Genomic DNA, 144,179 nt, shown 5'->3' with positions numbered 1-144,179 from the left:
AATTAAGTTGAAACCTGAGATGTTGGCATCCCATATGGGCTGTTCCACTTTCAATCCAGCTCCCTATTCATGCACCTGGGAAGGAAGGCAGTGGAAGATGGAACAAATGCTTAGGGCCTGTTTAGCCACATAGGAGACCTAGATGAAGCTCTGGTTCCTGGCTTCAGCCTAGCCCAGCTCCGGCCATTGCAGTCATCTAGGGAGTGAAAAGGCAGGTGAAAAATCTCTCTCTCTCTCTCTGTGCCTCCTCTCTTTCTTTCCTCCCTCTCCCACTATATGCGTCCTCCCTCTCTTTCAAATAAATATTTAAATAAAAAAGAATTAAATATTAAATTTACATGTGTATTATGTCATTGTTCACACTAGTTAAAAAGTCAATTAATACAGGCATTTATTTACAGTTCATTCATTTTGCAGAAATGTCACCAAATAATTCAGTACAGAATATTTTATAATTCCTAACCAGCCTCACCCCACCAACTGCTATGTTTGCCCAGTAATGTTTCTGATGAATCAGCATCAGACTTCCTTCAGACTTACTATCTTGGCTCATAAGTGGCCCCTGATCACTCACAGAAAATGTTTCAATTATGAAACAAAAGTAATTACTCTGGGGGTAGACATTTCACTTTGTGGCTAAGATATCCATATCTGAGTACTTCAGTGCCTGGTCTAGCTCTTCATCTCAATTTCAGCTGCTTGTCAGTGTTGACTCTGAAAGGCAGCAGGTGATGGCTGTTACTTGAGTCCTTGCCATCCACAGGAGAGACCTCGATTGAGTTCTCACCTCCTGGCTTTGGTCTGGCCCATCCTGGGTTAGTGTGGACAACTGGGAAGTGGACATGCGAATGGGAGTTCTCTCTCTCTCTCTCTCTCTCTCTCTCTCACTCTCTCTCTCTCCTGTACAAATAAAATATAACAATATTTTTAAAATAAGTACTCTAACAGTAAAATGTTGTGATGATGCATTCTAATTTAGAAAAACGTTTATTTCTTATGACCAAAAAGATAACCCATCCATGATGTCTGTAATTTTGAGTTAGTCCTAGGAATCTAAATCAAAATGATCAAAGATTCTAGTCTATAGACAGGTTGAATCTGCCAAAAGGTTTTTCAAAATGTTGTTCAATATTAGCAGAATAGATTTTATGCATCTCATAGGTACAATTCCAAGAAGACAACCCCACCATCCTCACACCCTTGCTCACCTCCTAACACCTCCCTCCTTCATCCCATCTCTTCATTAATATGCTAAAACATATTTTCAATCCACTCCACAATTACAGTCTTAATTTGCCATAAATTATAATTTTGAACAAGTAAAAAGTAGGGAGACCCCAATCTCATAGTAGCATAAACAAGAGCTAAACATGACAAACATCCAAAATGGCCATTTCATCTCATTTCTATACTATACTTTTTTGTATTTTATTTTAACTGCCGCATATCAGAGAAAACATGATATATGTGTTTTTAAGGCTTACTAGTTTCCAGTTTCCTCCATTTTGTTGTAAAAGAAAGGACTTCATTCCTTTTAATGGCTGAAAAAGATATAGATTATTTTCAAGAAAATACATTTAAGCTAATTTAAATTTTCTGAAGTAACTCAAAATAATAAAATTATCTTTGCAAATATCACTAGAGGACAATACTTCAATGATTGGCCTATGTTTATCCTCCCACAGATTGCAATAATTTGAATGTTCTTAATAGAGTAAGTATTTTCTAGAAATTTGATTAATCATTAATCACTTAAGGAAGAGTTCTTTAGTTAGGAAACAAATTAATCCCAGCCATTGTCTAAAAAACATTTGAAAGTCATCAAAAACATTTAAGAAATGAAAATAAAGTTAATAAGCTTTTATCAGAATTAACACCCATTATATAAAGAGGTGACCATAAGCATGTGCTACTTGATCTATTTCATACCACATGAACCTGATTGATTTAAAATCTAGTTCTATATGCCATCTGTGGTTTCTGTCCTCATTCTCATCCTAATTTGCAAGTATCATGGCTGTTTGACCATATTTGGAAATATTAAAAATCCTAAAACCAAATTAGTTTTCTTTCTCTGGTGAGAAAGACTCTAGCTTTAGTCATCATCCATCGACATGTGCTGAAGACCCAGTCAGTGCTGGCCACTGACAGATCAACTGTCATCGTTAAGATTTCGAATGAGAGACCTGTAAAATTATGGAGTGGAAGGAAATCTCAGAAATCTTCTAATTCAACTCTCATTTTATGAGTGAAGAAGCTAATAAAAAAGATGTAATGTTTAAATTAAGTGGCAAGTGAAATATATACAAGTCAAAATAGAAAGCTGCACACAGTCTATACTTGACATTTGTATGAAATCTATTGCACAATTGGCTTATGTAGCCACTGTCTGTTATTATATTGATGAATAATTGTCTATGCAGGGTTCTGGTTTAAAACAAATTTCTTTTCTATTTTTTTAAGCAAATATCTCCCTGAACATGTAGTTTGGAGTGATGCTAATTAAATAAAGATTCTGTGCTGTTTCTTGTTTGGGTCTTAATTTGGTTATGGACCATGGTCTTAAGTGTGGTCAGCCATCTTACAACTACATTTGGAGTGAACTAGTAAGAAAGGGCATTTAAATTTTTAAAAATCTGTTCACTCTGCTAGAAAAACGGTTTACCCTAAATATTCTATTTATCTTGTGGTAGCTTTTTATTAGAGATGGTAAATTAACCTAAATTTTAGTGTGTTTGCTCCACAGGCTCTAGGAACTGTTCATTTCTTCTAAAATACCCATTTGCTGGCATTTATCTGTTTGTAGTAATTTCAGATAATTCATTTCATTCCTATTCTGTTCTTTGTAACATCTCCTTTTTTATCTCTGATTTTATTGATTTGACTCTTCTTTTTTATTTCTTAATTAGTTGTATGAACGGTATATCAATTTCCTTTATTTTAAAAAATAATTCATTTCACTGATCTGTCATATCATTACTTTGTTTCAGTTGGGTTTATTTTTCTCTCCAATTTTTTTCTATCTTCCTACTAATTTGTGGCGTAGTTCATTATTATTTTTCTAGGTCCTTGAGATGCATTCTTTTAGAGCATTTATTTGATAACATTCCAGAGTTTTTTCTTTAAAGATTTATTTATTTTTATTGAAAAGTCAGATATACAGAGAGGAAGATCTTCCATCCTATGATTCACTCCCCAAGTGACCGCAACAGCCAGTGCTATGCTGGTCCAAAGCCAGGAGCCAGGAACCTCCTCCAGGTCTCCCACAGGGGTGCAGGGTCCCAAGGCCTGGACTGTCCTCGACTGCTTTCCCAGGCCACAAGCAGGGAGCTGGATGGGAAGTGGAGCTGCCGGGATTAAAATCAGTGCCCATATGGGATCCTGGTGCGTTCAAAGCAAGGACGTTAGCTGCTAGGCCACGCCGTCGGGCCCTATTCCAGTTTATTGATGTAAGCACTAATTACTGTAAGTTTTCAACTTAAAACTGCTTTTACTGAACTGTATACATTTTGGTATGTTGTGTAATGATCTGCATTTATTTCAAGGGATTTTCTTAATGTCCTTTTTGATTTCTTCTATGACCCACTGTTCATTCAGGGGTATATTGTTTAGTCCTATGTATTTGCACATTTTCTAGGATTTTTAAAAAATTATTAATTTCCAGCTTTATTCTTTTATGGCCAGAAATCAAATATTTTATGATTTTGGTTTCTGGATTTTTTAATTTTTAATTTCTAATTTTATTATTTCTTAAATTTTATGGCACAATTGCATAGTTTCTGCAATTTCCCTAACCCCTCCCCAAATTCACAACCCCTAAATAATTTTTCCAATATTATTACAGTAGTATTTTTCCAATATTATTACAGTAGTATAGTCCAAAGCTTTGGGCCGTCCTTTCCCGGGCCACAGGCAGGGAGCTGGATGGGAAGAGGGGCTGCTGGGATTAGAACCAGCACCCACATGGGATCCCAGGCGTGCAAGGCAAGGACCTTAACCACTGCGCCATCGCGCCGGGCCCATCCTTTATATGTTTCTAAGAAGGCTTTCTGCCTTTCCAGTTTTTTCATGATGCTGACTATATTCCTCTGTTTGTAGCACATCCTCAATTACCATTTATAAGATTGACCAAATGGTGAAAAAAATCTTTGAGTTTCTATTATTTTGGACAATCTTTATTTCACCTTCATTTATAAATGAGAATTATGCCGGCCACAGTATTCTGAGTTGGCAGTTTCTTTCTTTTAGGACTTGGACTATGTTTCTGCATTGTTTTCTAGTCTATAGAGTTTCATATGAAAAATCAGCAGTCAGTCTAACTGGAGGTCCTCTGAGAGTAACTGGGCATTTCTGTTATAAATGTATAAAACTTTTTCTTTGTGTTTTACTGTTGAAAGTTTTCCTACAATATGTCATGGTGAAAAATATTTCTGTTCATGTCTGTTAGGAATTCTATGTGGTTTCAGAGAATTTCCACAGTTGCAGATTGTAGGCGATTTCAGCCCTGCAGTCCTCCCCATCTACTGAAAGAGTCGTGGTATTCCCAGAGCCAGCTGCCTAACCAATAGGGGTTGGTTGCTGATCTTGCCTTGAAAAGTCGAATATGGGCACTGTGTTAGACTGAGTGGAGGGAAGAGCTACACAGTCCTGAGTGCTTTGCCTAAGTTCACCCCTCTAGGCCAGACTCAATATCAGTGGGGACCATGAATTTATTCTTCCTATAAGACCTCACAGTTGCACATGGGCTGCAGCAACCTCTACTCACTTTATTCACTCAAGTTTCTTACCTGCTGGTTACTAGGTGCACTGCTGCAGGAAGATAACATCCCCTCCCACCACTAGCTGCAGCAGTTGCCAGTGCTGTTTTACTCACTGCTACGTGATGACTGTCCCTACTACTTACTCATGGCTTCTATCTTCTTATTGTAAAATTTCCACTCCAGACTTCTCTCCAGTTGTCCATTTCCTCTAATTTCATTAATGACACTTTAAAATCCTGCAATTAAGTTTGGGAATCTACATAAACATTAGATGATCTTTATTCTTCAAGGGAATAATACTTACCTTGCACATTTACCATCACAAATATTATTACTAACTTCAGTAGAAACAAATTGCTTTGTATTGTTATTACTTATTCCAGATTTTGCCCAATAATGCTCTGTGTGAATTTTACTACAGTTGTTTTCTGCCATTTTAGAATATATTTATTTGTTCTTCCTTTCAGTTTTCTTCTTTTCCTATTCCTTCCTTCATTTATTGAGAAAGTAATTAGTTTCTGCTAAGACACGAATGCCTGTGTTAGGCAAATACAACATGGCTGTACCGTCATATTGCTTAGCCACCATATTGCTCAACCTAGAGGTGTGTGTAAACAAATGCACAAGTAAGTATCAACATTGTAATATTTGCAAAATAGAAATGAGCACTGGATGATTTGGAAACATGGCAAAGTGGTACTGAGCACAAACTGGCAGGGGCAGTGGAACAAGACACACTTCCCTGAACGCAGCACCATCTACTGTGAGTGAAGCTGTTCCAAAGCCAGTAGGCAGAAACAAATCTTTTCCCCAGGGTCAGTTTGCAACCAGACCCATTTTCCTTCCACCATCCCCATCTTACAGCTCTCCTGAATCGGTCTTCCCTATTTAAAGCATCACTTATAAAATCCTTTTCCCTAAAGGGCTAAGATCAAGAAACTGGCAGCTCACAAAGCAGTCTTCTGGCACCAGAGCTCAAAGGAACAGGCCCTAAAAGCAGAGGCTCTCCTCGTTAGCCCAAACACAACTTGTTGTAATCCTTTTTCTGCCTTCTGTGCTTGTTAAAGACAGGCTTCTTCTATTACAAGACACTTTGAAGATCTCACCTTCTCCCATTACTTGTCTTCTACATAAAACGCCCACAGATGTGAGACTGTTAGAATGCGTGAGAACTGAAGCTGATAATTTATAAGCCAATACTTCCTAAGATTTGAAATGTGTTAGGATTGAGCGAGGTAGAAGGGGCGTGTTGCTGCAGGAGCACCCCCTACCGACCTCCAGGAGCAGTTCTGTAGCAATGTTGGTAGAAGCCCACAGGTCTAGAATAGTCAACATGTACTCGTTAATAAAAGTATCTGTTCACTGATATCCTGCAACACATGGGTGTTGTATTGTAGACTAGAGAAGTTGTTTTCTTTTTAATTTTCAGACTAATTCATTTAATAATTTGACATTCAGAACAACAACAAAAAACATAAGGAACTTAAAGTTTGGCTGAAGTAAGCATCTTGAAGGGATTTATGCCAACATTCCATATTTCCGTATTGGAGTGCCAGTTTGAGTTCCAGATACTCTGTTTCTAATCCAGCTCCCTAGAACTCCACCTGGAAAGACCAAAAAAAAAAGGACCAAGAACCCAGATGTAATTCCTGGGTCCTGCTTTGGCCTGGCCCAGACATTTGGTAGTGAATCAGCAGATTGTCTTTCTCTCTTTGTTTCTGTCCTGTCTCTGTTGTTCTGCCTTTCAAATTATTTATTTATTTAATAAATGAGTTAATTTTTTAAAAATATAGAAGGAAGAGAAGGAAGAACTAATTAGACTATATTCTTGCATTGAGGGGTTTGAAAATAAACTGATATTGAGATAATTGCCTATCTTAATGCATACATGAGGATAAATTATAGTTGTTAATAATCTAATAAAAACATAAAAGCAATATATGAAAATGTACAATGATATTTTTATAATACTAGAAGAAGATGGGTCTTCCCAAATTAGAGTCTGTTTGGCAGGAAACTGGAGTCAGGGATTAAAAGTGTTAAAAGTGATACTTGAATCCCTAGCCTTTCGTAAAGGGGTATGGGCAACTCAGCCAACATCTCAACTACTAGGTCCAATGCCCACCTCTCCTCACCTTCACACTTTGCACACATGTTGGTATTGTCATGATTGAGCCCATTTTTTTCTTTCATTCTTTTTTCCTTTCTTGAATCAGGAAATAAGGTATATAAGATGATGTTAATTGGCCTACAAATGTGAGGATATGAACATAGCTCCAGAAGTTCAGAAGCATTAAGTACCCTTTAAAATACTTGAACTTCTTCAAATCACTTCACAAGGCAGATACCAAGTATCTGGGACTTGTTTTCAAAATTCTACTTTTCCCCAAGTTTTATATGCCAGTCTAGAAAAGCAAAAGCACGGGCCTGGCGGCATGACCTAGTGGCTAAAATCCTCACTTTGAATGCACCAGGATCCCCTGTGGGTGCCAGTTCTAGCCCCGGCAGCCCTGCTTCCCATCCGGCTCTCTGCTGTGGCCTGGGAATGCAGTCAAGGACGGCCCAAAGCCTTGGGATTCCACACCCACGTAGGTGACCTAGAAGAGGCTCCGGACTCCTGGCTTCCGATTGACACAGCTCCAGTTGTTGCAGCTGCTTACAGAGTGAATCATTGGAAGGAAGATCTTCCTCTATGTCTCTCTCCCTCTGTATATCTGATATTGCAATAAGGGTGAATAAATCTTTGGGAAAAAAAAGCCGCAGCAACAATAAAAAGTAAGAAAGAGTAGGTACTAAGTCCTCTCCCTTTGTAGAGAAAGAACAGGTGAAAGGTAAAAAACTTCAGCTGCAAGAAAACTCACTTTAAAGCTAATCTGAATAGGCACATTAATGGCCATCCTAATCTGTGGAAGACCACTTAAAGCACCACTGTCAGACTTGGGTAAGGAAACCATTGAAGAGGCCACTATTCACAATTTTAATGTTCCAGTAATCATTCCATAAAAAGACCCTTGAGCCACTGTGTGAAGGAAATGGTCTAGACAGCCATGCTCTAAGAATGTGCCATTGTGTGTGTGCAGCAGATTGAGTTTACACTCTGCTCCTGATTCACAAAGAGGAGTGAGCATGCCAGTGGGCCTCTGGCCAGGAAGTGGGTGGTTAAATAAGTACTCTTGGAGTGGGTGGTGTTCTGGCAAGCACATCAGCACTCCAGCTGATTGGCAAATGTAGAAGCTTTGAATGCACTTAGACAAAAATATAAATTGGATAGGTTCTTTCCAGTATGTGAAGGGTGGGCAGTCAGCAAATTTCAAAATTTCTCCAGGCTGTCAAATTTCTAGGCAATTCTGAGTAACTGTTTTTCTGTGAGTTTCTATAAGGAAGACCTGTCTATATCAATTACTGATAGAAATTTCATGACTGTGCATACAGTACTATATTTTCTAAACTACCTACATGATTTGATGGCACTTGCATAATTTACTACATTCCATTTAAAGTCAGATGAGAAGGTAGAAAATTGAGAGAAAAAAATAGAGAAGTGTCTAGTAGATTTTCAATACATTAAACAAAGAAGCCACCTTCAAATATTTTTTGCCTTAATTCATAGTAAAAGAACATTAAATCCTACCTCTTTGCATGACAATTTTTTTACTTAATGTGAGAAACTTGATAATTTCTTCAACTCCCCAAATTATTCTAGTTCATTTTTATGACTATCTGTTTGCTTAACACTTAAAGAAATCTATTTTTTACATATAAGCATTTTTTAAGTTTTAAGTACTTAATCACATAATATCCCTTTTTTTATTTCTGCATGGTTTACATAAAAATTTGTGAAAAATATTTATGTACAAATTTCCCCACAGTTTGCCTTTTTCCATCAGCTTCAAAGCTCTTATAGGATTCACTAATATAAATATTCCCCATTAGGACCAACAATGTATTAAATGAAACAGGCTGACCCGGAAGTTTGCCTCTTACTGAAGCTGAAATAGCAGAGGATCAAGTGGAATTCATCTTTCCAAGATTTCCCTTTTGTCTTCTAGCCACTGTCCATATTTCCTTCCCGTTCACTTAACTTCTGTTTTACTTCTATTCGACATTACCAGAATTCATCAATATTAACTTCTTGAAAAAATAGCTTCTCCTGTATTGCCAATGATTGTACTTATTACACGTCCTGCCCCATGGAAATTAGGCGTAACTGTGTGACTACCTCTGACCAAAGCAATACAAGTAGAACTGATGAAAGGGGAAAAAGGAGAGATGACTACTACAGCTAAAGGACTCTGAACATAGACCTTGTTCTACACTGCTTCTAACCTACAACAGCCATGATGATGTCAACGTGTTACCTTTATGCCTGTAGCTACTATTGTTGAATTGCTTACCAAAGTAGTCAAGATTCAATAAAAAAAAAAGGCAAAGCCACCAGGTTTTTGATAATAGATAGCACCAATTTGTTGCAGTGAATCTGCTTTAAGCAACTCAGAGAACTGATACAGCTGTTTCAAAGGCTGTTGTTGAATCTGATGATGGATTTCAAAGCCCACTGGTTGAGTAATCAGGAAGTCAAAAACATTAAAGAAAAAAAAAAGTGTGACCTATGAATCAGTGAGGAACTTAATAAGAAACAAATTTTTGAATGAATAAAAATAAAAACAAAAATATTAAAATGCCTGAGATGTACCATGAACAATATTGAAAGGGCTATTGATCTTGTATTTTGCATAGATTGACTTATATTAACTTCTTGTTGTTAATTTCTCTAATTTTTCTTTCTGTTACTGATTTTGTTCTATGACTTTTCATTTAAAGGCTTTGCTTCAAAATATCCACTGCTTCTCTTCTACTTCTGAAATCTCTCAAGAATCTTTCCAGTGACCCACATTATACAAGAAAGAGGATTCAGGGAAATTCAGCTCAGTCTAGTCAAACTGAAACATCACAAAGTTGATATTCAGGCTTTCCCATACCATTGACTTCACTTCTGACTTTCTATTCTCTCTTTTTTAAGGAAATTCATATGAACCTGGTTTTCTGTCATTGCCAGAAGCCCCAGCACCTTTAGCACTTACTTTAGTTGGCCAAAGCACAGGTGCTGCCATAGCCCATGGCTCCAGCATTGCTGTTGCTTCCTCCGGAGGCCCTGAAGCCACTGGCATTCGCCTCTGTGGAGTCCAGCATCATGCCAATCAGTACCTCTGGGATCCTGGCTGCTGCCACCAAAAACCATGTATTCTTTTGAGCTTGTAGAGTCTTAGGGCATGCCTCAATAATTAACAACTATAGAATTGTAGCTACTGCTGTGAGAGGACCACTAGCACTGGCATTCACTTTTGTGGGGCATGGGAATACACTCATCCTCTGCATCTCTGGGGTCATGATACACAAGCAAAGGCCCTGAAACAATGGCATCCAGCTCTGTGGAAGCTTAAGAAATGCCTCTGAACAGGCAATGGCCTTTCCATTACCAGCAACCATTTGGTCACTGATACTCACTTCCACGGTGCCTAAGACCATGTCCCTGTGCAGCCAGCACCCCCAGTGTTGCAGTTATCATTGTCACACTGGTGTTTACCACTGCTGGATCTAAAGATGTGTTCCCCTACAATCTACACTCTGCTGTCACTGCAAGAAGCTATTCTACCATCAGTGCTCAACTTCTAAGGCCTGAGGACATGCCTCTATGTCCTGTGCTCTCAGCATTGCTGCAGCTGCTGCTGCCATCATCATTGGCCTCCACAGAGCTTTAGGCCACATGACTTTGGCAGCCTGTGTCCACTGCAAAGAAATACTACTATTTCCACAAATTCCTGTACTCTATACCATTAAGGTAATTATAGATACTGCTCACATTTATTATAGTTGCAGAAATCACACAAAAATGATACTTTTTATGTTCTTTTGAATGAAACACCTAACCACCTGACACCTCATGTCCCTTCATAATGAAAAAGTCTTCCATAATGAATAAAAAAAATTGGAAGAGGCAACTAGTACACCAGTTATGCTGGCATAAATATAGGGACAGAAACAACACAAAAAGTCAAGGATGCCTCCAAAGGAACACACTTCTCTAGAAATAGACCCCAGAGTAAAGGAAATCTATGTTACGCCAAAAAGGAACCTGAACTAATGATCCTAAGAAAATTCAAAAAGATACAAGACAACACAGGGGCCAGTACTGTGGCATGCTGACTGAAGTCCCCACTTGCCACTCAGGCACCTTATATGGGTGCCAGTTCACTTCCAGGTTATTCCATTTCCAATCCTGCTCTCTGTGGGTGCAACTGAGAAGGCAATTAAAAATGGCACAGTGCTTTGGCCCTGCCGCCCAAGTGAGAGACCCAAAAGGCACACCTAGCTTCAGCCTGGTGCAGCCATTTCCTGGGTGGACTAACAAATGAAAATTCTCATTCCCTTTCTCTGTCTCTCAATTTTCTCTGTAACTCTGCCTTTCAAATAAATAAATAAAATACTATTTTTAGGTAAAGAACTAAATTATACTATAGAGAAGAATGTGTCTAAAAGGCTTTTACAAAGCATTTCATGCAAGCATTGCAGAATACATGCTTTTGATTAACACATGAAACATTCCACAGGGCAAGTCATATAATAGACCAGTCAAGTTTCAATAAACTTTCTAAAGGGTTTATTTATTTATTTATTTTAAAGGCAGAGTTACACAGAGAAAGAGATGTGAGAGGAGGAGACAGGAATGGCTAAGGCTGGGCCTGGCTGAAGCCAGGATCTAGGAGCTTCTTTTGGATCTCCCATATAAGTGGAAAGTATCCAGACACTTGGGCCATCTTTCTGGGGTTTTCCCAGACCATTAGCAGGGAACCAGATTGAATGTGGAACTATCATACAAACTGGAATATGGGATGCTGACATCATAGGCAGTAACTTTACCTACTATGCTACAATGTTGACCCCTCAAAAGACTTTTATCTGACCATGTGGGGTAAAACATCCAGAATAATGAAAAATATATGCATAAACTTAGGAGCATGTTCCTGGATGATCAATAAATCACTGAAGAAGTCAAAAGCTAAATCAGAAATATCTTGGGCAGGGGGTAGACCATATTGGCCTGGGACATGACACCAACTAGCATGCAAGAGAGCTGGGTCTGGGAACAGCAGATCCTGTGGGGGATTTGTGGGCTCACCTCTGTGAAACAGCCATACCAGCTGGTTTGCTCAAGGACTGGGAGTGGTGATGGGCCAAGCTAGGCATGACCATGGAACTCGCCAACAATCATGTATAGTATGCTTGGGAAAAGGCCATGCTGTTCCAGATTGCAGCCCCTGCAGGTACACCCAAGAATTGGGTGTTGGGTATGCTGGACTGCAACATCCATCAGCACAAAGGCCAACACTTGCGGGACAGGTTATTCTGGGTAAGAGCCTAACAACCACTGGCATGTGTGAGATATGGATCTGAAAATAGGCATGGTTGTGGAACTTGGGGAACTCCCCTGGTGGACCGTAGCTCCTGCTGGTGAATATGTATGTCAGTTGACGGTTGGTCAGGCTAGTCAGTGCTGCTACAATTGTTGTTGGGTGTGTGGGTTGATTCTGGGGATGCAGACCAGGAAGAGGTAGACCAAACTGTAGTACACTTACATGCTCAGGAGCCAGGATGGGGTATGACCCATACTGGGAGAGGCTAGGCTATCACACCTACTGATTTGTGTAAAAGCTGGGCAGGCCTAAGCTGTAACACCCACCAGCAAGTGTTGTGACTTGGGGTGAGCCAGACTAGGCTGATGTAGCAACTGATGACAAAGGCCAAATGAGTAATGGGTCATGCCAGACTGGGTGGGAGCAATCACCAGCATGTGTAAATTCTGTGGCTGGGAAATGCCTGGTCAGGGAGCCGAGAGGATGCCTGGTTGGGCTGTGATTCCCACTTGTGTGTATGAAAATTGGAATGTAGTTGGCAAACTGGACTGGACATAGCTGTAGTATCCCTCAACATGGGTGTGAACTGGTTCTGGGATGTTCCAAACTGGGCTAGACTCGAGTACCCGCTGGTGCTCACAGGAACCAGGGAAGACATAGGACAGGCTGGAGAAGGTCTTGGTAACTGCTGAACCATGCGAGAACTGGGTCTAGGGTTAGACCAGGCATGGCTGGGCTATAGCACCCAACAGAGAGATCTGGAATGGGTGTGGGCTGGTCAGTTAAAGCCACTGAACTGGCCAGGACAGGAGGTAGGCCAAGTTAGGCTGGGCCAAGAACCCACCCATGAGTGCAAGATCTCTGGCTAGGAGGTATCCTGATAGAGGAGCTTGGGGATCTTCTCCATCAGGATGAGTACCTGCAAATGAGTATAAGAACAAAGGCTGTGAGCAGCCCAAGCCTGGTTACAGTACCCACCAGCATATGTGTGGCTTAGATCTGGGGGGTGGCCAGGCTGGGCCAGTTCATAACACCCACTGGCAGATGTGAGAACCATACCAGGGTGCAGGACAGACCAGGTTGGACCACAACACCAGCCAGTTCACATTAGGGTCATAACTGGGAGCTGTCCAGGCTGGGCTAGGCTGTAGCACCTGCCAGCATGAGCTGGAAGTAGGGTCAGAACAGTGGAGTCAGGCTGTAGAACAGTGCAGCCACTGGCAAATACTGACCTGAGTGTACCATGCCAAACTGGGTCACAGCATCCACCAGTACGCATAAGACCCAACCTCTGTGGTGAGCTATGTAGGAGGCAGCAAGAACTCCCATGCTGGAACACTGCTCCTGCTGGTGAGTGTGAGAGGTGGTACTGGAGGAAAATCAGGCTGGCCAAGGCTGTAAAACCTGATGTACTACATGTGAGCTGGGTTGGGGGAAAGCAAGGGTGGGCTAAGTGACCATATCCGCTGGTGTATGCATGAGCCAGATAAGTGTGGGCTGGTAGTGCTTTGTCTCATCATTGGCCAGCAGGTACTGAGACTGGGAGCAATTTCTGTCAAGCTAGACTGCAGAGCCACTTGTTAAGTTTAAAGATCTGGGAGTAGGAGTGAGGCTGGAGGGGAAATTGTGAGCATTTCTGTGATGGGCTGCAGCTCCCACTAGTGAGCATTAGAACTAGGGCAAAGGGTGAGCTTGGCTGGGCAGGCAGTGGTACCCACAGGCATGAGTGTGGGCTGGTTAGGGTAGCTGGTCAGATCTCTCACACATGAGTGGTTGAGGGGGACCCAGCCTGACTTAACCCACCTCCTGTCCTGGCAGGTACCGCAGCCTAACCTGACCAGCCATTGATATACATAAATGGGATGTGGGATGGATTGGACTGGTCTGCTGCTCACACTGGCATGCATGGGAACCAGGGCTCGGGGCAGGCCTGGTGGGGGTTACTAGGGTTTTCTCCAATTGGGCTGCAGTTCCCACTGGTGTGTGTGAGAGCAGATTATGTGGTGGGCAGAGATAGGCTGGCCTACAACATTCATTGTTTTGTGTATGAGATGGAGCTGGAGCAGAACTGACTGGTCAACCACCAGTGTGTAGGCTGATGTTATCTCAAACAAGTTTTAAAAAAATAAAAGACAGATGAAAAGACAGTGAGATGAAAAGACAGGAAGGGAACATTATTATGTTTTTAGAGTGGTATTAAAACCATTCTAATCATATTAAACATATTAAAAGTGAATTAAAATTTTAAAATTAAAAGACAAAAATAAAAATTTCAAAGAATCAGCTTTTTAAATTGTAAAATTAATGCATAGTTGTTTCAAAGCAGATTATCCACATTTATCAAACAAAGATACACCAAAAAAGGATATACTGGTAAACCATTTCCAACAGCATACCAAAAAGATTATATACAGGCATTAATTGGGATTAACCCAGGAATGAAAGAATGGCTTAACATGTAAGTAACTACATAACACATCAACAAATTGAAGAATTAAAACTATGTATGATCATTTCAATAGATACAGAACTAGCACTTGATAAGAATCCTCATTCCTTCGTTATAACAATTTAGGCAGAAGAGGATCATGGCTAAACAAAAAAAGACTTGATATGACAGACATGCAGCCAGTTTCATAGGAAATAGAGGAAAACAGAAAGTGTTTCCTCTGTGAATTGAAACAAGACAAAAATTTCTGCATAAACTACTCTTTACCAGACAAGAGAAAGAAATGGCGCTGAATTTGAAAACAAGTGGTCAAATCATCTTCATTTTGAATGACATAATTTTATGTATAAGAAACTCTAAAAACCCCATCAAAAATTGCTAGAACTGATAAGCTGATAGCTACAGGATGCAAGACCACAAAACCAAAAACTGTTATTTTTAGATACCAGTAATTTACTTTCAGAAAAAGAAAGAAATCTCATTGAGTGCCTTTAAATTTTTAAAAATAAATTTAACCAAAGATGTGAATGATCTCTATAATGAAAAATTTACAATGATAACAGAAATTGAAGTAGACATAAAACCATGGAAATATATCCCATTTTGATGTATTGCAAGAATTGATATTAAAATATCCATAATATCGAAAGTAATCTACAGATTTGATGCAATTTTATCCAAATAATGACATTCTTCACAGAAATAGAAAAAATTCCAAAAATTTGTATGAAATATTCAAAGATGTAGAATAGAAAAAGCAACCTTGAATAAAAATAACAAAGCTCAAGATACCAGAGTACCTGGCTTCAAAGCATATAAAATTATAACAAGTAAAAAAGCATGACAGTGGTGCAAAACTGGCCCACAGATAAATTTAACAGAATAGAGAACCCAAGAACGTACTTTGACATAACGACATCCCTTTCAATAAAAGCGGAGGTAAATGGACTGCAGATATATGTATACACAACTAGGTATAGACATCTACACACATAAAACAGAAGAATAAACAGAAAAATAAAACCAGATTCTCACCATTTACAGAAATCAGCTCATGAAATATCACAGGCCTAAATGCCAGACCCAAAACTATGAAAATATGAAAAGGAAACATAGGAAAATATTTGGGGACATTGGTGTAAACAAAGTTTTTCCATCTTTTTGGCTAAGACCCCAAAACGCTGGCAACAGAAGCAAACTTATAACATAAATTATATTGAGAAGGTTCTGCACAGCCATCAGTCAACACAGTGAAGAAAAAACAGATGGAAAGGGAAAAAATATTTGCAGGTGGTTTATCAGACAAGGTATCAACATTCAGAATATAGAAGGAACTGAAATAACTCCAAAAATCTAATTTCTCAAAGGAAGACACAAAATGGCTAACAAAGTAATAGAAAATATCAATAGCCATTAGAGAGACATCCTTGCAGTACAGTGGGTTAAGCCACCACTTAGAAAACCAATATCCTATTTTGGAATACTGGTATAAGCCCCAGCTGCTCCATTTCCAATCCAGGTGATACACCTGGAAAGCCAGTAGAAGGCAACCCAAGTGCTTGGATCTCTACCACCAATGTGGGAAACCAGACTGCAGTTCCTGAGTCCTGACTTTGGCTTGGCTCAGATTTGGCTCTTGCAGACATCTGGGAAGGGAACCAGCAGACAGAAATTCTTCCTCCCAACTCTGTCACTCGACTTTCAAATGAACAAATGAATCTTTTTTTAGATTTATTTTATTTATTTATTTTTTATTGGAAAGGCGGATATACAGAGAGAAGAGACAGAGAGGAAGATCTTCCGGCCGATGATTCACTCCCTAGGCAGCCGCAACGGCTGGAGCTGAGCCAATCTGAAGCCAGGAGCCTCTTCCAGGTCTCCCACGCAGGTGCAGGGTCCCAAAGCTTTGGGCCGTGCTCAACTGCTTTCCCAGGTCACAGGCAGGGAGCTGGAAGGGAAGCAGAGATGCCAGGGACTAAAACCAGCGCCCATATGGGATCCCGGGCGTTCAAGGCGAGGACCTTAACCACTGCGCCATCGCACCAGGCCCAAACAAATGAATCTTTTAGAAAATTGCCATCATACAAGTACAAATCAAAAACAGAATGAGATATCATCTCATCCAAGTTAGAATAGCTGGTTTTTTTTTTTTTCAATCCTGGTAAAGATGTGGAGAAAGGAGGACTCACAAACTAGTGGTGGAAACAAAAAATGATAAAAGTCACTATGGAAAGTATTGTAGTTCATCAGAAAACTAAAAATAGTACTCTTATTTCACCCATAAATCCCACTTATATATCCAAAAGAAATAAGATCATTCGAAGAGATCCCAACACTTCTGTGCTTATTGCAGTACTATTCATGAAAATCAAGATACACTATCAACCAAGATGTCCACCAGTGGATACATGGGTAAAGATAATTTGATGTACGAACATAATGGAACATTATTCAGTCATAAAATAAGAATGAAATCCTGTCATTTGTAGCACTGTGGATGGAACTAAGGACTATCTAGTTAAGAAATAACTCGGCAGAGAAAAACAAACATTGTATGCTTTTATTTACTTGTGGAAGCTAAAAACTCAATCTTATGGAAGAGAAAGGTAGAAAGGTGGTCACTTAAGACTAGAAAGGGTGAGGATGGACAGAGGAGTTAGATAATTTCTACAAAAAAAAGTTCAATAGAATGAATCATTTTTGGCACATTAGGGTAGCCATGAAGATGCTTTATAAAGGTTTTCAAAAAGGGAATTAAGGTATAAGTTGACTTTGGTTCAAACATATTTTAAAATACCTGAATACAAAAGACCTTCCAAAAGGCCATGAGAGGCAGGTGTTTAGTGTAGCAGTCCAAACGACAGAGTGCCTGAGTTCAGTCTCAATTCCTGTTCTGTGACTCCAGCTGGCTCAAGAATAGGGATTCCTGTGGGCTGTGTAGGAAGACTGTACTGCACTCCCAGCTTCAAACCAGGTCCAGCCTCAGCTGTTGTGAGCATTTGAGGAGTCCATTAGTGAAATGATTCTCTCTCTCACACAAATTAACAGATAAAGAAAGAAATTTTCATGAAAAAAATACTATTAAGAGAAGCTATGTACTGATTTCAAAGAACTTTGTACCAAAATTAATTTGTCTTATGATTCCATTTTCATAAACCTTTTGAGACTACCTCTTGCCGTCTAGAAAAATGTATGCTCTATTTCCAAATAACAACAAAAGAAGAAATAGCTATTGAAGAAGAGTCCACAAATTTCCAACAGAGGAGTAATAACTACTTGAGGAATGGAAAGTGCTAATCACACTGATTACATACACGCTGTATGCATGTATTGAACTATTACACTGTATTCCTTAAATACATGAAAAATATTATACCAAAATATTTATTACAAAATGACACCTTCTAGCCAAATGCTAACAAGGTTATTTTTGAGATTTCATTTAATGGTAAGATGTTTAAATACATTAAAAGGATGTTTTCTTTGGAACAGTTGCACAAAGTAGTGAGAACAAACTCCTTATATCCCCAAATAGTACCTGTAAATATAAATGTGCATTTGTAAGAAACTTACTTGTCCAGTGACTTAACGAAGATTGGTAAGTTGGGTTCCATGTGGCTTCCTAGTCAGCTTTTTTGAAAATTCATATTTCCTGTAAATTGCTAATATTATATATTTAAAAAGTTTTCTTAAAGATTTGATAGCACCTCTATCTAACCTGAGTAGGCTTGCAAAGAATCTGCTTATTTCTCTGAAATTTAGTTGCCTCCTCTGAAAAACAGAAATGAAGTCCTCAGCTATCTTCAATTCCGTTAACTTGTAAGTGAGTTATATATGATTTTGTGAGGTCAGCATGTTCCTGAAGAAAAGAATTGTTGCTATGAGGTGGTTATTCTCAACTGCTGGTTATAATCAGCTTTCATCCAGGAAGAATACAGAACAGATAATAGCCAAGACTTATTTTTTTAAGAAATTTACTGAAAAGAGAAAAAGCCCATAAAATCCCTGAAAATATTAAGACTGTAGTCCTCTCTTTGAGGGAATCATAAGCCTTTGAAATGTACAGGAAGAAATTTGACTTTTTCTTACCTTGAAAAATAGCATGGCGATATTCAATGAACCACAGGCATGTGAAAGATAAAGAAAATAAACCCTTTGAATCTTCATTGTTTTACACTGAGCCACAATGACCTCAATCAGGTATGTGCTTTCCTGACCCCTACTCTGAAAGAGCAAATGTGGGCTGTAAAATGTATTAAGAATTTAACTTATTTGCCATGTGTGTTATCTGGAAAAAAAAAAAAGAAGAAAAGGGGAAAATCCTGCAGTGAAAAAACATTTTTTGAAAAGTTGACCACATTAAAAGAATAAGGCATAAAAGGACAAAAGGCTAACGATTTCCCCCACCCCTAAACTTCTGACCTGATCGTAAGCACTCCAAAAATCCCCCTTTGCAGATGGCTAACCCAGCCAAGGAGAAAGAGTCAACTGGATTTCAAATGTGAGAGCAATTTTTTACTTAAATGAAACATAGAAACTATCTCAACTTCATTATATCGAAGAGGGGAACTCAAGTGTTCAACATGTGGGTCTGGTTTGAGTAAAAGTTTGCCTTTTTTTGGAATAGAAATCATATGTAATCCCAGGCAGTGGCCTGAACCATTTGCTAATACTAATTGTTACTGGTTGAAAGAGGAGTAGGAGATTGTTCAAGTCTTCCCTGGCAGAAACCTGATCTGTGGAAATGTACTTCACAGGAACAGTGATGAGGTTTGCAGCTGGCAGAAGAGTATGACAATGTGGCCACATGCATCTGCGTCTTCCCCTTGGCAACACAATCAGGGCTCACATGAAACAACTCTGGGAGCGAGCTGATGGCCCAAGAGGCAGCTTTGACGTTCCTTTTCCTCCCCACACCCACTCCACTCTGATTTGACAACAAAAACTGAAGCGGGTGTGTATCATTTCTGAAAGAGTACATTTTTCCAAAAAATGATTATTTAGTGATGCGGCTATTTTCAACTATAATTAATAGATGGACATTTAAGATATAACACTGGCAAGTTAGAAAACCACCAAGTAAGGCCAGATGTACACACTGACTTGATGGTTTAATTTAAGACAACAGCATCAAGTTGAAATGTCTGTAATAATAGGAGTGAAACTCATAGGAAACAATAGGAGTGAAACTCATAATAATAGGAGTGAAGACTCATACAAGCTGCTTACCCGCTACTTGCAGCATCTAAAAATCACCATGTATGTTCTATAGTTGTTAACTAACCAACACTTGGGCACATAAAAATGAGCTTTTGCTCTTGTTAGGCCAGTTTTTGACTATCTAGTTCTGTTAAATATAATAAAAATTATTTATGGTTTTATTTTTTAGTTATTTTGTTTATTTGAAAGGCGGAGTGACAAAGACGAGAAGAGACAGATCTTCCTTCCACTGAATAACTAACTACCCAAATGTCTGGAACTGGTCCAAACTGAAATCAGGAGCCAGGAGCTCCATTCAACTATCCTATATGGGTCACAGGGGCCCAAGCACTTAGGCCACCTTCTGCTGCATTTCTAGAACATTAACAGTCGGAAATGGCAGCAAAACAGGCTGAGCCACAATGCCAGTATCATGTCTTATCTATTAAATTGTCTCAAGGCAAGCAAAACTGTTATCAAGTTACTTCATAACTTCTCTGATTTTAGATTTTCTCTAATACAAAGAAATTCCTCCACCCCCTTTCCATCAGCACTGCAGGAATAATATGTCAATCTGTCATTTCATTTTTTATTGGGCATTCCCATGGTTTCTTCCAGGTCATGGAAAAGGGTATCTAAGCAATATTCATTTGGGCAAATCAATATATAGTATCAAGTGATTATCCTTTATGTACTTTTAAGGAATGACAGTCTGATCCCAAAGTGACCATTCATTCCTACCCTTTTTGTGTGCTCTAGATTAGTTGTCACATACCAGAGAAAGCATATTTGTCTCTTTGAGACTGTTTATTTCACCAAACATAATGGTTCCCAGTTGCATCCATGTTGTTGCAGAAGACAGGGCTTCATTTTTTCATGGTTGAGTAGTATTCTATAATGTATATATACTACATTTTCTTTACCCAGTCATCTGTTGATAGACATCTGGGTTGATTCCATACTTAAGATATTGGGATTGGATCGTGGCTTTTAGGCCATATGTATGTTCCAATGGAAATGTGGCCTTGTAGTCTTTTTATTTTTTACTTGTTGAATATCAAGATTAGTGACAAATTACACCTGTGATAATATAGTGGATTAAAATGATGACTTTGCAAATACTGTGGAAGAGAGGAGATGGAAAGAAAGGTTTTGTTTGGTAAGGGGGGAAAGGGGACAAACTGTGCTTATGAAATGTATGGAATCTTTTTTTTTATTGATTACATTGTATTATGTGACACAGTTTTATAGGTACTGGGTTTCCCCCCATCACTCCCCTAACCCTCCCCCCGTGGTGGATTCCTCCTCCTTGTTGTGTGACCACAGTTCAAGTTCAGTTGAGACTCTTTCATTGCAAGCATATACCCAGCATAGAGTCCAGCATCTTATTGTCCAGATAAGTTCGACGGCTTCTTGGGGGACCTTCTCTGGTCTGAAAATGGAATCTTTTCTTTATATTAATAAAAAATAAGGACCCAATGCTATGGCTCAAAAAAAATATCCTTCCCACCCCGAAAGCACCATGATCCCATGTGGGTGCAGATTTGTGTTCCAGCTAATCTACTTCCCTTCCGGCTCATCCTGCCTCATCGTGGGAAATCATGAGAGGGCTCCTGATTCCTGGCTTTGGATTGGCTCAGCTCCAGCCACTGCAGACATTTGGGGAGTGAATCAGTGAATGGCATATCTTTTTTTCTGTGGCTCTGCCTTTCCAATAAAATAAATAAGTCTTTAAAAAGACAGAAAAGAAGGAGTGACATACGCCCCCAGAGATCAGACATTTGTTAAGCATTTATTTGAGAAATATAAAAACCTACAAATACTTCTTTCACACTTGTTAATGTTCTAAATATTTTACCTTTTCAGCAACATTTACTGTGATTACTTCACAAAGTAGCAGAGGTCCTGAGAGGCTGAGAACTGGTACCGAACATCCACACTCTTTCTAAGACAGGACCATTAGGTAGAGAGAAGGAATTAGGTTTACACGCTCTAACTTGGGAAAGGTCTGGAGTAGCCTAGCCTGTGGAAGAAATGCAAGAACTAAGAATGTATATGCCCTGTCAACTGTTTCTCAGACATCAAAGATTTATTTTGTCTTAATAGTCTGCAGTATTACACACTGGCACTATGAGGATGTTGTCACTGGCTTATAAAATAAAACCTGTCCTTTTCCCTGATTAATACTCTTGAGCTGAAAACATAAGAAAAATATTCTGTCTTTCCACCTTGAGATATTATAATCACAGTATATTATCAACAAATAATATAACTTTTTCCAGAATTATAAGGTTATTTTCAAGCAATTTTGTAAAAAGGGCTCCTTGGTTTGCCATTTTAAGTCTTTATTGTACAGCCTGGAGTAGATAGGCAGTTGTAACAATCTATACAAGCAGAGATGTCAGTTCTTCAGAGTTCTAATCCTCACTTACTATCAGGTTGCTCCATTAGTAACTCCTCTAAAGGATAGCCAAGATTTCCCAGCTGTAGATCACGAAAATTATCATTTATTTACCATGACATTCCCTCTATTCCTTTCATTAATACTATTTGAAGCAAGGTTGACACTAACCTGTAATAGAGTATATTCTTAAAAATAATTTCTATAAAGGCAGTTACAGAAAGAAGAATAGGGGAGAGGGGAGATAGCTTCCATCAACTGGTTTGCTCCCTTAATGACCACAATGGTCTGGGCTGATCCATCAGGCTGAAGCCAGTAGTCTGAAATTCATCCAGATTTCCCACGTGGGTGCTAGGACAAATTTTGTGCTGCTTTCTGGTATGTTAGCAGGAACTGGATCAGAAATGGAACAGCTGGAACAGGAATGCAAATAGGTGCCCATAAGAAAGGTGGCATATGGGTGACAGCTAACCCAGCTAAGCCACAATGTGGGTCCCTAGGCGGCACTATTGAAGCCCTCACTAACTTCCCTCCTGTAGTCCTACTCCTGGCATGTAAAACATCAAAGGTCTGGCCTATTTTTGAGCCATCAAGACCAACCACAATAGCTGGCATTTGATTCAAGTCAACTGAACTGACTAATTGGGACATGCTGTTTCAAATATGTAGTAATACTATGTGATACATCAGGCCTTCTCAAACTAGGTTGTGAATTGGAATCACTCATGGGGTGCATCTCACTAAAGTTCATGTGTTGACACTTTAATTTTTCGGTGCATTGGTGATGCAGGTGAGGCCATAATCCTCATGAACAGATTTGTGCTTCCATCTTGCAGAAAAGGTTAGCTGCCATGGAATGCCCCCACTCCCTTATCGCTCCCATTCCTGCCTGTTTGGCCTTCTGCTTTCTGCCATGAATGAATTGTCACAATGCCCTACCCATGACATAGACTGCTCGCAGTACAGATGTCCATATCCCACTTCCAGAGATTCTGACTTGATTGGTCTGGAATATGGCCTAGGCACCAAGATGTTTGAAGGTTCCCCAGATTATTCTTATGGGCAGCCATGACTATGAACCATCCTAATGAACCAATGCCTCCCAGACTGAAGAAGAAAACTGCCACCCCATGTTTAAGGGATAGCTGTACTGTCTTAAGTCGCCCTGCATTGACAGCTGTTCTTCCTTTCTCAGTGGTATCATACTCTGCTTTTTTTTCTTTTTGAATAATGAATTAGCAAAGTGTCAGCTCTGTAAATGTTGGCAACTAAATCAGTATTTAGACCAATGTGATGTCCCAAAATTTCAATGGGATGAAGTTCAATTGCCTTGGACATTTGTTCTGAGTAACTTTTGTGCTGCAAAAGTCATTATGCCAGCCTAGGCAACATGATTTGCAACTCTCATTTACTGTCTGTTATTCAGAGGCTTTCCATGCCAGTTATCTGAAAAATGTTTACACAACACATGGCAGAATTTCAAACAAATTTGTGATAGTATTATTTAATAGTGTAAGACTACAAAGATATGTTCTATGAAGACATTTTTGCAAATACATTAGCATGAATCTTGAATCAATTAAAAACATTTCTGAACTCATTGGGTTTGTACTCTACAATGAAATTAACTCCTTATCAGTAGTAGAACAAGAGCCAACCTCTTCAACATGGCTTAACAGACCTTGGGGTTTTGGCTCTAGCTTACCCTCCTCTCCGCTCCCAATCAGCTTTGTCAGTTGTCCCTCTGTCTTCCACCCTCCATGCTCAATAGCCCCACGTATGTGTTTCTTATCCATTACACATGGAATATAAGTAGACCCTTAGACCACCTTTGCCCTGTTGAAGTGGCTGGCCTCTAAACAAGGCTGGGTGTAGAACTTTCTCCCTAGTCAATTAGTAGAGGCTAGAATGTAGATAATTGGTTAAATCAGCCATGGCTACTTATGTAAGGAAGCTAAATGTCCAGATTTTGAGTTCGTTAAGGAGAATACGAAAAGTAATGATTTGTGTCTCCAGTGGTACACTATGTGAAAATAGTTGAAGTTTGTATTATTGCTCAGTGTGCCTTAAGCATTTCCTTGGTGACAGAACCATTTGCACCAATAATTTTTAGCACTATGCGGTTACTTATTACCTGTACTCTCATCCCTGGCAGAGACAAACTAGCTGATCACCAAAACTTTTTCCCCTTCTCCCAGTCAAGCACAGCACGATACTTTCCTGTGCTTTACAATTTGATATATCCCTATGAAGCTGGCCTGTGATCTCAGCAGAAACAGTAAGGCTTGGCTCAAGTTTCCCATGCACAAAACTGAAGCTGCACTGTATCTTCCCTCTTCCGGCAGTTTTATGCCAACTAGTGGCTACAGGCAGAGCCACAGTTGGAAGGAAGCCACAGTCACTGAATAGCCTCTAGAAGAAAACTGCCTGTAGGATGTCAGATGAATATGAACGAGTGCTAAATTTGTATAGTGTTAACAATTGAGACTTTGGATATACAGGCTACAGTCTATAATGCCATACTTGAACAGGAGAGTAAGAACCCATGAGGTCTCACTGTTTCCCCTTCAGGAAATAATAAGTTATCACAGAAACATCTCTGCAGAGGCCCACTCTAGGCTTTAACTATTTCTCTAGCCCATTGCTTATCACCAAAGAAGTCCTTCTCTACTCACTCTTCTTTAAAGTTTAGTGAAGGCGAGCAGCTGAGTAAGCAGAAAATCAAATTTGAGCAACCCCTACATGGGCTGTCCTGTGTGCTTCTTTTTACATCACCTCTCTTAAACAACACCAAACCCCATGAGGTAAACAAACTTTGCTCACTGGGCATAAGGGAAAACAGCCCTCACACAGATTACCCTGGACTAAGAGGCAAAATCAAGATTCCAAAGCACTCTCTGACCTTACCGTCAACAGTGGCTCAACTCTCTAGGGAGCCCTCCTGCACACACACACACACACACACACACACACACACACACACACACACACCACCCCCTCCTCCTCCCTACTTGGCATCGCCCGTGGAATGAGTACTCTGGGAAAGGCAGTGTGGGAGCATCTACATGGAGGCCAAGTCTTCCTGCTGAGACCAGAGTGGGTGGAGGATGTGTAACTGGCCTCTGCATTTAAAACTTGGACCACTTTTTTGTTTCCATGGAAAAAAAATATCATGCAGAGAAGTTTCATTTTTCAAAACATATGCAAAAGCACTTGCAAAGCATCAAGAAGTATATAATATCTCTGTAAGGAATTATTAGTCTACAGTACATTAGCACTGCAATTTCAACACATTGTGCATTAAATGGCCTTTTGTGAAACAGTTTGAGAATTTAACCACTGAATGTTACATTGTCTCAAAGGAAAAATACATTCCAATGGTCAAACAATTGACTTACAACAGACTTTTGGAATCTGGTCCATTCATAAACTGAGAAGGGCCTGGATTAACATGAAGAGGACATATCATCACCATCTTCATCAAGTATTATTTATTAAGGGCAGAGCATGGTGTGAGGGCTTTGGGGTAAGAGAAAAAAATACAAGGGAAGTGTTAATCTAATTTTTCAATGGCTACAATTCCATATCCCGATTAAGAATGAACTCATGCTGTTCCAAAACATCCTTCTCATCTTTCCCTTACTTCCTTTCCCTTATTTTCACTTATACTTAAGAGATAAGAAAGTAAAAGTCCTTATTATTTTTATTATTTGGTTTTCCTCTTGCTGTTCCAGTGGGGGGTGGGGGCTGTATTTTTTTGTCTCTCTGATGCACTTAGTCTTGCATTGAACAAACTCTTCCTCTTCTTCTCTTGTTATATCAGTCCTAACATTTATTTTTCTGCTCTCAATAGTTCTAAAATTATACTAAGCAATCACCAGATCCCTAAATTTCCCTACTGTAACCAAATGAACACAACACTGCCAGATCAGTGTCCTTTTCAGGCAGCATATTATGCTAAATAGTTATCTCACTGAATTTTAAGTTCATAGGATTGTATAATATGTTTATACCTATAGCCCATCCCTACACAAAGCTTCCATATTCATATCCTCTTAGTCAAATCAAGTTACATATTATTCCCCAAGCATGCTTCCTTTCATATATGCTTACTATGACATCTCTGTATACAGTGTCCCTCAAACTACTGGCACAAGAATCCACACACCCTTTAATACTCTCCTCCAAGGCCAAAGCATTCCCTGAAGCCTCAGCTGGATCTTTCAATGAGTTCTGGAAAAGTGAAACAAATGGTTATTGAACAACTTTCCTATATCAAGCACAGTGCCAGGCACTCTTCATGTGGTATCCTGTTTGGGGCTCACAGAATCTCTGTAAAGTGACTGAATTTTTTCACTACTCAGATATGGAAGCAGGAAAGATGTGGTTCTGGTCAGTGATCAACAGCTCATGCTTGCCCCTTTTCACCACGCCCTTTTACTTTCTTCATGATTTCTCTTAGAGCAACAACTTAGAATATGTGATGCATGCTCACCAATGTACAATGGATACCTTCAAGTCAGCAAACTTAGTTTCAAATATCTTTCTATTCTAAAGTACTTACTACCATGCAATAAGCATCAGAAATTTAAAGTGATGTTAACGTGTAAGTTCCCCCATCCAACTTGACATTGTGGAGCTCATTCAACAATCCCCTATTTTGTTGCCATATGCCAGTAAAAAACCAGGCTATCATGTTGTTTCGGGAGCAGTAATGTATTTTCATTCTTTATATATGGGGTTCTCAACAGTGTGTTCCTTCAAAGAGATACTGAGAGAATAGAAACTAGAGCAATTGTGCCCTTGGTGTTTGCATCTGGCAGAGTTTGAGGATTGGATTCTGAGTGTCAGCAAGTCTTGAAAATGCTTTGTTTATTTGTTCAGATATTCAAAGTGAGCGATTTGCCAAGCTTGCAAAGGCAAGAACAAGACTGAGATACTAGTGTTTCTTCTCAGTCAATAAGAGCTTCTATCTGGAAACCTATAACAATTGAGAAACAAGTACTCTTTTCCTCTTTCATTGGAAGACTTCAAAGCTTGTAGACCTGGGATTTTGTGGGTAGGGATAAGAGAGTTCCAAAAATGAAATTCCTTCATAAAATTCAAGCCCCCTGCAACCAAGATTTCAGATCATAGACACCATCAGCGATGGTGTTTATTCTGATCTCAGTAGGTTAGGAACAAAGTTAAGGTTGCTGCTAGCTCTCAAAGAGCTTCATTGTGATCTGATTCAGAGTTCAGTTCAAGACTGTAAATTACTATGATATTTTTATTGATACCATGAAAACATACCCTCACTTCTCTATTGTCACAAAGCATGTTGTTGAAACACTTAAAATGCCTTGGTATGCTTTAAAAGTGCTTTTTTTAAAAAATAAAATAGACATGAAATTAATGGTGCATTTCAGTCAACACATACTGCACATTGCTTTCTTTCCCTTTCCTCAAAGCCACAGAATAAAACAAAAAGGGTCCAAAAAAGACTTCTGAACATTTCCCTGCTGGTAATAACATCTGGGTAGGAAGAAGGGAAATTAGTGTTAGTCTCCTCTCATACTCTAATGTACACATGAACAGCATTAAGGTAGTTTTATCATCAGATTTCACTTTTCAGTGAAGTTTTAATTACCAGCCCTTACCATGTCATTGCTATGAGGGAGTCTGGTCATTTACCTCCCATCGTCTTGCTTCCCAAACCTTCCTCTTGGCAGGCTGAGCCTACTCCCTCCCTGCCTTTGCTTTTCATGCCCCCTTTCAGAAACCTTCAGATCCAGTGTGACTGCTCAGCACTCCATCTGTTCCATGTCTTTGAACCCTATATTATCCTAACCACACAGCCGTTTCCAGCCTTCGAGCACATAATCTTAGTTGCACATTAGGCTGGAAATGGGCTTTTCCCTGCTTTGGTAATCTTATCCACAACATGTGCAAATATTACCTCATTCATCCTTGTGCTGGTTCCAGAGATTAACCCCAAAACTGTCACGATAAATGTACAATTTAAAACATAGTCCATTTCCTCAAACTTTATTTTGTCAGTCTTGTTTTAAATTTCATCCCCTGTTATGACGTGGCTACTAGAACTTGTCATCTTTCATACTGTTTCATTTCCAAAAGCTGGAGCCAAATATGATGTCATATGTTCTAGTAGCACAGCACTTATCTAGAGGAAAAAGCTTAGCCAGGGCTTTTAATAATATTTGCATTCGTTTTAATAACACATGGTGCGCAAGTTAGAAAACATATTTTTAAGGAAAAGTGATGAGACAGGCTCTAGCCTCTAACCATGAAAAGAATTCCCTAAATATTTCAAATGAAAAACAAATTCTATTCTTTAAGCGATTAGGCATTGATTGGCAGGGATTTTTTCCATCAATTTTCAAGTTTGGCAGAATCTTTTTAGTCAAGCAACAGTTTTTTGCTCTGTCTCATAACCATTGCACAGGTAATACATAAAGTGTTAGGAAGTTATTCTGTACCTATCCCCAAAAATTGGTTATTTAATCTTTATTAAAAGAAAAAACAACATTTTAAAGTCTGCTATCATCTAATTATTAGTCATTGCATCATACTTACAGTGTAAGGGGAGGATGAAGTCATAGGAAAAGTAACAGATTTGGAAACAGATGGGCCTGGTAAAATGATACCGTGCAAATCTCTTTTTCACTTTCATTAGAGATGACATGTTCTGCATCAATAATGCTTGATCACCATCAAAAAATTAAGTGAAAGTGCTTTAGAACCATAAAATATTATGCAAATACATGGTATCGGGTGATTTGAGCCCTACTTGTACTTTTAACAGTTAGCAGGATTGGAGATGTGCACCCCATGTGGGATCTTTCTCAGAGTTCACCGCACGGTGCTACAATAACACCCTTAGGATCCTCCCTCTACCCTACCACACTGCAAGCTTCTCCTTGTCAATTCACCTCATATCACCTCAGGTACCATTTTTTTTTTCCTCGTCGGAGTCCAAAGCTCTTGCTATCTTCATGACTCTGCTGTCTGTGCAGAATAATGTTAACTTTAATTTGCAAAGCTAAACCTTCCTCTACTATTATTTTCCCATGGAATCTCTGTTTTAGCGAAAAAGATGAAAAAAACAATAACTGAAGTAGCTAACACACACACACACACACACACACACACACAAATTCCTTGAAATCTTAGGCATGGGTCTTTAAAATTCATATAAATTAAAATAAAAATCTGTAACAACTAAATTTGTCACAGTAAAAATTATTTTGTCCTGAAAGCTCAAGCAAAATTGGTCCACCAGAATAACAGACCATATTTGTCCCATGCATTCCAAGACCCATTCTTTTTTTTTAAAAGATTTATTTTTATTATTTTTTTATTGGAAAGGCAGATATACAGAGAGAGGAGAGACAGAGAGGAAGATCTTCCTTCCAATAATTCACTCCCTAAGTGAGCGCAACGGCCGGATGCTATGCCGATCCGAAGCCAGGAGCCTCTTCCGGGTCTCCCACGCGGGTGCAGGGTCCCAGAGCTTTGGGCCGTCCTCGACTGCCTTCCCGGGCCACAGGCAGGGAGCTGGAAGGGAAGCGGGGCTGCCGGGATAGAACCGGTGCCCATCCAAGACCCATTCTTAATACAAACTGGCAAAATGCACAGAAACAGTGCATTATGACTTTAGAATATGTTAAAGGTGAGGAGGCAATCTGTGATGCAGGCATCCTATATTTGACCCATCTGAGTCCAGGCTGCTCCAATCCTATTAACCTCCTTCCTAATGGCTTGAGAAAAGCAGCAGAGGATGGTCTAAGTGCTTGGGCTCCTGTAGCTCTTACAGTAACTCTGCATGAAGCTTCTGGTTTCTAGCCTTCCCGAGGAGTGAACCAGTGGTTAGAAGATATTTCCCTCTCACTCTCTCTATTCCTCCTTCATTGCCTCTCTCTGTCTCTCTGTAACTTTGACTTTAAAATAAATAAATGAAGGAGGAAATGTTACCTCATAAAAAGATAATTACTATATTTTGAACAAACCATTACAACCATACTAATTACTGAAAAGTTCAGATAATTTCCCTATTATGTCTCAATATTACAATAGAATAAGTTAGTTTTTATTTTTAAATTACCTCAAGAGATATTTGCTTAATACAAAGCCCAATCATCAATAATTAGGCCTGATAACAATATTTAGCTGTTATGTCAAATTTGAAAATTCTTGAAGTATCTTCAATATTGATAAGCTCAAGGCAGTATAACTGGGGAATGAGGAACAAACATTAGCTTCTAGAGGCTAAACTACCAAATAAGAATCTAAGATTGGAGCTAATTTTGATGTGAAAATGTACAAATCTAAAACAGATAAAATGACTCAGACACAGAACTTTAACTATTCTAGATACTGATATAGCCAGAAAAAGGACATTTTTGTCACCAAGTGCTACTGGTCACATCTCGGGAAGATAATCAAATCAATATTGCCAGAATGACTAAAGCATTGCTTAAAGGGCGAGTATTCTGTCCTTCAACTATACTTTCTGTTAGCAGATATCACCCTTAGATAAGGCCATGTGAAGCACAGACTTAGATTCAAAATGACCTCTAACTAAATCCCAACTCTGCCACTTACCCACTGTGTGTTGTTTGAAGTCACTCCACCTTATCCTCCTTTTGTTTTCATGTATTAAATAGTATTGTCATGTGTGTGTGTAAATCCATGTAAATTAACACAGTGACTAGCATGTGTTAGGAGTTCAGTACTGGTTGCAGGGATTTATATATCACTGAAATGTATCCACATGATACAGATCCAAAATTCCACTGAAATATATCTACGGTACAGATCCAAAATTGAGAACTTCTTGCCAAAGGATTTTGCAACTGGCTGTAGTGTACACATGGCTTCATTGCAGTGGAGCCAGATTCATATGACAACTAACTTACAGTTTGGGGGTTCAATTAATGTTTACCTTTTGAAAAGAGAAAAAAGTTGTTCATTAGAAGAGCCTCAACTCCAGTGGAGTTAAATGTGATCATTCCTCTTAAGCAAGGTAGTTGGAGCACAAGCCTGATGCAGGTGAATTTGGAAAAGAATTCAAACTAGAGGGAATCATATTAGCAATATTTATATTTACAGTCACAAAATAGTATGAGGAGTAGCTCTAAATATGTATTGCATTGTATTTGACTATTGTAACCCTCCAAATTGATAGGAAGCTTCATAATATAAAACTGTTACTTCTACATGTACAATTAATTAATTTTACTTCCATAAAAGTAGAATGTTAAGAGCCTAGGATATGTCGGCTTTTCTCTTTAGCTACTCTCATGGAAATAACATGATATTTTCTGCACTATTCCCTACTTTCAACTTCAAAGGTGTGCCTAGATCTAAAAAGATATAGTTAGCAGTAGAGAAAAGAATATTTCTGAAAGTTTAGATTTTTTTTTAATTCTACCAAGTATTCTATTATTATACACTCTTTGACCTTATGGAAATAGGAACCATGAAAATATTTTCTGGCTTGGAGGTTAATCTACAGTTCACTTTCTCCAATGTGTTCCACCAAGCCCAGATGGGATCCTAAAATGAAGTAGGTCCTAATTACAAAGCACCCTTGTAGCCTGAGGCAGGAGAAGGCATTGGAAATATGTGTGCTATGTAGAAATCCCGCTGGGATCTCCACAAAGGGTCTGTCTGAAGGTGCATGTCACTCTGGGAAACAAACCATTCTGCAATTCTCAGTTCATTCTGAGCACTGACCTTGCAGAATGGGCAAAGGGGCCAATTCAAACCATGTGTACAAGCTGTGGTGCAGGGCAGACTGAAGTGCCCTGCCACACTGCCTTGTGGTTGTGGTCCCAGACTCTTCCCAGCTCCATGCTTCCAGGACATGCTCACCAAAGGCATTGACTTGGTCTTCTAGCAAAAGCATACTTAATATTATGGGAAAACATGAACTTTGGCATCATTCAGTAGTGTATTGAATTCTGGCTCTATCACCTCCCAGCTGCATGATTTCAGTCAAGTTATTGAATCTTTAGTATTCCCATTTACAAGAGGAGACAACTATATCTATCTGCAGGACATTGCAAATATTAAATAAGAAAATCAACCTAGTGCACTTGTTTAAGAACCTTACATTCTGTCAGCTTCAGTGTCCTCACCTGGGTCCTTGTTATTCAGTGAACTAATACATATATAAAGGGTTTCAACAGAGTTTGAAACATATTAAATAGTCAATATGTATTCATATTATTAGGTAATAAAATAAAGTGTTTCACATGTTGATATGGTAAAGTAGGACCTCAAAAATGGAAATATTGATAGTCTTTTATTTTCTCCCTAAACATAGTTTAAATGGAAAATAATAGTGTTATTTTCATTGACTTACCGATAAAGTAAGAATGTTTAGAGCTCTTAATATCTTAGTGAAAGCCCAAACTTCCTTACACCCTGTTCCTACTAAACTCAATCTGGGCCAAGTCCCCAAATTATCTGATACTATGAAACACAGGCTAAGCTAAATATATTCAAATATAGCCAAAAAGAAATATACAATGGAGAATATCAGTCTGGAATCAAAGTTACATGATCAAAAATTGGCAATATCTATCCAAAATATCATGATACTTATTGATTATCTAAACAACAAGAAAATGCTTTCCAAGTCACCAAATGAAAGATTTTTATCCTGTTTTACTCAAAACAGCAGTTTTCGTCTCTCAACCAGGATACTTGAAAGAGGAAAAAGCCCAGTTGTACACAGTACCATGAAAATGATTCCAGGTGCAATGAGCCCTCAAGATCTGTATAACTCAGCTCTTAATTTATTTCCTTTAATCCACATGATTTCGCCTAGCTTCTCAATTGCCAGTTGCCTGTCTTTCAATAATGAGTGTTGTGGTACCAAACTTTCAAACTAGATGATCTTGATCTGTTCCCTTAGTGTTCAATATAAAAAGTTTAGTTGTTATCGTAAACAATCATTTCCCTTCCATTCACTGAAGAGAGGAAAATAGGTGTTTAAATCCAAACTGTTATCTTCATAAATACAAATATTTAATGCCAAGCCTTGGCCTAGCACATGATACTCTTCAAAGAGCATAATAAGGATTCAGAAGCAACCGTGTCATGGGTATGAAGTGCGGCATACGAGGAGAAGGCAGCTATTTAGGACAAATATCCATTGCAATTTCCATTTAGAAGCATCCTTTGAAAAAAATATAATATTGGAATATTGCCCTGTGGGCAATATGCACTTCTGTATGAGAAAAATGCATGAATCTGTCAGTATCCACAAGGGAAAGAATGTTTACAATATAACAAAGTTCCATGAACAAAAACTTAAACTTAGTCATTAAAAATACATCTTTTGGCAACTAAAAATAAGCTTTTATGTATCATAAGTCCTAGTTTTATTCTGGCTTGTTCATATTTTTTTAAATTTGTCTCTATTTTCTCATTTATATTTCATTTCATTTGAAAGAGATGAGGGAAAGAGAGAGAGATCAACTATTGGCTCACTCCCCAAATGCCCACAGCAGTTGGGTCTGAGCCAGGTTGAAACCAGAAACCTGGAACTCAATCTGGTTTTCCCAAATGGGTAGCAGAGAGTCCAATTCGAGAGCCCTCAACTGTTGCTCCCAGGATTCTCATTATCAGTAAGCTCAATCAAAAGAGTAGCTAGCACTCAAAAAGCTCCAATATAGGATGCAGGTGTCCCAAATGGAGACTTAACTGCTGTGCCATATACCCATTCTACTTACTCTTCTTTACATGCAAGAATTATTTCTTGCAACCAATTATGTAAACAGTTAACTATACAAGCAGAAAAATCTCTACTATTATTGTTTTAAGATATATCCTTAAAAATTAAACTATGTGGAAGTTCAACCAGATTGAAACTATTAATGCTTTCCTCTAAGAGGTATGAGTAAGACTAAGTTAGAGTGAAAAGGTAATTTGTGAAAGTTTTATATGAAAAACAATTATATAAAATGTCCCTTTTAATAGTAAACATTGTAACTTCCTCCCTTAAAGTAGAAGAATCCATTCTGTAGTATCAGTCTAGAGCTTTTGGAAAAACAAACAGCAGTCATTTTTCATCGTGCAATCTGTGTCGACAATTTACTTTTTAGAATAGAACATACGTCTTAGTAACTTTTCACATGCTATGTAGGTGGTATCTATGTCAACATCAAACAAAGAAAAAAAGCATAGCTTACGAGCAGAGGTCAAATGATAGCTAAATCATTTCATGAATATACATAAAACTCTATTCATGGATATCATGTTTTGGTGCTATCTTTATCTTTGCCACAGCCTAAGTTATTATTTCTTTCTTTTTAATATGATTGCCCGGGTCTTTGATGTCATATGTTTTGCCTTAGTCAGCCATTTGGAGTACAGGTGTGGCACTGTGTTGTTGATGGAGTGTTGCTATTCCAGAGAACGCCATCCAAAACAAACCCCCGCACGTGTAATCCAAATCCATGGATGAGTCAACCATTGTGCTGTGCTGTGGTACTTATGATAGCTCCTAACATAACTATGCCAGAATATAGAATTAGTAACACACAAGAAAGAAGGCTCCTGGAAATTTCCAAGGATGGATTTTTGTTTATGACTCTCTGAGTCAAATCAGTATTGCCTTATACCATCCTCAAAATAAAGAACATGTCATGGTATTGTTAAGGATGTTTTAAAAGATTTTACTTGAAGGGCAAAGTTACAGGGGAAGAGGGGAGACCAAGAGAACCATCTTCCATCCTTTGGTTCACAGCCCCAAAGGGTCACAAAGGTCTGGACTGAGCCAGTCCAAAGCCAGGAGCCCGGAACTCTATCTGGGTCTTCCACATGAGTGGCAGGGGTTCAACCGCTTGGGCCATCTTCCACTGCTTTCCCAGATACTTTATCAGGAAACTAGAGAAAAGGTGAAGCAGCTAGGACTTAAATCAGCCCTTCTATGGCGGCTTAACTCTCTGTTCCGTTATAGCACATGTCAGAATGAGACTTCAGAGAATTTCTTACAATGAAGGCATTCTCTCAAATGCTGATCAAGAGTCTATTGGCCCCAACAAACATAGGAAAAAAATGTGTTATTCCCTTGAAAATGTATCAGCTTCCTAGCCTGATGGGGGAAATGATCACTTGGAACAGCTTGTTGCAAGGAAGAACATAGCCTGGGTTTCAGGCTCCACTTGGAGCTTGCTTTCCAGGTGCTTTCTCATAACCTGTACTCTAAGCCAGTCTCGTGGTGGCAGATTCAGCACCCTGAGGGTAGCTGCCTGCCTTTAGCTGCTCAGCTGCTCTTCCTGCCAGGGCCCTGACACACTGTCTCCTCTACTTCAGAAGTCTCTGTCAGTGAATTCCTGATGCTTTTAAATGGAAAAAGCCTGAGTACCATATGGTGATTCAAGAGATACCAGACTTTAAGAAGAACATTCAGATTTTACCCTTCTTCAAAGGATCATATTGTCCTATTGCTTTTGTTGTTAGCAAACTCCCTCCACTGTGCTAAGGTGGAGTTGGGTGAGGTCAGCTATATAAACTATGTACTAAACTTCTTAGCAGATCAAAAGTGTGAATATGCTTTATATACTGAATAATTTCCCCCTGAAAGTTATATATTTTATTTTGAGAACAAGAAAACAAATAACCTGAAATTTAGAAGTTTTCTGTTATGTACTGGATTGATGACTAATTGAATCATCAACTTGCACTGTCATGAAAGCTCAATATTGTATAATTCATGAGACAGACAGACATGTATAAAGTTTATTGCAGAGCAATTGATATATAGATATAGAAATAGATATAAAGATGTACAAAGTCAGAAGCTAAAAATTACATCTGGGTCATCTAGGTGGATGTCAGTGACCTAAGTACATGAACTGTCACCAGCCACCTCCCAGTTACCTTTGCAAGATGCTGAATCAGAAGTGGAGGCAGAACTCAGGTCCAGATTTGTGGCTATGGGAAGTGAGCATCTGAAACAGTGGCTTAACCCTGTGTGCCACAATGCCCTCACTGCACAAATACATTATTTTTCTTAGGGGGGAGTAAACATGAGATATAAAACAGTATGTAAATTGCTAATATGAAAAGTCTCTCTGTGCGTTAGCCTGGGTTTCTATAATCCAAACAGCAGAAAGATACAATGACTGCCTAGACCAGAACTACTCTTTCCCAAGTCTCATGAATGGATTCCTGTATTGCCATACTGACAGAGCTACAGCAGTACTGAGAAACAAGTGCTAAGTACCCTCTCACATGGCATCTCACGGTAAAGAGAAAGATGCCAGACCACATTGATATCAGACCAGCTGCTCTCTCGCTGCCATACAGGCCAGGCAGCATCTCCACTTCCACTCTGGGCCTATCACTAGTGCTCCACTAAGTACAAAGGAGTAGATGCGAAATAATCATGTCTTTGCTTCTGGGTGCCCCCACATTCCTCATCTGTCACAGAACCTGAATCACACACACACGCACACACCCCTACCTGTTTGCGTCTCAGACAACAGCTCAGAAATCTGCTACCAAGTAGAATCTGACCAAGTCACAGGACAAGCTGGGGTCTCGGCAGAGCTGACTATGCTACCTCACCCCTCCGCTTCCCAGAATGTCTCTCAGACCTCTGCACAGTCCCCAAGTTTTCCTCAGCTAACTACCACTGCAGTTGCCTCTGCCTCATCAACCAGCACCACACCATGCCATCCAACTGTTCGTGATGTGTTAAAAAAAGAATCCAGTGTTGATACAGAGAGAGAATGTGAGAAACTCAGAGGAGAGGAGGAAAAGGAGAAAGGTGGCTTACTCATCCCTAAGAAACCAATTAAATACCTTGTTATGATTTGATTATTTGCTTCTTCTCCACAGTATTAGCCGTGAACACTGGCAATGAAGGACAAAATGGGTAGGGACTCGGGCTGATGTTCAAGCTATCAAATGAATATGAAACACGAAACAATCCCTGAATTTTCAACAGTGAAACTGAAAGACAAAGTGCTGTAGTGGCTTCCGAGGCACTAAAGATGCCAGATGTCCACATCTTATATTTCAGCACCAACCCACCTTTTATTTGTTTGCTTTTACAATGTGGTGATGCCAGGTGTGCCTCACGCCACTTACTCCGTCTCTGTCAGAAATTATGGATGACAGCTGTCAGCATGCAACCACCCACCCGCACCTCCTTCCATTTTGACTGATCCTCACCAAGCTAAAATATAGCAAACTGATCACATACAACTAATGACAGAACTGACTTGAGGGTAGATCCACTCCCCACCATTTTACTTCCATGATTCTCTCCCGTTCTGATAAATCTGCATTGATTCAATCCAGTATCCTATCAAGAAGTTTAAAACAAGTATCTATTGCTGTAACCTACATTTGTCCTGATTTCCCTTCTCAATCTGAGAGGGGTGAGAGCTGGTTAGTGCACAGCACAAACCTGACCAGAAGGCAACATCTCTTTCCCAGTGCACTGCTGAGGGTAAAAATATATCCACATACTGTTTATTATACTTCAGAAATTAAAAAGCAAAAAGCTCAGTGTGGAGACAATTTTTCTAGCTGTATTTAGAGAGTGACCCGAGATGTGGGAAAGTTGTCTATTGCTTGTGTTATTTTTTTCACCCACTTTTGAATTCTTTGAGGCTCCATTTCCCTCGAGTTAAGCAGAGATTGCCACCCACCTTGGCTCTTCCTGCCTCTGCCCCAACAGAACCTCTTTGTTGTTTTATCTAATCAGATTCAGAGCCCTGCTATGGTTGGCCCGCTTAGATTTTTCAAGGAGGTTATATTTCTTATTTCCCAGGCTTCAGAAGAACTAAAAATAACTGGTAAAAATCTGCAAGGCAAAGCTGCTTTCCCTGCCAGCATTCTAAGGAGATAGGATCAGCCCCAACCACGAGAGGACAGAGCTTTGTTCTGTGACAAACTGGCTTCTGGTATCAGTTGGACAAGCAGAGCCTCTGGCTTGATTTTTCTCCTTGTGTAATAGTTTTATTTTTCTCACTTTTCCAGTAAAAAATTCCAAATTCACACCTATGCTTCAGTGGCCATATTAAAAATGATTTTTCTGCTAAAATCTAGTAGATTTTAAATAGCTCCAATGTGCTTTATCTGAATGACCGCTCTCATCATTTCAGTAAAGTAATAGCCGGCTTCATGCTAATTCTTGTACTATACAAAAAATATTTCCAATCAGAAACTTAAGTAGCCTGTGTCCTAAGACTCTTTGTGAAGGATTTACTAATCAAGAAAAGCAAGCTTCTTTTTATGAGGTTTGCTGGCAGAAATGCCCGTTTCTGCATTTTCTAAGATGAATTATACCCACGGGTGAGGGAACAACTGCCATACATGAAAAATAAAATGTATCTGGTGCTTTTTCATGTTTTATTTTTTAAAGCCATAAAATATTAAGAGACTAAAGGGAAAAAGTTCAAAAAAGGAATTGATCCCATTAATTAGCTAGGGCATCAGAGGAGATATAGGGTTTCAGTTCTAAACTTACAAATATGTGAAACTAGAGATTATGAAAATAAATATTTAACTATATTCCTAGTCGTCTTTTTGCAAAGGTTAACAGTTTTGTCCTGAATTTAAAGCAAACAAACAATGGTGAATTTAGAACTTTGTTCAAGCTGCTTTCTTTGTCATGTTCACAGTAGTAATCCCATCTTGAAGAACTAAGCAATAAAAAAGATGAAAGACTCTCCAGACTAAAGCTAAGAAATGCCATTATTTTTTGCAAAGCACTTACATCCTACATTAAAGTCATCTTATATATGACATGTACACACATATACACGTATACACAGATAGACTATGCAGTAGGAATGGTTAGGTTCAATTGTCAGGCTTGCCAGACAAATCATTTCACCTATCTGAGCCAATCAATAAAATCTGATAATAAAATTGATTTATTAAGTTAAGGATTGAAGAAGGATGAGTATTACTTCTCACATCTTTTGGGCTTCTCACAGAGGATCATAAGAAAACCAGGAGTGAGCACGCACTCTCTATGTGAGTTTTCCGTTGTTTTCCTAACTCCGGCCCGTTTTAAAAGTTCCAGTAAGGTAAGAACGATCTCTAACAATAGGGCTTCTTCAGGGTCTGTATCAGTGCTGGTGCATAATTCTCCTAAATTTTCACAAATTTTTTTTTAATAAATGGGTAAACGAATGAAAGCATTAGGCCCACCATGGTGATTCAGTTGGCTAATCCTTCCCCTATAAGCACTGGGATCTCATATGGGTCCTGGTTCATGTCCCAGCTGGCCACTTCCCCATTCAGCTCCCTGCTGTGGTTCAAGAAAACAGCAGGTTACGGCCAAAAGCCTTCGGACCCTACAGCCATGTGGGAGCCGCAGAAGTTCCTAGCTCCTGGATCCAGGCTTCAGATCAGCTCAGCTCTGGCCATTGTAGCCATTTGGGGAGTGAACCAATGGATAGATCATTCTTTCTGTTTCTTCTTCTCTCTGTAAATCTGCCTTTCCAATAATAAGTAATTTTTTTTTTTAAATGGACACATGGGGCCCGGCACAATAGCACAGTGGTTAAAGTCCTCACCTTAAACGCACCAGGATCCCATATGGGTGCCGGTTCTAATCCCAGCAGCTCCACTTCCCATCCAGCTCCCTGCTTGTGGCCTGGGAATGCAGTCTAGGATGGCTCAAAGCTTTGGGACCCTGCACCCACATGGAAGAAGCTCCTGGCTCCTGGCTTTGGATTGGCTCAGCTCCAGCCGTTGCAGCCACGTGGGGAGTGAACCATCAGACGGAAGGTCTTTCTCTCTGTTTCTCCTCCTCTCTCTATATATTTGCCTTTCCAATAAAAATAAATAAATCTTTTTTTAAAAAATAGACACATGAACAGGTTGAGTAATGTTCCCAGTGATGTTTTTAAAGTATAAAATATGACAAGCATGCAAACGTTTCTGTTAGCATTAATACCATTTTACTTTTTCCTTTTCACTCTAAAATACTTTCCAATCTAAAATTTTTCAAATATTGGAAGAGAAAATTTAAGCCATTACCTGCCAAAATGAAGGCCTCTACTACTAAATAGTTTTTTGAAGCAATTTTTTATTTAGAAGAAAGAAAGGATGAACATATTAGTGAAGAGTGAGAAATCTCTGAGAAACGTTTTGTGTTTGCTCTAATGTGGGATAAAGGAAAGACCATATGGCACAGAAAAACCACAACAATTGACAACATTTGTAAAATGAAAATTGTCAACATCTTCTTTATTTTGCCATTTTCAATAGCCCTACGAATTATTTTCATTCCAAAAGCTTGTGTCGCTAAAAAATGCTTTCAAAGCATAAAAGCTTATTCCAGTGACACTAAATGTTTGGAGACAAAATGCACACTTTTGCAAAATATTTTCACAGGCCCACCCTTGCTCACAGATTGTTATTTGGGAATATTTTGAAAATATTTTGTGCAACTCAAGTTATTTTAGAATGACATCATATACAGAACAAAGCATTTTAATGCATTATTTCCATAATAAAGAGAAGATAGAGATCCTCAGATTAAACAATTCCACATATTCAAAGTCTCTATGTACGTGTACCTATCTCTTTTCTAACACATGTTTACATATATAGAGAGGAAGTTATTTTTAGTGGAAAAGAAAAAAGGGAAGAGTGGAAAGTCACTACAGAGACCATATATGATCAAACTTTTCAAGTTGTCTAGGAAAATAGATCCGTGTAATTATTTTCTAATCACCTACTAGACTCAAGTATATCAGCGACACTATTTGTTTTTAAAATTTTATTATTTTTATTGGAAGGGCAAATTTACAGAGACAAGGAAAAATAGAGAGAGCGAGAGAAAGAAAGATCTTCCAACCACTGGTTCACTCCTCAAATGGCCAAAATGGCTGGAGCTGAGCCAATCTGAGGCTAAGAGCCAGGAACTTCAGCCGGGTTTCCCACGTGGGTGTAGGGTGTAGGATTTGAGCCATTCTCCACTGATTTTCTAGGCCAAAGGCAGATTAGCCCATTAAGTTACTGCACAGGCCCCAGCACTTTTTTTTTTAACAAGACTATCAAATAGGAATCAGTGTGATAGCCTAGTGGGCAGCTCCTCCACTTGCATACACTGAAATCCCATGTAGGTACCGGTTTATACCCAGCTGCTCGAATTACAGTCCAGCTCCTGCTTGTGGCCTGGGAAGGCAGTGGAGGATGGCCCAGGGCCTTGGCCTTGGCCCCTGCACCGCACAGGAGACCTGGAATTGGCTCAGCTCTACCCATTGCAGCCACTTGGGGAGCTAAACCAACAGACAGAGGATCTTTTTCTCTTTCTCTTTGCAAATCTGCCTTTCCAATTAAAAAAAAAAAAAAAAAAAACCTTAAGAAAAAAGACTGATAAATAAGTAGTATAGTTGTTTCAGTATTAATGATAAGTCAATATTTAAGGGGATGGAGTAACTTAAAGCCCAAGCCACATAGTTGCAGATTATATAAATAAGATAGTGATCTTATTCTGGTAACGAAGGCATTGTCCTTTGCACAATAGTCCCATGAGTTTTAGCTGTATTTCATGTATAGCAAGTCATTTTTGGCCAGATACCGAAGGTCTAGTGTCAGTATCAATATCCACATCCAACTCTCACACATTCTTGAACAAATGCACACACACACACTTGGACACATATTTGCAAATGCATCTGCTTGACTCCATTCATTTATTTACTTTTGTTTTATAACAGCATTAGGGACAGCATTACAAAGCATAGATGGGAGGGATTGGTATGATATCCATTCTCATCTGAATCTGTGAACTAGATTTGCTCAAAGGGCAGTGGCCATTGGCAAAGGGGGATGTTCAGATGTACTCTGGGCAGACTGTAGAAAAGAAGACCTTTATGCCCAACTTTATGAGTACCCAGAACTGTTCTGACACCCCAGGATTGGAAGATGTGACAGCATCCTGAGAAAGCCTCTTGGTGTTTTCATGATAAATGGTGGTAGCCATGTATCTGCCCCATATGCCTCTGCAAACAGCTACAACAAGCATTCAGGGACCAGAGGCTCAAGAGGAACAAGGCAGTCCTGCTAATGAGCACAAGTAAACAATGGGCAGGTGCTTTGCAGGAAGAGCATGTGGACTAGATGATAGATAGATGATAGGATGGATAGATGGTAAATTGTAGATTCACAACAGATTTGTTCATTGTACATGGAGGAGGTACTTCACAAACTATCTTGATTGAGGGGGAACTTCAACAGACCAATACCTGGGGCTTCCACATCTATTTAAACCAAAGTGCTTCCATTCTCAGATGTCTTTATGCATAGGAACCCACAGGACATGGCATTTGGAAAAAAAATTATGCTGCCTACAAAGTGTAAATTGCATAATACAGCCCTAGTGTCTCTTTTTTCCAATGAAATTTCCACAAGCTTTACAACAAAACAACCCATAGTGAATGAAAGATTAGAGTAGCTTTGAAGTGATTGCTTTGATTGTCCTGAGCAAATTTTTCTATCTATATACTTGTAACTCTTAAAGCTACTTCATCCAATGTGACTATCCCAGCCCTCACTTTGCAGTGCAAATCCAGTTCTGCATTTGCACCTGCCTGTTGGACATATCCAACTGTCTGTTAAATTCAATAATTCTATGTATCCAAATCCTCTTATGCTCAATTAGTCATCAGCTCTCACCTTTCTTTCTTACCTTGTTTTCCTTTTTTCTGTCCTTCCATCCACCCATCCACTGGTCCATCCATCCCTCAATCCAAACATACATACATATGTACATACATACAGACAAGCTAAAATCTCGCTCTTTCCCAAATGTATAGGTCACCCAAATAAATGTATGTTTTCTCTAACCCTCACTGTCTCTTCCATTTAAGCCTTCATTATTTGTTGCATGATCACAGCAACAGCCTCCTACCTGAGCTTTCTATTATAACTTCTTGCTTCCACATTAATCTCGACAAAAAAAAGGAGGATTCTTTTTTAAATTACAAATATTGCATCATTCTTCTTTCTTAAAGCATTCAGCATGAAAAATATACATTTAGTATTTTATATAATACTCTTCACACTAACCTTTCCAACTCAAACATAAACATCTATTGACCTAGACAGGGTCATTAGTTGCAAGAATAGTTGAAAAAGCAAGAAGGGAATTTATGATAGGATATACCGAACACAGAGAAATTTTAAGAAAACTGGAAAAGCAGAAAAAAGCACGTGAAAACAGACCTTGGAATCAACCCAGTCAAGAGCATCACCCTTACTGTCACTACAGAACAATGGTCCTGTGCTTTGGTACCACCACTGTTGCTGGCTCTGGACATGGTCTCTGAATTGGTACCCCAACCCTCAACATTGTGCTCCTGAAAGCCACAATTCCATGTTGTGAACACTAAAAGGATTCTACTACACTCGGTATGTTCTCCTGCTGATTCATCAGATCGGCAGAGCTGAAGTTACTTTTTTCCGCTCCTTGCCCAGAAAAGGGGAATAGTAGAAGCTGCAAAAGCAAGAGGCAGCCCTTTCAGCTTTATATAAAGAGACTGGACATAAAATACAGATGGTAACACAAATCATGCTTTACTAACTCAGTATGCGCAGCATTTTTTAAAGAAGGCACATTCCTTTGGCCTCTCTAAATCAATTGTTCTCAAGTTCTATAGAGATCACTTCCTATTTTCTAATAAAGGACCACCTATCATACCTTCATCCAAAACTACATTTGCTATGAAGTGCTGCCTGTTATCTCCAAGCCAAGCTCTTGCATATGTATCTACAGGATTTTATTGTAACAATGCTCACAATGTGTTATAAATACGATGCAATTCTATGTAATGTGTGCCATCCAACAGTGAGTTTCTTTTTGCAGATTCTATGTCTTTCATCTCCTGATATGGCACCAAGGACAAATATGCCCTCAGTAATCTGTCCCATCATTTTTTGTGGCTTTTCATGGAAGTCCAGCAGTGAGGCCTGGAAGATGTGACCTCTTCAATGAGTGTCTTCCTTTCCACAGTGACAGGAACTGCTAGTTCCCAGAGCTTCCCACAATATGACCTACAAGCTGGAAGGTACTTCTGACATGAACACTGATCATCACCATCATATTCAATGCCTCTCAACAACTGTCAACTTTGACATTCATTATGTTGTGATCTTTGGCCAGCCGATAAGGTCACATCTGTACGAAAATGCACATGCAGCTGTTTCATTACTTAAACTGATTAAAAGCTAGGTGTTATAGCAATCTTGTAAAAAGTCTCCCAGTATTTCTCAAAGTTTAAAGCAATTTCACAAATACTCAAATCCTGTTGGAAACTACACATGCACTGAAATTCATGTGTTCCTTTGTGTGCATCTATACTTCACAGATTACAAATGAGACACAACTCCTTAACCTCTTCAAAGACACATCATACAGTATGTCAACCTGGGATTGTGTTGTAGTCATTGCATTTCAAAGAACAGCAAGTTATATGCTAAGCATTGTAAATTTGTAAATAGCAAAAATATAGAATAATTTATATTATTAATGTTAACTGAGATTTAACCTTGAACACTATGAATCTTTAACAAATAAGATTGTCAGTTGTCAGTTGGATGCCTATTAGACCACAGAGAATATACTGCTCAACGTTTCAGAAATAGTGGGTGTATACTCTACCACCATGATTCAAACTTATTGAAGAAGAAACTAAACTGAAATAGTTAACTTTGGAAAGAGAAAGTACACAGTTATTATAATGAGAAAATTTAGGAGTCAGTATGCATAAATTCAAGGAAAAAATAATTTTTCTACATGTAAAAATTTTTTTTTCATTTTACAAGCTATAGCTTTCATCAGTGTGCCTGGGGAGCTTTGATACTTCCGGGAGTCTCAGACATTTATTTTGATAGACATTGTGAACCTGGCTTTTTGACACACTTTAAGTTTCAACTTGCTTGAGTTCTTTTATAATATGCCCTTGTAGTAGAGATGTAAACAATGTTTTTTAATACAAGATAATTCTTTTATATTTTAAAATGTTTTTAATGTAGAGCATGTTTCATGTATATTTTAAATACAAAACTTAGAAGATAACTGTATTTCCCTACCTTCCTCAGCCCCTCCTTCCTTTCTTTATCAATAACATTATTTCAATTTACTTTATAATCACAGGCTTAAGATACAACTAACTACAATGTTCAATAATTTTAAAAGTATAAAAACCAATAACTTGACAGGAGAATACATAGGATGAAAAGCAACAATCAAATCATAAGATGTCAATTTCATTCTTATATCTTTTTTGTAAAAAAAGCTAGCACATATTAGCAAAAAAACATGCATATCTCAAGTTCTCAATATCAAAACATTTGTATTTATGTTGTTTAGAGAAAGATAAATCTAATAACATATTAAGGATTTGTTAAATTTATCCAACAGCATTTCTAAAGATTTTTGTCTTTCTACTTATTTTTTCTAATTATTTTATTTGTGTAACTTGTTTTTTTTAACACATATATATGTTTTTATTATATTTTGACAATCCTTACATATTTAATTAGGGTAAAAAAGATTCAAGGGCTACAGGGAAGTGGGCAAGACCATCACTTCCATACCGCTTCCTTCATGTATCTGAGGTAAAGGGGGATATAGAGGAAGAAGCCCCACGCAGTTTCCCACCCACTCTAAGTCCCAGATGTGGGGCATGCTCTGAGATACTCAATCAAGTGGTTCCAATAGTTTTGTATAAGCTGTACCAATTTCTTGTCATTCACAATATAGTTTTAGGAGCACAACAATATTTCTTACCCCACCCTTCCCCCAGCCTGAATTCCCTGTCCACCTATTTCTTCCTTATTACTTTCTTCTAATTAAATTTTTGCAATGGCATACTGTCAGTTCACCTTACAAACACAGGCTTAACACTCCATTACATAAAGAATGCAACAACTAACAAGTAGAAAAAAAATCTCTGTTCCTTAATATTGTAGAAAAGACCATAAACAATTATCAATCTGGAGATGTTCATTATGTTTTTGCATTCTGTGTTTTAGTCACCAAAGATCAGCTTAAAATATATATGATATTTATATTTTGGTGCCTCTATTTCACTCAGCACAGTGTATTCCAGTTGGATATTTTTTAATTGTAAAAATAGGATTTCTTTCTTGGTGTGTGTGTTTGTGTGTGTGTAACATTTTCTTTATCCAATCAATCACCACTTGATCTACATTTGGTTGATTCCATATCTTAGCTATTGTGACTTGAGCTGCCAAAAGCCTGGGGGTCCAAATAATTTTCTCATATGCTGATTTAACTTCATTTATATAAATTCCCAGGAATGGAATGGTTGGATCACATGGCAAGTATATTTCAGGTATCTGAAGAATCTCCATGCCAAACTCTTTATAGATACTGGATATTAATTCTTTATCAGTTGCATAGCTTGCAAATGTTTTCTCTCATTCTGTTGGCTACCTTTTCACTTTTTAAAGTTTCCTTTGATTTGCAGAAGCTTCCTAGCTTGATGTAATCCCATTTGTTTATTTTTAATTTTCTATGCTTCTGGGGACTTCTCTAAGAAGTCTTTGCCTTATACAATGTGTCTATGTCTTACACAATTTCCCCATGTTTTCTTCCATAATTTGATGGTTTCAGGTCATAGATTTAGATGCTCGATCCATTTTGAGCTGATTTTTGTATAAGGTGTATAAGATCCATTTCCCCAGCACCATTTACTGAAGAGACTGCTCCTTCTTGCTGGATTCATTTCAATTCACTTTTCAAAAATTAGTTGACTGTCAGGCCTGGCATGATAGCATAGTGGTTAAGGTCTTCACCTTGCACACCCGGGATCCCATATGGATGCTGATTCTAATCCTGGCAGCTCTGCTTCCCATCCAGTTCCCTGCTTGTGGTATGGGAAAGCAGTCAAGGGTGGCCCAAAGCCTTGGGACCCTGCACCTGCATGGGAGACCCAGAAGAAGCTCCTGGCTCCTGGCTTTGGGTTGGCTTAGTTCCAGCCGTTGCGGCCACTTGGGGAATGAATCATCAGATGGAAGACGTTCCTCTCTGTCTCTCCTCCTCTCTGTATATCTGACTTTTCAATAAAAATAAATCTTTTTCAAAAAAATTAGTTGACTGTGGAGGTACGAATGAAATTCTGAAACTTCTTTTTCTGTTCCATTGCTCTGCATTTCTATTTCTATGCCAGTACCAATCTGTTTCGATCACAACTTCCCTAGAATATGTCTTGAAGTTATTTTAGGTAGGACTCATCTTAAAAATTCTTTCTCAGCCATGGAATTATTAGTGCATACAAAGGCTGTTGATTTTTTAAATTGACTTTTGTGTACTGCAACGTTGCGAAAGTCTCTTATGAATTCCAATAGTCTCTTAGTAGAATATTTTCATTCCCCTGTATATAGAATCTTGTAATGTGCACACAGAGATAACATGACTTACTCCTATCCAATTTATGACCCTTCATTTTTTTTTCTTGCCTAATGGCTCTAGGTAAGAATTCCATGGATACCTGAATACCAGTAGTAAAGTAGACATACTCCTCTGGTTCTGGATCTTAGTAGAAAGGCTTGTACCTACTGCCATTCCACACAATGCAGGCCATAGGCTTGTCATGCTTTGCCTTGATTGTGTTGAGGAATATTCTTTATATCTCAATTTCCTCAATATTTTAACATAAAAATGATGTTGTATTTTATTAAATGCTTTCTCTGTGTCTGTTAAGATAATTGTATGGCTTTTATTCTTCAGCTTGTTAATATAACATATCACTTATTGAATTGTGTATGTAGAACCATCTCTGCATACCTGGGGTAAATCCCACTTGGTCCAGGTGAATGATCTTTCTGATGTATTGTTTCACTCGATTAGCTAGCATTTTGTTGAGGATTTTTATATCTATGTTCATCAGGAATATTATATAGTTCTTTCTCTTTGTTGTATGTTTTTCTGGTGTGGAGATTAAGATGATTCTGGACTCATCAAAGGAATTTGGAATAATTCCTTCCATTTCAATTGTTTTGAAAAGTTTGAGAATTGGAGTTCTTGAAAAGTTGGGTAGAATTCAATAGTGATGTCATTTGATACTGGGCTTTTATTTTTCAGTATTGAGGGGTTTTTTTTTTATTGCTGCTTCAATCCCTGTCTTATTACTGGTTTATTTAGATTTTCTATGTCATCATGAATCAGTTTAGGTAGATTGTGTGTTCAAAAATCTGTGCATTTTCCGTTTGTTGGCATATGGCTGTTTGTAGTAATTTTTGGTCATTCTTTGTGTACCTGTGGTATCTACTACCATATCTCCCTTTTTATCTTTAGTATTATGGGATGGGTCTTCTTTTGGTTAGTTGGACCAATGGTGTATTGAGTTTTTGGTTTTGGTTTTTTGTTTTTGTGTGTGTTTTCCCTCCAAAATGAGCTCTTCAATTCCCCGATCTTATTTGCCCTTTTTTGTTTTCCTCTCTAATTTTAGTTACTTTTTTTCCGTTAAGTAGGGGTTTTATTTATTGTTATGTGCCTTGAGATGCATTGAAAACTTATTTATCTGAACCCCTTCTAACTTTCTGATGAAATTATTAAAGTGTGCTATTTATTTTTATATATGGATGATTTACTGCTTTCCCTTCTTTCATCTCTAAATTGGTTGTCATTTTACCTTGGGCCCCCATATTTTGCCTAGTACACAAAAAGCAAGTAGTTCCCAAGTTTCCTACCTTAGGAAGAAATACTTTTATTCATTCTTACCTAGACAAAGAAAGAAAATGGAAGGAAAAGTTCTGTTGTATGTTGCAATATGCATCTTTGCCAGTATTATTTTGTTACTTGTTTTACTATGAGAATATTATTATTTTGGACTTCTTCCACCATATTAAATTATTAACGCAAAAATAAAACTATTTTCAAGTTATAAATATCATTTTGGGTCTATTGATTATTCCCTATACCCTATTCTAGGTTTTCTAAATATAAAATATTTACATTAGAAGCTGTACGTGGAAAGCTATCTGTGTGAAATGCTACTGTTAATATGAACTTCTCAGAAAATTAAAGTTCTTGTTTGTTTTATTGATTGTAAACATATTTTGAGATAAAAATAAAGCCTAGATAACTTTAACATTATCTTTAACATCTTATTTCTTCAAAAATAAATCTCAGGTAAAAATAGCAAATTGTAAGCAAGAGTTGTACACATTTTCCTTTTTCAAGCATCAAAAAGACTACATATTCAACAGAGATGATTAGGAAATATGATAAAATATTTTAAAAGTGAAATAGGCCTTCTAGCCTAGACAATTTTACTTTACATCCCAAGCAAACTTTATATGAAATTATACATGAATATTTGATAAGATTTGAATTACAATTCTACATTTGATATCTGAAACTATTATATCCTAAGATTTTAGTAAACATCTTTTAAATTTTTTTTTAAAAGTAACTAAAAACACCTTTATTTTTTAAAAGTTGTCTAAACTGAACATATAAAACAAACTTAGATGAGCTTATATTCTGGTTGTGTAATCCAGACTCTAACATGCCACTGGTCTGAGCCAACACTATACAGTTCTCTTCTGATGTTCAGATGCTACTTTTTCAGTAGCCTATTTCTAATTGGTTTTCCTTTCATTTGCTGCTAGCCCCTGCCAATCCTGCCTCCCCACCCGTGTGATTCACCAGGCGAGGGCTCCACCACAGCGAAACCTGGGAGTTCTCAAACCTTGCGTCCTAATCTTCCAAGACAGTAGACTTCTCCGGTGGCCCATCAGCCGTATTCTTGGTGAGAAAAGAAACCTACTGGATGTTTCTATTCAAATAAACTAGATTCACGATGGTGACATTTCAAAGCCATACACAACACAGTCCACCCCTGCAGTTAAACCGTAACTATGACTTCACATGTGAGGCCTTTTCCTTAAACCAGCCTGTAGCTCTCTTTATATATACACATATTGCTGTGATTATAGTAAATATTCTTCATTGCTTTCAGTATTCTTGTCACATATTTTAAATGAAGAAGCAATTTCAGTGAAAACTCAATCAAATTTATCCCCTTGCAGTCTCAAAATATGGGGATTAGTTCTCATGGGTTTTATTTTCTTTTACAAGAAAAATAAAACATTAACAACACTGTTCCTTGAGGGATTAAGATGAGAGGAACCTAAACCCTGTATCTTTACCTATGTATTACAAAACAGCTTTTCAGAGTGTGAATAACCTAAACGCACTTATTGTAATAAGAAATAAAACTGATGAAGCGTCACTTCACAAGTTACATTAACTTGTCCCATCCAGCAGGACAGTCAGCGGGGGTTGCAACCAACCTAGGAGAGAATGAAGGGACAAGAGACACAAAGAATGGACAGCAAGACAATATGTCAGATCAAGCTGTCATTTTATTGATTTCAACTGAGGGTTTTTATATTCTTCGATAACTAAGGCTCAAGGAGAAAAGGAGAAACTGGGACACAAGCCATGGTCTCAAGATCGATTGTTCTTGAGCAGCCACCATATCAACAATAGTAACCACCATATCAACAATAGTGTAGGTAACCATAACAGGATGTTGGCAGGTACAGCATAAATCACATTCTGAAACAGTTGCCAGAAATAATTGAAACTAGGCATGTGATCAGTTTTATAGCCTCTTTCCCAAGCATCTAGCCAACTGGGGGCTTTCCATTGGCCCATAGTTCTATATTCAAAATGGCTTCAGTGTGGCTATAGTACACGGCTCCTGACATTAACTTATGAGAAAAAAATGTGGTTAAAACAGCAATGCATCTCCAGCTTTGCAAAGAAATCAAAGTAGATAGCCTGACACTTGTGCGTCAATGGACAATCAGTATTTGTTCAATATTCATTAGTATTTGTATTCAGAATTGAGACACAAAATGTGAGAGTTTTATAAAGGGACAATATTGATCCTGATTAAAAGTTTCCTGGGAGAGCAGAGAATGTGCGGATTTACCCTGAGTAACTGCTGAGCTGGTGGGGATAGCATAGCTCATCCATCTCTTCTCGCGAGGCCTTTAAAAAATTTGGTCATCGTTGCAATCACTGGTAATTGCAGAATAAAAATGGATCACTACATTTCTAATGAACTCATAATTACCAAGGAAAATGTGCTTTCCCACACTCAAGCCAAATAACAAATATCATCCCTAATACAGGGATGTGGGCCAAAGCTGATGGAGAGTGAAAGGGCAGGGGCGTGCCAGTGTATATGACATTACTCATGAAAGATACGGTAATACTCACAAATATTTTAAATTAAAATTTAACCTGGATCCAGCATTGTGGCACTGCCTGAGATGCCAGCATCTCATTTGAATGAAGGTCCAAGTCCCAGCTGCTCCACTTCTGCTATAGCTTCCTCCTAATAACCTGCCTGGGAAGGCAGCCGAGGGTGGCCCAATTGCTTGGGATCCTGCCACTCATTTGGCCCAGATGTGGAACTTGCAACCATTTAGGGAGTGAAACAGCTGATAGAAAACTGATCTCTTTCTGTCTCCCCCTCTTTCTATAACTTTGCCTTTCAAATAAAATTAACAAATGTTTTTTACACCTACTGGTCTTTGTGATTCAGGGATGCTAAGCCACAGTGTCTAAGGCAGAGGTTGGGACAGGTGAGGGGCTGTGCCAAGCTGAGTCAAAGCAACCACTGGCATGCACATGATCTATGGCTGGGAACAGGCCCAGTTGGGGAACTAAGGGGACAACCCTAGCTGGGTGGAGGTTCCCACCAAGGGGCGCATGAGCTGGAATGGGAATTGCGTTTTGATCAGGATATGGTTGTAGTCTGTCTTGGCACAAGTGTGGACTGGGACTGGACGCACCAGGCCGGGCCAGACTCCAACACCTTCTGGTGTTCTGGAGGACCAGGGAAGATGTGGGACGGAAGGGCAAGCTCTCAACCCTTGTGTGAGCTGTATGTGGGTATGGATGAGCTGTGGCTGGGCTGAAACATCCAACAGCAAGGACCAATTTGGGTTGAAGGCCAGTCAGGAAAAGCCACTGTTCCTGCTAGGACAGAAGGTGAACTGAGTAGAGCTGGCTCATGGATCCCCTGGTATGCGCAAAACCTGGCATTGGGAGAGGTTCTGATGGAGGAGCCTGGGCAGCTCCTCTGGCAGGACACAGACCCTGCAGGTAAGCACAAGAGGCATGAAAGGAAACAGCCCAGAACAGGCCATGGAAAGTGTCCCACTGGCATACATTTGGCATGGGTCCTGGGCAGACCAGGTTGAATCAGTTCACGTCATCCATTGGCGAATCCGAGCACCAGAACGGAGTGTGGGTCGAGCCAGGTTTGGTTTGCAACCAAAACCAGTGCACAATAAGGAATGCCAAGGCGAGGTTACCTGTACTGGATGTGACCGCAACACCCAACCAGCACACGTGAGAATCAGGAAGGGAGGGGGCAGAGGTGGCAGGGCAAATATGGGGGTGTTCCCTTCCTGAAGAGCTACTCCCACTGGAGAGCGTGGGCTGGTTGGGGGCAGACCAGACTAAGCAGCACTACAACACCTGTGTGCCTCATGTGGACTAGATTAGGGAAAAGCCAGGCTGGGCTGATTGTTCCTATTGGTGCAAACTACAATTAGAGTGGGTGAGGGTAGTTTGGGCTTAGCCACAGCACCAGCTGGCAGAAGCTGGCACTGGGGACTAAACCACAGAACTATCTGGAGAGTGCATAATCCGGGAGTGGCCTGGGAGGGAAATAGTGGGCTCCTCCCTCTTGGGTTACCACTCCCACAGAAGGGCATAAAACTAGGACAGGGGCTGGGGTAGCTAGACAGAGACACCCAACAACATCCGTGAAGGCTGTATAGTTGAACTGGTTAGATGGAACTAGGCTTTAATACCCATTGACATGTATGAGAGCCAAATGGGATGTGGGACAGTCTACACATACTGGCAAACCAGAGAAGGGGGCGGGCCTGGTTGGGGTTATTGTGGGTCGTTCCGACCAGGCTGCAGCTCCCACTGGTTTATGTGAGGGCCTAGTGTGTGCTGGCAGAACCAGGCAGGACTGCAAACACCCATTGGTTCTAGTGGAAGACAGGGCTGAAAACAGAACCAACCCAGCAATTGCAATCACCAGCTGATCGGGACGATGGACTGTGCCGCACCCTGTGCTTGCTAGAACACAGAAGAATCTGGTCTGGGAATACCTCAAAGTTTCTTTGGGGATCTCCCCAATCGAACTGCCATACTCAGATCCCTAACCATGAAAAGACAGAAGACAGAACAAGTCAATCAACTACCTCAGCTATATGTTGGCAGTGGAAAACTGGGCAAATGGAGACTCTGATGGACTGTGTCAATCAGTGGATTCTTCAATGACTTCATCGTGCTTGGAGTGGTGAGACTGGCAGCAATTCATAACTGTTGAACTATCAAAACCACTTGAGCAAGACCCTCGGAGCATGCCCCACATCAGGGACCTGGGGTGGGAGGGAGACTGGGTGGGGCTTCTCCCTTAAAATCCCCCTTTACCTCAGATATATGAAGGAAACAATATGGAAATAATAGTCTTACCCATTTTCCTGTAGCTCTTGAACCTTTTTACCCTAATTAACTATGTAAAGATTTTAATAAAAAATGGAAAAAATGTTTTTTTGGAAGCAAAGCTTAAACCATTAGAAAATGAAATAGCACCAATGCGTAATAAAAACAATAGTGTTGACAACCATCAACTTCATGTGAAACGTCTCTGTAATACAAAAGTTATTAACAGAAAGCCTAATCCAGAATATTTTATGATCATTTGTGGGTAGGTATAAAAAGTAGGCACTGAAATAAATTAGAAAACAACTTTTAAAAATAAAGAAAAAACATTTTTTACTAGAGCAAAAGCAAGGAAAAACTGTTTTTTCTAACTTGAAGTGTAAGAAGTTCACTGCATAAAATAAACATAAATTCAACTGTTCTTTTGTACTTTCTGCAGTTCTCTCCAAGCTAAATAACTTGCTTAATAAGGCAGTGGTGCCACAGAAGGCTGCTCTCAGTGTTCCTGATCATCGGATGAGGAATAATGCAGGTGGTGGAGTACTCAGGATTCGGCTTCCTTTAGCTTTCATCTTTAGAACCGGGACCTTACTCATTAAAACCTCCTGTAGAAGGCAAGCACGGGAAGGGTTGGGGGAAATTCATTTTGCAACTTGTTGGAAGCATTGGTGAAAGGTTTGGTGGGATTACAGAAACAGCCTCTTGTATTTTCTTTTACTTTCAAAGAAACCTGGTTTTTCATCAATGAGATTTATATGGTGACTAGAAAATGCCCATGTGCTTTGGCTTTTCCAGATAAAGCAGTTCTTCAAAGTACTTCATGCAAGCATCAACACTTCGCCCTATTTCATATCAGATATTAATTTCTATTTTTCTATTAAAATTGATGACATAGCTAAAAATAAGCAAAATTTGTGAAATATTTCTCAAAAGAATACATTCTAAAAATGTAGGTAGTAGACTTTCTTTTTGTATCTAGATGACATTTCCGTGTTAAAATGATACTGCTCCTAAAAGTTCATGGAAAGCAGAATTAAAAGATAAGTTTAATTCGGTGCAAAAGCTTTGAGATCCACACCTAGCTTTTTTTTTTTTGTCATAATATCCATTTCCCACACTTTCTAAAAAGCCACCTCTGTTCTGAGCCAGTGTGAGCAACAAAGGTTGACGATAGCCAAAGAATTATATTAGAATAGTTAGTTTTTCTTGTCAAGAGCATAATAAAATCCTGCTCAGCAGCCCTCTCCCTATGAGGTCAGGTGAGCTTTCAGACAGGAGGAGTCTGCTCTGAGGAGCAGTGTGGAGCCTTCCCCAGAAAGTCACTAGATTAGGAAGTAAACTCAGGCAATAGGACAAAACAAAACACTGAGGGAAAGGGAAATTATATAGACATTTGTGAAGACTGAAATATGGTTGTTTAAATAGTCTGCAGATTCTCCTACTGAGTCATGAAGTTGTCATTTATGTTTCAAGGCTTTTTGACATTTGTAATGTTTCCTAGACTGCAAAAGACAATGAAAAGAGTATATGCTATATTAGGAGTATGGCACACTTAATAAGGATAGTAATAACAGCAATAGATTTCAAGTCATGGTTTACTGCATGCACCATCAGTTGAGCTTCACAAAGAATAACACTATAGCTAAAGTGCTGAACATTATTGTGCACAAGGTACTGGTCACTGGTCAGTTTTAGGAACGTATTTAATACCAGTTAGTTAATACTACTTTTGTCCCTACTGAAGCAAAGAGAACGTGCAATGGGTGCTCTTATATTTTAATTTAATTTTGTTGCATAACTCAAATATAGTTTTTCTCAACTCAACCTTAGCCCTCAGGGGTTCTTTTTGCCTGTGTTTGCTCCTTGGATGGGGCAGAGCCCAGGTGTCAAGACTCAGGTCCTGAAGAGCAGCACAGCAGAGCTGCCAGTGGTGCCACCAGTCAACTTCAACAGAAAAGATTTTAGCTGTTCAATTTCAATTCACGTGCCATGGTATTTTTAAACTCCCATTTTAAAACTTGTGATAAAATGTACACAGCATAATGTTTTCCTCCTCACAATTTTAAATGTACAATTAGGAAAACCTAAGTACATGTGCCTTACTGTGCAACCTAGCTCTACAACCCTTTTCACTTATAAAACTGAAACTCTATACTTATTAGGTACCAATCCCCACAACGCTGTTCTCTCCTATCCCTAATCTCTCACTACCCTTTAACTTGCTGCCTCTGAATTTGACTATTGTAGCTACTTCCTATGAGTGAATCCACAGCATTTGACTTATTTCATGTTTACAGTATATTCGAGAACATAGCAGACAACATGAATGTGAAAATATAAACTACTGCTTTAAAAGGGTATTTAATATTATTATGCAATAAAAGCAACAAAAGCTGATTAATTTGTGCTTTATAATCCAAATGCAAATTATTTTAATTTACTGGGTTTTTTTGTATTTCAAATCAAATGTATTCCAAAGCAAGAAAAGTTTTAATGTAATATGGACTTTACCAAAATGTATATAGTCAGTAGTATTTTAAATATGTCATTTTATCAATAAGGCAACTAATATATGTTATATAATCAGATTCTCAGATATATAGTTTATGAGACACATTTTACATTTTTCTGATTTATGCCATATTTTGCTAAGAGATATGCATATTATCTAACACGCAAGTTTTAATTTCATTTATTCCAATTCTTTTTGTTAAGTGAAATACCTTTCTTTGCTATAGACTAAAACTCCAAATAAAATTGAGTGTAACATGTTTCTGCAACAAGTAGAAATCAATGTTTTGCATTTTATATTTCATTCTTTTAAAAAAATTGAAATCACCAAAGTCAAAGAATAACCCAAATCCACCAAATAATTTCATTCTTAATTATTTTCACTTAAAAATGACACAATGTAGATTGAGATTTTTCTCTTTGGAAACCTTCTAAGAATGTGCAGCTCCAATTTCCCACTTCTTGTCGATAAAGCTCCGATTTTTTGCTCTGCACTGTGCTTTCATGACCTCTGATGGTGAAAGTGTAAACTGACATTACGAATATCAACAGAAAAAAGGCACAAATTCCATTTTCCTTGTTATTGAACATGTCCCTTCTTTTCATATTTTATTTACCTGGAGAATATAAATGCCATTAGTTATTTAACCATATAGAAGTAATATTTGGCAAGTTCTTACTGCTTCAATGAATGAATACAAATGAAGTAGCAACTCTGGTTAATCCTGTCCTTTACATGGGAGAGTGAATGTTAGTGATATATCTGCTTACCCATCCACTGCTTACCCCATTACCAGCTCATAATGAAAATTGGGTAAGGTTCAGAGCCATTGACTCAATTATTTTTCATTTTCCAAATCACTACTTCCTTAAGCCTTTGTTTATAAAGCATAATTGTATAATACTGAATTATCTGGATGCTTGCTATTGCAAGTTATTTGACAAAATTACTGTCTAGTGCTGAGTTTTTCCTGAAAAGGCTTGCACATAGGTACTTTAGCTGGAAACATCATCTCAGTGGGGAGGAATAATGAACGGGCAGGATAAGAACAGGAAAGAAGAAAAAGTGAATAATAAAAAATTCATTATCAAACAGTCACAGCTGTGTCAACCTGTGCTGGAGTCAAAGATCTCCTGATAAGTTTTCATGAAATGTATTTTAGGAATGAGAAAGTGGTTTCTCAGTGGGCTTCCATCAAACCCCACCAATGTGAGTGGCAGCAGCTCCTCAGACTTTGACTACTGCAGAAAACTTGCACGTTGCATATATGTGACAATTCAGTGAGCAATCTCACTTCCTTGTTGGGAAAGTTCCAGGTGAGTCAAGCTTCTGCTATACCATGACACACCAATAAAAATCTCCTAACAGGTTGTTGAACCGTGACTGCAGCACGATGTAGGGCCCAGAGAATTGGAAGTCATGTGAGATTCACACTACTTGGATATGTCATGAATCTGGTTTGTCATGGAATGGCCTTCACAGGAAAACCAGTCACAATATCTTCAAGAGTGTGTCACATTTACTATACCTAGGGCTGCTGCGGCTGCTCCCTGAACTAACAGACCACCATCACCTTTCCCTTAATACCCACTCGAGATCTCTCCCCCACTTGGCCAACATCTTAGCTAACCCAAGGTTGCTTTTTCGGGGGAATGAACCATACCTTCTTTCCTTAGCTTTGCTTGGCCTGATGAAGTTAATTGCCCACTCATTACTATCATTTGACAAAGCACCAATCAAGGCTCTATGTCCTTTATATAACAGTGGTTCTAGATTAACTTTTCAAACTTACTCATATCACATCATTTGTCCTTGTCTATGCAGAGTCCAGTCACTGGGGAAAAAAAAAACCCAAACTGACCACATGGTAGTACATTTCTGTGGAACTCTTACCATATCCTCTGGTAAGGATGCTATAAGGGAGGCAAGACCTCTATTCTAGTAGGTTCTAGGGTTTCAGGGACAAAAACAGTACCTAAGGAGGCACTCAGCCACTTGTTTCTCCAAATAAGTAATTGATTTAGCTATTTAAAAATTTTTTCCACTGGGAGGATTTTTCTAGAACACATTCCATTAGAGATTCCTCAGAAACTGACAATAGAGTTGCAACCGTTTATTTATGGCTGGCATCAACACATCATTCTAATGCATATGTAAACAAGGTCAGCAGGTTGTAAGAGTTGTGTGAAGAAGGTTTCCCATGCAAGTCAGTAAAAGATATTAATATAAAGAGTCAGGTTGTGTGGAAAGCTAGTCACATGATCACCTGGTCATTTAATGTCAAGTAATTTGTGTCCAGATATTCATTCCGTGTCAGAACACAGTAGCACACTAGAAACTTTTTGAATTGGCAAATAGTGTCAATAACAGGAAGCATTAACTTCTTTACATTTTAATGATCTGTCTTGTGCCTGTCCAAAGCATTTATTCACCACATGTATTTCTAACTGCCTTCAGACTTGCTGGGTACTACATTCCAAGCTTCTAACAAATTGAGTACAATTGCTGCAGGCCCTTAAATTGCTCCAGTGACACTCAAGTCCCATAAATGCGTTGGTATTGTATTGTACTTCCAGGTACTATATTTGCTGCTTCTAAAATCTAAAGACCACACCCCCAGAACTGTGCCTTCTTTTTGACGGTAAATTCTGACCTATAACCTTTTTTTCATGTTCAATGTTTCTATCACCTAAAGCTTGACTAATATAATAGCACCCTAAAATTTCTTAGGGTGCCTGTACAAAGTAAGGCAGCTGAAACAATTTCCATTCCTAGTCACCAAATGCAATCAGCATGTCATCAGCATAGCAGACCATAATGCTGATTTGTAGAGTGCCAAGCAAACAAAGTCCCTGTGCACCACATTACGATCATTACGATATGCTACAGGAGAGTCAAGGTAGCCCAAGGCAGTAGGAAATCTTGAACAGGAACCGTTGTTCTACCTGGTTGTATGCTGACTGTTCTTGATGCTTTTCTTAGAGGATTTAAAGTACCGTATTCCCAGTTAAGTAGTGGCATACAAGTGCTGTTGACCAGAGTCCCTTGTGTATTGTAGTCCCTAGGCATCTATATCATCTTTATGTCATCTTTTTTTTTTTTTTTGCTTGAGCCAAATGGATTAAAAAAGAATATGTGGGGATTGGCTGCCCTTTCTAAGTCTTTACATATTGATAACCTCTGCCATTTCCACTAGGAGGCGGTATTGTTTTCAATTTATTCACTTGAATAGGAGTCAGATATTTCAGGAGTCTCCAGTTAACGTTTTCCAACCACAGTGGCACCACAAATCCAGGAACTGAGAATTTTTCCAGTTCCTAAGTACACAATAATTTAATATATTCAAGTGACTCAGTTGTAGATCATAGTAGCAATTAAAGGGTGGGCCACAGACCCATTGTAGCCTACGGGTGACATACTCAGGCTAGAACTCTCAGTCCTGCGCCCTAACCAGAGATCGTGGTGGGATTTTAGACGAGGGCACATTCAGGGTGGTATGGCCGTAGACCTTGGTGGGTTTTTAGATCCTCTGGGATTAATGTCGGCTCATACTTCCTGAGTGTTGAATGCTGCATATTCTAGACAACAATAATTTCTCAGATTTGACATATCTACAAATATTTTCTCATTGTCTTTATTTTCAATCCTTTCACAGGGTCTTTTATAGAGCAATAGTCTTTCTTTGAATTGATTAAGCATATTTTATCATTTCAGTGTCTTGATATTTAAGATATATACATATGTATAAAATACTGTGTTTGCTAATTATCTTATTTAAAAGCATAGTCAAATTGCCATATTATTCACTTATCCTCACTGGTAAGTTACTGAAATGGAGAATTCCTTTAAAAACAATTCTAAGCCCTAACCTCCATCCATGTCCTCATGGTATAATTGTAAACGGGCAATTCTACGTAGTCCACGGAAATAGCATCTGCCTGTGTTTCCTTATAGAAATGACCGAATAACTTTTCAATGACCTATAGTGGATAATTTTCTTCTTTTCTTGGGGAAAATTGTAATAGCAGCAAAAATTTTGAACATGCTTGACTGTCTGCCATTGTCCATACCAACAATGTCAGGACACACTTAAATAACAGAATGATGGACTTATGACTGCCTATGAAGTACTATACTTTTGTAATAATATGGGGGAAATAAGACGGGGGTGGGAGTATGGGGAGGAGTAAGGTAAAATCCCAGAGCCTGTGGAATTGTACAATAAAAGTAAAAATAAAATAAGGGGAACATGTTAATTAATTAAGAAAAACCTTAATTAAAATAAAAAGCAGCCAGAATATGAGTAAAAAGGTAAAAACAAACAATACCAAAGTTTACAGAGCTGTGTAATCCATTAAATTTACTTTTCTTATGATCAGAATTAACACAATGCCTTCAACGCCTTCCTCATAATCTGTGACAGTAAAATTCCTTCATCTGGGACAAGAGGAAATGAAGCAGGAGTTCGTTAAATGGAACTGCCGTGTAGCTGGAGATGATTCACTTCTCCACCTTCACTCAGTCCCACAAGGCCGTAGGCTTACATCCATCCAGCACTGCAGGCTGGCCAGCAATTATGTTGTCAGTGTTGACCGATATTACACGCAGCAGTGTTTGCTGCAACAAAATGCAATAAAGATAGATATAAATGATATATAACATGTAAATAGCAGTATTTGTAAATGTTTAAAAATTAAGTAGAAACTTTTGGATGTGTCTTGACAATGGGATGCTGGATTCTCTGCCATTCTCCCTGCCCACAGCTGTCTATGAGCAACTATGCTGTTGTAATGATATGGGAAAACTCAGTTGGGCTGGGAGGATCAGGGGAAGGGGTAGGAGGAATCCCAAAGCATATGAAACTGTATCTTAAAATGATAATATGCTAATAATAATAATAAATAAAAGATGTGAAGATAAAAAATTAAATAAAGACAGTTCTTGTCCCCTAGACCATCACTGGGGAGTTGGCAGATACAATATACACCTCATGGTTCATGTCAATCCATGAAACACACAGGCCACCTGTACCAGAGCTGGGTGCCACCTGAAGTGAGCTAATTGACTCAGTTACTGAAGTAGTCATCTTACAATGTCACTTCACTGATGTCCTAGCTGGACAGATCTTTATAATAAATTAGTATGTTACAATATTTAAAATTATGGGTCATGCAGCCAGTGCAACATGGAGAAGATCTTGAATCCCTCCCATTCATAATTCTATTAACTTCAGAAATGTATACTTTAAATCTTTTTCCTTTCAAGATTTATGTATTCATTTGCAGGTAGGAGAAAGAGAGAGAGAATGAACATACCTCCCATCCATTGATCTGTGCCCCCAAGAACAGTCCAAAGCCTGGAAGCTCCTCCAGGTCTCTCATGTGGATGGCAGGGTCTCAAGGACTTGGAGCATCTTCTACTGTTCTCCTAGGCACAGTAGCAGGAGGCTGTTTCAGAAGTGAACAGTCAGTTCTCCCAGAAGGCAGCTTTAACCATAAGCTACTCTTTCAATGTTGTTTCAATTTCTCTAAGACAGGGATATTATGTACTTGAAAATGTAGTTACAAAAATTAAATAGCGCTATAAAAATCATACAACAACGTAATAATAGAACAAGTTCTAAATAAACATTCGCCATTCCTTTGATGGCAAAAATGTGTGTGGGGGGGGGATGTAACAATTAAATTGATTATCCAAAACTTAGTACCCCACAATCCAAACGAATCTTGCAAATCTAAATTCTGTAAAGACAAAACAGCAGTAATTCTCATCCTCCACTATTTACACGAAAGCGCTAAAGATACTTTTAACAACACCAAAGTTTACAGCTCTAGTTGAGCTGCAATCATGGAAGGGCTGGCAAAGAGGAATAAGGTCAGGTTGTGGAGCTCAGTGCCAAGCACATCATAAACGACCTTGGATTTTCGTCTTAATTACAATGAGAAATAGCTATAAGATTTTTTTCAGCAGGGGAATAATCCAGTCCCCATTACAAATCTTTTCAAATCACTGAGCTAAAAGGACACCTTACTATTCGTGTTTTCCACTTTCTGTCCACTAGGTGGCAGCACGAAGTCTCTGCTTTAGTAACAGTTCTTTCACGTTTGTTTCTCCCACTACACCGACAGAGGCCTCGCAAGACAATGAAATCCAATCAATTACATTTCTTCAAAATTTAGATATAAGGTCCGGCGCGATGGGACAATTAGCTAATCCTCCCTTTATAAGCGTTAGGATCTCATATGGACGCCGGTTCCTGTCCCAGCTGTTGCACTTCTCATCCAGCTCCTGGCTTACGGCCTGGGAAGGCAGTAGAGGATGAATCAAAATCTTGGGACCCTGCATCCGTATGAAAGACTGGGAAGAAGCTCCTGGCTCCTGGCTTCGGATCAGCTCAGTTCCGGTCCTTGTGGACACGTGGGGAGTGAACCAGCAGACAGGAAGATCTTTCCCTGTGTCTCTCCTTCTCTCTGTAGATCTACCTTTCTAATAAACACAAATCTCAAAAACAACAACAAAACTAGGCAAGAAAAACTGTTCAAAGGACACGGAAAGGGGAAAGCTTTAAGAGGAGAAAGGCGGAACTACTCGGACCAGCGAGAGAGACTACATTTCCCAGCAAGCCACGGCACAGTTTCCCATTATTGCCGGCTCCGGGCTGTCCGTTAACCATTCGCCGTCTTCCATTTTTCCAAAGAACGCCAAGAAAGCCAGGGAGGGAGAACCGGCGTAGCAGCGAAGGCTGCTCAGTCCGGGGGAGCCTGAGGAACCGAGTCTGTTCCAGCGCGCGCTTGCAGGGGCCTAAGAACCTGAGGGGCGCCCCGCTGGGCCCGCGGGCCACGTGACTAACGCGGATCATGTGACGCCGGACACCGGCCCGGAGGTCTGTTACCCGGGCAACTGCAGGGCCGGCTCAGCTCTTCCAGGAAAGCCGGGAATGTCGTGGCTGAGGTAGGTGATCCTGCACGCTTGTTCCCCACCCGCGGCTCCGCGTGCCCCCCGGGCTCCGGCCTCGTCCTCTCCTCGTCCCCTCCTCGGCCCACGCGCCCGTGTCTTCCCGCCAGCTCGGGGACCGCGCTTCCCGGAGGCGCCAGCGGCCGCGGGGTCCCTGTCTTGCTGCGCTCACCCCGAGCTGACCCAAAGTGCTGCTCAGGATGGGACGCGGTTGTCTGCGGCGCCCACCACAGCCGGAGAAAGCTGGATTGGAGCAGCCTCAAGGAGTTAAGCTCCAGAAAGCGGGGTGCTTCTGAAGTCGAGTTCATTCAGGGGGCAAAGGGAGTGCTTTGTCTGCCAGTCACTGGATTCTAGGACAGGTGTTCCGGGCGTCAATTGTTATTACCCTTCCCTAAAGAAACATTGCCCGTTAGCCTTCTTGTTAAGTATTGTGAGACGTTTTCATGAATTCTGTCTGCAACAGTCCCCATATTTGGAAAGAATACTGTAGGCGGTGATAAAATAATCAGCTGAATGATAAGGCAGCACAAATTGCGCTTTGCAAGGAAAAAAAAAAAAGACCTGATGTATAGTTTTTTAAGATTCTGCATGGAAACCTAGTTTATTTTTGAGATACTAAGCAGCACACACACAAATGTAGGAAGTAGTGGAGGGCCCGTCCTTTTGCTTTTGGCATTCACAGGTGAAAATGTTTGCTCTTAAGTACAAAACAGTATCAGCAGCTTTCACAGTTTGCTTAATGAGTAAGGAATATTTTATTAACTTACTAATTGATCGTTATGAGCATATACTAAATCATGAGATAAATGCCTGAAGTCTTGTTTGTGTAGTCATTAGTTCCCTCAAAATATTTTTGTCTTACTCTTTAGCGTTTCCAGTGTTGTAAATATCGAGAATGCTTACATGGCAAAGTGAAAATTGTCCATTATGGCTCACTGTTCCAAAGAACTGGATGAAGAGTTTGAACAGTTTATGAAAGAGGTAAGTTTGTGTTTTTAAAATGTTTGTCTCATCAAATTTATCCATCATTTCATCTCCAAGGTGCAATCAGTTAGTCAACAATCTCTGTCAGCTCCACCCCCCCAATGCACCTGTTACGGTTTAGCTGGCCCCTTTCGCCCTGCAACCTGGTCGCTCAGCAACGTGGTGGATCTCACCTGAGAAATTCTCAGAATTGCTTGCCCCACTGCAGCTGGCACAGTTACGTAAATGACACTGCCCCTCTGCAGCTTGTTCTCCCATCACGTCGAATAAAATCCAGACTCCCTGTCATTTATTGCGTTCTTGATATCCCACATCTGCTGCACTATTCATCAGTCTTCCCTGTCATCAGTTTTGCTTGTCCTACCGTGGCCTCTTTCCTCTTCCAGATGTGTCAAGTTCATTTTCCTCCTAGAGGCTCTGATGTAGCTATGCTCGCTGCCTACAAGGCTGTTGCCTTAGGCTTCAGCTGCCCTGTGAGGGTCTCACAGTACGTATCACTACTGCAGGGTTTTTCCACTTCAAAGTATACCGTGCTTAGTCCTTTGTGTAACACTTAGCCCCGTTTGTTGTTTTTCTGGCGTGGCTCTACTGCTTTCCATGTAAGAATTCATAGCCTGTGACATGATGGCTGTCTTTACCTAATCAATGCTTACTGAGTATTTGCTAAATGAAGGGGTTGAAGGGCTGCAACACATTCTATACATAAATTGAGGGACTTTATAAAGTTTTTTGGGGAGGTGTGTTTTAACCTGTGCCAACTTTCTTTGTTACAAAGGGATATTTGGAATGGTAAAACATGCTCAGTTCCATTGTCTGTTAGAAAAAATGGTGTGTACTTTGTAGGGTTTATGGATTTATAAAAACACTTAACAGTTGCCGGATGTAGTAGGCTCTTGAAATGAATCTCAGTTCCAGTTTGAGACATTTATTTTTAAAATTTAATTGTGGATGCACTAAAAGGTAAATAGAAGTGCAGGCCTTTGAAAATGTTCTTCCATCCATCTTTCATTTACCACCTCTCTAATACACACAATTTCCAACTCTCTTACCCTTATTCCCAAACTGCTCTTCCCATCTGTCTGCCTCCTAAGTCTGTCTTTACTTGTAAAAGCTCTTACCTCATGTGAGATATTTTAGACATTGTTTCATTCTCAACAGTGTCACCCAGTATTAAGTCATGCTGACATCTTAGGTCATTTTGCTAACTTATTACTTCACTTGGTAAAAGATATAGCTTACATCTTTGTTTTGGGGCATGTGGTGTGACCATTTTCTTCTTACACAGTTTTATTAGGATGTAACTTGCATACTGTATGATTTTCCCACTTAAAGTGTACACATCAGAGATGTTACGCAGTCATCAGCAGTGCTTGCAGTGTTCTCGTCACCCTGAAGAGAAGCTCTGGAGAGTCACCGGTCACCGCCTGTGCTGTCGTGACCCCTTCCAGAGTCTTAGGCAACCGCTGAACCCCTTTCTGTCCTGAAGATTGACCTAGTAGGGGCAGTTCATAGGAATGCAGTCACACACGTGATCTTTGGGTGTAACTTCTTTTAGTGTTGTGGTTCATCCAGATTGCAGCATGTGTAATTTCTTGGCATAGTTGAATAACATTCCAGTGTATTGTTAAAATACATTCTGTTTGCTCACATATCAGTTGGTGGATATTTGAATTCTTTCTACTTCCTGGCAGTTACAGATCATGCTGTGTAAACAGTCACGCAACAGCTCGCTTGTGGCTGTATGCTTTGGTTCTCTTGTGTTTATTACCTAGAACCAAAATTGTTGGGTTTTATATAACTCTGTTTAGCCTTTTACTCTGTTTAATTGCCAGACAATTTTCTAGAGTGGTCATTATTTTCTATTCCCACCAGCAGTCTTACTTTATTAGGGTGCCAATTTTCATATCCTTGCCAACATGCTGTTTCTGAGGATCGCCTTTCTTGTTTGTTTTTGATGACAGTGATCTGGAGAGCAATGGAGTGAGAATGCTTGCCGTGCCCACCTGCGTTAGGCATTCCTCATTGCTCTTCCTGAGCTTTGCCACAGCGCTGTAGGTTCCGCGGTCCTATACAGGTGGTGCCATTAGCCAATCTCAAAAAAAATGTGGGGGAGAGAGAACTGGACTATTTCAAGATGTAGTGAAGTTTAGAGAATAAGTGATGCAAGTAGTTTATTTCAGGAAATCAGATAAGAATATTGTTTCCTTCCCTTCCCTCTCCCCCCTTTTTACCTGGTTGGTAGTAAAGACATGAATGCTTTTTGCATTTTTTAAAACTGATACTCTTAAAAGTTATTGAGGTAGAGTTTTTCTGTTTGGGAGGTAGAAATATGTGTATGTTGTTGCTGTTGTTGTCTTGCCAGTTTAAAGTGTAATCTGATTTTAATTCTGATGTGCAACTTTAACTAACACTTGTAATTTGGGCAAGTTGCTTAACTTCTTTGAGCTTTCCTCATCAGCAAAGTTTTCCAGGATAATTTAAAGCTGTTTTCCTTTTTCTAATCAAGTTTCATGATCGATATTTCTTTATTTCTTTGTTCTCTACTGGTTAAGTCGTTAATTCTGGATATGAAAGTCAGTGTTGGGATTTTTGCTTAATTTTTAGGTTGATTTGGCCACTTGTGTGTAAGGATAGGAACCTCAACATTGTTGAAAAGATTGTCTGAATAATAGCTGAATTGTACAAGGACCAGTAGAATGTTTTTTGTGATGTATCTGGGACTGTCAAATTTATCATGCATTCTAACACACAATAATTTATCTCTGATTTAGCTCTCAGATGATTCTTTTGAAAATTCAGACAAAACACCCAGACAACCTAAGAAGGAAATGAAGAAAGATACAGTGCCTTGGTGGTTAAGTGAAGATGATTGTGACGCTGGTGGTAAATATTGTTCATTTTTCACTTCAAACTGTTTGACCACAAGGGGTCAGTCAAGATTTATAATTCTGAATTTTGTTACTTGCACTAAACTATAAAAGAGAGTAACACTGACTAGATTTTTTGAAGTTTAAATTGATTTTCTTGTTATTTCACTTTATACTTATTTAAGAACCTACTGTTTTATTATATAGTTATTTTACATTGGGATAGTTTATATTTACTCAGTAATTCAAGTATGTTTATATTCTGTGTTTAATAATAGATTTGGGGTGGTTTTTACAAAGTATTCTGGCATTATATTAATGGTATCACTTGAAAGATATTTGCCTTATTAGGACTGATATACTTATTTATTGAAAGGGAAAGTGACACAGGGCAAGGCCAAGAAAGAGCTGAAGATCTTCCGCCTTCTGACTTACTCTCTAGATGCCCACAGTGGCTGCGGGTAGTCCAGGTCAAGGCCGTGAGCCAGGCGCTCCAAACCTGTCTCCCTCTGTGGGAGGCAAGAACTCCAGTGCTTGGGCCATGTCTGCTGCCATGCCAAGTGCATTAGCGGAAAGCTGGTTCTGAGGCATAGCAGCTCAGGTTGAACCAGGCAGTCCAGGTAGGCACAGTGCCCACTCCATATTGGAAAGATTCAAGTAACTCTAGATATTTTAGTATGACAATTAGTGATCATAGTGAAAACAGAATTTACTGATTTAATGATAACTCATTATTGAACCTCTCTCACATGTTTGTGTCTTTTCAAGAATCACTCCCATTCTCATATTTACAAATGCAAAATTACTTTCTTGAATGATTTCCTAGACTTACTATACACTATATATAATATAGTAAGTATACATATGACTTGCCATATGTACTTAATACTGCCATATCTGTAAAGAACCCACAGTACTTCTACCTGTATTTAGGAACATGTTAGCATTATTTGTGGATCAGTGTTAAGCATGGTATTATAAACTGATGGGATTTCTGTATCTCTTTCCTAGCGGAAATATTTCTTTACTCTATGTTTTTGTCTCATAAAACTGAGTCAGAATTGCTGGGTGTAATGGTTAAGGGGCCACATGATCTAACGGGAATCCCCCCTTCTACCCCATGCAGCAGCCACCCACAGTTACTCCTTACCTCCTGGCTACGCTGATGGCTCCCAAGTCTCTATACCCAAGCTCACACACCCTTGCCAATTCCCGCTGTCCAGTAAAACCGGATATCACTTTTTTACAGTCTTGCACTGATTCCTCTAGCTCCCTTGTCAAAACAACTGTTTTCTCTTTTGTTTTGATGTTGAGACACCCTAATGGCGTTTCTCATTGAGTTGCTGGTTATAACCTATCTGTTACTCTAACTGAGCGTGGGAGCTATGTGAGGGTTTCTCTTTTGCTGGAGCCTGATGTGTGTTTGTTATTATTACATAATACTATTTACTGTTATCTAGTAAGTAAATGTGTTTGAGAAACAAGTGTTGGGTAGCTTGGACAGTCACGTCTCTGTTCTTACAGTGTACATGAAGGAAATGTCTTCCTAAACATCTCAGTGTGTGTTATAAATCCCCAAAGCATGCAATAGTGGGAACATGTATATGTACTCTGGAGTTTTTTCACTGTTGTTTCTTTTTTTGTACTATATTTTTTTTTATTATTATTATTATTATTATTATTATTATTATTTTACAGTGCAGTTCCATAGACTCTGGGGTTTCTCCTTCCCGTGCTCTCTCCCCTCACTGGTTTTTTCCATATTATTGCAGTAATATAGTCCATCATAAACAGTCACATTGTCCATCATTCTGCTATTTAAGTGTATCTTTAACGTTGTAGGTTTGGTCAATGGCAGAATTGCATCCTACTGTTAAGACATATTTACATATTTAACAATTCCCTATTATTTCTTAAAAAGGCTATTTTAGGATGAAATAATATTGGAATAATTTTTTTTAAAAAAGCATACAGTACTCTTTCTAGAGTTAGAGCAGAAATCTGCAGACTGGCCCTGGAGGGAAAGAAGAATTCCTAGAGCAGAAACACTTGCATAGGAACTGAGTAACTGTATTGAGACTTTTTGAGAGTATACCAATAAGAAATATATTTGCACAAAAAAAGCAAATATTTATAGTCCAGAAGCAGACATTGATGATGCACATATCATCAAATAAGACACTAATATGGCTGTCCCTAGGTCCAGAGCATAGCTGGTCCCTGGTTCAATCAAAAAATTTATTGAGTTCAGAATATATTCTGAATACACAGCAAGTATGCAAAGGCAAGGTATACTTCCTGCCATCAAGAATGCAGAAGTTTCTGCAGGAGGATTGAATACTCCTGAAGGGATAAATGGACTAGCAGTGCTAGAAACTGTTGATGCTGTGCAGCTTCTATGTTGTAAATTCCTTTTTCCATTGCTATCATCAGAAAATACTCTGTGCAGAGGGTGAAATAAGTCTCCTCATTACCAGTAGTCACAATGGATTTTGCTTTCTGCCAGTCCCCTAGATGTGGCTGGTGTGGATCATATTCCTGAGTCTGTGTAGAGCAATGTTGAGACACAGGGCAGTTGCCCTGAGAATGCCGCAGCCTTGGCACGCCCCTCTTCATTTCTGCAGCTGTGTCAAAGTCATGTTTTGGTCCAATAAAACCAATATTCCTGTGAAGCCACAAAATGAGTTCTGCACCCTTTTCAAAATAGCAGTAATTAGGACATTAAAATTATAACTTATAACTTATTAATGAGGCTTCCTAACCAAAAAAATCCTGTTTTTTCTCATCTTAATATATATCACATCGTTTTTGTTGGTTTTTTTCCTACTCTTATTTATCAGTTCTTTACAAGTATATACTTTAACAATTAAACGGATTCCTTTTTCCCCATGTTTCTGGTGTCGGGCTGTTAGGAGAGCTGGTCTGACTCATCTGCTTTAGGATTATTTTCTCCCAGACTCACCCTCACTGTCACTGTATAGCCTTGTGGCATTTTGCATCCTTAAATCCTACGTCTTACCCATCATACCTGTAGATGTTTCCAGTCCCGATTCACCAAGTTATTTCCTGCTCTTCTTTACACCTTAATAGAAGTATTACTTCCTTGCAGAAATGTTCTTGAATCTTTGAGTCTTGGTGAGAATCTACCACCCTACCCTTGCCCACCTGTGATGTCTCACATGTTGCCTGCCAGGAAGTTAGAGCTGCGGTTTGTGTTTAACTCTCCTCTGCTGCTTCTCCAACAACCTGGCTCAGCGTTGTTCCGTCAGGCCTGGAAAAGGTGTCGATTTCTCTTCATGCAGCTTCCTGACCTTCCTCCCTCCACTCTGTTATACACCGTGTTGTGAAAACACCTATTCCTTTTGCTTCTTACGGTTACCTGTTGACTTGCAGATTATTCATTTTCACCGCTCAAAGATGTTTCACTGTCAGCTTCCAGTTCTCCTCATTCTTACTGACTTCATTAACATGGAAGTAATACCTCCAATAACCTGGCTTCAGAGTACCTTGAACTTCTTTACACCCAAAATCTTGTCAGCTGCCACAAGATATCACTTCTCATGTCACTTATCGTAAGCATCAATGACTATAAGCTACCACCCTCCCTCCCACTCCTGCACCAACTTGCCTGGCCTGTCAATTTTCACAGTGTTTCACTACCTCAGGCCACTGGAACTACACTGACCCTCTTACTCTTGACATTAAGCCTTCCATTTGTCTGACTTAGAGATTTTACACATATACAGTCCTCCTTAAGAAACACAGATGAATTGCTCCAGCACCTCCAGTAAGTCTTACCCTAAGTAGTCAACTTCTCAGCACAGGCATTCCTAACTATTATATTTGAAGTTACAAATTCCTCTCCCACATTCCCCATATTTCTGATTTTACTCTTCTCCTTGGAAATTAGTGTTTTCTAATTTACTATTTAGTTGAAAATTGCTAGTTTGTATTACTTAATTGCCTCTGCATAAGCACACGAATGTGAGTTTCACAAGGGAATGAATTTTTGATCATTTTTATTCCCTGATGAATCTCTAGCATCTAGTATAATTTCTGGTGTGTAGCAAGCACCAATACATGTCTATAGATTGTCTCCTCCTGTTGGTCCTCAACCTTCATAGTGGGGCCAACAGTAACACTTGTAGGCAGACTTTGCTGAAGTATATATATGTGTGTAAAACAGATAATATGCAGTCTTTGCTATATAAACATAAGTAAAGCTTTTTTAACCCAGAAGTCATAGTATTTAATGTTTTTGTTTTCAAGATAAATATATTTCAAACTATAGAAACAAATTTATATAAAGTGACCAAGCTTCACAGTACAGAAAAATATTTTTTCTATAGGAAAATAGTGGTACTTCCCACCTAACCACCCTCATCCTTTCTTTGTCTTCTTAATTTTCACAATGGCATATTTTCATTTCACTGTGCAATTGCATGTTTAGTCCTCCATTAGGTAAAGATATCATCAACACATAGCAAATATGAAAATAAACAAAAACCCTCTATTCCTCAGGATAATGGACAAAGGCTGTAAGCAATAATCAAATCCCAGAATGTCAGTCACACTCATACAAATTCCTTTTTTTTTTTTTAAGATTTATTTATTTTTATTGGAAAGTCAGATTTACAGAGAGGAGAGACAGATCCCAGAAAGGTTCAAAAGATTTGGACCACCTCAACTGCTTTCCCATTCCCCAAGCAGGGAACTGGATGGAAAGCTGGGATATGAACCAGTGCCTATATGGGACCACAGCACATGCAAGGCAAGGATTTAACGACTGAGCCATCATACTAGGCCCAGATTACATTGTTTGTACTCTGTGTAATAGATATCACAGATAAGAGGGACACAAAAGATATTTTTCATTTGGAATTGGCTTGTTTCATGAAGCATAATGGTCTCCAGTTGCTTTCATTTGTTATAAAATACAAGATTTCATTCTTTAGTGTTCCATAGTGTGTATATACCGCATTTCTTCTATCCAGTCATCAGCTGAAGGGCATTTGAATTGATTCCATATCTTGGCTGTTGTGAGTTGAGCGGCTATAAATGTGGGAGTACAGGTGATTCTCTTATATACTGATTTCTTTCGGTTTGAGTATATTGCCAGGAGTAGGATGGCTTGGTCATATGGTAGATATATTTTCAAATACATGAGAACTCTCCATACTGTCTTCCATGGTGATTGCAGTGGTTTATATTCCTCCAGCAGTGGATTCGGGTACCTTTTGCACACAGCCTCCGCAGCATTTATTGTTTTCCAATTTCTGTATCATAGCCGTTCTAACTGGGGTGAAGTGAAATTCATATTTGGCTTCTTTTTACATCTGCCTGATGACTAGAAAATCAGAAATTTTACGTATGTTGGCCATTTGAATTTCATCTTTTGAAAAATGTGTGTTTATGTCTTTTGCCCATGTCTTAATGAATTATTTACTGTTTTGCTGTTGAATTTCTTGAGCTGTTTATAGATTCTGGATATTAATCCTCTATCAGTTATGAAGTTTGTGAATATTTTTTCCCATTCTGTTGGCTGCCTCTTCACTCTGTTGACAATTTCCTTTGCAGTGCAGAAGCTGCTTAGCTTGATGAAATCCCATTTGTCTGTTTTTTTGTTTGAATTGCCTGTGCTTCTAGGGTCTTTTCCAAAAAGTCTTCGTCTACATATATGTTTTAAACAGTCTCTCAATAGTCTCCTCTAGTAATTTGGTGGATTAAGGTCACAGGTCTAGATGCTTGATCCATTTAGAATTTGTTTTTGTGTAAGGTGTAAGGCAGGAGTTTTCCCTGCATCATTTGTGGAAGAGACTGTCCTTCCTGGCTTCATTTCAGTTCACCTGTCAAAAATCAGTTAGCTGTAGATGTGCGGATTCATGTCTTAGAATTCTGTACTATTCCATTAATCTTTAAGTCTGTTTTTGTGACTGTACCAGGCTATTTTGATTACAGCTTCCCTATAAGTATGTTGAAAGATCTGGTATTGTGATGCCTGCAACTTGGTTTTTTGTGGTTAAGCATGGTTTTAGTTTTTCAAAGTCTCTTGTGCTTACGTATGAATTTCAACATCATTTTTTCTAAATCTGAGAAGAATGTTGCAGGTTGGGCATCATTGTCTATTTAGGATCTTAGTGAAAATGCCTCCAGCTTTTCCTAGTTCAATATTTTGCTGTCTATGGGTTTTTCATAAATTGCCTTGGGTTCCATCTATACCCAATTTACTTAAGGGGTTTTTTTTATCTTGAAAAGATGTTGTCTTTTATTAAATGATTCCTCAGTATCTGTGGAGATAATTATATGGTTTTAATCTTCAGCTTGTTGATGCAATGTATCACATTTGTTCATTTGCATATATGGAACCATCATTGTGTACCGTGGATAAATCCCTGATCCAGGGGAATGATCTTCCTGATGGTGTGTTGGACTATTACTTGGTATTGTGTTGAGAATTTTTGCATCTGTGTTCATCGGGGATATTGGTCTATAGTTCTCTTTTTCTGCTTTTGGGCTTAAGGTATTGCTGAAATCATAGAAGTTTGGGAAGACTCCCTCCCTTTCTATTGTTTTGATAAGTTTGAGAACTGGAATTACTTCTTGAAAGGTTTGTAGAATTCAGCAGAAGCCATCAAGTCCTGGGCTTTCCTTTCTTGGTAGGTCTTTATAACTGATTCAGTCTCCACCTTAGTTGTTGCTCTATTTAAGTTTTGTATGTCATGACAGTTAGGTCCTTTTGGACCATAATATGTATTATCTCTATTGTTCCTCATTGAGTTTCTTCATGGTTGATGGAAGGGAAGGAGTCCTCCATTATTATTGTGTTGGAGTCTGTGTCTTCCTTTATATCCGTTAATTGTTTCACATAGCTGGGTGCCCTGGTGTTGTTGTATAAGTCTGTTAACCCTTATGCAATGCCATTCTTTGTCTTTTAATAGTTTTTCTGTCAAAGTTATATTTTTTTTCCGCTATTTGAATGGCTATAACTAGTTGATTTTCCTTTGTGTTGTCATATAATATCTTTTTCTGCCATTGCTCCCTCCAGGGTTCTGTATTAGCAAGTAGCTGGTGTGAGGAGCAGCCGATCCCATGTATATGATAGGTGGTCGCAAGATGGCAGCTTGCTAAGGGCCAGGAGGCAGGGTTGGTCCTGCCAGTAGGGAAACAGGAAGTCATGGGGATAGGCCGATGCCCTCACTGTGATTATGTCATTGCTACCGGCCTATCAGGTAGCGCCCAGTGGACCCACGGGGCGAAGTGATTGGTGGAGAACTGTATATAAGCAGCCCGCTTTTGGCAATAAATACCTTTTTTCGTTGGGCTTTCATTCGCTGGTTCATTTGTTCCTCCATGTGTTCATCCGTTGTGTGTTCTGGTTGCGGTTCCTGTTTTTCCAGACCCTTGAGAGAGTTCCTCATCATTTTAGTGTCGCTGCTGGAGAGCAACAAGCTGGAATACAGAGCTGGGAATCAGAGCAGCTACACCAATGTGGGATGCAGGTGCTTTACCTGCTGTGTAACATGTCCACCCATAAAGAATCTTTTTCAAATACAAACATTTTAAGATATAGTGATAAAATTTTATTTATATCTAATATCAAATCAGTTATAAAATGTTTTTTATATGTTTGGTATGTATTAACCTTAGAAAAAGTTTTCCATTCTGAAATGCTCTGGTCTAAGGATGGTTAACATGAGTCACATCCCATCGTCCAGCTTCAGAGGCAGTGTCAGACCTTGAATGGTTGCTACAAGCACCCCAACCTTGATATGTACTGCTTTCGTTTCTTTTTCTTTTTTTTTATTGACTGTTGTTTTCTTTTCTTTTCTTTCTTTTTTTTTTTTTTTTTTTTAGATTTTGACAAACAATCTTCGCATAGTTAATCGGGGTAAAAAGGTTCAAGGGCTATAGGAAAATGGGTAATAAGATTATTTTTTCCAAATTGTTTCCTTCATGTTTAAAGGGGGGTATTAAGGGAGAAGGCCCATCCAATTTCCCACCCTCTCCAGGTCCCGGATGTCAGGTATGCTCTGAGGTTCATGCTCAAGCGGTTTTGATATTTCAACAATTGTGAATCACTGCCAATCTTGCCACTCCAAGCACTATGAGGTCTTTGAAGTATCCACTGATTGACATAGTCCATCATAGAGTTTCCATTTGCCTTGTATTTCAATGCCAACATATAGCTGAGTTGGTTGGTTGACTTGTTTTGTCTTCTCTCTTTTATTGGTTAGGGTTCTGAGTCTGGCATTTTGATTGGGGAGATCTCCAAAGAAACTTTGTCTGAGGTATTCTCAAACCAGATTTTTGTATGTGCTATCAAGTACAGGGCCCGGCACTGTCTGTAGTCCTGATCAGGTGGTGGTTGCAATTGCTGGGTTCTGTTTTCACTCCCGTCTTCCACTGGAACCAATGGGTGTTGCAGTCCAGCCTGGTTTTGCCCAGCACATACTCAGCCATCACATAAACAGGTGGGAGCTGCAGCCTGGTTGGAGCAACCCACACTAACCCCCACCAGGCCTGCCCCCTTCTCTGGTTTGCCAGTATGTGTGGCAGACTAGTCCAGTCTAACCCACAACCCATTCCACCCCAGCCCCTGGCGTGGTTTTCGTGCCTTCCCGTGGAAGTGGTAACCCAAGAGGGATGAGCCCACTATTTCCCTCCCAGGTCTCTCCCACTCCCAGATTATGCACTCTCCAGATAGTTCTGTGGTTTGGCTTGACAGAACTAGCCCCCAGTGTCAGCTTCTGCCAGCTGATGCTGTGGCTAAGCCCAAACAACCCTCACCCACTCTAATTTTGTTTGCACCAGTAGCAATAATCAGCCCAGCCTGGCTTTTCCCTAATCTAGTCCACATGAAGCACACAGGTGTTGTAGTGCTGCTTAGTCTGGTCTGCCTCCATCCCAGCCCACACTCTCCATCGGGAGTAGCTATTCAGGAAGGGAACCACCCCTTATTCCCTTGCCAGCTCTGCGCCCTGCCTGCCTTGATCTCACGTGTGCTGGTTGGGTGCTGCGGTCACATCCAGTACAGGCAGCCTCACCTTGGCATTCCATAATGTGCACTAGTCTTTGTTGCGCCCGAACCTGGCTCGACCCACACTGTTCTGGTGCTCGGATTGGCCAGTGGATGACATGGGCAGATTCAGCCTGGTCTTCCCCTAACCCCTGACAAATGTATACCAGTGTAATACTTTCCATGGTCTGTTCTGGGCTGTTTCCTTTCATGCCTCTTGTGCTTACCTGCAGGGTCTGTGTCTGCCAGAGGAGTTGCCCAGGCTCCTCCATCAGAACCTCTCCCAATGCCAGGTTTTGCGCATACCAGTGGGTCCATGAGCCAGCCCTACTCAGTTCAGCTCCTGTCCTAGCAGGAACAGTGGCTTTTTCCTGACTGGCCTTCAACCCAAATTGGTCCTTGCTGTTGGATGTTTCAGCCCAGCCACAGCTCATCCATACCCACATATGGTTTGCACATGGCTCAGTAGGGGTTGAGACCTTGCCTAGTCCATCCCACATCTACCCTGGTCCTCCAGAACACCAGAAGGTGTTGCAGTCTGGCCCAGCTCGGTGTATGCTTTCCCAGTCCACACTTGTGCCAAGACAGACTACAACCGTTTCCCGATCAGAACGCAGCCCCCATTCCAGCCCACATGCCCCTTGGTGGTAACCTCCACCCAGCTAGGGTTGTCCCCTTAGTTCCCCAACTGGGCCTGTTCCCAGCCATAGATCATGTGTATGCCAGTGGTTGCTCTGACTCAGCTTGGCACAGCCCCTCACCTGTCCCAGCCTCTGCCTTAGACACTGTGGCTTAACATTCCTGGCTCACGCAGACCAGTAAGTGCAAGAGCCTAGCTCGGCATGACCTGTGCTCCCTCCTGGTCTCTAGTTTTGCAGGTTGGCTAAGGTTTGCTCAGTCCTGCCCGGCCCACCCTGTTCCATTACCAATTGACACATTTGCCAGCTGTTGGAGCTACTTTGGCCAGCTTGTCCAACCCCCAGGTCTGGACCACATGTTCACCAGTGGGAACTATGACTCGCCAAGGGGAGTGTCCCAAGTTTCTCCACTTAATCCACTCCCAGACCCAGTTCTCATACATGCCATTGGGTTTAGGCCAGGTTCCGGCAAAGTCTGGCCTTCCATTTGGCCTTGTATAAAAACTGGTGAACATTGCAGCCTGGCCCACCCCACACCCTATTCAGGATGCACATTTTGGTGCTGCTGCCCTGACCAGTCCAGAATGTTGGTTGGGGGTTCCTTTACCTATAATTGATGGCAGGCTCCTTGGTCACACCTAGCTTAGTCCATCACCACCCCAACTCTTGAGATAACCAGTGGGGCTAGAATTTCCACAGGATGTGGCCCACACATCCCTCACAGAATTTACCCCCGGATATGGTTCTTGAGCACTAGTTAATGTAAAGGCCTGCTTAATGTGACCCTTCTCCTGATCCATCATCATGTCATGTAACAGAATATGATTCTGCTGGACAAGCCCCAAGCCATAGCTTTTGCATGGACTGGTATTTGGTGGCCAGTATTGTTCAGTGATTACAAGTTCTTGAGAGGAAGAGTTACTGTCATTGGGAATCTTTATGAATGTTTCAGGTCCTAGAAGCACAGTAGGTTCAACCTGGAGCTACCTAAGCAGTGATTTAAAGAACCAAAACCCCAGAGCTCCAAGGCGGGCCCAGGGACAGCTCACCACGTGCACATGGTGGCTGTTGTCTGGGATCCAGGCGTTAGACACCCCGTCCTGAGACCCACCATACTCTTTCATTTCTGCAGCTGTGTCAAGCTTACTATTTGGGAGTCTTTCCTCCCCTAACAATGTATAGGTCCTAATGTGAGCCACAGATTCTAATATTTTTGAAATAGGGACTTTGAAAGATGTTTGGGTCTTGGTACAATGGCACAGTGGCTAGATCCTTACCTTGCAAGTGCCAGCATCCATATGTGTGCCAGTTCATGTCCCACCTGCTCCAATTCCTATCTAGTTCCCTGCTCATGAGCTGGAAAAGCAGTGAAGGATGGGCCAAATCTCTGGAATCCTGCATTCATGTGGGAGACCCAGAAAAAACTCCTGGCTCCTTGCTTCAGAATGACTCAGTTCCAGCCATTGTGGCTATTTGAGGAGTGAATCAGTGGGCAGAAAATCTTCTCTCCATGAATTTAATCTGTTATTCTAAGACAAATAAATCTTTAAAAAAAACACACAGATTGGTATTTTCATCTCTACTTCAAGTGGTGTTTGTGCTAAAAAAAGTCTTGTGTAGTTATTGTTATTTCATATACCTACTTTTCTGTCTTGGGTTTTATTAACCTTGACTACCCACAAGCTTATTTGCAATTGTATTACAAAGCAATACAATTGTGGTTATTCTTTTATAGCGTTGTAGACTCTGTTAAGTACTTGTGCTTCAATGTAGTTTTTCTAAAAAGTTTTCATTATGCAAATTTTTATAATATCAAATGCATTTGCATTATTTTCAAAATGCAAATTTTGAAATAATTTAGTTAGTAAGATATATTACTACCAAGTAATTATTTTCTTTGAAATTTGGGTCTGATGGATTACAGAGCATGTATATTAAAGAGCCACAATGTACAAAATTAGTACAGCAGATTTTATGGTGGCATAGAGATCCGTACAGTTCTGTCAACATCGATATCTAATTGTTTGAAATCTCCTCCTAGGATTGCTTGGGACAAATGTGAGCTATTTGAAAACCAAGAAGATGTCTCCGCCTGTTCTGGAGGCAGACGAGGAGTCTGCTGAAAAGATTCAGTTTCTTAAGAGCAGTGGAACTTCTCTCTTAAGTGTTGACAGCTTAGAAGCAAATGGTAAGACATGGGAGGAATATCTTAGCTATTGAGCTGAAGTTCAGAATTTTTACAAAAATTAACTCAAAGATCTTGGAACCTCATTCACCAAAGTAAAAAAGCAGATTTAATATCTGTAAAGATGTAGAATTACACCTTTGCATAAACCTTAACCTTAAACTTTATATATTGATACAATATGAATCTATTTTGTGGGTGGGCAGTTACGTTAAATTCGTAAAAAAAAAAAAAAAACTAAATTTACTGTGTTATGTCAATAAATGCATCATGTTAATGAATTGTGTTGGAATTCTGAATATTAATGTAATTTTATGCTTTCTGTTTAGAGCTCGTACTTCCTGAGCCCAGTCCTAGTATTCTTGGACTGGGTTTGGACACATTAGAGGAACAGGAAGAGAAAGAGCAGTTTTTTGCCAGGCTTGAGAAAGGCTTGACGTCTTCCATTGATTATTCAAAATTAAATGAAGAATTGGATTCTAATGACTCTACACGTTTCAAAGCTTTGTATAGGTAAACATTATAAGCTATTAAATACTTATGCTTTTCTATTTTTGAATGATGTATACATGGATGGTAATCAGTAAAAGAGGCAAAAACCTTATTATTTTAAGTTCTATTCTCTGTTCCTTATTATAGTCGAAGCTGTTCTTGTGTATAAACAGAATATGCATTGAGAGCTGACAACCAGGGCTAGACAGGCTATAGCTAGAGTCCTGAAATCTCTGGATCCTCCATGTGGGTGACTGGGCCAGGCAATTAAACTGTGATTCCCTCCCAGGAATATCAGCAGGAAACTGGGTTGAAGCCAGAGAGCCAGGACTTGAACCAGGCACTCTGATAGGGCATGCCGGCATCCCAAGAGGCAGCTTGCCCCCACTGTGGCAGAATGCCTACAGCTGCACTATTTCTTATTTTTTCTTGTGTGTTAAAAAAAAAAAAGCAAGTTCTGTGTGCTGGTTTACTCCACAAGTGACAGCACAGCCAAGTCTGGGCCGGGCCAAAGCCAGGAGCCAGAAACTGTCCTGCTGTACCACATACAGTAAAGGGCCTCTGTCTTCCCAGGCACATTAAATGCTGAACCCGAAGTCAAGCAGCCCGGCTCACCCTGGCTGTCTGATACGGAATGCCGACATTGTGGCAAGGAGCAGTAAATGCTGCACCATACCAACTCCTTATTCTTCTGCCTCCACCGTATTCTTCCCGCTATTGATATTTCTTGTTTTAGAACTGTCGGGCCAGAGTGCAGTGCAGCATTGAGCATGCAGTATTAGGTGTTTGTTGTGACTATTATTACAGTTCTAATTTCTCAGGTCTGCTTTCACTTAAGACAGGATTCATAGACTGAAAAAAAGGTGAAGCTGATTCCTTGTTTTGGGGGAAAAAAAAACATGTGAATTAATATATCCAGTACTTAAAGCATGCTCAGGCTTCCTTATTATCCATGCTGAGTGTTTCATTTTAAGGTTCCTATTTCACATCCCTAATCGGGGTCAGATTGCTTCCTGGCATAGAAATGCTGACCTTGGCATTTATTTCTGGCCTCCATGTAGACTTGACTGGTTATTGCAGTTTTGAAACTCCTAATCATCAGTGTAGAAGCAATTTCTGGGTTACGAGATGCGTAAGTGTGAATGTGTACAAGTACTTTTGCAGCTACAGTTAGTCTTAGCCTCTGAGGACCTGGATTTTATTTTTTTAATTTATTTTTGATTTTGGATTAACACATGATGCTTGTACTTTTTGAAGATTTATTTACTGGAAAGGTAGAGTTACAGCTACAGAGATCTTCCAAGCACTGATCCTGCCAACTGGTCGCAGTAGTCAGTGGTGGGCCAGGCCAAAGTGAGGAGCCACCAGGCTCTACCTCTTAGATGCCGGGGCCCAAGTGATTGGACCATCTTTTGTTGCTTTTCCCAAGCACAGTAGTAGAGAGCTAGATGGTCATTTGAACCAGCTTCTCAGGCGATGCTTTACTTGTTAAAGCACAACACCAGCCCCTCTGGCACATTTTCTGAGATCAGACGAGATCGGGTGTGTTCTGGCACATTTTCAAAGGGTGCAGTGCAACACACAGACATGCAGAACAACCAGCCTCGTTTTTCTTTGTATTTGGAACATATTGGGTCTTCTGTTCCAGTTTTTTATATAAAATATTATAGATTTTCATGAGTCATAGTTACTGCACTGGGCTGAAAAACACTAGAACGCACTGCACTAACCCTGCTGTGTTTTTGTGCCCATTATGTAAACTCTCCCAGTCACCTTGCTCTACCCTTCCCTTACCCATTTCCTCTACTCAAATCATAGATAGATAGTTTTAAAACTTTTTGTGTGTGAAAGAAAGCATGTAGTATTTGTCTTTCTCTGGCTTATTTCACATAAAGACAGTGATCTCCACTTCTGTCCATTTTGCTGAAGCTTTCAAGACTTCATTCTGTCTTAGTGCATATTATTACCTCATTGTGTTTGTGCACATGCAAATATGTAACATTAGCTTTATCCATTCATACATCAGTGAACACTTAGATTGAGTCCAGATGTTAACCTGTTGTAAATACTGCTACATAAACATACCGATTCAGATATCTCTTCAGCAGTCTGATTTCATTTCCTTTGGATATATACTCAGTAGTGAAAAGGGTGGATCATACAACATTTCTGTTTCTGGTTTTTGGGGAACCCCTACACCCTTCCCCATGAATGGATGTACCAGTTTATATTCCTACCAAGAGTTACAAAGGTTTCTTTCTGCTACATGCTCCTCACCATTTATTTTTGTCTTTTTATAATAGATCTCTTTTTAGCTTTGATTTGCAGTTTCCTGATGGCTAGTAGTATGGTGTATATATATTGTTGGCCATTTGTATATCCTCTTTGGAGTAATATCTTTCAGATCTATTGCCCGTTCATTAACCTAGAGTATTTGTTTTTCTGTTGTTGAGTTTTTCAATTATAATTCCATATGTGGTATATATTCACCTCTGCAGTGAGATGAATAGTTTGCACGTGTTTTTTTCACATCTTGCTAGTTGTCTCTTCACTGTGTTTCCTTTGCTGTCCGTCAGCTTCTTAGTTTGATAAAATTCTGTTTGTCTATTTTTGCGTTTGTTGTGTGTGCTTTTAGAATCTTATCAGTGAAAGAGGATCATTTATAAGCCCTTTTCTTGGGTATTTTTAGCTTTTGATAGAGCAAGAGTACTTAAACAATGCTTCTTCAGAAAATTCTTGGAAAATGCACATTTTTAAAAAACTGCATGGATTTTTATATTTCTCATGTGAAGATGAACATGCTTTAATTCCAATTTTCCACAAACTTGTGCAAGTACTTCATGCATAACTTTTAAAGTATACATGAATGATTTTATGAAAATGTATTATTGACATGTGATATTAAATTAAATGTTTTTTCCAGTAATCAAGCCAATGTAGAACTAACTAAAGATCAGTGTCAGAATGAATCAAGACATGAAGAACTAGCAGGTAAGTTATTTTTAAAATGTACAATATTTGAAAAGATACACAGTTTGTAATAAAGTTGCTGATCCAACAAAAAAATAAAAAGATCGTATGGTCTTGGAAAGAGCCTTGAACAGGTGGAATATGGTTGCCTGTGTCTGTCACAATTTGAACTAGTAAGAAATTGTTTGAGATGAGAGTAGGCTGTGGATTTGTTGTGATTGCAGGAGAAAGCAATATTTGTGCCAGTATTTTGGGACTCTGAAATCACAACATGTCAGTGGAAAGGTACATACGAGGCGTCTTTCTCTGTGCTTTGGACTTTCAATGTGGCTGTGTTTTAGAATGCATATAGCTGGATTTTTGCTTTTTTATTCAATCTGACCATTTCTGATTTTTAATTCAACTGTTCCTCCCGTCACAAAACAATGATGCAATTATTTACTGATTTGCTATTCGTTTTTTTGAGTTTCTTATTGTTATTGCTGTTGCCTTTGTCCTGCATTCTAGAGGCTGGAATATTTATGATTTTTTTTTTAACTTCTTAATTGAATTCTTTTTTTTTAAATTTTTAGTCACTTTATGATATACCATATGTGTCTTTGCCTTCTTAAAGACTACTTTAAACTCCTCCCATCCATTTCATTATCTTATCATATATTTGTCTCCTACAAATGTTGTTGTTAAGATTCACTTTTATTGTTTTCACCTTATTTGAAAGGCAGAGAGCCAGAAAGAGTCAGATGAAGGAAGATCTTCTATTTGCTGAGAATTGCCCAAGTGCCCATAGCAGCCAGGACAGAACCAGGCCAAAGCCAGGAGCCCAGAGTTCCATGTGAGTCCTTCACATAAGTGACGAGAACTCAGGTGCTTTAGCCATCATTTGCTGCCTTTTGGGGTACACATTAGCAGGAGGGAGAATAAGAAGTGGAATAGCGAAATAGCAAGGATTCAAGCCAGGTAGTCAGATATCAGATGCAAATGTCATAAGCAGCAAATTAATGCAGTATAACAGCCAAATGCCCACCCCTCTTTTCTATGTCTTAAAGTCCTCCAGGGCGTTGTTGTTGTTGTTGTTGTTGTTATTAAAGCAATAAAAATTTTAAAGATCTCTTTATCTGAAAGAGCTAGGAAAAGTGAGAGACAGAGAGGGAGATCTTCTGTCTGCTGATTTACTATGGTTAGGGGTGGGCCAGGCCAAAGCCAGAATAAGAAACTCCTTCCAGGTCTCCCACACAGGCAGCAGGGGACCAGGCACTTGGCCTGCCTTCTGTTTTTCCAGTAAACTGTGTGGGAAGTAGAGCAAGCATGACAGAAAGCTGTGCCCATTTGGGATGCCAGCATTGTAGGCAGCAGTTTCACCTGGTATACCACAACACCAGCCCCTCAGTTATCACTTCAAAAGATGTTTGAAGAATAATGAAGTGTGTATTTAAATAAAAATTTATAATTCCAGTTCTTTTCTAGAATTGAGTCTCCATCTCAAGTTATTCTTCAACTTAAAGAAATTCCTTTAGCATTTCTTGTCATATAGAATACTACCAAGAACAAATCCTCTTAGCATTTACTTGTCTATAAATATATTTCACCTTCACTTTTGAAGAATAGTTTTAATTGACATAGAATTGTAGATGAGAGGGTTTTTTTCTTTAAGTATTTTTTTCCTGTTTTTTTCTTTCTCCTTGTTTCTTTGCAATTTGCATATGATGTGACTCCTTGTCCTTAATGTTTATCCTGTTTGTAATTTGTGCAGTCATCAATCTGGATTTATAGTTTCCTTCCCAATCAAAAATATTCAAGCCATTAATTCTTTTTAATATTTTAGTTTAATATTGTTCATATAATTGAGAAGGATGCGTGCCTGTGTGGGTCTCTGGTTAGGGTGGGGAGGGTCGAGGTTGGAGGTAGGTGGGTGAGATAGATGTGTTAGATGGTTTTTTTCTCCTGTGTCCATAGTAAGGGGAGAGAAAGAGGGCTTACTCCTTGCTGTCAAACTACACCAGTGCCCAGAGACTGGAGATGGTGATTTGATGTCACCTTAGATTCCAATGTGGGGAAGAATGTTCGGAGGGGGCTGCTTGAGTGGTCTGGATATTAGCTATTAGCCATTAGTTCGTTTATTTATTTATTTATTTATTTATTTAGGTTTTTGCATTTTATGTAGAGGTAACAAATTTCATATGTACAGTTTTGAGAGCTTGTTTGGAGGTTCTAGCAGGGGAGCGGAGCTACTCGTATACCCTTGACTGAAGACTGGTCCTCCTCTAGCGGGGATGGTCGCCCTCTTCGACCGAGCGCGCAGCTTCGGGAGGGACACACATGGAGCGGTGAGGGAGGAAGGGGACACCTGCCTAGCCAGCCAGATCAGCCGAATCAACCCTGGCGATCAACGGGGTGACAGATGTCACAGCCAGATCATCCTCACATCCCATATGTATAGTTTTAAGAGCATTTGCTGTTTCCTTCCCTACCCTCCCCCCCTCCTTATTCTTAATTTTCAATGACACATTTTCAATTTACTTTATAATCACAAACTTAATCCTCTGTTACATAAAGAATTTAACAACTAGTCCCAGAAAACCAACCACAGAAGAACCACTGTTACTCAGGTTTATAGACAGGGCCGGAAACAGCCATCCAATCGCAAAATGTCAGTTGCACCCGATTTACATTACACTTTTTTTTAAAGATTTTTATTTAATTTTATTTGAAAGGCAGAGTTACAGAGAAAGAAGGAAAAAAGAGAGATCTTTCTTAAATTGATTCAATCCCCAAATGACCTTAACGTATACAGCTGAGCCCGTTGGAAGCCAGGAGTTTGTTCTGTGTCTCTTAAGCATTTGGACCATACTCCATAAGCAAGGAGCTGGATTGGAAGTGGAGCAGCTGTGACTCAGACCAGTGCCTATATGGAATGCCAGCACTGCAGACAGAAGCTTAGCCTTCTGTGCTATGGTGCTGGCCCCTCACTACTTTTTCTTATACTTTGCTAGTTGCTGTAAGTCAGGGAAAACATAATAGTATTTGTCTTTTGCAGACTGGATTATTTCACTAAACATAGTGATCTACAGCTGCATCCATTTTTTGTGAACATCTTTCTTTGTTCCTTTTTCTTTTTTAATGCTTGAGTTATGTTCCATCATGTATATGATTTCATCATCAGGTAATGAACCTCTGGGTTGATTCCATTTCTTAGTATTGTGAATTGAGCTGCTATAAACAAGGAGGTACAGATAGCTCTTTGATATGCTGATTAAATTTTCTTCACACCTCAGCCTGTTTTCCTAAATTTAGCTCTTTTGAAAGTGTCATTCTTGTACTTTTAAAAATCTTTATTTTAGAACATTACAGTGATGATTTTGAAGATGAAGATATTGACGAACCTTTGACTGCCAAAGATGAAGAGCCTCATTCAACAGAAAATCCCAAATCAAAGAATATATGTGTACCCAAGAAGGTATGCTTCAATTATGCAACTTCTTCAACTTCGCTAACTTATTGTATGAGGAACTCAAAATATAGTATTCTGCATAGTCTGGCTCCTTGTTGTCAACTTCCGTGTCCCTAAGCACTCTGTTGTACATTTGCTTAACTCAGGATGTCTGATGAAATTATGAGAGTTGATTCCCTTATAGAAACCGAAAGCTTCATTAAAATCTCAAAGTGTCCTTTTGAATAATTTATTAAATTACAGTTTTGTTTGATAGGATTCTTTCCTTGTAAAGCACAATAAATGCCCCCTCCTAGGAATGTATGCTAATTGTAGCAGAAGGATCTAAAACTCAGTTGACTTAGAAAATGAGTTACGTTTTTCCTTTCCCTTTCAGAGAATTAGTGCTATGCTCTAATTCTCTCCTTTCCAAGTTCTTAGCAAGACTTGTTTATGGCTAAAGAATTATGCAGCTTATAGTGAATTATATGGAATTTAACTGTGAAAATTTCTGATCGTGGTTAATAAAGTTATTTGTTATTTTGTTCTGCTACACCTGGTCTTTTGGGACTACGTGTTAGGGCTGGGTATTTTCAGCATGTATGAAACACTGACTGCAAACCAAGGACAAAATAGTTTTCAGGTATACTTAAATGCTCTTCACTTTAAAGTGACTTGGAACGTTGTCATTGGTTCTCTCTTTGTTTTGAGACTTACACATGATGCAGGCAATCATAACATTTTATGAGAAAATCAGTAGGTCAGTAAAATGTGTACTGCACGGTATATTAGGAGGGTTTCCCTGCACTAAGATTTTTCAATCTAAATGTGGAAGCCTCACAAACAGTGATCTGGGTAAGAGTCAAAATTAAAATATTGAAACTTTGTTACTGTGGAAAGACCCTCCACACTTTCTAGGCTAATAAGGAGTATGTTGACACTAATTAGGAGTTATTTTAAGGCAGTGGTAAGTCTTTTTCCTGCCAATGGTCATTTAAATATTTGTAATATCTTTTGAGAGCCACATGAAATTATCAGCTCAAAAATTAGCCTGCTGTAGATGTATTGAATTTTGGTTCCTGCCTATGGTTGCCTTGCCAGGCCAAATAATTTCACACACACTGTGTAGTCAGCAGGTCATACTATTTCTGTTCTAAGGATACTTGTAATATTGAAGAGCTTAACCTATCTTGCTGTTTAATGGCTTGCATTCCTGAAATTTGTTTCTTTTGAAATGTGGATGAAACAGAAAAAGATGTATTTGATCGTTTTTAGCAAGAAAGAAAACTTTATGATGATGATACAGTTGTAGGACTCATGAAATAGTTCTGTTAGCTTAATGTTCAGAAGCAGGAATTTTGAGCAAGTTCAGGGAGCAAAAGTAGATATCTAGACACTGTAAGCAAGGCTTTTGAAAACCTGAGTTAATTCTGGTAATTTCTGAAACTTGTAAGAGTCTTCTCAGAGCTATGATTTGACTTTTCATGAACAAGAATGGAAAGGAAAACCTAGAATGCATCGTTCCTGTTCTGTCCATAATGGAGTAAAGCACTAGTTTTAAAACTTTGTCTGCATTATGATCATCCTATGTAATTTTTATTTCAAAATAAAAAATTATTTTCTTTTCCCTTAGGAAAAAGAGAAAACCTGCATGTTGGCTAATGGTAAATATTATCTGTATTTGTATATTTTAGGTAGCAGAAATTAAACTTCAGAATACCTTCTTAATAATTTTGAGTAAATCACTGTCTTTTTAGATCTCTTTTAAAGTTCACAACTTTTCTCAGTAATGTGTTCCGTGTGCCTGTCATGAATCTATCCTGTTACATTTGAAGTCTTTTTTTTTTGCTGTTACTTTCATTAGATCTGTTTATAAGCGTAAATATGTATGTTCATGTTAACTTACCCTCTTAGATATAACCAAATCACACCTGTAGGCCCAGCGCGATGGTGTCATGGTTAAAGTCCTCACCTTGTACACGCAGGGATCCCATGTGGTTCTAATCCTGGTGGCCCTGCTTCTCATCCAGCTCCCTGCTTGTGGCCTAGGAAAACAGTGTGGGACGGCCCAAAGCCTTGGGACCCTGCAGCCATTTGGGAGACCCAGAAAAAGCTCCAGGCTCCTGGCTTTGGCTCAGCTCAGATCTGGCCATCGCAGCCGCTTGGGAAATGAATCATCAGATGGAGGATCTTTCTCTCTGTGTCAATATGCTGAAAACGTACCGAAGCCCAAGGTTTTTGCAACACTGTTACTAGGAAAGCCTTTCTCCCAGGTTGTGGTTTCACTGTCATTCTCTTAGAGTCATGTAGGCAGAGGATGGCCATAGCCCTGTGCCACAAAGGAGAGTCCTTGAGCCACTCTGGAGACCACATTCATCTAGGTAGAACAGGGACCCACGAGAATGGTTTCACACCGCGTTGGGGCTGTCCCTTTTATGAAGTGGGTGCCCTGCTCAGCTGTCTTTCCTCCTCTCTGTATATCTGTCTTTTTAATAGAAATAAATAGCGGTCTTAAAAAAAAAAAAACATACCTGTTTTATAAGAGAGGACTTCAAAATGTTGGTGGACAAATGGAATTAAAAGATACTGAGAAATTTTCATGAGGTTTTTGAAGACTCCTCATATACATATCATGCTTGTTTTGTGTATGGCTGTGTATAAACAAGACTACCATTTATATATAAACATTTATCTTTGTATTTGTTGTATGTGACAAACTACACAGATTACAATCCTTATAAATTGTTTTGTATATTCTTCCAGTTGTACTGCTTGATTCATTAGATTCTATTGAAGAAATTAATCTTAATGAGCAAGATAAAGTGACAACTAAGCCAAAAGCCCTACAGGAACTGACTGATAATGAAATGACAGAAACAGGTAAATGTATTTAAAAACTGGCTATTCTCTGTAATACCTTATATTTTATTTATTTCATTTCCTGTGACAATAAAACTTTTTACCTCAGGTTTTCCCACTGTACTTAGCTTAAATAATCAGAATTTGCTAATGATAGCAGTTAGTACTAAAATGTTATGCAAAAATGAGCTTTAAAATAACCATTCTGTAATCAGTGAGTGTAGCACTGTAAGTAAATAACCAATTTAGTGTGCCTCGTGGTAGTGTTGTTTCTGCCATATTTAAGAGAAATGGGACTTTGGCTTTCTGTTTTTTTCCTTAAGAGCAAAAACAGCTCTTCCCCTCTCTTTAGGAGTAAGAGTAAATCCCATGGTTCTGAATTATTAATGGTCAATTAAGCTGTCCCAAAGCTTGTAAGGTTCTTTGAGATAATGCCTCTTAAAAACTCTATTAAAGAAGCAGTGAATTTTATCCAATTATATAGAACATTATATGTGGGTAAAATGCTATTTTTATAAATATAAATTTATAGTTCACAGTTTTTGTATTTACATATAAAATTAATTAGGGACACAGTTATTACTTGGGATATTTGTATTTCATATGGGAGCACTTGGATCAGGTCCCAGCTCTTCCACTTGGGATGCTATTTAAAGATACCTGAAAGCTTACAGTTGGAGGCACATCCAAGGAGGCAGAAGATGATGGCTCAAGTGCTTGTGTCCCTGCCAAATACCAAGAGAATTCTGAACTCTTGGCTTGAGCCTGGCCCTGCCCTGACTGTTGCAGCATTTGTGGAGTGAACTAAAGGATGGAAGATCCCTGTCTTTTACTTCTCTCTCTCTCTCTCTTCTTCTCCCTTTCTCCTTCCCTTGGTCTTTCTCCTTTTTTTCCCCAATAAAATGAGCATAAATAAATATTTCTAACATGGAACTGTTACTTTAATAGTTAGATGGTTAAAGTACAGACTAGAAATGCTTTTAAAGTTTGAGAATAATAATGGTGCTTATACAGCCATATAATCAGCAACCAGGTCAAAAACTGAGTCAGACTACAGTGTTCTATCAGATCTACCTAGTACATTGTAAAACACAAAACTGTAGCCACTGTATGGTTGTTATCATTATCTGTATCAACTCTTTTTAATAACAGAGACTATTCAACCTTCTGAAGACATACAGTTTAAACACTTGCTGGCTGTAGGGTATTTCATATGTCTTGTATTTCAAAGATATGCTTGCAAGCATCCAAATAATCATTTGAACTTGGCCTAAGAGCTGAAATATTCAATTTTTTTTTGTTTTTGTTTTACCATGTTTTGGTATTAAACAGACTCAAAGATTACCTTTTTACAATGTTAAGTAAATATTTTAAAAAAATGAGGTTTTTCCCAGTAGCAGGCCAGTTCTAATTTTTCATTTCATTTATCTCACAGATAAGTATCATTTTGTTTCATGGCTGCATGCCTAGAGCGCTTAGGGAATGATTGTGTTACTCCATGAAACCGGGCCCTCTCCTGCGCAAAATAGGATCAGCCAAAGATGTATTTTGTATTTGATTTATTAGCATGAGTCTTAAGAAAAGATTTGTCACTGTTTTTCTTCTTGGCTTCCACTTCCTATAACTCTAATTTTTAAAAAGTTATAATTAAGAAAATACTTATAAAATCTGAGATTTTTGTTTCCAGTCCCTTCAAATTATTTGTGCTAGAATTGGTCAGCAGGTGAGAAGAGGAGGATGGTGAGGAAGAAGGTCCATCATAGTGTCAAGATTTCTATTTGGGGTGATGGAGTATATAAGGATACCATTAGCTAAAATACGGAATGATAGTATGACAAGTTTTTGTGAAAATATATTTATATTCCCAAATTCACTTGGAGAGATTTTAAGTATGATTTTCTTACCGGACAATCTGAATGTCTGTTAGAGAGTTTATATTTAGAAAAGAGATGCAAATATGGATTGGGAAGGCACAAACGGATAGCTAAGGGGAAGGATCTTGATGAAACTAGCTGGGTCAAAGCAGTGTGAGGATTTAAAAACACTGAAAGTAGCCCCTGAAATGAGCTGTTGATGCAAGAGATGGAGAAGTAGGCTCAGCGTGGTGGGGATCACACAGAAAAGGGGCCAAAGAAATGGGATCCAGGAAGACGGCAATGTCAGATGATGCACATGGTTGAAGAAAGGGATGGGCTTGGCCATAGGAAGCTGCTTTTGATTATAGTGGCTTTAACATTTTGGAACACATACTTGATTACAAATTTCGAGGAATAAGTTGAAGCTGAAAAAAATGCAAATTGTGTGGCCCAGTGCTGTAGCCTAGTGGCTAAAGTCCCCACTTTGTATGAGCCGGGATCTCATATGGGCACTGGTTCATGTTCCAGCTCCTCCTCTGCCCATCCGTCTCCCTGCTTGTGGCCTGGGAAAGCAGTGGAGGATGGCCCAAATCCTTGGGACCCTGCACCCTGGCTCGTGGCTTCAGATCGGCTCAGCTTCTCTGATGGTGGCTACTTGGGAAGTGAACCACCAGACTGAAGATCTTTCTCTTTCTCTTTCTTTCTCCTCTCTGTAAATCTGACTTTCCAATAAAAATAAGTAAATCTTTAAAAAAAAAAAAGGTAAAAATGCAAATTGTAAGGTTGTAAGAAGCAAAAAGTGTAAAAGAATCATAGTAATAAAGGGAAGGGTAGTATCCTTCAAGGGAATGTCATTGTGTGAAATTTAGAATAGTTGTATGCAATGAGATGTTGGTTAAATCCAGTGGTAGACAGGGCAATATGACATAGACTGTTACATCAGGCTGCAACTCGTGGGAGAGTGACTGAGCCGCTGTGATTTCATGCTGATAGCCTATCAGGACAAGCTGCCCGAGCTTAAGGTTAACTTTTGTAACTGTCCTTCAGCCTTCTTCACCACTTATAACAAATTAATGATATCAGTGTTATGTATTGCCAATGTATTTTTGATGCCATTTATTTCAGCAGGTGTTTCTTATGGACAAAGCAATAGTGACATTGAAGCCCTGCATCAAGCCTATTGTCAAATAGCCCATTCTTTGGGGGATATAAATGAGCAGAGAATTGAATGTCACACTATGGGAAATACCAAGAGCTCAGTGAAAGATCATCCTCAAGAAAATGAAGAGTCTTCAAAAAACATTTCTACTACTGAATCTGGTAAAAGTTGATAGATCAGATTTTTCAACTATTTGAGACTGTATCCCATAGTTTCTAATTAGGTGTCATTTAAAGACAGTTTGCTAGAGTGGTTGTTTTGTAGACCCTGAACTTAATTAAAAGATTTGTGCATATGAAAATTCAGAAATGATTTGTTTAAGATGTGAGCCAAATAGTACAATTTATTCTTCTAATCAATATCAAAAAATGTTTTCCCAGTACAAACAAGTCAGTTCTGGGAAACAGGTTATTGCTTCAGGTATTTCCTTAACTATGTCAATTAGAGGAAATGTAATTTGGTCATATTAGACATGGAAAATAAATGATTTATATAACTTTTTCTTAATTTAACTTTTTTTTAGATCTGCCAACTGTAGAGGAGCTAATGAAACCTATCAAAATAGACTCTTTGGGGGTCAGGGGTTTTGATTTACGACCACTCAGGTATGAGTTTTGTGGCTTGTATTGTGTGTACAGGGGATGACACTGACATGTGGGAGGTTTTTTTTATTCCTTGTGTATCATTGGAAACTTACAGTTTTTGGTTTTTTGTCCCATATGATGATTTGTAGTGAGATACCAGTGACTAACATGAGTGTGAATGAATTTCTTTAGGAATCACTGCTTTTTCCTTTTCATATTGTTTTTACTCAGTTAATTCATCAGAATTCTTCTGATGATAAAAGTAAAAAGAAATTGATGTTGCTAAAATGTCTGCCATTGTTCGTAAAACTCCCCTGAAAGCTATGATTTCTCTTCATTTCTAAATGATGCAGGAACAGTCGATTCCTAATAAGGGAAAGAGGGAACTTTATTTCTTACATGAGTCATAGATTTTTTTTTTCTTCATAAGCCTGCTAGTTTTGACTTAGTCACAGACCGGCCCAGGTCTCACAGGGTCAAAATTCTGTTCTTACATAAAAAACAGGCTTCATGAACACCTAGCTGTTCAGTTTGGTGGAAGGATTTGTGGCTAATCCTTGTGTGACAGTAGCACAACACAGTAACTTGTCATAAGGCAGTTTGCATTTGTACAGACCTCAGTGTCAGCTCTGCTGTCTCATGTGGTCCTCGCAACAAATAGCATAGGCACCTTTAATATCAATTTTTCAAGTAATGAAACTGAAACAAACTTAGAGATTGCGCCTTCACCAGTACCAGAGTAGGATTGGATCAGATAACTTTTTAACGCCTTTACTGACTGTCTCTGCCTCTGAAATAACAAATGAATTTTAGTTTTGTTTGATTTGGGCTTTCTTTAAAGTCTTGAGTTTTTCATGTAATTCTATTACACTATATTAAAATTGTCAGAATTTAAAATCAGTTACTTAATACTATATGAATGTATCATAGCAACAAAAATTGTAAATACTATATTGAACATTAGTAACTTAAATTTGAATAGTTAATAACACTTTTGTATGCGTGTGTGCATGTATAACTGGTGCTTGAGGAGTCATTAATAAGATTCATTCCTGTGTCCAATTTCATTTTATAGCTCGAAGAAAGTTGCTGATTATAAGGAAACTGAATACTGCAGCAGTTTACCGCTTCAAGTGGACTCAGATGTCCAGACTGAAGACCTGTATCACGTGAACCAACTTTTGGACAAAAATGATGAGAATGTGATTTTGCAAAGGACAGCAAACGAGAGTCTAGAAAACAGCTCCCCAGCAGTTACTGCTACAGAAGAACATATTGACAAAATGTACCTTGATATACTGAAGAAAAAATTATCTGTTAATCCTTTATTACCTCAAGATGACAAAATTAATAACGTAAGTATGGATCATTTAATATACTGAGAGCTGAAGTAATGTCAAATATGTAAGACACTATTGATAAATGTGTGCTGTTTAAGCTGGGAACTGATTGCATACTAACCTCACAGTAAAGATTTGTGGGTGGTGTTTATGGGCATAGCTCCAGTCTCCAAATTAAATGTAGCACTTCTTTCAGAAGCTGTTCTTCACAGTAGTCCTTTTATTTCTGCTCCCCCCGCCTTTTTTTTTTTTTTTTGCAAAGATAGCCCAGAATTTGGATAGTAAAAGAAAAAAAAAAGACTTTGTTTTCATTGTAGCATTCATTGTCAGTCTTTCCAACAGTTCACATTGTAGGTAAGTGAGAGTTCACTGAAGATATTTATGCTTCATTATCCCTTTTTCCTCTATTCTTGACATTCTGCTTTATCATTCTATCTCAATATCCTATTTGTATTTTATAATTATGAGTTGTATATTTACTATAAATCTCCAATTTTTTGTGGAATAAGTCAAGGTTTCAATAAATTTTTTATGACATCTTGAGAAGTTCAGAATGAAAGGTAAGATTTCAAATGTCATTTCAAAATATATTTTTCCTTGCTGTCTTCCTGTTCATTTTAATAATTACAAATTTGGCTTTCCAGTAGCACTATTTTGCTTTATAATCTACTTTACCCTGTTTTAATGCTGGCTTTGAAAATGGATTGCAAAGTACCAAGATTCGAATTAGAGAACCTTATTATAGTTGTTTGCTTTTTACAAACAGTATTGTTGAGTCATCACTAGCATTTTGCTGTATGTTAACTTTTCCTTCCTAACAGTAGTTGAAATTCACGCTGAAGAATTTGGTTTTTGTATACAGACTTTTCGATCTCAACTCAGTTCTGGAGAAGAGGCTGTAACTGGTCAACAGGTGCCATACAAGAAGGCCCGAAGCGCACCTCCTTTGCTTAAAAAAAAAAACCAGAGTGGATTGTATGCATCAGTTAGGAGCTCAGGCTATGGCAAGCCCAGTTCCCCACTCAAGGGGTTTTCTACTCTTGAAAAGAAAACTTCAAAGGACATTATGAAAAACAGAAGCGTGAGATCTATTTCCTCCTCACATCAAGCTAGGAAAAAAGGTAATTATATTCTTTTGTTATAATATATTTCTGTACCTGTGGCTTATTTCTTCCCTCATTTTCATGAAGTGAATTTATTTTAAGATACTACATTCTTCTGAAATGCAATATATAGGATTTCATTTCTGGAGCTTGACCCAGGGTAGTGGCACTGGATGGAGATAATAAATGATTAGGTAAGGATATGTTTAGAAGGCAGAACCAAAAATCAGAGGAATTAGTCTTGAGTTACTAAATTTCAAAGCTTTAACACATGGAAGGATGGAATTACTCTGCTGGAATAAGGAGTCCTACAGTAAAATAGGGTTGCACATGGAGAGAAGACTTAAGCTTCTGAGATGTTAATTTTGAGTTGTCTGTTTGATGCGTGAGTTGACAGAGGTAATTTTTAACATGTTAACCTTAAGTGTTCAAAATGAGGAGTCCACAAAATGGATTGGCTTAAGCCAGTGCTTACAGAGCTGGCACTGCACAATGCTGCTGAATCAGATCCTGGCTGTTCTGCATCTGATCCAGCTTCCTGCTACTGCACCTGGGAAAGCAACAGAAGTTGACTTAAGCCCTTGCCACCTGCTTGGAAGCTCCTGTCAAGCTTTCACCTCACTAGAACCTGGCTACTCTGACCACTTAGGGAGTGGACCAGTGGCTGTCCTCCCTCTCTGTGCCTTGCAAATAAACAAGCAAATCTTAAAAAAAAAAAAAAGGCAGAAAAGAATTAGAAGACTGAATGAGATTGGAGGAAACCTAAAAGCAGGTGGAATCCGAAAGACAAAGCTAGAGTTGTTTTAAGAAGAATTTTCTCAGTCATTTGGTGCTAAGCAGTAAAGAAAGATGAGCTGAGAATTCATCTTTTTCTTTAAGGATTTTTTTAGTTTATCAGAAAGGCGAAGATACAGAGAGGCAGAGAGACACATTTTCGGGCCTGGAGCGATAGGTTAGTGGCTATATCCTCACCTTGCACACACTGGAATGTCATATAGGCGGCATTTCATGTCCATGTGTATGGCCCGGGAAAGCAGGAGAGGATGGCCCAAGGCCTTGGACCCTATACCCACATGGGAGACCTGGAGGAAGCTCCTGGCTCCTGGCTTTAGATCTGCTCAGCTCTAGCCATTGCAGCTACCTGGGGAGTGAACCAGTGGATAGATGTTTCTCTCTGTCTATCCTTCTCTCTATAGATCTGCCTTTAAAGTAAAAATGAAAATCTTTAATTTTTTTTCCAATCTGCTGGTTCCTGCCCCAGTCTTGGAGCAGGCTCAAGCCTGGAGGCTGGAACCCCATGCACGTCTCCCATGTATGCAGCAGGAGTCCAAGTACCTGAACCATCGTCTTCCACTGCTTTTCCACAGCATTATAAAGAGCTGGTCCCAAGTGGAGCTGCTGGTCCCCCAGCGAGCACTCAGAGGGTCTACTAGCATTGCAGGCAGCAGCTTAACACAATGCCAATCCCTAAGAACTCAACCTGGGATCTCACAAGAGGTGTCCTAGTCAACAAGCAGGTGTCTGTGAAAAGTAAATTAAATGTGAGTAGGAGGAGTAGAATTGTTGCATTGGATTGTAATCCATTACAGAAGAAAGTTGCTATAGAAGGCAGACACACAAACCCATACCCATCTTCTGATTCATTTCCTGGATACCTACAACGGCCATGGCAGAGCCAAGCCAGGAACCCAGAAATGCTTTATGGTCTCTCATGAGGGTAGCAGGGATTCAGCTGCTTGAGTTTTCTCCCACTGCCCACCAGGGTGTGAAGAAGCAGGAAGCAGAATCAAAAGTGAATCTATGGCTTAAATGGGGACTCCTGTATGGGATATTGGCATTCCAAGCAGCTAGACCGTAATGCCTGCCCCGATTTTCAAAATAAAATTAGCTTTACTTTATAAGAAGAAAAATATTTTAAATTTACCCTAAAACATTGTAACTTCCAAATATTTAATATGTAGACTGTTAAAACACAGATTGCCCTAGATATAGTATTGTTTCAAGGTGACTTTTTTTCATTAATTCCTTCCCTTATTTGAAATATAAAGAAATGTGTTTTCCTAGCTCACAGGCCTTCTACATGTTTCTGTTGGTTTTCATTTCATTTGCTCAAAGTACCATATTCTGTTGAAAGAGGAATCATCATCAATCCCCTTTGCTTTTTGGTTTCAGTCTTAGTTCTGATTAAACAGGTTGATTTCTTTCCTCCAGGCTCCATGCCATAGTTTCTCCATTATAGAATTATTTTGATTGGTTTCATATTTGGCACAGTTTTCTCAAGTTTTTTTTTTTTTTTCAAGAAGGAGCCACATGTTCCAAATTCTGTCTTGTCTTCCTGTTTGCCTTTTAGATTGAAGCAAATGTTTTTTCATGTAGAAAGGGAGAAGATGCCCATGTACCAATGTGGGAGAGAATTATTTAAGATACTTTAGCTCACTGAGAGAGAAATGGTAGCTGAAAACTCAGGAAGAGAGCAGAGAGCATTCTGCTGCCGAAGAGCTAACAACTACAGCTGTGCAGGATAATAACCCTTCGTGCTAAGGAGAATCTTACACTGGCAAATCACAGCCTAGTCATTGGTTACATGAATGAACTTCCAGAAATTCATAGAGTTTCTTTAATAGTGCTTTAACAAGTTTCTCCCAAGACTTATATTATACACTATAACTATAGTCATGATTCTTTTCCTTTGTGTGTGTGTGTGTGTGTGTGTGTGTGTGTGTGTGTGTGTGTGTATTTGTATGTGAACAAGATTTGTTTTTTATGGGCCCAACATGGTGGCTTAGTGGCCAAAGTTCTCGCCTTGAATGTGCCAGGTTCCCATATGGGAACCAGTTCTAATCCCAGCAGTCCCACTTCTCAACCAGCTCCCTCTTGTGGTCTGGGAAAGCAGTAGAGGACGGCCCAAAGCCTTGGGACCCTGCACCCGCATGGGAGATGTGAAGAAGTTCCTGGCTGCGGATCAGCTGAGCTCTGACCGGTGCGACCACTTGGAGAGTGAATCAGCAGATGAGAGATCTGTCTGTCTTTCCTCCTCTCTGGATATCTGACTTTTCAATATAATTTATTTACTTAGTATTTTATTGGAAAGGCAGATTTACACAGAAAAGGAGAAACAGAGCGATCTTACATCTGCTGGTTCACTCCCAAAATGGCTGCAACCCAGAAACTGAGCTGATCTGAAACCAGGAGCTTCTTCCTGGTCTCCCCGCAGGTGCAGGATCCCAAAGACTTGGGCCATCCTCCACTGTTTCCCCAGGCCTCAGGCAGGGAGCTGGATGGGAAGTGCAGCAGTTGGGACGCCAGCACCCATATGGGATGCTACAATTGGAGGTGAAGGATTAGACTGTTGAGTCATTGTGTTGGCCCCTATAGTCATTATTCTTTAAGAAAAATTTTTGCACATCTGGAGTAAAAGATTGGAAGAAAGTCTTTCAATGAGAAGGTGTTGGTAATTTGTTTTTTCTTTTGACTTTAACAATCAAGTGTAACACTGTTTTTGAAAAGTTTAACTCTACATTTAAAAAGTTAGCATTTTTAAATTTTTTGAAAAATGTTACTGTTGAATATCTTCATCTGCCTCTAAGGCAATCAAATAATGTTCATTGAGTGTTCAGTTACGGACTTGTACTATATGAATGTGGGTTTTAAAATCCCTTCTGTTTCCTTTGATGTTGCTTATTATTAACTGAATAACATATTGTCCTTAGAATTATTTCTGCTGTTTAGAAATTTTAACAGGTCATTTTCATAGCTGAAATTGGAATATTTTATACATTAGTCACATTTGATTTGCAATGCATATACATATGTGTTACAGGACATTATAAATGTATTATCAGTCCTCTTTAAAATATTTATTTGAAATGCAGAGATTTCCCATCTACTATTTCACTCCACAAATGGCCACAATGGCCAGGACTCCCAAAACCAGGAGCTACAAGTTTCATCTACATCTCTCTTATGGTTGCAGGAACTCAAGCACTTGAGCCCTCCTCTGCCGCTTTCTTTAAGCAGATTAGCAGTGAGCTGGATCTGAAGTGGAGCAGCTAGGACTCTAAACTGGGCCCAAATGGAATGCCAGTGCTGCAGGTGGCAGCATTACCCACTATAGTACAGCACTAGGCCCATTATGAACCTTTTAAAATCAAATTTACATTAATTGATAGTTTTCCATGCAGCTTCTTTTATTATGTAGACCCCACAGAATCTTGGTATACATTGTTTATAAACAGTATGTGTCAAATGCCCAGTTTATCTGAAGTAAAGCACTTCATAAAATTATTAGCTGCTCTTTGAATTTTCATTTAGAAATTCTTGTTACTATGAACGCTCAAAAGAGTTACTTGTGTAAAAACAATGAGTCCTAAACGTAACCTACATTCTTCTCACATTTATTTAGCTCCATTTGTCATTAGGCTTGTCCTGGATCAATTAGCCATCTGTGTCAAGTTGAGTAAAGTGTTGATCATGGGGTACATCATCTCAGTTGTCCTAGGGAAACAGCTGTGCTAATGTTGTGCAGCTATCGAGGTTAAAATCCTCACTTTGTGTTGGTGTTCCTGCTGTGTTTATACTTATTGTTACATAATTACTGAATATGCATTCAACTTGGAATCAACGGTGCTTTTATCCATTGTTTATGCTATTTAGAAATCTTAACTGAAACAAGAGTCATCAAACCTGCAGCTCTGGGTAAACCAGCTCCCAAAACTGAAAGTTGGTTGGCTGCCCCTGAGAAGCATGAAGAGCCAACAGAAATTGACTTGTATTTTCAATCTCAAACCGTAGGTATTAGATTTCAAATTATTCATATAATTCTTGATATTCTAAAATGGCATTAAAACTGAATCACAAATAAAAACACAAGTAATACAATTTCATTTTTACAGTGATATTCTGTTTGTTGAACATATATTTATTTGCTTATATAGTAGAACACTTTGATGTCATTTTTCTTGTGTTTGCTTTTTTTTTTTTTCTTAATCACCTCCATCCCAAATGTCTATGTATATCCACTACATTGAAGAAATGCTTTTCCTTAAAAGGATTCCTCAGGATACTGTGGTAGAAACAAGGAGAAAGAGTTACTCATGTTTAAAAGAGTTCAGGAAGCTGAAGACAAGTGGAGGGGTGCACAAGCCCTGATTGAACAAATCAAAGTCACATTCTCAGAAAAGGAGAAAGATCTAGAAAATAAGTTGGAAGAACTAAAGAGACAACAGGAAAAAGAACTCTTCAAATTGAATCAAGACAATTATATTCTTCAAGCTAAGGTACTACACACATTGTTTCAGTTTTCCTTCTAAACACATTGCCATCCTTGGTACATGGAACTCTTTGACTTGATATATTTGCTCTATAGAAAATATGGACATGTCTCAGGAGAGTGCTTTCTTACTGAAGAGCCTAAAATTAAATTCCTTAGGGGTGCTGGGGGCCTCTAAATTTAACCTGGTTCATTTTCATGGTTTTCTGCTGTTAACAATGCTTTGTGGAACATCTCAGTTCATTTTGACCTTTAAAGAAATACAAGTTTCAGCAAAAACTGCTGTATAGAAGGTTCACTTTCTGGGCCCATCACTATGTAGCGTATCTGAGTTTATTCTGCTTGCCAGAACCATCTGCACACAACACCACTGTGCTGATTTAACTCTAATGTCTCATTGTAATGTGGTCAGCTTTATCAGATGATTCTAGGGAATAATCACTTTCTGACTCAATTTTTACTTCATCATGTTATTCCCCCAAATATAACAATTTCTGCTTTTTCCCCCAAAGTTAAGTAGCTTTGAAGAAACAAACAAAAAACAAAAGTGGTTACATTTTGGAGAACCAACTGACCCTGTCACTGGAGAAAAACTGAAGCAAATTCAAAAAGAAATACAAGAACAAGAGACACTTCTTCAAGGCTATCAGCAGGTATGACAGTTCTTCAGCCATTGATGAGTTTGTTGTTGATCCTTTAATTACAAAAATAAGACATACGAATCTCTGAGAAATATGAGCAAGTAATAATTTGACTAGTGTGCACATTTCTCATGGCTAAGCATGGTCTGGATTTAGAGAATCTGGTTTGGGAGCTTAGTTCTACCACCTGTTGCACAGCTTCAGAATATCACTACCTGTCTAGTTCAGTTTATTCATCTGTAAAAAAGTAATTATAATTGCGCCTCCCTAATACAGCAATCATGAAATTAAACAAAACAAAGCAGCCTCTTAGTAAGAGCATTCTTTCTTTCTTAGCCTGGCCTGCAGCACCAATCGGTTCATGTTGCCTGTTAGCATTTATTTTTTGCCTGGCACTATTTTTAATAGCATGCTCCTTAGATACTGTCCTATTTTTCTTTAGTTTTTATGATGATTTTTGGTATATGAGACCGGCTTGCTTTGCTATTACATTCAGAAATATAAATCTGGAATCAATTCCCAATGCCTTGAAGGTGAAAAATGTTTTAATTTAATGTGAGGAGGTCATTGTGTCCTACAGGGACAAAGATTTTCTGCATGTCAGCGCTGGCCTCACAGCCGGGACAGATTTGCTGTTTTGTAGTGTAGGTCATCCTCATGCCCTATTCCCCACCCCTTTTCATCTTCGTATCCCCTTCTTTTTTCTCATGACGTCCTTATCTTTTGACAGCTATTACCTGAGCGCTGCACCTGCCTTTTAAACTACATTACCACCTTGGGATATCCTCAGAAAAAGCCTGTGATTAATGCATTTGCTAACAATGAAATGGACATAATTTTTGCAGGTCATGCTGCGCTCTATGTTAGAAGTGTTCAAGCCTTTTGCCTCCCAGTCTGTTCCTGTCATGCAATACATAGAATCATAAGATTTCATAGCCATATAATTATGCACACTGTGTTGCTACAAAGGTGATACAGAATTTAGGCATCTGAATATTTTTGGGGATTCATTAACTGTATGTTTGAAGCACAGACCATCTGCCAAGCCATAAGTCCAATTACACTGGAACAGTCTGTTTACGTGAGATCTTCAAAGCCTTTGGTTTTCAACGTATTACTAAGTTTAAAGAGGTTAATAAGCCAGGGCTTCTAGGGTGGGTGCCTTTCCTTCTCACTGTGTACTGAAGTGTTTGAGTCCCTGTTTATCTCAGGCCCAGTGGTGGGTTGGATCTACTCTCTGCTCTGCTTTCCTTAACATGCAATTTGGTGAAACATCCAATCCTTAATTTACTGTTTAACAATATCACCTACAAGCATGAATGCCCATCATATCTAGTTACCTTGCTCTTACATACCAAGTATCCTGACTCCTTCAGCAGTAATTGTTTTTGTTCCTTTCTCAAATGAAAACCAGAAAAGCATTCAAAGAGCATTGCTGGGTCTTCCCACCAGCAGCTGGGATGTGGTGATGCCTTCAGCTACTCCCCCACGCGTCTGTGAAATGAAGTGGGTTGTACTGACATTAAGCTCTTTAGCTTTAGGAATTCTTGAACTTTATTTTTTTCAAGCCATTTTAAGTGCTTTAGAAAAAATTGTTATTAGATACCAGGTTAGCGAAAGATATAAAAGTTTATATGTTAGTACTAGTGACCTTTAACTAAAATGCAGTTTTCTATTTTTAAAGGAAAATGAAAGATTGTACAATCAAGTGAAAAGTCTCCAAGAACAAAACAAGAAAAATGAGGAGCGAATGTTTAAGGAAAACCAAAGTTTATTCAGTGAGTTAGCATCTCTAAAGTAAGTTCTTTTGAAATTCTAATATCAAATATACTTGGATATCTTCTAAGCACTTTATTATGTTATTAATAGTATGTTTATTTTTTTGTGAGAAATAATAAATTTGCTTTTTTTTCAATTATTTTCATTTGTACATTGATTTTCAGTTTAATAATATATATAATTATATATATTAGAAATTATTATTTGTACATCATTTCATATAACTGCTAATCACTTAGATAGGATTGCTTTCAGAAGAAGTTTCTTTAACCATGCATGTTGTGATTTTTACCATACTTATTACATGCTTTTTTTCTCTTTGCTGTCACATAACCTAGGATAGGAGAGTCAGGACTGCAGATAGTTCATACTTGTATTTCATGGAAAATAGAAAAATGCATACCCTATGGCTTGCAAAGCTAGCAGCTACACAGTTGGCAACCAGAGGGCATTTTTTATGTAAATGTAAACATGTTATTGTACCACCACAGAAGAAATGCAGCACATCTTTGCGGGCACATTTGATATCTTAGAATTGCAAAGAAGTATTTCTGTATTATAAGTAAACCTGTTATCTTAGAGTTTCGTTTTCTTAAATATCCCATTTTGCTTGCAGTGTACTGTTATTAGTATTTTAATCTTTGCATTAACGTCTGTCTTAAGTAACTCATTTTCTTCGACATTTGTTACTTTTAATTTTTAAGGACTAAGTATTTTGCATTGACAGGAATTCGTCTCTAAAAAATAACCCTTTTTATTTTTAAAATACAATAGAGAACAGATGCACAAAAGTCGTTTCTTATCTCAAGCAGCTGAAGATTCTGAGCCCACAAGAAACCAGAACTTTACCGATCTATTAGGAGAACTGCGGATGACACAGGTAAGTTGCCTAAGGAATTAAGATTTGTTTTACTTCAAAGTCAGCACCATAGAAAGACAGAAGAAGGGAGGAAGAGAGACGGAGAAGGATTTCCATGTGCTGGTTACTCTGCAGTTAGCCACAACAGCCAGAGCTGGACAGGTCTGAAGCTGGGAGCCAGGGATTTCTTCCACAAATCCCACGTGGGTACTGGGGCACAATGGCTTGGACATTATGCTATCTTTTCAGGCCTTAAGCAAGGAGCTGGATTGAAAGTGGAGCAGCTAGGACTATAACGAGACCCTATATAGGATGCCAGTGCCATGGGTAGAAGTTTAGCCCGCTATGCCATGGTGTGGGTCCCTAAAACAGATTTTTTTATTGATATGCACTACTTTCCACAGTTGTACATGCCGCATGTGGCATGTGCCGCAGTGGCCCCTATGGAATTATTTATTGTCGTTATTTGAGAAACAGACAGACAGCAATCCTATTACTGGCTCTTCCACCTAACTGCCCACAACTACCAAACTTAGGGGCCAAGAATGCCATCTACATACTCTGGAGGAATAGCAGAGGCCCATCTTCTGCAGCCTTCACCCAGGGAAGCAGTCCCAGCACTGCATGAGCAGGAAATTAGAATCAGGAGCTGGAGCCAGATGTGAACCCACACACTCAGATGTGGGACCCATCATCTTCAGTGCTTGGCCAAATGCCTGCATGTTGCATAAGGATTTTGACTATTGGGGATAGTGAAAATTATTTAAAAACTCAGTAGGTGTGAAAAGTCTAGGGTTGACATTGTGGCTTAGCAGGTTAAGCCATTGCCTATGATACTGGCATCTTGCATGGGTGCTAGTTTTTGTCCCATCATTCCACTTTCCATCTTATTCACTTCTTCTGTGCCTGGAAAGCATCACAGGATGGCTCAAGTGCTTGGGTTCCTACACCTACATGGGAGACCTGGAAGAATCTCCTGGTTTCAGCCTACCCAGCCCCCTACCGACCACTGTGGCCTTTTGCAGTGTGAACCAGTAGATGGAGATTTCTCTCTCCTTCTCTCTCTATACAATTGCTTTTCAAATAAATAAATAAATCTATTTTTTAAAGTCTGTTTTGCAAAAATATGAGTCAGTGAAAACTGCATATAAATTTTGCATCATTTAAAACTTAAAATTTTTCGAAGATTGACATTTAGATACATGTAACCTTAATATAGAAAAGACAATATAATGTTTGTTTTAGATGAGATCCTATTTACATTATCCGTCCTCTTATCAGGTATTTTTCATATGGAGCCACTTAATAAGAACTTGGATTAAACACAGAAAAAAAAAAACCTCAGAATTGAAATAATATTAGAAACAGGAAATATGAAATGCTTTAAAATGTGTTCAGTTTTGTGAAACGAAGGGCTTCTATCTGCTGATTCATTCTCCAAATGCCACAACAGCCCATGCCAAAGCCAAGGGCCAAGAACTTAGTCCCGGTCTCCCATGTGGATTTTGTGGACCCTGGTACTCGAGCCACCTTTGTTCCTCCCAGGTGCACATTAGCAGGAGTTGGCATCAGAAGCAGAGCCCACACCAGACACTCCCATATGGAATGTGGTTGTCCCAAGTGGTATCTTGATTGCTAAGCCACATTCCTGCTCCTTGTTTTTTAAACATATATAGATATATATATTTTTAATATTTTTATAGTAATCGCTGATAATATCTACAAGTGATAAAAGCGATGAGTTCTTAAATTAAGAAGCATAAGGAAGGGCCTTCTGTGTGGAATGACAAGTTAAGCTGTATCTGCGACACTGGCATACCATCTAGGTGCACATTTGCATCAAGGCTGCTCTTTATCCTGGGAAAAGTAACCAAGTATGGTCCAAGTTCTTGGACCCCTGCACCTACATGGGAGACCTGGGTCAAGTTCCTGGTTCCTGGCTTTGACGTGGCCCAGCCTTGGCCATTGCAGCCGTCTAAGGAAGGAACCAGCAGATGGAAGATCTCCCTGTTCTCCCTCTGGAGCTCTGGTGGAACTCTTTGAAATAAATAAAATCTCTTAGAGAAAAAAAGTACTATGAGTCTTGTTGAAAATTTAAGTGAAAATATACATCTTGGCCCATAGTGAAGCCATCAAAGGCAGATTTCCTTGAAAGAAAAAAATTTTAAATAATGGAAAGCGTTAATAATCAAAAAAGGTGAATTTTTTGTGCACAGATATTGAAAATGTATTATAAGCATACTTGTTATTGATTTTGGTGTTTTTTTTAAAGATTTATTTATTTATTTATTTATTGGAAAATCAGATATACAGAGAAGAGGAGAGACAGAGAGGAAGATCTTCCGTCCAATGATTCACTCCCCAAGTGAGCGCAACGGCCGATGCTATGCTGATCCGAAGCCAGGAGCCTCCTCCGGGTCTCCCACACGGGTGCAGGGTCCCAAGGCTTTGGGCTGTCCTCGACTGCTTTCCCGGGCCACAAGCAGGGAGCTGGATGGGAAGTGTAGCTGCCGGGATTAGAACCGGCGCCCATATGGGATCCCAGGGCATTCAAGGTGAGGACTTAAGCCGCTAGGCCACGCCGCCAGGCCCTGATTTTGGTTTTTGAATTTAGATGATTTGAAGTACAGATGATGCTACACTGATGCAGCAGGTTAAGCCACTGTTGGGGACACCTGCATCCCATAAGAGAATCTGAAGTCTCAGCCCAGCAAACTAGGCATTGTGCTCCAGAGGTTGGGAGCTGTGCTTCTCTGCCTCTCAGATGATAATAACTTAAAAAAAAAAACAGAATAAATCTTTAATAACAATCAAAGCAAGTATGTTTGTGCAATTTATACCTTAAAAATTAATACCAGTGTATTCTTAAAATATCGGCCAATTCTTTATAAAGTGTGGCTAGAAGCATAATAAAAGCTGAGGTGCTGATGCCTTTCCTTGTAGTATGCCAGACAGCTGAAAACAACATTTATTCATTCAGTCAGCTTCTGGTGGGTACCTGTCACGTGCCGGGCACTCACCTAGTATTGAAATACAGAAAGTAAACAAAACAGATCTCATTTGTTCAGAACAGAAATTCCAGTGGGAAAGACAGTCAAAATATAAATAACTCATTGCAGATAGAAGTAAATGCTTTGCAGAAAATCAATGCAGAGTACCAGGCAGTGAAGTAGAGGTAAGGCAGCAAGTGTGGACAAGAAAAACTCAGAGTTGAAGGCTAAAGAGAAGCAGCAGCCAACTGTACCCGGATTGAGTCTTCAAGCCAGAGGGAAGAGCAGATGCAAAATCCCTGAGTCAGATAGGCTCTTGTTACCTTCTAGATGGCCTGGAGTCTGAACTGGATGAGGACAGCAGAGGTGGGTGATAAGGTCAGAGGCAGGCCAAGTTCCCTTTCAATGTCACTACAGCTACTCAGTGACTTAAATGAGGGAAAGTATGTGCCTGTCCAAAGCCCTGTGCCCCTCAGAACTGATGAAACACAGTGGCTTTCTTGAAAGTGGGCTGTCTCTGTCCAAGTCCTACAGTGGACATGACAGAACTAAAGTTACTTAAAGTACATTGAATTCTGTCACTGCTCAGTCTTTTGGGTAAAATGAAGTATAGTAAAGTTCCGTTGAATTCTACAGTTCTGTATTTCATCAAAGCAGACACTCCTGGAGCACATTTCTAAATTGAATGAACTTATTAAATAGAAGGTATCTGCAGAAAGATATTGAATATTCAAAAATTTGAAGATCAGTGCTTTCCTGAAAAGACACCTTCTGGTCACACAGAAGATTAAGCAATGCAATTCAGCTGAAAACGTGGTGCAGCTAAAATCCAAGATTATACCATACTCTATGCATGCACTTGTTGTCTTTTTTAAATTGAATTTTAAATTTTAAGATATGGTAATATGCTTAATAGAATTTATAAAAATTGGTCACTTAAATAACACTGATGAATTATAACCCCTTATGAAGGACTATACTGTTTTTTGGGTTTTTTTTGTTTTGTTTTGTTTTGTTTTAGGACAATACTGTTGTAACAATATGTATACATTGGGAACATCAGTCAAGAAGTGGGAGCTTGGGGATTGGGGAATCCTAGACTCTGTAGAATTGTACCATAAAATTCAAAATTCAAAAAAAAATTAGGATGTTCAAAAAAAATTGGTTATCTTGAAATTCAACTCTGCCCGCTGTACTGCCAGCAAGTTCAAGATTTTCTTCGGCAATTAGGCATTCAGCGTCGGTCTGTTGAGTTCAGGCCATGTACTCAATGCCAAAAACAGATAGTAATAAATCAGTCTTTCCCTAAATAGAGCTCTGTATAATGAAAGAAGTCTTTTCACAAATCAATATCATGTGATACAGGGTATGAAGGCAGTAATAGTTTGTAGGAGTGCCAAAGTTACCAAGAATACTTGAGTTTAAGTTGAACTAAACTTTGATGGATAAGCATTTTTGTCAAGCAAAAGAATGGTACATAACATGGGCCGAGCGCAGTAACTTAGTGGCTAAATCCTCACCTTCATGCACCAGGATCCCATATAGACGCCAGTTCATGTCCCTTCCACTTCCCATCCAGCTCCCTACTTGTGGTCTGGGAAAGCAGTAGAGGATGGCCCAAAGCCTTGGGGCCTTGCACTAACTTGACAAAGAAGTAGGAAGCTCCTGACTCCTGGCTTTGTATGGACTTAGCTCCAGCCTTTGCAGAGCCACTTGTGGACAGAAGATTTTTCTCTATCTGTATCTCCTTTCTCTCTCTCTCTCTCTCTCTCTCTCTATATATATATATATGTGTGTCTATATATTTATGTATGTATGCATATATATGCACACACACACTGTTAAGGTATATATACCTTTCCAATAAAAATAAATAAATCTTAAAAAATGATACATAGCACTTCAGGCTATTGGAAGTTGTATGGAATATAGGGCATATTGAAAATTCATTGTTTTTATGTTTAAGCATTTTTTTATGTTGCAGCTAAACTAAATTTCTGTTTTAAAATTAATAGTATGAAGGACTTTTTTTAAAGTTCCTGGAGATGTGTATTATGAAAAAGAAAATTCTGTATAAGTTTCCTGATCTGGTGATGTGAAGAAGCTAACTACTGGGCTGCATGGGGACAGAGACATGCAAGTAAAGGAGACAGTGGTATAAACCTCTGGAGGTGGGAGTGTGCTCAGTGCTCAGAGAAGTACAAGAGCATCTCTGGTTGAATAGAATGAGAGGCAAAGATTTAATGTAGGTGACGTCAGTGGTTGGCAAGGCTGGGTTATGCGAACTAGAGGATCGTGGTAAGGATTTGGCTATATCTATGGGAAGGAACTCCCAGACTTTCATACAAAAGAGTGGTATTAACTAACCCCTTGCAGTGGTTCCTCTAGCTAACAGTTCCTTTTTGAGAAGAGAATAATCCATAGAGGTTTACAATGGGAGAATGAGACTAGTAGGAGGTTATTGCATCAATCCAGCCAGAGAATTAGTGAGTCTTTAATATAACCAATTAGAGCAATTGATAGGAAAGTTTTTAATGCTATGCTAAGAGTATTAGGACTGCTTCTAATAAGCTAGGGTGGAGTAGATGGTAATAATAAAATTACACCTAAGAGTTAGGAAAACTATTTCACAGCAGTACTTATGGCATGGGCAACAGAGAGATCATACCATAATTTATTGTGGTTGAGAATGACCTGTTTCTATATTTCTTTGAATGTCAAGAAAGAAAAAAACAACTTATTGGAGGACATCAAAAGACTGAAGCAAGACAAACAAGCTCTTGAAGTAGACTTGGAGAAAATGAAGAGGGAGAGAGACCAAGCCAAAGATCAGATAGCTTATGCGACAGGTAAAACATTAAGCTTCAACACTGTACCTTTGCATGGATAGACCTTGTTGTAGTTTTGGATCCTAAGTAATAGAAATAGAATGGTATAATCAAGATGCTGTCTCTTGAATTGTGTGGCAATTGTAGAAACATTTTTAATTAGTTATTTTTAAAAAGATGCATTTGATTACTTTTAATAGCAATCATTGCAATCAAAGAAATCAAGAATTATATTAAATTCATAGCATTTTCTGTTTAGTTATTTCTCTGTCATCTTAACTAGACTGTGAACTAAGGGCAAACTTTGTCTTTTTTAACCCCCTGAATCTGAAATGTAAGCTTTTCAGTGTTTCTCAAATGAATGATAACTGCATTGTGCTTTTACTAGAATGCAGAGATAAACAGTGCATGATCCTCTTGAAAAACAAAAGAGGTTAAGAATTCAGAAAACTTCAAGAAATATTATAAACAAACAGAAGTATTCATGAGCTGGGTCTTGACAGTAAGATTTGAAAGTGGAGGAGTAGGGGATGCTGCTCAGCTGCACCTCCTGAGCGCAGTGTCCCATGTACTTGTAGGCTGGAATTTATGACATGAGGATGCAGGTAGAAACGCAGGCAGCAGCCCTTGTTAACCAAGGTAATGATCTTTCCTCCACAGTATTGCAAGCTTCAGGGTAAGACCTCTATAAATAAGGATATTCTTACCTGTTGGCAAGAAATGACATCTACTTTCCTCCTCTGTAAACTACAGTAATACTAATGCCCATTTTATAAGTCTGTTGTGGTAAACCAAATAATACATGGTTCATATTCCTGAATGTCTGCCATGGTTTAATACAATTGTAGGCATTTTTTTTTCTCCTGTTCCCAACAACATTTATTTTTCCTATGGAAGCAACTTTACTTCCATAATAGAAGTATCTAGGGAAACAACTAATCCATCACAAATTTTTGCATGACCAATCTTGTACCCAGTTTAAGATTTCAATTAAGAGCACTGCGTCTTGTTTCTCTGTACTAATAATTATATACTAGATGCTGTGTTGCAGCACCATTTGTTTTTATGCCTCTTCTTTTTTCATAATGTCTTCATTCGTGATTTTTTAATTTCTCATTAGAACACTGTAATTCATTTCCATATTTTCAAAAAGTACAGTCATGTTATCAAATTACTGTATTTCATAGGTGAAAAATTATATGAAATAAAAATTTTAGAAGAAACACATAAACAAGAAATGAGTCGCCTGCAAAAAAGATTACAGTGGTATGCTGAAAATCAGGAACTTCTGGATAGAGATGCTGTTCGGCTTAAAGAAGCAAATGAAGAAATTGAGAAGCTCAAACTCGAGGTACTAAACCATTTCACAGTGCTTTTCTGTAGATGAATGCTTTCGTTCTGAATGTCAGTTCTCCATAACCTAGGGCCATTACATCATTACTCTTAATACTGTTAATGAAAATAACTGTGATCTTGGTCTGCATTTAGTTATGTCATCTATTTTAGAATAAAAGTAGGCTCCTTACTCTCCAGGAAGTCCTAAGGTAGTCTGCCCCGGTTGCCTCTTCAGCTCCATCTAGGTAGAACCACCCTACACTACCCCGAGTCACTCTTCTCCAGCCACACCAGAGCTCCTGGTGATTGACAAGCTTACCCATTTCATTCCTCTTAATCCTGTAGCTCCAAGTACTCTGGACTCAGTTCTTCCCATGTCTCACTACTTCTCATTCAATTAGCAGCTCAAATCTCTGCTCCATGGAAAGACCTTTCCTGACTCTCGTATCTAATGTTGCAGCCCTTCCCACCCATTCTGACTGTATGTATTCCTTCACTTGGTCTTACTTTCTTCATATCACTTGTTTCTCTTAGAATTGACTAATGAATCAACTGTCTCCCTCCTTTGGAACATAAATAGCATCAGAGCAGTACCTCATCCTGTCTGCACTCCATTTCTCCAGCTGCAGACCAATCCTAAGGAGTGACTGAAATTTCAGATGAGTGTAGTCAGTGCTCACTGAGGAATGAATGAGTGAGTGAGCAGGTGAAAGACAGAACAATGTTATACTCCCCTGCTACTCCCCCGCCCCCAGTGTTTTCTTCTTGCATGTGTATTTTTGAAGGGAAAAATATGTAACTACTGTTTGAAAGGCAGAGAGAACCTTGCATCTACTGGTTCATTCCCCGGGTGTACACAACATCTAGGCTGGAGCCAGGAGGCTGAAATTCATTGTGGGTCTACCTCAAGGATGACAAGGACCCAAGCATTGAGCTGTTGTCCCTAGCAGAGTGTGTGTTATACCCTATACCCTAAGTGGCACTGGGAATCAAACCCAGGAAGTCTACTCTGGGATGTGGGCCTCACAAGCAGCATTGTAAATACTACACCAAATATTTGTCCCCTTGCCTTTTTTTTTTAATATGCTTCATAATATCTTCTTTACTGGCAGATTGAGAAGGTAAAAGCTGAATCTGGGAATCCATCCATCCAGCAGAAGATGCGTTTAAAAGATAGAGCAGAGGCCAAAAAAATTCAGGATTTGGAGAGACAGGTATGTGTCAAGGGTAAATTTTCATTAATATTTTTGTATAAATGGTGTGGGTTTTTTTGTTTCAGTTCTTGTTTTAAGGTAACATTAATAAAAATAATACATAGCATCATTCTATATAACCTTAGTTTTATAATTTTTAGGTTAATGTGCTTTATTTATAAGATGGTTTATTTATCAATGGACAGTCATTTTGTATCCTAGCTCTATTCCGACACGTAGGAAGAAGGAAGCAAAGTTTTGAAGCACTAAATAGAGTTAGAATAATGCTAGGGAGATGTTGTAAAGAATTGGCTGTTAGCCTGTAAACTGGATAATTCAACCTCCCAAAGAACTGGTTATAATTTGAGCTGTTGACTTGCTGTTTAAGCTTCATAATAGTATGGCTAGAAGACTTTTCAGTAAAATTAGAAGAATTTAGACTAGGATTGTAGCATAGAAAATCAAACTGCCACCCTATGGTGCTGGCATCCCATTTGGGCTCCAGTTTGTGTCCCAGCTGCTGAACTTCCTATCCAGCTTCCTACTTGTGTGCCTTGGAAAGCAACAGAAGAAAACCTGAGTCCTTGGGTCCCTGCAACCACGTAGGACACTTGGAAGAACTTCCTGGTTCCTGGTGTCAGTCTGGCCAAACCTTTGCTGTTCTGTTCATTTATGGGGTGAGCTAGTGAGTGGAAGCTCTTTCTCTCTCACTCTTGTACCCTCTGCTTCCCCCTATCTCTCTGCCTTCAAAACAAATAAATAGATCATTAATAAATAGTCAAAGAGTGGAAGCTTCTTGAATAAAAGGTGATTTTCAGAGAGGTAGTTGTTTGGGAATTAGAGTTTTAATTCTATTTTAAAACTTTCTGTAATGTACCTTTTATATTCGTAAATAAGTGTTAAAATAAGAAATTTGCCCTTGCTCATAAGGGAATATGATTCTGTTGTCAAGTCATGATAATTGTGACTATGAGGTCATCAGCATGAATAATGCCTAGTTTTATGAGGAGGAAAACCAGACAAAAGTTAATTTGGTTACTTTTACAGAAGCTGTTCTTACGTTAAAAGGTATGATTGGATAGTTTGGGTCACGGACCAAGAAAAGAGCAAGCAAAGTCTTTTAAACAGTTACAGATACCCTCAAATTAGTCTACTCCAGGATTGCTTGGATTTTCTTAACTGTTTAAGGCTTAAATAAGCCAATGTAGAAGTTATTCAGACGGTGAGAGAGAAAAGGCCAAAGGAATTGCTACTCATCTACTACTACTTCATGTTATATTGAATGTATGAGTGAAAAATAATGCATTCTGAAGAACTAAATTGAAACTTTAAATGGTGATCACAGTAGACCAGGAAGGAGTATACCATTTTATAAAAATAACCTGCCTGGTTTTATTAGCACTTGGATTAAACATTAGTCTTATTACCTTAGATTATGTGTATCTAAAATATTATTCCTCATTGAAGAGAATATGGTGTAGTTGGTTCGCTGCATGTATGTTTTAGATCTTATTCTGTTTCCATGAACATTCTTTCCTAATGATTTTAAGCCTTATGGATTTTATAATCAAGGTGCATAACAATACATTCAGAATCATTTTGGAACCATATTCTGAGATAGATTACTTTAAAAATACCTTTTTCTAAGTAAGGCATAGTAAAAATGGAGCTACTAGGTACATTTAACAATGAAAATCTCACATTTTGTTTACTTGTTCATTATTTCATCTAATGGAGTTTTTCAGTTTAATTTTCACTGATAGTTAAGCATTTATAACAGTCACATTGGTTTCATTGACTAAACAATAATATTGAAAAGCAGAATTGAAGAAGATACAATAAAATTTTATTTTATCCAGAAATGTAATAGTTTAACATATTAAGGTTTGCAACTATCTTAAATCTTTTAATACATCATTTATAAGTTTATTCATAAATTATTTTAATTTAGCCCACATTAATGCATGGCATGTATGCATTTGTGTTTGTGTGTAGCATGTATCTCCATATGCTAACAACTCATTCAAATGACTAGAATTTTCAATACCAGAGAAGATAAAACTTTAAACATTTTGCAGGTAAAGTATAATTTGAATAAATAGATTCCAATTTATAATATCTCGGTGAATATGTAGATAGCTTTACTAAAGGAAATCTTTACTTAATTTTGCAAATGATTTGAACTTTAGGTGCCTAATATGAATAATTTGAGTATATATGCAGAATTTTAAATACTGAAAACCCTTCTTTCCTTATGAAAAATAGTTTGAGATAGTCATAAAAATGCCAACATTTATCAAGTCCTCAGTGTATACTGAGCACTCTATTAAGTGCTTATTAAGGTAAAAGATATTTGATCCTGTCTTGATTGTATCAACCTCTTGAAATTGATGCTGTTGTCATCTCCGTTTTACCCATAAGGCAGATGATTGAGATTGAGGAGTTGACACAAGATCTTCAAGCTGGTTACACAGTCTAAACAAATATACACTTTTTTTTAAGATTTATTTATTTTTATTGCAGAGTCAGATATACAAACAGGAGGAGAGACAGAGAGGAAGATCTTCTGTACGATGATTCACTCCCCAAATGACCGCAATGGCCAGGAGCCAGGAGCTTCTTCCAGGTCTCACATGCTGGTACAGGGTCCCAAGGCCTTGGGCTGTAGTCCACTGCTTTCCCAGGCCATAAGCAGGGAGCTGGATGGGAGGTGGAGCTGCCAGGATTAGAACCAGCACTCTTATGAGATCCCAGCATGTTCAAGCGAGGATTTTAGCCTATAGTCCATCGTGCCAGGCCCAATAAACATACTCTTGACGAATACACTAAACTACCTTTCAAATTCGAATTTTTTACACACTCATAAGCTAGAAGAAATTGTTTAGCAAGGTATATAATGTATTAATACATGTTTTTCAGACATAAGAAATGTAATACCTCTTAAAAAGCTTGGATACACTTGTAAACCTATATTCAGATATATCAAACTGTACTTTCTTGTTTTAACATTTATTTATTTAGTTATTTATTTAAAAGAGTTAAAGGAAGAGATCTTCAGTGCTCTGGTGGACTCCCCGAATGGCGATAGTAGCCAAGACTATGCCCTGGTGACCAAAGCCAAGAATCTGAAACTTCCTCTGGGTCATCCACATGGTTGCAGGGTCCCAAGCACTTAAGCCATCTACCACTGCTTTCCCAGGTGCACTAGTAGGGAACTGGATTGGATATGAAGCCACCAGGACTTGAACCAGCACCCATACGGGATACTGGCACTGCAGGTGACATCATAACATGCTAAGCCACAGAACCAGCCTGTCAAGCTGTGTTTGTGTGCGTAGTTCCATCTTACAGAGATCATTCCATTTCTAATTATTTTTAGGCTGAAAAACTTTTATACTCTTTCATGGAAACTTCACTAAATAGCACATAACCTTCCCGTTCACAGTTGATAGAAATCAGTCTTGAAATAAGCATCATTTGAAGGGGACTTTTTAGAGGGACTGGGTAGAGGTGACTGTTGCAGGGCAGGCAGGTGCTTAGGAACCTACATGGTGATACAAAAGGTTTGGATGCCAATTTGCATATATGAAAGTTCTTGATCAGTAGTCTGGATCCGGGGTGGGGGCGGGAAGAGATTTGTAAGGAAGTTGGCTACCACTAGAAAGTCTGAATATTTGTTTCAGATAAATGTCAGAAAATATGGTTAATTAGTTGCCAATAGGGCACGTTAGAGTTTTTTTTAAAGATTTATTTATTTTAATTGGAAAGTCAGATATTACAAAGAGAAGGAAATACAAAGAGAAAGATCTTCCATCTGCTAGTTCACTTCCCAAGAGGCCATAATGGCCAGTCCAAAGCTAGAAGTTTCTTTTGGGTCTCTCACGCGAGCGCAGAGTCCAAAGGCTTTGGGCCGTCCTCTCCTTTTTTCCCAGGCCCCAAGCAGGGAGCTGGATGGGAAGTGGAGCAGCCAGAATAAGAGCCAGCGCCCTGTGGGATCCCACTGCATGCAAGGCAAGGATTTAGCCACTATGGTATTGCACTGGGCCCCGCTTTAGTTCTTAATCAGGTAATCTAGGGATGTAACATTTTAAATTATTTATTTCTGTGCATTTTATTTAGTTGAGATAGATTATAGTTATGCTGAGATTTCAGAGATACTATAATCTATGTGTATACATTAAACTGCTTTATTTGTATGTATTTGTGACCTTATGTATGTTTAAAAATATATATACCAGGTTAAGGAAATGGAAGGAATTCTAAAGAGAAGATACCCCAATTCTTTACCTGCTTTAATATTGGCTGCATCAGCAGCTGGTGATACAGGAGATAAAAATACAGTGGAATTTATGGAGAAAAGGATAAAAAAGCTAGAAGCTGATTTGGAGGGCAAAGATGAAGAAGCAAAGAAAAGCCTTCGTACCATGGAGCAACAGTTTCAGAAAATGAAGGTAAGCATGAGGTTGCCATGGAGATGGACTAATGGGTAGGGCCTTTGTGTCTCACTTCAACACACATCTCTCAGCAGCCTTTCTCACAAACTGTGATAGGGCTCAGTAGATGCAAATGAAACCCCTCTTATCTTCCTGTCTCTCAGAAACTTCTTTCTGTTTCAGACAGATTGTCAAACCGGATAATCTTCACTGTCAGTATCTGTTTAAGTGGAAATTAAATGGTGAAAATTGTATTGAAACACTCCTGATGAATATTCAATATCAAATGAAAAAACCCAACCACATCTGAAATTAATTTCAGTAAAAAATATCTGCACAGGAAAAACAAGAGACGGAATTTTTGTTTTGGGAGAAAGACAGGAATAAGGGATCATCACCCAAAAATTTCTTACTGAGTTTTGCATTCCTTCATGAAACAGGAATAGATCAGAAAGTACAGGTGCTAGAACAGACCAAATATAAAGAGGACATGATATTTACCTAATTTTAAAACCTTGTAAAGTCACATGGTTTCTGCAAGGAATGCATAGCTGCTGTCACAAACATCACAGATTATCTTGGGTCATCTTTCCAGTCGCCCCTGAGTAGGTGTTCTTAGCCAATTTTTAAAATATCCCCATTTATCTTGAATAATCCTTTTAGCCACCTGTGAAAAGTAGATGTTGTTACCTAATTATAAAGATAAGGGCTCAGCTGCTCTTATTCCCAGCAGATTTCTAGCCTGAGAAAAGCAACAAGTCAGACTATTAGATTCCAGAAACGGGAAAGTTTGCTGACCCAGGCAGGTAATTAAGGTCACATCAAAGAGATTGTATATCCTTTATTTCATTTTCTTTTTCAGGTCTCTCAGTCCCTACCTGGTTCAGTTTCTGCTCTCACTACCCTACATTCTAATGTAGACTCCTTTAACCACTTGAGTCTTCTGTTGTTGTTTAATAACTTTGAATTTCTTTATTGTTGATGATATTTACATATTTGAGAAAGATGCATGCCTATGTGGATCACCAATTAGGATCAGGAGGGTTAAGGAATGGGAGGAAGTGGATGAGACAAATCCTTCCTCTCTCCTTTTTTTTTTTTCCTGTATCTAGGGAAAGTGGGGAGATAAAAGGAGAAGGCTGCTCCCAACAGCTGAAATGCATCAGTACCCGGGGATAGGGTACAGCTACCCAGTGTCATCTCAGGGTCCCCAATGTAGGGCATTTTCTAAGGATACTGCTTAATTAGTTTGATAGTTCTGAGATCTGTTGTTCCAAAGTTGAGGAAATCCTTCCAAGTTCCATTGGCTGACATATTCCATCCACCTTGAAGCCTCCACTTGTCCATATGCTTGTTGTCAAAGCTTGCAGGAAAGCTATCAAATTTGTTCTGCCCTCCATGGTACTAGACATCCTCTGCAGGCCTCAATAAAGTGGTTAGCATGTCCCCCCAGGAGCATGTGGGCATGCCATCCACTGAACAAGCCTCAGCAAAGGTGGAGACCTAGTTCTGACACATGCACTCCATGGTCAGACCACAGATCCTGTGATTTTGAGGTTTGGGTTCTGAGTTTAGTGATCCAGTTGGGGGAAGTCTCTCCAGAGATGACCACAACCTGACTCCTGTATATGCCAGCCAGTGCAGGGTCCAGCTCAGTTCATCACCCACATCAGCCAACCACACGCTGGTGGTTACAGTCACCCAGTTATCTCTGTCTCCAGCCCCATCCCACATGCAAACCAGTGGATGTTGCAGCCCAGCCTAACCTTGCCCACCACACACTCTGCCTTCATGTATACCAGCAGGAGCTGCAGCCTAGTTAGCTCAACCCATGAAAACCCCCTCCAACCCCATTCCCAGCCCTGGTTCCTGTGCATGCAACCACTCAGTTTTCAGGTACCTTCACCTCCTCACCCTGGGCACTGGCTAACCCCATTTCCCTCTCCACGCCTCAGTTGTGAGTAATGTTACCACATATGTTCGAGTGCTATGTCTCGAGAATTCCCTCAGTACTGCATAGCAAACCTAGGGCATGTAGCTGACAGTTCCTTCTTGCATTCTCCTGAATACTTACTCCAAGCCTTTGTCAGAATCATCTCGCTTCTGCATGCCTACTCTAACTTGTAACAGGTCTTGCCAACAAGGTCTTCCAACTGTAGTGTATTGGAAACTCAAGTGTCAGGTGACACTCTCTGGGCTCCCTTCATCCATTGAGACTTTGTACTAGTAACTTACCCTTTCTCAGCCTCAGTTTCTTCATGTGTTGGAAAAAGCAATACCTCGGTTACTGCCATTTGCCCTTCTTAGTCCTCAGTACCTTTCCATTCTACTGTATCTTTGTCACAATATGTCACTATACTGTACTCATTAATAAAAACTGGCCTGGACTAGAGCCAAAATTATTTTAATTTCTGTCTTCTCCATGTATCTCCCCTTTATTACCCCATCACCAGTTTCCTGTTGCTTTTAGGCTATATAGTGGCATATTTATCCATGAGTGGCCAGGTCTGTCTTCCTCTGGGCCTTTCTCCCACCATGCTTCTTCTGTCCAGATACACTCACTTCTCTCTTCTGTTTGGCTGCAGCCACAGAAGTTTGTCAACTCTGCTACCTCTCAGTGGAGTGCTTTTCCTCCCCTTGCACCTGGCGAAGATGTTCCTGTCCTTCAGCTCCCAGCACAATATCACTTCCCCAATGAAACATTTTCTTAGCTGCCCGGCAGGGAAATTGCCTTTCCCAGCACTGTTGGTCCCATGCCCCTCTGATTTTCACAGCATTTGCCGTGATCTGTGATTGCCAGCAGTTGATACGGCTATTAGTGCTCCCTCTCCTCTGTCCCATCCCTTCTAGGTTGTGGACTCCACAGTGGCTGGGACTGTTCTGCTCTCACTCATTTGTGCTACTCCATTAATCAACAATATGCCTGCCACAAGTAAACATTTAATAATTGTGTTGTACTAGTGAATGTGTAACAGAAATGTGTTATTACATGGATTCTGTTCTTCAGATCCAGTACGAACAGAGGCTAGAGGAGCAGGAGCAGCTACTTGCCTGCAAATTGAAAGAGGCACCCCAGAACCAGCGCGACAACCCCAGGGTTACAGCACTGGAGAAGGAGCTCAGCAACATTAAAGAAATGCATGAGATTGCTGTTAGAGACCTGGAAGCTGAGATAGATAGTCTTAAACAACGGAATGCTGAGCTGGAGCTCAAGAAAAATGATAAGGATGGCAAAGATTTCCAGTCTATAGAGTTCCAGGTGGAACAGGCTCATGCTAAAGCCAAACTGGTGAGACTCAATGAAGAACTGGCTGCAAAAAAGAGAGAAATCCAAGACCTTTCCAAAACCGTGCAGAGGCTTCAAAAGGAGCGAAGGATGCTGTTGTCTAACCAGAACTCTAAGGGCAGAGAGGAAACGTCTGCTCCAAGGCTGAAAAGAGATGGTTTGCACCCAAGTAAAGGAAATGCAAATCCCTTCCCTGCAGCCCTGGACAGCAAGCTTTACCTACCTCACACTTTTACCGATTCCCATGCTTCAGAGGTTTTACAAGAAAACTTCAGATTGAAAAATGAGCTAGACGGATTAATTTTAGAGCGAAATGAGCTGAAGATGAAAGCTGAAGCAGTGAAGAATGAATTTGAAGACTCTATTAAAAGGTAAAATGTTAAATTATAACAAGTATTTTTATCCTCCTACTCCTTGTGAATAATTAGTTTGACCTTGAACTGTGTTCATAATTGGGGTTTAAGAAGTTGTATTGCTTGAGTGGGCATAGATGTGTTTCAGGGTGGGTCCTCTGCCTGTTAGAGGTCCAGATTCTGTTGCACCTGAACTTCCATTAGCACCTCAAACTATCAGGACCCCGCTGAGTCCTTTGTGCAAAGAAATTATGATTGCAGAGTACTGTCAGAAAAGACCTATTGTTAAAACTAAGCAGCTGACACATTTGTGGCCTAGGAACTATTTTATTAATATGCATCAGTAATTCACTAAAATACCTTCTTTATGTAAAATCTGTCATTTTGAATAGGCTTCCCAGAAGAGAAGATACAAGTCTGTGAGAAAACTCTATTTACTAAAGAGCCCCTGAATGCATAATTTTCTGAGACAAATGAATAGTGTCTCACATTTTTGGGCCAAACTAATTATAAATTGCCCTTGCATTCTGAGAATTACCACAGAGATTGTTATTCTTACGACAGGAAGCGTGCCCTAGCCTCAGTCATATGTATACACTAGATTCATGAGTGCTAGCTAGATACAGAACATTGAGATCCTAAAGAGGGAGTTGCTATGATTTTCTGGCAAAGAATCTAGACCAGAAATCTGCGATTATCTTAAAAAGGGACGCTGAACACTTTAAGCTCAGACCTATTTAAAGCCTTTAGATTCCTTTGATAAATACAGCCCCAGGCAGGGGACCAAACAGAAGGCCCAGACTTTTGAAGTCCAACTCTGCTGGGCTTAACCCTGACTCCACCACAGTTACATCACTGTTTCCCAAAAATAGGTGCACCCTTAATGTAATTCAGTAAATAATGAGCTCTTAAAATGATTTTAGGAACTCAAAGGCAATAGTGTAGTTAACTCCCAATACGGTGTAAATATTGATGCCCTTCCTGTCTTTTTTGTTTTTCATTTCCTGATTCTTACTTTTTTTTCATTAATACTGAACTAGAGATTGAAGAGCTACTTCTAGGTGTGGTTTTCTTTCACTTAAAGGGTCCAGGAAGATTCCGCAGCGCGTATCGCATCCCTCAAAGCCTCTCATCAGAGGGAATTGGAGAAGCTCCTCTGTCAAAATGCACTGGGAAATTCTTCTTCCAAAGTGGCGGAACTAAATCGTAAAATAGCAACTCAGGAGGTAAATAACAGTTAGTCATGAAGAAATTCAAAGTCAAAATCTAATAACATTATTTTATTTGGAAGTATTTTAACTTTAGGTTGGTAATGAGAAATATTGGCTTTATTTCTCTAACAAGGTTGTTACAGATGGTATAGTTTATATGTCTTACATAATTGGAACCTTAGCATTTAAACTTCCTCTATCCCAAATCCCAATTGACAAATTGTCCTCAGGTGGTTTTCTGGCCCACTTTCACTAAACAAATGATCCAAGTCCATGGACAGTCAGGGTCTGGGCATGAAAGAACATTGATGCACACAGCTCTAATCCTTTATGAAGTATCTCTAAGCTAATGATTCAGCAGTTCCTTGAATAATGTCTTAGTTAACTGATATCTGTTTGGAATATCTATTGACAGCTCCTGATAGTACTAGGTTGAAAAATACTACAGAACTTAATTTTGTAGGTACACAAAAGTATGGCAAAAAGGTAACTGTTGGTGAATCAAGCAATGTTTTCCAGAAACAAGCTTAAGGTAATCGCTGTCATTTCTCACCTATAATTATTTAATGCCATCTTAATTGAAAACAAATCCTTGGAGTACCTCGAAGATGAACTAGATATTAGATATGAACTGAACATTATAATTTTTTTTTATTAATTGTATTGCATTATGTGACAGTGTTCTAGACACTGGGATTCCCCCCACCCCTCCCCGAACCTTCTCCCCATGGTGGATTTCTCCACCCTGTTGCATTACCACAGTTCAAATTCAGTTGAGGTTCTTTCATTGGAAGTATTTACCAAGCATAAAGTCCAGCATCTTATTGTCCTAGTGAGTTCAACAATTTCTTGGTGAAACCATCTCTGGTCTGAAGGTAAAGCCGGCAAAGTATCGTCCCAATCAATTCAAAGCCCCAACATAACATCAACAACAGTTTACAACATTATGGCATTAATTGACATGGTATTGATTAACTAATATGTTAATAGGAAAATGCAGGTTCTCAACTGCATCCTGTGACTTCTTCATAGACATTTCAGTTTTGGTTTATATTCAGCCAGGCTCTATACACCTCAGAATGGCTATAGATTACTATTCAGCTGTCTTGTGTCTATTTTCATTTTAGTATTTAGCTGTTTATAGTGTTGAAGCATGATTTTGCTGAACTTTGAACATTACAACTTAAGAAATTTTTTTAACTGTAAAAATGTGATTTTGTTAGAAGATGCATACTGAAGTATTGAGGAAACCACATGTAGTAAATTAAGTAGTTCATATGCAAAGAACTGTTTTTAACACTTTAATGAAAAATACTTAAAGTGCTTTTGAACAGTAAGAGTCCATGCAGAGTTTCAGAAAACCACTTTAGCTCTTCTCAGCCACACTCTAGCAGTAGGGTGTCAGGGCAGCTGCAAGCATTATAGAAACCGCCTTAATGGTGAGGAACAGTCTGGAGAGTGAGAAAAGTAACGTGAAAGTGCCACAGTGCCAAAAACAAGGGTACCTTGGAAAGTTCCTTGAAAAGTAGAATTTAGTGGGTAAAGTTTCTGTATGGGCACCACTTCAAATCCTGGCAGCTCCACTTCCCATCTAGTTCCCTGTTAATCATCTGCGAAAAGTATTGGAAGATGGCCCGTGGTCCTCTGCACTCAGATGGGAGACCCTGATGTAGCTCCTGGCTTCAGCATGAGGTAGCCATCTGGGAATGAACCAGCCATCAGAACATCTGTCTCTCCCTCTCAAATTCTGACTTAATTTTTTTTTTTTAAACTAAAAGGGAAGTGTTTTTTTGGTGCAGACACTGAAACCTATGAAAAGGTTTTTCATATGCATTTTCAATGATCATTTTAAACGCCATTTATATGGATTTCCAAATGTTTTATACCAAAATAAGCTTACCTTTCAGTTATAGTTTTTTTAGTTTGTGGAAAAATATAATTCCAGGAAAAATTAGTGGGCTTTAAAGATTTATTTTTATTATAAAGGCAGATTTACTGAGAGGAGGAGATGAAGATCATCTGCTGATTCACTCCCTAAGTGGCCACAAAGGCCAGAGCTGAGCTGATCCGTAGCCAGGAACTTCTTCCAGGTCTCCCACATGGGTGCAGGTTCCCAAGGCCTTGGGCTGTCCTCTACTGCTTTCCCAGGGCACAAGCAGGGAGCTGGATAGGAAGTGGGGCTGCCAGAACACAAACTGCCATGCATATGGAATCCTGGCACATACAAGGCAAAGACTTTATAACTCTGGGGCCCAGCATAGTAGCCCAGTGGCCAATTTCAAAAAACTTTCACTAAAATAGAAGTCAACATAATCAGACCACAAAAATAAACACAGGATTAGAAAAATGTTTCCTAATTTCCCACTCTGATAGCTAAATAAAGCTAACACAAATTTCTAATTGCTCTTTAATAAATACTGTTCTACTTAAAATTAATATTGTCTATCTATGCTTACACTTCAGAGGTTTATTCTAAAAGGTATTTTTTTCAGTCACGGTTAGGTTGTCTTACCTGTTTCAAATAGTATCAGAGAACCTTAGCAAACTCAGTACTTCTATTTCCTAGGTTCTTATAAAGCACTTCCAAAGTCAGATTAATGAGCTGCAGGGTAAACAAGAATCTCTTGCAATTTCCCAAGTTAGAGAAGAAATCCTGCAGAAAGAGGTAAGAAATAATCAAAAGATTGGGATAAAATTAGCTTTTCTTGAACACTTTAATGATATTCATTTCTGTATATAACTAAATCGACATAATTGAAATTATCGCCTGGCCAGAAACTACTACTAAAAGTTAAATATGCTTTCCCAGATGAGATCCATGTTGTTAACAAGTTGTTTATATGCTTGTATTTGCTATTGAGGTTTTGTGAGAAAAGGAGACAAAAATATTTGCTTGGTTTTTTTAAGGAGGTAAAATTGGACGATTAGTGGCATGTGTATTTTAAGCAGTGTCAGGGAAGAAAAACAACTTTTTCTCACCCATCATGATGAGCCTTATTTAGAACAGTCCTGCTAATAATAACAGATAAACACATGCAAGACAATTTAAAAATCTTGACTTTGTATTCCAACAGTGGCTTAGTATTTACCAAGTTGGTAAACTGTGAGATTCAGATTAGAGGTTGGCAAAGGGGACAGAGGAAGGAAAGAGATTGAGAGAAGCACAAAAACAAAGTACATTGCCTTATACTTTAGACATTCAGTGCTTCAGACCTGAAGATAGATCTGTTAATTGTCTCATTTCATGATATGTTGGGGGTAGGCTTTCATCAAATGTAGGGCTCTATGTGGTGACTTCTATGCAAATGAAAAAAAAAAAAAGTTATTTGTCAGAGCAGGCTGTAACCCAGGTTCTGAGTCTTGGAGGAGCCAGCTGGGGAGAATCTTGGTGCTGAGCTCTGAATGTCTGCAGTGACATAGAAGTGGCTCACAGCTCAGGCACACAGGCTTTCCCTGGATCATGAGCGCAGTGATTCTCTGCAGCTTCATTCATCCAGTGGCGTCTTGAGCAAAACCGCAGTATTACAACGATTCTAAACCTGAAGAGTCAACGTAAAATAGGAAGTGTTAGTTCAGCAAATTAAATATTAGAGGAAACTTAAAAATTAGAATCCAGCCCAAATAACAGGTAGGTATTCACTACGACCACGGCTAGGCCAGGAGCCTGGAGCTGAAGCCTGGTCTTTGGTGTGGGCCCTCATCTACACTGCCCATCAGGTACCTTTGTAGGGAACTGGGTCTAAGGCAAAATAACCAGAACTCAAACCAGCACTCCCAGGTGGGATAGATACAAGTCCCAGACCAGGACTTTGTTGACTCCATGAAGTCAATAGTTACTAAAGAATCATATTACTAGGTAGTTTTAAGTTCCTTAACCAGTGTTTTGCCTTTTATTAGAGCTATAGGGTGACTTGGGGCCAAAAATAGTGGGAGGCCAGGAGCTAATGCAGTCTGGTGGTAAGGCAGTCATGGCTGTGAGTTCCCTCAGCTGATCCTCTGCTGCTTATCATTATTTGTGTAAGTCCTCTGAATGCCCCAGGCCTCCAGATAAGGCTGGAGTGACCTTTTTTGGAAATATTTCAGGAAAAAAAAAAAGCAAGCAGTTGAGCATTTTAAAGAAATTTCTGGGGAAGTGGAGGAATAAGACCTGATTGTGCAAAAGCGTTAAAATCAAGGATCAAAAAAATCCAGAGTTGGAGAGTTTTGGGGGAGAGAGAAGACTGAAATATTATTTTAACAGGGCTAAAGTCTGACTTCGATTTTGAGTTTTGATTTTTCGTTTGGTTGATTCGGTTAAAGACATCTAAGACCAACTGTAGCAGTCTGCTTCCAAGGTATATCTTGTCATGCGTTCCAACAGGCATTTTCTAGGGTGGTCATATGTTCATTTTTTAATGTATCTCTGGCCCAGTGAGACTTTATAATTTAACTGTGCATGCTAGAGGTGTCTTCAAGAAGGCTGCAAAAGGTAATAGTCCCATAAAGATCCAATGTTTCTCCCATAGATAGCCTAAGAAAGCAGAGACCCTTGTTGCTATGTAAGCGGTAAGAATGTTTGAGTTGAAAAAAAAAAAAAAAGAGAGAATGTTTGAGTTGTCTTTCAAGTCTGCAAAATGAGAGTCTTCTAGTCACAGACCAAACCTGTCATACCACAGTGCTGATTGTAGCTTGTAAGTTCACACTGTATCCTTCTGGTGGCCTTCTGCAAGCCAACACCTCTGCATGCTCCCACCCACACTGGACAGAGCATTCTCGTTGGTCAAAAGCTAAGCTGTCGAGACAAAATAAGTCATCTTTTCTTCTGATCAGGAATCCACTGCAGTTATCTTAAGAGCAACCAATCTGGTTAGAATCATGAATTCACCAGTCTGTAAGACTGGCTCAAGCAGTAGGCCTGTAAAACTCATGTTTGTGTTTACCCACCATTCTCTTCCTTACGTAATGTGACGCAAAAATAAGAACAGTGGCCATCTGTGGGCACCTAATAGTAATCAGGTACCCAAAACCCAATCCTTACCAGTTATTCGAACAACTTATGTTTAGAAAGATTTTTTTCTTATCAGTCTCAATTTAGAAAGGAACAACCTTATAAACAAAGACCTTCCTCTCAGTGACTTTATAGACAAATCTGGGAGGGTTGACTTTGCTAGGAATTCTTACCTTTGACCGATTTCTAGTTTTCCCAGGATCTCATGTCAAGTAATACAATCCAGGAAGTCCCATTTGGATCACCAGAAGTGATAAAGGAGGGAAAAATATTTTCTCAATCCTCAAACTCTAAGTTGGCATGGACCCATGTAGTAAAAGATTACCACGAGAAAACAAGATATTAATGCACACATCACGTGGGAGAAACCTCAGCAGAAAGTAACTCAGAACAGTGACTTCGAACGCTGGCTTTTGTAGCATCTTCAACAAAGAACAGATTTGTAGAGAGAGATGAGAACCAAAGGAAACAAGGAAAAAACTGTACATTCCTGATTAAGATCCATATAAGTTTATTGATCCTCACAGAACTGAAGTAAAGGCTTTAGGAAAAAGTAAAAAAGGAATGTATGCATATTTATAGGATAAAATATGAGGCTTAGCCATGTTATAATGTCCCTGATTTAACCATACAGTGAAAGTTTAGAATGGTCTTTTAAACATAGGTGAAACAGTAAAAAGTGGGAAAAGCTACTGTCTTTTCTAATGCTATAAAGCAATACCTAAGAATGAGTAATTTTTTAAAAGGCCATTTGCTCCTGGAGTCTGAAAAATATAAAAACACAGTCCTGGACTGTCAGTTAGGACTTAGCACTTTCTGTCACAGGGTGAAACAGCACTAAAAACAAAGAGCGACCCAACCATGGCCTGGAGATAACCCAGTCCTAAAATGATGCCTTTCATACTCTTAGAAGGGCAGGCCTAATACCCTCTTATCTGTTTCCAACACTTTTGCATTGGGAGTTTTGCCCTCAACACTTGAACTCAAGGACACATTCAAGCCATCTCATCTGCAGCACAGTAATTCTAAGCCTAGTTTCTGGAAAACTAAGACATTCAGGCCTGTTAAAATAGTGCCATTCTACCTTTTAACATGATTACCTGCTTCCAGTATGGAGTTAGTAATAATGAATCAGCTCTGTTACGACAGCTATTATAAACTAACACCCTTCCCGGTGCTCCCTAATATCCTCCTATGTGTCAAGGGTTTGCTTTCTTACCCACTTTGTGAGTTCTCCGATTTCCTTTGGCTTCAAAACTGCCTCCAGGCAATAAACAAGCTAATCATGAGAAAGATCACTATTTTTCTTCTCTCCGGAATCACAGTCCTTCAGTGCTGTTATCCAGGGTCTAAAAACAGTTGTTTCCTGTATTCAGTCATGTTTTCCAGGAAAGAAAGTAACTATCTTTTTTATTACATATGGTCAGAAATGAAGGTACATTGTACATTTTAAAGCAATGAGGAACTGTTTTCTGGTAACTTTCCCTAAATTATTTATTATTTATTTGAAAGCAGAGTGATACAGAGATCTTCTAGCCACTGGTGCACCCCCGAAATATCTAACTGCCAGGCCAGAGCCAGAGACAGGTGCCTGGAACTCTGGGTTTCCCAATGTGGTAGCATCCTTCGATCACTCTTAATTATTTTGACACATAAGATCTTTTATGCCAGTGCCCATCACTGCAGCATGTTGTATTCTACAAGTGAGCCCAATTAAAGTCTTTGGTCACTGATGACAGCGACAGAATATTCCAAATTTGAAATACTTAGATTTCCGATTGAATTTACCTTGAGTGTGGTTGAAAAAAAACGCCTGTTTGGGTAAGATACTTTTTCTTTTAGTATTATTTAGGTAAGGATGTTTTAAAATTTTCATGGAAAAGAGAATTGAGAGAAGTATTTTTGGTGAAAAACATGAAGTCCATTTTTTCCTAACATGTTTCCATTAATTATTGGAGACATATGCATAGACTTCAGTTTTTCTTCAAAGTAAACTTTATCTTACTTGTTTCAGCATCCTTGTGTCACAAAGAAAGTGCTGTTGGTTTGTTTCACCAAGCCCGGTATGAAGAGCCCCTTCAAATCCTCTTCATTTTACTCCCTGATGCTAACAGTTTAGACATAACAGAGGTGATCCAGTGGACTAGCCTCTGTGAGGACACAGTGTGTCCTTCGCCTGTCTGCATCCATAGGTCCAACACAGAGAAGCTCCACTGCGCATTTAATCCTAAAAGGTAACAAATACACTGTAGCATAGCACAAGATATCACAGCTTTGAACCTCATAACCAGAGAGAGAAGGTGGTAGTACTCTAAGGGGAACTTTCATCCATTGACACAGCATATGAAGACTGTTAACAAGCCAAGGTAACTCTAGAGAAGTTTTATGAAAACACCTACTTTTGAGCCCGGCACAATGGCGCAGTGGTTAAGGTCCTCGCCTTGCACGCCCTGGATCCCATATGGGCGCCGGTTCTAATCCCAGCAGCCCCGCTTCCCTTCCAGCTCCCTGCCTGTAGCCTGGGAAAGCAGTCGAGGAAAGCCCAAAGCTTTGGGACCCTGCACCCACGTGGGAGACCCGGAAGAGGCTCCTGGCTTCAGATTGGCATAGCATGGGCCGTTGCGCTCACTTGGGGAGTGAATCATCGGATGGAAGATCTTCCTCTCTGTCTCTCCTCTCTGTATATCCGCCTTTCCAATGAAAAAAAATAATAAATAAATCTTTTTTTAAAAAAAGAAAACACCTACGTTTTTTATGAAAACACCTACATTTTCAAGATTGTGTTACTTAGTGACTGTCATATTTCAAATTTTAGATTACAAAACTCTTAGAAGAATTGAGAGAAGCCAAAGAAAAGCACACACCAGAGATGAAACATTTCATGGGCTTAGAGAAGAAAATTCAACAGATGGAAATGAGACACAGACAGAGAGAGCAGGAACTGCAGCAGGTAAAGTAGATTACACACGTGCTTGGGCGTCTGTACGTGCCTTTCATTGGCTAGTTCTGCACTCCTAGCAAAAGCTGAAGTGTTTCCTATGTGTTTTGATCTTGTTAAAGATAAGTGTATCACTTTTAAGAGATAATAAAGCTTTAAATCTCATATTCTTAAAGATCAGCTTGCCTCATATTGAGAGAAGTGGAAAACACTTGGGTTGAGTTCTTAGTTATTAACAGGCATCTAAGAAGTTACGCGTGCTGCCCTGGGAACAGTGTTGTCTATTCAGGTCATTCCAACAAGTGTTCACTCGGAAATAAATGTGTACTGAAATATTTTTAAGTTGTTATACAGCTAGTATGTAATGTAATTACTTAATCATAAACAGTAGAATTTGAACTGTTGAATATAATGATACTGTGTTGGTGCTAACACTTAGCTTTTCCTGTACAGTGTATTAGCCTGATTGAGCTACTGACAAAATGTCAGACTATTACGTGGCAAGAGTAACTGAGATTTACTTTCTCATGGTTCCAAGGTCAGGTGCTGGTTGGTGTAGTGTCTAGTGCGGGCTTCTCTCCCAGCCTAGCAACCACCACTGTCTGTTCTCATGGGACCCTTCCTGGTGCAGGCAGGAGAGGAGAGAAAGCAGAGATCTCTGATGGCTTTATGCAGACAGTAATCCCATCACATTAGTGATCCTGTCTCACTTTCTTTTTCCTTTGAGATTTGAAAGGCAGACTCAGGGGGGACTGATGAAGAGGTCTTCCATCCACTGGTTCACTCCCCAGAGCACCCTAATAGCCGAGGCTAGGCCAGACTGATGCCATGAGCCTACAACTTCATCTAGGTTACAGCGGATCATCCTCTGCTGCTTCCCATCATGTTAGCAGGGAGCTGTAAATGGGAGCTTATATGGGATGCTCGTGTTAACAGGGGGTAACTTAATGTGCTGTGCCACTGTGCTAGCCCTAGGGCCTCAACTTTAAGACCTCATTTACCTGAATTATGCCCTTCCACTGCAAACAGCCACACCAAAGGTTAGGGCTTCCACATATGAATCTTATGAGAACAAAAACACTTATTCTTTGAAGAAATTACAAGGGTTCTTCACAAAGTTCACAGAAATACATGTTATGAAAATATTGCGTGCACACTTCAGCATTCATTGCACCAAAATAAACATTTTTCTATTATTTTTTTTGGAGTACCCTCACACTGCATACCCAGAGCTTTATGATGGAGCCAGTTCTCAGGTTTGCCTATGCAGCATTGTCCTACCTTAGCTCTTTGAGACTCTACCATGAACTGTTAACAGTCATGTGGAATTCTTGTACTTGCAGATAATACAGCAAACACACCAAGTCGTGGAAACGGAGCAAAACAAAGAAGTGGAGAAATGGAAAAGACTCGCACAGTTAAAGAACCGTGAGCTGGACAAGTTCCGCACAGAGTTAGACTCCATATTAGATGTTCTCCGAGAGCTGCACCGGCAGGGGGTGGTTGTACCAATCGCTCTTTCAGATGAAGTGAATGCACCAGACTATTGCTAGAAGGTCAGGTTCTGCAGGACTTCAGTGAAAGGCACCAAGATGGATGGGACTGCACACTGTCAGGAAAGTATGTGGAAAAATGTGTTCCAGTGTGATTCCAGAAGCAAATGCCAGAAGAGCATTTTAAAAATAAATCACCCTTAACTAACATGGGAAACAGTGCTGATGTACTGACTCGCCAGCCACATTGGGACCATGAGCAGATTCCTTTGTTCCAGATTCATGATCCTTTGACCGTAAATACTCTGCTGATTGTTACCCAACTGTGCAGTAATTTGTGACAGGAAGCAATTTTTCTTTCCTGTGAAGGTAGGCGAAAGAGTGTGAGCACAGTGGGGTCAACAGGCACATCACCTGGACTGATAGAATTTCCTCAGTAATTCTGAAGGGAGTTGTAACTCTGAATCAGGAGGTGGTGAATTCTCCTGTGTTTCCTCAGTCCTCCACTCCTTCCTCTAGGTATTTTTTTTTGCACTTGATAATAAGGTAAAAAAATATATTTTACAAGTAATAGGGAAATGTAATTTTATCACATGGTTTTAGTCTTTAAAGCAACAGGCCAAATGCCATTCCTGCCTTAGTAAATAATGTATTTAAAATGTGATGTCAGAAAAAAAAAACTATAAAAACAACCATAACACCATTTGCAAATTCCCATTTCCAAAAGCAGATGGCAAGTATATAATATACTAAGTCAAAGCTACAGGGACTCTACCAAATTATCTAGCCCCATTGTAGGTAATGACAATGTAATGTAAAATATGGCCATGTAAAATTAGTGTGTGCATTTGATACTTTATCGTCAACATATTTCATAAGAGCACATCTCAATTGAAATAGTCACATTCCAAGTGCTCAGTTACCACATACCAATAAGTGCAATTACAGGACAAAGTTACAAGGTCAGACACCTCGCAACGGACCAGTGAGTTAGATGTTCAGACAGCAATGTGAGAAGCCCAAGTTAATTACAAGAAATGCAATCATTGTCTTATTGTCCATATTTTTGATGTACCTTTGCTAAGAGGGTAGTAAAAATACTATGTATTTTTATGTGAAAAATTTTTAAGTTATAAATAATATATTTTGGTTACTGAGTGTTTCTGTGTCATTTTTTCTACAAGCCTGGTTAATACTTGGCTGCATCCATCACGCCTGTTGTCCTTTTACCTTCCCATCTGTGGCACATGCATTCTGGGCACAACCACAGCCAGTTCTGAACAAATGGAAGAGCAAATCTCGGGAAATTACCAGTGTCCTATTTGGACAAGGATTCTGTTTTAGATAATGCTATGCACATGACAAGTCTGTCATTCTCTTTACAAATAAGGATGGGTAAGTGCCATCAGAGGACTCTGTCATAGGAACTAAAACCTATTCTTTAGTCATTTGGGGACCAGGATGAGAACCCAGAAGGAGGACACATTTAAGCTCTTTTGAATAATAAGCTTTTTGTGAAAAATTAATCTCCCAGAAATTCTCTCCCACTGAAGATTCATTTTAGGTGTCCACCTGACTGGGTCAAGTGGTACCCAAACAACTGGGAGAACATTTTGGGGGGGGGGGTGGAGTATGAAATTATTAATGGCATAGACAGACTTTTGAATCAGCAAGCTGAATAAGGACCCTTTGTGAATAGGCTCCATCCAAGTAGTTGAGTTAAAGCATAGATAGAACAAAAAGGCAGAGAAAAAGTAAACTCCCTGTGCTGGAGCTGGGCCACCCAACTTCTATCTTGAACAGCAGAAACCAAGCTACGCTAAAGACTCCAGAATTTGTACCAGCAAACTTCCTCCACCACTCCCACCCCGCCCTGCCAACACATTCTTCAGATTGTGAAGGCCTTCAGTTTTGCACTAATCTAAATGGTTGGTTGTTTGGAGAGAGAGAGAGGGACATATACAGAATGATATTTTTTTTCCAAGAATTATTTTACATGAAAGTAAGAATTAGAAAGAGACAGAAATCTTCCATTCACTGGTTCACTCCCAAATGGCCAAGTACAGCCAGAACTGTGCCAGTCCGATGCCAGGAGCTTCTTTTGTGTCTTCCATGTGGTCACAGGGGCCCAAGGAATCCTCACAGCTTTCCCAGGCCATAAGCAGGGAGCTGGATCAGCAGTAAAACAGCTGGGACTAGAACTGATGATGCCCATGTGGGGTGCCAGCATTGCAGGCAGAGGATTAGCTTGATAAATGGCACTGCACTTGACCCCTGATCAAAGCTTTTGATTTCCTTGGCTCTCCATCTTACAGTTGCCTTCTTATAAAATACTAGGAGCATGAGCCAAAATCACAAGTGTTCCTAAAGGAATTTTTACATGAATATCCTGAATTGGTTTTAGCATTTCTGGAATTGTTTAATTAGACTTTGAAATGCTCAGTTATCTCAAACAGAGCACAGAAAATCCATGGAATCACCTGTATTTACAGACATGCAAAATATTGAATACTCCTGATAAACTACTTATAAGAAACAAGTAGCAAAGCTTAGATGAGGAAAATAAAAATGGTTGGTTGTTTCTGCTATTGATAAAAGGGGTGAGGGTAAAGTTAAGAATTTGAGTTCCTGCGGTGGTGTGATAGCTCAATTGGCTAATCCTCTGCCTGAAAGCACTGGCATCCCCACAGGTACCAGTTCATATCCCGCTTGCTCCAGTTCTCATCCAGCTCCCTGGTTGTGGTCTGGGAAAGCAGTGGAGGATAGCCCAGAGCCTTGGGCACCTGAGCCCATATGGGAGAGCTGGGGAAGGTTCCTGGCTCTGGATTGGCTCAACTCAGGCCATTGTGGTCATTTGGGAGGTGAAGCAGTGGATGGAGGATCTGTCTGTAAATCTGCCTTTCCAATAAAAGTAAATAAAACCTTAAAGAATTGGAGTTGCTAACTCAAGTTCCCCAGCATAGGTGACTTAAGAGCTTCTAGATACTCTTTGAGGAACAATTTTAGCTCTCACAACAACAGCACTGAAATTGCTGAACGTCAAACACAAAATCAGGATATTGACTGAACTTCAAGGGAAGTTGAATGTTCAATATTACAGGATTTTTACTGTTTCAGATGAGGATATTGAATAACCAAATAAAAAATTCTTAGATGTAAATTTTGCTAAGAAGGGTAAGTGTCTGTCTACTGACAACTGTACAAGGATGAAAGAAAGTGGAAGGAACAAGTTGGTAAGATAACCCATGTTCCTTTTTACATTACCCAAAAGCAATCTACAGAGTCATTGCAATTCCTATTAAAATTCCAATGACAAATTTTTCACAGAAATGGGGGGAAGCTGTGAGGCCATGGAAAGCGAGGCTACTCAAAGCAGTCTTGACAAAGAACAAAGCATCACATTACCAGTCTTTAAAATACACTACAAATCTAATATTGGCATAAAACAGACACAATGTCCAATGGGGGGAAAGTTGTCTCTAAACAATTGGTTTTCAATAAAAATGCCAAGAACAGACTATAGGAATACACAGTGAGAACAGAAGCCATAAAGATGCAGGGTAAACTACATATCCCCAGGCAGAAGAATATGATAGGATTCTTATGTCATATACAGAATCAACTAAGTTTTAAAAAGATACAAAATCTGGAAATTGTAAAATTGAGAACAGAGAAGTTCTACAGCAATGATTTTTTACCAAGATCTCAGTGGTATGGATACCAAAGCAATAGATGAGAATATTCTGTTTTCTTTGAACAGAAGCAAAGAGAAAACCCAGAATGTGAGGAAGCATCTGCAAACCCTGTATCTGATAGAATCCTTTGTGCACAGGGAAATTAGCCACTTAGAACAGTAAGAAAATAAGTAACCCAATTGTTTCAAAGGGACAAAGGACCTGAATAGCCATTTTTGAAGATGAAACAGCAGGCTCATGAGAAAATGCATATCCTCACTGTCAGGGAAATGCAAGTTGAAACTGCCAAGATAGATAGCCTCACACCTATGAGGATGGTTTTATAAAAAAGATTAATGGTGGTAGTGCTAGAAGAACCCCTTAAATTTGTTGCTAGGAATATAAATTAGCACAGCCATTAAGGAAGACAATGGAAGGTCCTGAAAACACTAAAATTAGGACTACCATAAGACCCAACAATGTGACGATTGGATATATATCCAAAGAATTGAAATCTGTCAATATCTGCTTTTCTATTTTTACTATTCCCAATAGTCAAGGTACACTTAGGTGGATTCATTTAGGAACCCCTCAATTGTTAAATGAATAAAGATAATCAGACTTTTAAAGAAGGAAATTCTGTCATTTGGAACATCACTGAAGAGCCCAGAGGACAGCAAGTGCAATATACCAGGCATGGAAAAACACTGCATAATCTCAATTCTATGAAAACTTTAAAATAGTCAATAGTAGTTACCAAAGGCTGGGACAGAGGGGAGGGAGAAATAAGACATTGTTAGTCAATAGGTACAACATTTTAAGAAGAGGAAAGTTTTGAGGTCTATTGCAGAACTAACAGCAGTTAATATGTATTTCAACATTGCTGAATAAACAAGTGTTCCTGATTGAAAATGAGGTGGTAGAGGAGTGGTATTATACTCAAGCAAGTTCAGTATCTGCCTGTAGATGCCCATATCCCATGTCACAGCGCAAAGGTTCTAAACCAGTTCTGTCCATTCCAGCATCCTACTTTCTCCATCTGTCCTTCTCTACATAAGTCAAAAAGATAATAAAATACATGTTTTTTTAAAAAAGACTCATAACTAACCTTGCTTTCTCCAGTCTGGACACTCTGATTCTGTCTGGAGAGACATTCTGATGATGTCCTATCCCGTTAGACCTTGCTACCTTGCTTGCCAGCACCCTTTGTCTCATATCTGAATTCCTTTTTGAATACAAAACCCATCCCACTCACCTCCATCAACATCTGTTCTCAGAGACCTTTATAAAGACCCAGCCCTGGCCATTGTGCCATTTGGAAACTGAATTAGCAGACAAAAGATGTTAATTTCTCTGTTTATCCTTGTGTATATGTAAATCTGTATTTCGAATAAATATTTTCAAAATATTTTACCCATTGCATCAGACCTGGTCCTTTCTTTCAAATATTTTAAGGCTTTTTATAGAAGTGGCTCTATCCAGTTTGGCGAGTTGGCCAAAAGTGGATCAAAATATAATGCACAGAGAGTCAAAGACGGTGAATCTCACTGGGCCTTACCTAGAGAAAGACTGGAACACTGGACTCCCTTTGTCACTTGAGATCTGCTCCAGTGGATCCAGGAGGCAGACATTTCACCAACATTCAGAGAAACAACTGAGGGAGCCCAACATTCTTAAAGAGCTCTGTGATTGTCCTGTAGGCTGTACTCCGCAGTGGGACTCACAGTCACTAACTTGGGAAACTTCAACATATTGGGCATAATTTCCTGGGAGCAAGGGACAAGTAATCGCATTCAAACACTAAAAGCAATGGCTGTACAGTTACTGCATGGACAGAAGCACCAAAGCAGCCATGAGAACATCAGTCTGACTCATAAATCGATGCTGTTGCCTAGTTAATCACAGCATTTTTCAACATGAAATAGATTTATAAATGCAGAAGAACTTCCAGGTCAAAGGAACACATAACTTGATTCACAGAATCACAGCCTCTCAATCAATTTCAAGACATGAGACAGTTTGTAGACCCTAAAACCTTGAGTGATAAAAGACCGGGGTCCCTTGATTTAGGATGCTAATCTTTTTTCCAACCTTCCCCCCAAAAGGGAAATTTGGTCTTTTATTATAATTCTTGTACCTTAGGAAAAGATCAACAGTCAGAACTTACAGAAATTGCTGGGCACTGATTTAACTGCCATTGATTCCCAAAAAGCCAAGACATCACTGTGGGCCACCTGTCAAGGTAGTCATGGAGTCATGATCAATGGTGTTTAGCTTGGGTTTGGCTTAAAATGGGTTTCTGAGCCATTCTGTGGTTATTCCTCAGTACCCAAATGTATCACTGGAATAAACATCCTTAGCAACTGTTAGAATCCTCTTAGCATTTCTTGGCCTTACAGTGAACTATTATGATGGGGAAGGCCAGGTGGATGCTAATAGAACTCACTTCTAGCAAGACAGCACATCAAAAGCACTACCTCATTCCTCCAGACACTCCAGATGCACCATCTTCAAGGACTTACATGACTAAAGAGGCAACCCCCAGCATATCCCCATCCAACTCACCTATTTGGGTTGTGCAGAATACGGACAGATTTTGGAAATTGATGGAGTGATCTAAATGACAAAACACTAAGAGGCGATGTCAACTGCAACTGCTGTATCAGATGACATTTCATTATTTAAACAAGCCCAGCAAATCTATTGGCACCTCTTTTGAAGCTCTTGCTCTAGCAAATGCCTTTGTCCATGCCTGTTCATAAGGCCTACCAGAAGTCATCTGATTTTTTCTGGCAAGACCAGCATTCCACTTTCACTGTCCTGCTGCAAGGTAAACTTTGCAGTGTTCTAGCTCAGTGACCTTGATTGCCTTTTTCCTCTACAAGACATCACACTAGTACATTACCTTGGTGCCATTATGCTGTTCTTACAGCCTTTGGCAGGACCCTGTGTATGAATGGCAGCAGATGTTCAGAATTTTAGAGCAAGGCCCTGTCATCATGCATAGGTTACTGCTTTTTTTTTGAGTGACACCTTGGCCTGCTCCTGGGCCTTGGTGTAAACTGAACACTTGACTATGTGCCACAAAGTTGCAGGCTAGCTGAGCTGCCTAGCATGAACTGCCTGTTATCTGTTCCAGTTAAGTGCTACAGTCAGGCATGCACGGCTTTCTAGATCAAATAAAGGAAATGTATGCATGATCAGGCTCATGTATCACTTCAAATGTTAGATGGGGCGAGGAGAAGTGATCCAGCTGACACTCCCATCCAGGAATGTTTAGAATGCACACCCTGACCCCCCTGACCTTGGCTCTGTGCAAAAGCTCAACACCCACCATGAGTATCCTGTGCACAGCATGATGTGTACTACATGTACAAACCAAGCAACTGCTGCCTTCTCCCATTCCCTATGCCCAAGATGTGTAAAACCCCTGTACTGTATACCCTGGACAGCCATTTTCTTTACAGTCACACCCCCTCCTTCAGTGTGGAAGTGGTCCTAGGCTGTCTGCCTTGAGGGAAGGGTCTGTTGGACTAAGAGCCTCTCTTTCTCCCTCTCTCAAGTGAGTCTGAGAGCCTCTGAACCTAACACTATGCCAAAAACCAGAAGGAGGGCAAGGAATCAGTTTCTAGCCCAAGCCAGCTTTCTGGTTAAGAGCCAAGACACCCCTCCCGAAACTCCTCTTCTTCCTTGCAGCCCCTCTTCTTTCTACGGACAACTGGAGGCAAAGGCCACAGGATGACCACAGGGTGTCTGTTCCTGCACTCACCTGGTGGAACCCCCAGCTCAGCTGACCCACACAGCTGGACCCTGCCCACTTCTTGCCTTTTTCCCTTTTCCGATTTTTATCTATCACTTCTTTTTTTAAAAAAAAAAAAAAGATTTATTTTATTTTTATTGGAAAGGCGGATATACAGAGAGGAGAGACAGAGAGGAAGATCTTCCATCCAATAATTCACTCCCCAGGCGGCCGCAAAGGCTGGAGCTGAGCCAATCCGAAGCCAGGAGCCAATCCGAAGCCAGGAGCCTCCTCCGGGTTTCTCACACGGGTGCAGGGTCCCAAAGCATTGGGCTGTCCTCGACTGCTTTCCCAGGCCACAGGAAGGGAGCTGGATGGGAAATGGAGCTGCCGGGATTAGAACTGGCGCCCATATAGGATTTTGGGCGTGCAAGGTGAGGACCTTAACCACTGCGCCATTGCGCCGGGCCCTGTCTATCACTTCTAACCCAGTATTTCTCATCTGTCAGGGGGAAGTTACCTATCAGGAAACCACTGCCAGTAGTTGGAAGGACCTGGAAGATGTTTCTCCAAAACACCCAGAAGAGTTGAGAATTGCCTTGGTCTCTCATCTTCCTGCCCCATGTCTGAAGGTCATAGCCTTTCTTGCATCAGCTCTCCCTGGTCGAGGATTTCTGAACTTGAGCAGTCACCACCCCCCTTCCATCTTTGACTCATTCTAGCTTTGACTCAGTCTGACTCTGGAGCCAGGTGGAGGAACTCCTCCCAGCCTTCACTGAGGCGCTGGCCTGTAGTAGGTGGCAGGAATACCACCCTGTATGGTGTCAGCCCAGTCCCCTTTGTGAACAGCCGAGAGGATTGCTGGCATGTCACTCTCATCTCCAGCCTGTCAGGAGTTATATTGGACATTTCAGGCAGGCTGGACAGTTCACATCCCCTACAGAGTCACCACGTGGCTGCCTCCTAAAAAAAACTCAAAAAACCCTGCAACTCAGACATCCAGCCAGGTCAACTAATTTTCTTCTACAATGTCTCTTGGACTAGACAAAAATTAAACAATGGCTCAATTTGGCCAGAAAAATGGGACGTTGTCTTCCAAATTCTCCAAGACATCACCACAATGGCAAACGGTTAGATTTCCTATGTCCATGGCTGCTTTGCCCTCTGCTCTCCCTTTTGAGTTCTTGTAGCACACTGAACCCTCAAGCTCCTCACCTCACACTTCCTCTAACTAATCTGACTTTCAAACATTCAACCCAAAAAAACCCACCTTTTACTCCTCCATATGCTGACAAGCAATTACCTCCTCTTTTCGTCCAGCCATCCCAGGCACAAAACTCTTCATTTCTCTTTTACTCTAAGATTCCAAAGGACTCTCTTGATGTACAATTTGATCTCCAGACCTTTTAAAAGGGGTGGCTACCTTTTTCCTAGACTGGCCACATATAAAAGACCAAGTAATGTGATCATCTTCTGACTGACATTTTATCTCACATCAACACATGCCTGCGACTACAGATTTCCAATTCAATCCATTGAAGACTTAGGGATAGAACTGAACATTCCCTTTAACCGACATCCTATAGGAGGAAGAGCGTGAACCAAGCTTTCCACAGTGATTTGCTCTCAAGGAGACCCCGCAAGGCCAGTCCACCTTCAAATAGTACCTGTTGGCAGCGTGAGAAACAAGGGGGTCAGGCAACTGTCCATGACAGAAACCAGTTTACAAAGAACTCTGTCAGCTCTGAACTGCCCTGAGGTTTGAAGGACTCCTGGGGTCAAAATCAGATACCATCTGGGCCACAAGCTAAAAAACCCTGCACTCTGCCCAGTTTCCAAAGCAACCTTCACTATGGAAGGAATGGGTTAAGATCAGGGAATTGTATATTTCCATCTAGAATACTGCTTCTAGATCAGCTCTCCTCCCTGTCTAGCCAGGTAATGGACGTCATTGGGAAATCTCCCCTGAAGAGTTTCACACCTCCCTTATGATCTCTCCCCCAGGATCCCACATGAAGAGACAAACAGACTTGGACCTCACATACCCTGGCCAAGCCTTAATACCCACCTAGTTATCAAACTTCTATCAATATCTTTTTTTTTTTTTTACTACCCACCTAATTATCCAATCCCTCCTGTCAACTTCTATTTGCTTCTCAATGGAAAAACATCCTGTGGATGTGAGTAGTTTTCCTAGATTTCCTAGTTACTGTCCTTAGGGACCTTGTATATTTAATCTGTTGGATATGTTTCCTCCAGACTTGACACAGAGCTCTAAGCGCCCATGCAAATAAAACTCCAGATAGAAACAGTTCCTGCTAGCTGGCACTGTGCCCTCTTGAAGCCTTCTGCTGGAGTCCTGGCTGGGGCACAGGCTCCTACTTTGCCTGGGTGCGTGCAGTATGGTGCAGTAGGTGTAAATAACACAGAGGTGTGAAGAGATCAGCTCCCCTGCTTGGCAGGGCCCAGTGGAGCTTCCAGCTGTTTGTCAGGGTCCAGGGGATTTCTCTGATCACCTTGACACAGTTTCAGCCCTTTTCACATGGAAACTCAAGCACCCCACTAAGAATTTTGTAATCTAATAAGGCATTGTTGTTTGCCCCTATGAGATGGCTTTTGCCACCAACAGGAGCTTGAGAGTTAATGTTATTGATAATGTCTTCGTGAGTGGGCCTTTCAACTGTGCACAGGAGTACAATCAAACCCATGCTGTTTCTGTACACCTTATTTTGTGCCTACCCATTTCCCTGAAATCAGGCCCAGACATATAGCATGCCTTCTGGGAAATGGCTTAATAAGAATTTTTCAAAGTAATGGAAGTGATGGGAGTGAGAGCTGAAACTGCTATGACAATAAATATAGTTATTGTTATCTCAAAGGCTAGCCTGTCTTTGCAATTTTTTGGAGCTTAGAAAATATAATTTTTAAATTGCTTTTATAATTTTTAGCTAGAAGAATTAAGGGTGCTTTTATTAAAGAAAAATGCTTTTGATTATTGTTTCATTGTTTATGGGGTTGTAGAATCTATACTTGTAGGGGAATTTAACATTTGAAATTTCTGTTTTAGATTTTAGGTCCTTTCCCTTGTAACCTATTTTCCCATTAAATAATGGGGTGTCTGAGTAAATAAAAAGGACAGCTTTTTTTGGAGCTGAGGTGAGAACGCACCAAGTGCCTGTGTCTGTGTCTTTCTTTATCGCCGATTCCACGCACCCTTCCCGAGCTCCGAACTCGGCTGGACTCGGCACTACTTGACTCTCATTCACTTTAAAAAAACCCCAAAACAGCCAACCTAACTCCTGAAAACAGCCAGAGTTTTCCATAATCAGAGGGAAAGAATGAGGCTGCCTAGGACTAGAAGTAGGCCAGACGAACTCCATGCCACAACTCCTTGCCAGCACATACACACGGAAAAAAGAAATTACAATATTTCTCTGCCACAACCATGCATATTATTTTTGTTTTGTCTTTTCACGCCCTGTTTGCTTTGTGGACCCTCAAGTTTTTAATCAACTCTTCCTAGGCCAATAGAAGCCAACCACCACTCACTAATGTTTCAGCACCCCCTTTTCAAGGCACCCTCTTTCCAGCTCCAAACTGTGCCCAACAACACCATAAAGCAAAAGGCTGGAACGTTAGGCTTGGCAGAGCAGTAGTAATAAAGACAACACTCCCATCCAGAGATGTTTGGAATGTACTTCCAGACCACCCTGAACTTGTCTCAGTGTGCTAAAGGTCACCCTCCACCATGACGAGTACCCTGTGTCCAACGGAATTGTACTACACAGCACAAGCAGGCACAAACCAAGGAAGTGCCACCTTCTCCCATTCTCCATGCTTAAGATGTAGAAAACCCCCATGCCATATACCTTGGGTAGCCATTTTCTTCATATGGTCTCCCCCAACCACCACCCCTCACGTGGCCATCTCCCATGAGGGAATAGTCTGTCAGACTTTGTCCCCTGACTAACAAAACTATTTTCCTGGACTTAAGAGCTTCTCTCTCTCAACCAAGTCCAAGTATCTCTGCACCTAACATGAAATGCAAATGTTACATAGGAAGCAGTGTGAGTACCCAGAGCTCCCACTCGCGGCACACTGTCTCTCCCCGCCTGCACCAGCTGAAGGGATTTTGCCACATGGCTACTCCATCTAAAACATGGGCAGATGGTCACCCTCTTGTTTATGAATCTCTAATAAATTCAATTTGGCTGTGAGTTCACTCCTCATTTCTTCTCTGCTCTGCACCACTCGTAACATTGGCCATGCTTGCAGGGCTTACAATCATGCACAGACTCAGCAATTTGGACTTTGGATCAATTTGAGGCCAACGTGATCACTAAAACCTAGTAAAACCTAAGTGCCCCAACAGCCAGCAGCGGAGACAGCACTGCCTCAAGTAGGGTACCATTCCCTCGGGGTGGAAATCAGCCAACTCTGTGATAGCTGGTTGGTTACCTGAAACCACTTCCATCATGATCTGTACTGGAATAGACACTCTGAATATAGACTTGCCTTTTCAGTATACAATGCTTCTGCAAGGGACTTCAGAAATGCCTGGTCTAGGTACCACTGGGCTACATCAACCAACAACAAGAACCAGAATGGGTGTGGCCAGCTGAGCAAGGACAGGAGGTGGACAAAGTCAACCTGGGCCAACAACCCACTGGTGTGCACAAGAACTGCCACTGGGAAGAGACTCGATGGAGGAGTTTGGGAATCTCCTTCATTGGGATGCAGTCTCTGCAGGTGAGCACAAGAGGCAAGGCAAGGAGCAGCCTAGGCCATGCCAGGTTACAGTACCTGCTAGCATACATGTGGGTCAGGTCTGGGGACTGACCAGTCTGGCCCCGCACATAACACCCATTGGCAGATCTGAGAACCAACATAGGGGCCAGGAGGAGCCAGATGGGGCTGCAACACTGGCCAGTTCACATAGGACCGGGACAGCAGTCAGGCCAGGCTGGGATAGGCTGCAGCACCCACCAACAGCAGCTGGAGCATGGAGCAGTCTAGACTGGGCCAGGCGGCACAGTAAGACTACAGAAGCTCAGGTGAGGCAAGACATGCCAGCCTGAGCAATCGGGGGCCAGGTACATGAATCCCAGGAACAGGTGATCTAACAGGGGTTGAGTAGATTGGCTCAGGTCATGGGGCCCACATGCGCAGTGGGGGATGGGTTCCTGAGTCCTGGGGACAAGGGAACTGGTGGCATGTGGGTCACTTGGCCCAGATCCTGGGACCCACCTTCTACGTGGATACTGGTTCCATGAACCCCAGGGTGGGGAATCTGGCAGGGTTTGGGTTTCCTGGTCCAGGTCCTAGGGCCTGCATAATAGGTGGGTGCTGGGTTCATGAACACCATGGGTGGGGGATCCAGCAGTGCTTGGGACACCTGGCCCAGTTTCTTGGACTCACCTGCAAAAACATGCCCTACTTAATGAAAGAGGGGGAGCAGTGGATACAGGCCCTGATGTAAAAGGAAATTAAGGCAGCACATTTGGTGCCGTAGCAGAAAAGAACTAACTGAACTACAACCCCAAACAAAGGATGACAGCAAATAATTTAGGTGAATGGAGCCAGTGGACACTGGGAGGGTGACATCATCCATAGATAAGTGAAATTGGCAGCATTGCAGAACTAGCCAAACTGCTTGGACAGAACCCTCAGAATATGTACACATTGACTCTGGTTTGATATGAGGTGGCAGTTCCTCATCCCTGGGTGCTGGGCTACATGGAAAGTCGTGAGTGGTATTCCCCTTTGTTTCTTCTCTTACCCCAGGAACAATGAGAAAAAATAGCAAATTTTGAAGCAATGAATTCACCCAATTTTCCCTAAGCCTTGATCCTTCCCACCTTGATCAACCACGTAATCATTATTTTTAAAAATAACAAATTAAAAAAAAAATGCCTGGTCTATCATCAGGGTATTCCACACAACACTGTTGACAAACAAGATAGATATTCATTTCACCACCAATGAGTGGTGATGGGCCCTTTCTCAGAGAATTAAGTGATACCATGTTCCCCAAAGCCTTAGGGTAGCTGGGAAAGACCTTTTAAACATGCAGTAACAGCACTAGCTATGTGACAGTACCTTGTAAGGCTAGGGCAATGTTCTCAAGAAAGATATATAATGAGTCGATAGCCAATCTCTCTCCTTAGGGTAGGATTAAGGCCCAAAAATCATGGAGTATAACTGAGAGAAGCATCACTTACTATTACCCCTGATGGCCCAATAGCAAAGTTTCATTTCCTAACTCAAGATGTTACACACTAACCTAGGAGCCTTCACTCTAGAGGGAGAACTGCTTCTACCAGGAGTCAAGAGGTCAAGATGGGAGCTAAAGTATTGACTGGTGTGATTGATCCAGACTACCAAAGGAAAATTGGATTCCCCTCCTCAAAATGAAGACCATGAAGAATATGGCTAGAATTCAGGAAATCCCTTGGGTTTCCCTTTGTATAATCATGCCTTGGGACTAGTGGTAATGA

At 39.5% G+C, this 144,179-nt stretch overlaps 1 protein-coding gene across 1 annotated transcript; it reads left to right on the top strand.

The window, feature by feature from the left end:
* Positions 1 to 64,057: 64,057 nt before the first annotated feature.
* On the top strand, positions 64,058 to 131,435 carry CEP162 (centrosomal protein 162). The gene is made up of 26 exons (XM_040983707.1): positions 64,058 to 64,175; positions 66,950 to 67,061; positions 78,741 to 78,887; positions 79,214 to 79,397; positions 82,300 to 82,367; positions 85,685 to 85,800; positions 87,407 to 87,437; positions 88,537 to 88,653; positions 91,617 to 91,808; positions 92,171 to 92,252; positions 93,307 to 93,586; positions 94,434 to 94,692; positions 99,328 to 99,461; positions 99,723 to 99,950; positions 100,456 to 100,596; positions 102,269 to 102,381; positions 103,138 to 103,243; positions 108,935 to 109,061; positions 110,228 to 110,391; positions 111,488 to 111,589; positions 115,807 to 116,019; positions 119,009 to 119,658; positions 120,725 to 120,866; positions 123,418 to 123,516; positions 128,654 to 128,788; positions 130,120 to 131,435. The coding sequence occupies exons 1-26, from the start codon at positions 64,122 to 64,124 to the stop codon at positions 130,327 to 130,329; spliced, it is 4,206 nt and encodes a 1,401-aa protein (XP_040839641.1). The 5' UTR covers positions 64,058 to 64,121; the 3' UTR covers positions 130,330 to 131,435.
* The last annotated feature ends 12,744 nt before the right edge of the window (positions 131,436 to 144,179 follow it).

The sequence above is a fragment of the Ochotona curzoniae genome, unplaced genomic scaffold, assembly GCF_017591425.1.
Source record: "Ochotona curzoniae isolate NIBS_2020 unplaced genomic scaffold, NIBS_Ocur_1.0 contig_3819, whole genome shotgun sequence".
In the NCBI taxonomy this organism is placed as follows: Eukaryota; Metazoa; Chordata; class Mammalia; order Lagomorpha; family Ochotonidae; genus Ochotona; species Ochotona curzoniae.
Note: the sequence above shows the minus strand (reverse complement) of the source record. Positions and strands in the feature narration are given on the sequence as shown.

Coding starts and splice junctions, on each gene's coding strand:
- CEP162 (XM_040983707.1), top strand. CDS start 64,122: ATGGCTCACTGTTCCAAAGAACTGGATGAAGAGTTTGAACAGTTTATG. Junction 64,176..66,949: donor TTGAACAGTTTATGAAAGAG/GTAAGTTTGTGT, acceptor TCTCTGATTTAG/CTCTCAGATGATTCTTTTGA. Junction 67,062..78,740: donor AGATGATTGTGACGCTGGTG/GTAAATATTGTT, acceptor ATCTCCTCCTAG/GATTGCTTGGGACAAATGTG.